Below are 122,095 nucleotides of genomic sequence, written 5' to 3' on the forward strand. Positions count from 1 at the left end.
CATCGGCAGGCGGACTCTCAACCACTGCGCCACCAGGGAAGCCCGAGGTCTTGCACATTTTTGATTAGATTTATTCCTAGGTACTTGATTTTTAATTTTTTACCTATTGTAAATGCTAACTGCTATTTTAATTTCATTTCTAACTGTTTTGTGGCTAGAATAAAGAATTTATTAATCAAAACAGCACTTGCATATGTAAGCAACAGTTATGAAGTGAGGAGGGGCACTGGGAAGATTTTTAGCAATGCTCTTCTAACAGAAACCACATGCACACTCTTCTAAAGCCATCTTAAATAAATTTTCTACTACAACTACTACCAATAATAATAGTAATGATGATGAAAAATATCTTTGATATGAATAATTGAATTTTTGCCAATATTTTGTAAAGACTAAATAAAAGACTTTTGGGGAAGATTTACAAAATACAAACTGAGCAAAAAATAGTGTACTTGCAACACGAATGCATCCTCAAGACAAATTCCCTCCCTTCCTTCCGACTTCCAACCAGATCATATCCCTAAGTTGCCTTTTATATAAAAATTCCAGAGCAGTGACTGCATCTGAGAATATCTATTGCCTGAAGGATGAAATAAAATTCATGTTAGTGTCATATTCTTTTATCACCACCTTTTTTTTCCCCTCAAATTAATACTTACAAAGTGCCATGTTGCTACCTGGAATTTAGTGTTGCAGAGAAGAATGAGATCGTACCATTTCAGAGCCATCAGTTTGGTAAAAACACAAAGGACTTGGAAAACCAAGTATTGGAAATGAAAAGTGATGGGTGGGAGTGTCACCAGGTTCATCCAACTTAGACAGTGACTGGCACTCTCTGAGATAGCTGAAGATGGGTCTCTGACTCTGGAGCTCAAGCTCTCAGCAGCTCTCCTCTTCACTACTGGAGGATGGGGTCTGCCTGGAGTGGGCAGGAGCTTCTCTGACTTGCTCATCTCTTTTCTGCAGGTTCGGGCCCTAGTAGCTGACTTTTCCATCATTTTCTCCATCCTGCTGTTCTGTGGAATTGATGCCTGTTTTGGCCTGGCAACCCCCAAGCTGCTCGTGCCCAGCGTCATCAAGGTTTGCCCAGGACCCCTGCTCTGTGCATTCTCTCCTCCTGCCCACCAGTTGCAGATCCTTTCCCCTCTATGCTGATCAAATTTTTATGTGCTCAGCCACGTAACCACGTGGGTTCTCTGTATGCTCCACCCTTCCCACACGGCCTGCTAGGGGCGGTCCTTTGAGAGAGTGGTTTCCTCAAACCACATATATCCACGATGAACTCCTGCTGTGTAGCCACAGGATGGGGAAGGTGCTGGAATCTACTCTCCAGCCCAGCTGAAGCCCCTTGATTTCCACTTACAGGTTTACAATTCCCTCGCTCATGGCAGTCTACAAGTTGGGCCATCTTCTGAAAATGATCCTTTAAAACAGTGATCCTCGGGAGTTCCCTGGTGGTCTAGCGGTTAGGATTCTGGGCGTTCACTGCCATGGTTCATTCCCTGGTCGGGGAACTGAGATCCCGCAAGCCATGCGGCGAGGCCAAAAACAAACAAAAAAAACAAAACAGTGATCCTCAAAGTGTGGTCCCCAGACCAGCATCTCGCCCTCATCTGGGAACTTGTTAGAAATGCAAATTATCAGCTCTACTCGAAACCCATGGAATCAGAAAGTCTGGGGGTGGGGTTCAGGGCTTTGAATTTAACAAGCCCTCCAGGAGATTCTGGGGCCTGCTTAAGTTTGGGAACCACTGCTTCAGAATTTCCCATTAGTCTAGAGTTGGTGCTATTTGCTTGTAGCTCCGCGTGAGCCCTGCTCCCTCACAAGGAGCTCGACCCGTCTAAACTGGACTGGGAGGTACAGGTTCTAGAACTGACCCTCCCTGCCTTTGAGGGCTTGACCTTCGCAATATTATTTCAGCTTAAACATCTCATAAAACTCATGTTGGCCTTGAAATGTAAAGTACTGCTTTCTCTGAAGTAAACAAAAGGTAAACTTCAGCCCAGCTCCTGCACAGATAATCCTTTACTCTTAATATGCAAGTCTAAATTAATGTTCGGTGTTTTACAGACAATTCTATAACCTCCCCCAGACAGATGACTCAGAGAAGAGGCAGAAAGCATCAGGCACTGGGCCCATCATTTTCTTTTTTCTTGCTGTTGGGCCTCATTGCCATTTCTTGTTAACATCTTTTGCAATTAGTGACCACGAGCTCTCTACCAATGCCCCCTGACTCTGCACCTCCCTGTTTCCCAGACAAGCCCATGGCGGCTGCAGCAAATCATCTCCTTTGTTCTGTAGACACCACTGCCCTTCCCAGGTCTGTGCCTCCGGGGTCTCTCTAAAGTTGCAGGTGCCTAATGTCTTTAAGGGATAAGATTGCACTTGAAAAGTACCCCAGGTGTGGGAATAGCGGGAAGTCTGGGAGAGCGGGCTAGACAACAAGTGCACCGGGACAAGGGAGAGAGAAAAGGGCCTTCTCCTTTGCTCTGCTCAGCCCACGCGGCCTGATCGAGGCTGGTTCGTGGCCCCCTTTGGGAAGAACCCATGGTGGGTGTACCTGGTAAGCATCCTGCCCGCCCTGCTGGTGACCATCCTGATCTTCATGGACCAGCAGATCACGGCCGTCATAGTCAACCGGAAGGAGAACAAGCTGAGGGTAAGGCTGGTGCTAGGAGGAGGGGCACAATCTCTTTCTTCCCACAGAGTCAGAAGGAATGAAGGAGGGAGGAGGTGCTTCTTTCAAAATGTTGGGCCATTTGTGAAGCAAAATATGAGGGCAGAAGACTGGAGTTCCGGGGGTGGGGAGAATGTGACCTCCAGATGTGGGTAAGGCCAGAAGGGCCAGCGGAGAGGCTCCAGGGACCAGGACCAAGCCCAGGATGGGCCACTGGGCACGGCTCCTTGCTTCTCCCAAAGTGACCCTCCCGCTCTGTCTCCTGACAGTGAACTTGGGAGTCTGAACAGATCCTAACAAGGGGATTTTGACCCGGAACCATAAGGCAGAGGGGCATCCATGCCTTCCTGGCCCCGCCAACCGTCCTCCCTGCCTCTGAGTCTGAGGAGACGCAGACTAGTCTCTCCCCCATCCCAGCCTGGGTCACTCTCGGCTTGGTCTAGGCCGGCCCCACCTGGGACCCCTCATTAGGGAACTATAGAGATACTGGGCTGCTGGGTAGGAGAACTTCTTCCCAAGGACCCAAACCCAGGGCCTCTCCAAGCCTGAACACCCCTCTCCTCCCTTACCTGCGTCCGTTCCCTGGTTCACCAAACCCTGGGGTTGGTGAGGCCTGGTCACCTCAGGGTGGCAGTCCTCTCAGGGTGCTGTGTAGAAGCCCACGGGGAGCCCTCAACACATGTTCCACACAATGGCTGCCTTGGGAGAGCTCTGTCTCCCCCACCCCACCCCAACAGGTGGTTGGGAACTGGCTCCCTAGACAGCTTCCTCCCTCCCACTGCCCCTGCAGAAGGCTGCTGGCTACCATCTGGACCTGTTCTGGGTGGGCATCCTCATGGCTCTCTGCTCCTTCATGGGGCTCCCCTGGTACGTGGCTGCCACGGTCATCTCCATCGCCCACATCGACAGCCTCAAGATGGAGACGGAGACCAGCGCCCCTGGGGAGCAGCCGCAGTTCCTGGGGGTCAGGTAGGTGGTGGTCAGGGCCCGAGGACCACCTGGGCAGGAGGGGTCAGATTGGAGGTAGTGGGGAGAGAAAGCAGGTTTTTCTTACCATCAAGGTATTTGGGTGAATAGGGCCCCTTCTCTAACAACCCAGGAACCACAGGGATAGGAGTGATATCCCTGAAGGGAGGGAAGAGGGAGACGAAGAGTCAGTTTTAAGCGGTGCTTTCTTCTTAATAGATTCCAGTCTGTACACCCCAGCCCCTACACATGCTCTCACCTCTCACCTGTACAGGCTGCTCAAGAGTTCCCACAGAGCCCCTTCTGACCTGACTCTTTGTCTCCTCTTCAAGACTCCCTAGCCATGCCGTCCCCCAAATAACCCAAAGCAGGGTTCGGGTCCTGCTCAATCTCCATTCCTCCAGAAAGCCTTTCCAGGACCACTCCCACCCCCTGGGCTGTGGCCCATGGCCTGTCACTTCCGTTCCTTCACTCGCCCCTCCTCTCATGCGAATGTTTCAGGCAGGGAAGCGCATCTTCCACCCCTTCGGACCTCTGGGGTGAGCCCACATCAGACCCTGGCATTCTCATACATGGCTGTCCTAAGAGCTTCTCCTCACTACCTCGGAATTCCTGGGCTGCCCGGCCAGCCCTGAGCAAGGTTCCTATGGTCAGGGCAAGGTCCCCTCCCCAACCCCTGAGCCCCAGATGGCTGGGCCTGAGCAATCTGCCCCAGAGCCCCAAGCTTCCCCTGGACTTGTGCCTGGGTCTGAGCACTCCAGAAAACATACCTGCCCTCTAGCCCCTGATACCTGCTCTGCCAGCAGCCAGGCCCCATTCCCTTAAATCCTCATCTGTCGTGCTTCACAAGCGTGGGATCTTATTATAATCAAAAGGCAGGGATAATGAGCACTTCATATCCCACTTCATCCTCACAACAACCCCTGAAGTGCATGCCATTAGTCATGTTCTACTAATGCTGAAGACATTTAGGGCCTTGCCTGATGCCACACAGCTAGTAAGTGGCAGAGCCAGGATTCAACCCAAGCTGGTCTGGCTCAAGCACCCCCTGTTAGCCACTGCACTGGATAACCTCCTGAACGCCCCTACAAATGCCCTCACCTCAGTTGGATTCCCTCTCTTCCCATGTGCCAGGCAGCTGGTCCTCACGTCACTGGTTTACTCTCTGGAATGGGGCAGCAAGGCAGAGGCCAGAGCCTTGGACACAACCTTCAAGTGCCCACAGAGGGCTGGAATGGTCATGGACCATCTCCCAATCCACCCTGACCATGTGTTCTTTTCTGCCAGGGAACAGAGAGTGACCGGCACCATTGTCTTCATCCTGACAGGGATCTCTGTCTTCCTGGCTCCCATCCTGCAGGTGAGGCTCTGCACCCTCTGCTAGGGCCCTGTCCGCCCGAGAAGGCACTGATCCGATGCCTCAGAGGGGGGAACGGCCTCCCCACAAGGCCCCTAAAAAGGCAGGATCCTATTAGGCCAGACATGTTTCATCACTATTACTGTTTTCTGTAATGTTGCATCCTTTATTATCAGCAGCAGGCCATCCTCACTGCTCTTTCCCACCCCTCCCAGGGTCCACCCTCACCTTTCTGAAGGACACTTCCCACAGACATTTCTGCCAGTTTCCATCCTTGCTTAAATCAGTAGCTTCTCAAGCTGGTTGTGTTTCCACGTTGTGGTTTATGGCCTCCTTGCTCACCTAGTTTCTGAAGTTTAAAACTTGCAGGGGAGAGGGAGGCTTCTGTCCTTGTTCTTGGGGCCTGTTTTCTGCTCCTCTGTTGCATGTCTTGGGCGCATAGGTGACTTTTTCCCACACTGTTTGAAGCCCCTCTTGCTCATGTCCTTCCAGATCAGCTGGAAGAGATGATAGCAATGGGGTGTGCATTTGGAGCATGGGTCCCCCAGAAAGGCTTTCCATTCCAGCCTTTCACCTGTTGTATTAGTCTGCTCTGGGTGCCACAACAAAAGGCCACAAACTGGGTGGCTTAAACTAGACATTTATGTTCTAGAAGTAGATCATGGTCTTTCCTCATGTGTGCACGTCTGTGTCCTATGTAATGTGTCCTGTGTCTCTTCTTATAAGGACCAGTTGTATTGAATTAGGCTTCATCCATGTGACTTAATTTTACCTTAATTACCTCTTTAAAGGACCTATCTCCAAATTCAATCACATTCTGAGGTACTAGAGGTTAAGACTTTAACATATGAATTTGCCTGGGCCGGGTGGGGGGGGGTGTGTGGGGGTCGGTTAAGGTGCAATGGCTCTTTGGCAGCCTCTCCACAAAAGTAGACATTCCCTGGCCATTTAAAATACTCTTATTAAATAAACAAAATGCCTGCCCCCCACCCCCTGTATGCAATCTGTTTCCTGCCAAATGGAAACATCCGTTAAAAAAATACCCAACCTCAAACCTGTTTGGTTGTGCCCAGCACCAGTTCTCAAGCCAGAAATATTTTCCATTGTAAACAAATGAATTAACATCATGGTTCTTTAGTCTTCATTGTTTTACAAACTTACCGCGAATGAGCTTGTAAAAAGATATTCAAAGGGGAAACTAGCTGCAAAAGATTGGGTGACTACAATTTAGCTTAATTCAAGAAAGGAAAGCCTTCTGAAGGCATTAAGGGAAAGGGCCACTGACAGATCATGACGCGGAGTCTTAACCACTGCGCCACCAGGGAAGTCCCCTGCTGCAGTTTTCGGCACAAATGTTGTAACTTCCAAGCTGTAGACTGTATTTCCGTATTAATTTATGCATCTTATAAAAACAAATGGCGGGGGCTTCCCTGGTGGTGCAGTGGTTAAGAATCCGCCTGCCAATGCAGGGGACACGGGTTCGAGCCCTGGTCTGGGAAGATCCCACATGCCGCGGAGCAACTAAGCCCGTGTGCCACAACTACTGAAGCCCGCACACCTAGAGCCCGTGCTCCACAGCAAGAGAAGCCGCACCAATGAGAAGCCCAAGCACTGCAATGAGGAGTAGCCCCCATTCACCGCAACTAGAGAAAGCCCGCCTGCAGCAACGAAGACCCAAAGCAGCCAAAAATAAATAAATAAAATTATTTTTTAAATGGGGGAATTCCCTGGCAGTCCAGTGGTTAGTTAGGACTTGGCACTTTCACTGCAGTGGCCCGGGTTCGATCCCTGGTCAGGGAACTAAGATCCTGTAAGTCTCCCAGCACAGCCAAAAAAACCCTAAATGGGCTCTATAACTAGGATAAGATGCCAGATATGGGGAAATATTCATTATTGCTTTGGCTGTAATGAAAAAGTTTTTATGGGGTTTATTATAGCTCCAAATGCTCTGATATTGTCTTCGCATTCAATCACAAAAGGATATGAAAAATTTGCCTGCTCATGTTCTTTTACAGTGAGAGGAAAAATATATATAATCATTTTATTTAACCATTAATCTATTTGATAAGTTTTATAGCATGGAAGACATCTAGATTTTTATTGAATATAAGATTTAAGATTTCTGATTAGATTGTATCAAGGTGTATATCAAGGCTTTCAAAATTGTTAGGTGATTAAAGCATTATCACTAGCTGACACCAGTACTAAATATTAGATTGATTTTAGGTAAAGGAGAGATGTTTGGTATAGCCAGTTAAAGGAAAATACAACTTAATCCAGATCTGTATTCTTAGATTTAATCCCAGAATTTATTACCAATCAAGAAAATTTTCCATAAAACTTGTTTAACTTTTTGCAACTGTAAGTTTGCCTCGTTCTGTCAAATTAGGCGTAGCCAAGTACTAGACACATAGAGAACTTACATTAGAGAGCTGTCTACCCAAGACCATACTTTAGTTGAAATTCTTCATTCTTATTTATGTAGCCAACAGAAGAGAGGGCCCTCTGATGCTACAAATTTAGGGGGTGCAAGTTGGATCCTAGTTACTAGGATCCAACTTCTATTTTTAATATTTTATTAATTTTTATTTTTATTTTAATTAATTTTAAATTAATTTTATTTTATTAATTTTTAATTTTAATTAATTTTTCTATATCACTTATTTTATTAATTAATTATTAATTTTTATTTTATTAATTTTTCTATATCACTTATTAACTTCACCTATTTTTGTACCAGTTCCTCCAGTCAAGTTCTGTTCCAGGGCTTCTCAAATTTTGATATGTATTCAGAACTAGAACAAAAAATTTCACAATTTGTATGGAAACACAAAAGACGCCAAATAGCCAAAGCAATCTTGAGAAAGAAAAACAGAGCTGGAGGAATCAGGCTCCCTGACTTCAGACTCTACTACAAAGCTACAGTAATCAAGACAGTATGGTACCAGCACAAAAACAGAAATATAGATCAATGGAAGAGGAGAGAAAGCCCAGAGAAAAACCCATGCACATATGGTCACCTTATTTTTGATAAAGAAGGCAAGAATATACAATGGAGAAAAGACAGCCTCTTCAATAAGTAGTGCTGGGAAAACTGGATAGCTACATGTAAAAGAATGAAATTAGAACACTCCCTAACACCATTCACAAAGATAAACTCAAAGTGGCTTAAAGACCTAAATGTAAGGCCAGACACTATAGAACTCTTAGAGGAAAACATAGGCAGAATACTCTATGACATAAATCACAGCAAGATCCTTTTTGACCCACCTCCTAAAGAAATGGAAATAAAAACAAAAATAAACAAATGGGACCTAATGAAACTTCAAAGCTTTTGCACAGCAAAGGAACAAGATAAAAGACATAAAGACAAAAAGACAACCCTCAGAAAGGGAGAAAATATTTGCAAATGAAGCAACTGACAAAGAATTAATCTCCAAAATTTACAAGCAGCTCATGCAGCTCAATATCAAAGAAACAAACAACCCAATCCAAAAATGGGCAGAAGACCTAAATAGACATTTCTCCAAAGAAGATACACAGATTGCCAACAAACTCATGAAAGAATGCTCAACATCATTAATCATTAGAGAAATGCAAATCAAAACTACAATGAGGTATCGCCTCACACCAGTCAGAATGGCCATCATCAGAAAATCTACAAACAATAAATGCTGGAGAGGGTGTGGAGAAAAGGGAACCCTCTTGCACTGTTGGTGGGAATGTAAATTGATACAGCCACTATGGAGAACAGTATGGAGTTTCCTTAGAAACTACAAATAGCACTACCATACGACCCAGCAATCCCACTACTGGGCATATACCCTGAGAAAACCATAATTCAAAAAGAGTCATGTACCACAGTGTTCATTGCAGCTCTATTTACAATAGCCAGGACATGGAAGCAACCTAAGTGTCCATCAACAGATGAATTGATAGAGAAGATGTGGCACATATATACAATGGAATATTACTCAGCCATAAAAAGAAACAAAATTGAATTATTTGTAGTGAGGTGGATGGACCTAGAGTCTGTCATACAAAGTGAAGTAAGTCAGAAAGAGAAAAACAAATACTGTATGCTAACACATATATATGGACTCTTAAAAAAAAAAATGGTCATGAAGAACCCAGAGGCAATACGGGAATAAGGACGCAGACCTACTAGAGAATGGACCTGAGGACACGGGGAGGGGGAAGGGTAAGCTGGGACACAGTGAGAGAGCGTAAAATAGATAGCTAGTGGGAAGCAGTCGCATAGCACTGGGAGATCAGCTAGGTGCTTTGTGACCAGCTAGAAGGGTGGGATAGGGAGGGTGGGAGGGAGACAAAAGAGGGAGGAGATATGGGGATATATGTATATGTATAACTGATTCAGTTTGTCATAAAGCAGAAACTAACACACCATTGTAAAGCAATTATACTCCAAAAAAAATGTTTAAAAAAATTTTAATGTGTATTAAAAATCACCTGGGAATCTTGTTAAATGAAGATACTGACTCAGTAGGTCTTGGGGGGTGTGCCAAATTCTGCATTTAAAAAAAAATTTATTTATTTATTTGGCTGTGCCAGGTCTTAGTTGCGGCACTCGGGATCTTTAGTTGAAGCACGCAGGATCTAGTTCCCTGACCAGGGATCAAACCTGGGCCCTCTGTATTGGGAGCATGGAGTCTTAACCATTGGACCACCAGGGAAGTCCCCCAAATTCTACATTTTTAACAAATTCTCCAATGGTACCAAATTATGCTGGTCCAAAGATCACACTTTGAGCAGCAAGGAACAAAATCACCCCCACCCCTCTCTCCGTATCAATGGATGGTTAGACTGATATTAGATACGGTGATGTTTATTAGAGGATCAGTGATAACGTTGCAGGAAGGGGGACCCCTTCCAGGGCCCAAGAGTGGGCTCTTGTCTAACACGCAGAAATGAATTGTCTGAGGAGATACACATGCTGACAAAACAAGAGACTTTATGGGGAAGGGGCGCCCGGGCAGAGAGCAGCAGGGTAAGGGTACCCAGGAGAACTGCTCTGCCACACAAAGTCTCAGGTTTTATGGTGATTGGGTTAGTTTCCGGGTTGTCTCTGGCCAATCATTCTGACTCAGGGAACTTCTTGGTGGCGTGCGCATCGCTCAGCCAAGATGATTCCAGCGAGGATTCTGGGAGGTTGGTAGGACATATGGATTGGTGTCTCCTCTCTTCTTTGAACTTTCCCGAATTCTTCCCGATGGTGGTAGCTTATTAGTTCCTCGTTCCTTACCAGGACTTCCTGTTGTAAGATGACTCATGCGAGTGGCTACTATCTTGCCTGGCCAGGGCGGGCGGCTTCGGTCAGTGTTTCCCCTAACAATAATCTTCCGTCCTTCCAGCACCAATTTGCAAATATTTGGTTATCTTGTCAAACGAGGGCACTGAGGGATGAAGTGACCATGTATCTGATGGGCAGCATAAATGGCTTACACACTCAGTTCTGCAGATTCTCAGTTCATCCCAAGCCCCAAAGGTTTTTTGTTTGTTTTGTTTCCTTCTTTGCCTGCAACTCACCACAGCTCATTAAGACTGTGGATTACTGTATTCTGCCTCAGAGGAACTCCTGACCATGTGGAAGTGCCCCCCCCTCTGGTCCCCATGTTGTTCTCATGATCTCAGCCTCAAATTATATGGGAAGGCTGTGATGTCCTTATGTTTGTAGGGCTGTGATCCTTGTTCATTCCTTTAGCAGGTGGTATAAAGCTGACACCAGAGGCATCTTTTTGCCACTTGACTGTGTCACTAATATTTGAAAAGGGCCTTTCCCTGGAGATCCAAGAAAGATTTGCACCGATTAATCTAGAATTCTAGATCACAGCACTATCACTTGTGATGTCATGGGCCATTGGGATTTTCTGAGAAAGCTGCTTCAGCCTGCAAATGACAAGACTGGAGACAATTTCCTAGTCTTGATAATGAGGTGACTTGATAATCAGTCACTGGTAACTATAAACTAAAACAACTCAGTTTGATGTGGTTTTCACACTCATTAGGGTGAAAGGGAAGTTTTAAGCCATCTTAAATTTGTGTTGTTACAGATTATAGCTTGGTCTTTTTTTAAAATTAATTAATTTATTTATTTATTTTTGGCTGCGTCAGGTCTTTGTTGCTGAGTGTGGGATTTCTCTAGTTGTGGCAAGCAGGGGCTACTCTGTTGCAGTGAGCAGGCTTCAGTAGTTGTGGCTCGTGGGCTCTAGAGCGCAGGCTCAGTAGTTGTGGTGCAGGGGCTCAGCTGCTCTGCAGCATGTGGGATCTTCCCGGACCAGGGCTCAAACCCGTGTCCCTTGCATTGGCAGGCGGATTCTTAACCACTGCGCCACCAGGGAAGCCCCTATAGCTTAGTCTTTTAAGATTTTATTTCTCTGTTAATTGCTCCCACCCTTTGAGGCTGATTAGTACAGATATTTTTTTCAGATTATTTTCCCATTATAGGTTATTACAAGATATCGAATATTGTTCCTGTGTTATATACTGTAAATCCTTGTTGTTTATTGTATATATAATAGTGTGTATCTGTTAATCCCATATTCCTAACTTATTCCTCCCCCTCCCTCTCCTTTGGTAACCATAAGTTTCTTTTCTTTGTGAGTCTGTTTCTGTTTTGTTTTGCTTTTTTAGAAGTAGATTTATTTATTTACTTATTTATTTGGTTGCACCTGGTCTTAGTCGCAGCAGGCATGCTCTTTATTTTTATAATATGAATTTTAAAAAATAAATTTATTTATTTATTTATGGTTGCGTTGGCTCTTCATTGCTGTACGTGGGCTTTCTCTAGTTGTTGTGGCGAGCGAGGGCTACTCTTTGTTGCAGTGCATGGGCTTCTCATTGTGGTGGCTTCTCTTGTTGCGGAGCCTGGGCTCTAAGCTTGTGGGCTTCAGTAGTTGTGGCTCGCGAGCTCTAGAGCACAGGCTCAGTAGTTGTGGCATATGGGCTTAGTTGCTCCGTGGCATGTGGGATCTTCCAGGCCCAGGGCTCAAACATGTCTCCTGTATTGACAGGCGGATTCTTAACCACTACGCCACCAGGGAAGTCCCAGGTGTGCTCTTTAGTTGTGGCTCACAGGCTCCTTAGTTGCGGCTCGCCAGCTCCTTAGTTGTGGCTTGTGAACTCTTAGTTGCAGCATGCATGTGGGATCTAGTTCCCTGACCAGGGATCAAACCCGGGCCCCCTGCATTGGGAGCGTGGAGTCTTAACCACTGTACCACCAGGGAAGTCCCTGTTTCTATTTTGTATAAAGGTTCATTTGTATGATTTTTTAGATTCCACATATGTGATATCATAAAATATTTGTCTTTCTCTGTCTGACTTAGTATGATATTCTCTAGGTCCATCCATGTTGCTGCAAATGGCAATATTTCATTTTTTATGGCTGTGTAATAGAATAATATTCTATTTTGTATACACATATATATCTTATTAAAACAATAGTCTGTTGATGGGTTGAAATTTTTACCTTATTTCATAATTAGGCAAAAACTTCATAAGCCATGTACAAATGGAGTGATGCAATGGGCCCAGATTTCCTTTCTTTAAATTCAAGTGTTGTAGTTTAAGGTTTATAGCATATGGGTCCAAATCATGCTTTGTGTTTAAAAAATGAACACAGCCTAATTTTAAACGAGAGGTTATTGATTTGTTTGGATTTGCCAACATTCTTAAATGGCTTCTAAAAGTTGGACACAGTACTTTGTGTTCTCACAAGTGTTCAGCACAGCTGCCCTGGGAGCGAGCAGAGTAGCCTTGCTCGCAGCGGTGAGCCACGGGTGCAGGTAAAGGGAAGGATGAAAGAAGCAAAGACTCAGCTTGGAGAGACATCCCTCAGAAGTCTTCTAAAGAGTCCCAGTGATGATTGTAGAACAGTATGGGTGACATGATCCACTTGTGAAAAAGCCAGCAAACTACCTGTGAGCATGATGGGAAGGAGAGATACCCACCAACCCATCAGCAGTTGGTTGTCAGCCAGTAGGGGTTACTTCATACACTTCTGTTGATTCTTTTTTACCTGATCGTATATGATGCGCGAGCTTTGTTCATCAGCAGGTGCTCCCCACTCATTAGTAGGTCAGCTCATCAAAGGTCCCCAGGCCCCTGCAAGCTGAGCAATGCAGTTTGGCGGGGGGGCCCTTAGCTGGCACTGGAGGTGGGAAGGGGCTGGCAGGAATGAGCAGTCTGTGGAGAATTGCCATGTTCCAGAAGGTCTATCTTCAGCCAGACCACGTGGCTTCTGCAAGGCCTAAAGGGGGGCAGGGGGGACCAGGCTGGGAGAGCAACTGTCCACTGGGCTAGAGAAGAGGGCAGGAGTGCCTCGGAGACCATCTCCTTCCCCAGTGACACTCTGGCTCCAGATCTGCTAGCAGACACTTCATTCCTCCAAACATCCAAGCTCTTTCGCCCCTTGGAGAAAGCCGAGGCTGACCAGGCTGCTTCTGTGGCTCACAGACAGTCACCCTGAACAGGGTGGCCAATAGCCTGCCTTGGGCAGAGGCCCAGTCCAGAGCTCTGCTTCCCTCTCTCATTTCAGTACATCCCTTTGCCAGTGCTGTATGGAGTCTTCCTCTACATGGGTGTGGCCTCCCTGAATGGCATCCAGGTAAGGCTCTCCCCTTAGGTCCTCTAAGCCTCATTTTACAGATGAGGAAACTGAGGCTCAGAATTCAAAACCCAGATCGAGCTGACTCCTACGAGGATTTCACTACACCTCTCTCTTCTCTAAGGCAATTTGCACAGAAGAAAACATTTTGTTTTGTTTTGTTCTTTATTTACCACGATACACCAGATGTCTTGGATAGCTTGTGTTGCTGTTAAGTTGCATTTTCCTTGAATGTGGACAATGTTTACTGGGGCCAGCGCCAGGGCTGTAGCCCTCACCAAGGGCTCAGCTCTCCCCCACCATAAGATCTCATTATACATCCTCCGAGACCTCCAGGCCCCTTCTTTTGCATGCTTAAGGCCTGACCAGGGGCTCCCCTCTATGGGACCCCACTGCAGCACCCATTTCACCAGACCCAAGCCCCCAGAGGGGCCACCAGGGTCCCCACGGCCTGGCTGAGTCTTCCCCTGTCCTCACCAGTTCTGGGATCGCTGCAAACTCTTCCTGATGCCGGCCAAGCACCAGCCGGACCATGCCTTCCTGCGGCACGTGCCCCTGCGCCGGATCCACCTCTTCACCCTGGTGCAGATACTGTGCTTGGCTGTGCTCTGGATCCTCAAGTCTACGGTGGCCGCCATCATCTTCCCAGTCATGGTAAGATGAGCACAGTCTTCCCCCTCGTGTTCAGCAGGTTCAGATGGGGAAGGTGTCCAGGGGGAGACCCACCCTAGCCTTCTCCTCCACAGTGGCCTGATTCTCTCAGGGTCACAAAGGCAGGCACAGATCGAGATTCGAGATTCGGGTTGCGACTCCAGGCCAAGTAGAGCTGGGGGGCGGGGGTGTGGTGGAATGCAGAGGAGAGACGGGGAGGGAAGTTGTATGTGGTAGGTGGATGCTGTAGTGACAGCCCACACGCCCGCCTCCACCCAGCTCAGGTCAGGGCGGCTCAGTGAGAATGCAAAAGCCAACCAACTTTCCCAACTCTGGAGTGCGATGGAGAAGCTGGGCAAATTCAACAAGGGGACTGAGTTCCCCACTGCCAAAATTCAAACCAAGTGCGGAAGTAGATCTACACTAAATATAATTCTTCACCCTTCAATATAACTGAATTTGAAAAGATAAATGGGGGGATGGGATGGGGAGAGCTAGAAATAGAGATTTAGAACTTCAGAGTCCAACGTCATTAACATGTCATTGTTTGGAGAAGCTGGGGCAAGTATGTGAGCATTCTTTGACTATTCTTGAAATTGTGTGTAAGTCTGAAATTATTCCAAAATTAAAAGTGAAAAGAAGAAAAGCCAACAACATGTTGCATCTGGCATCTAGATCGCCCATGGAGGGCAGTGGCCTCTGCCCCTGCTGGGGCATGGGGAATGGGAGGGGGGACTGTGGGCTAATGCTTGGGGGGAAGCCCTAGGTGGGCCCTAAAGCCTGCAGGGCTGGATTCGGGACCAAAGTGAGGACACAAAGTAGGATCTGAAATATCCTGGCAGGATTCTGAGTCAGTGATTCTTCACCCTGCGCTCATAAGAGTCACTTGGGAGCTTTTTAAAAGCACATGCACCCAGGCCTCAGCGCAAATCAATGAACTCAGAATCTCTTAGAGAAACCCAGGCATTGGTATTTATAGTAAGTCTACAGGTAAGCATAAATGTCCAGCCAAGGTTGAAAACCACCACTCCAGGGAAAGTGAAATGGATCCTCCCCAACAGGGCCCTCATGGGTTTCAGAGGTGAGGAGGGGAAAGGATCGTCACAATTGGCATGGACTGAGTGCTATTTCATTTAGTCCACACCTTCCCTAAAGAACTACCATTTTACAGACTGGAAAACTGAGGCTCAGAGAGCATGTGTGAGTGACTCAAGCCACACAACCAGGAAGGAGCAGAGCCAAGATTCACACCTTCCCCCATATTGATATTTTTTAATTTACATGCAGTAAAATGGACTCTGTTGTTCTATGAGTTCTGAAAAAACACAGAGTAGCGATTCCGCCACCACAGTCATGATACAGAACAGTTCCATCACCTCTAAAATTCTGTGTTGTCCCTATGTAGACAGCCCTTCTTCCTACCTCTGCCCCTAGCAACCATGCTCTGTTTTCAGAGCCAGGAATTTTAAAAACCAGGTCTGACCAACTCCCGAGCTCTGCTTGCTTCCAAGACACAGGGTCAGTGAGGACCCAGTGTTAAATCCCGCTGGATGTTTTTCTCCCTGACCTCATCTAATGGCTAGTTCTTGGTGAAAGGACAATATTCATAACTAGCTACTTGGACCCATTGCATCTATTAAAAGTCAGTGTTTAATCTTCTCCAAAGAGCACGTGTTTTGCCTTTGTTTATCCTGAACAGAACCAAACTTTCTAGACTTTCCTTTAAAAATTCTAGATATGCCAGTATACTTTATTCAGTTTGTTAGCAGAGAGATTGGCAGCTCTCAGAAATGGGGGCACGGGGACAGTTGGTCTCAAAGTGTAATCCCTGAATCAGCAGCATCAACATCTCCGGGCAATCTTGTTAGAGATGCAAATCTCAGGCCCCACCCCAGACTTTCTGAGTCAGAAACTCACCCAGCACCTAGCAGTGTGGGTATTAACAGCCTGCCAGGTGATTTGATCTAAGCTCAAGTCTGAGAACCACTAATTTAAAGAATAACTGTAGTTCTCCACCCACGGGCCCCATCTGGCTCCCCCCCCCACAGCTGTCACAGGCTCTGTGCATCTGGGTCACTGGTAGGCATCGCCACTCAACTGAGGAGAGGCTGGATGAGAGGAACCAAGATGGGTGGGAGGTGAACAATGGTTTGGGGGAGCTTTGAGAATGTTCCAAAGATACCAGAAAAAGTCCCTGAACATAGCTGACTGAGGGAGAAAATGAATTGTGCCCAAGTTCGGGGTCTTGAGCCCATGGTTTTCTCTGAACTCTCACCACAGATCCTGGGCCTCATCATCGTTCGAAGGCTTCTGGACCTCATCTTCTCCCAGCATGATCTGGCCTGGATTGACAACATCCTTCCAGAGAAGGAGAAAAAGGAGGCAGATAAGAAGAAAAGGAAAGGGGCCCATGAGCACAGTGAAGAGGAGGTGGGGAGGATGTGAGGCCTGGGATGATGGGAGGGATCAAGAGACCCTCCCTCCACCTCTGCCATGGCCAGGGTGGGGAGGCTTCTCAGGTAGCCGGGAGCGACTGCCTGGGCCCCACGTCAGTCTGGTGTGCTGAGATCGCGTCTATTCATGTGAATACCCTGAGCGTGGGCCAGAGTGAAGAGCCCTCTCATCCAGGAAAAAGTCAGTTGGCCATGCCTATTTTCCCCCATTCCTGTGGGCTCTTGGGGCCATTACAACAGCACTGTAGGTCCCTGAGGGGACAGGGCAGAAGACTTGGCTCCATCATGGAGGAGGTTATGAGGACTGACCTCCAAAGAACAGAGCAGGCCCAGGGGGAGGGGTCTGATAGGGACTCATTAGTAGACTGGAGTCCTGGGCAAGTGGGAGGACGGGGGACAAGCCTTGCTTGGGCCTGTCCATAGGGTCCTGGGCAGAGAGGTGGGGGAAGACGCACGTGGCCTCCTGAAAGGAGGGTGACTACATTCCCCAGATGCCTGGGACCACTCAGTCTCAGTTGTCCCATCTGCCCCTCTCTTCTCCCATGCTTCCTCCCCATCTCACCCCAAAACACTCAGGGAGTCAACAGACAAGAAGCCAGTCCAGAACTTATAGTAAATCACAAAATGTTAGTGAAGAAGACTGTCTAGTTCAAGTGTTCATTACAGATGATGAAACTGTCCCCCAGAAGGGAAGTGACTCACCCAAGATGGACGTATAGGCTAAATGTCTAGGAGGGAACTAAGAAAACCATTCCGACTTTGAATCTGATCATTTCCAACATACTAAGCTGCCCATGTCCTTCCTAACACCATGCCTGGCTCCCATTCTCCCAATTTGACCCAAACCCACATCCCTGCCTCCACCGTGAACTGTTCGCCTAGCAATCTTGCCTTGTGCAGATCAAAGCTGCTCAGAGGCAAGCCCTTGCTGACTGATTGGTGACGATTAAACCATCTTCTGATGGTAGTGATAGGCCAAAATTCCCCTGGCCCTCAATTACTGTCCTCTTCCCAGAACATAAGAGGCCCATAATCCCCATTCACATGTTTTTCATTGATGATTTTTTTTGGCCGTGCCGCACAGCTTGCAGGATCTCAGTTCCCTGACCAGGGAATTGAACCCGGGCCACAGCAGTGAAAGCCCAGAATCCTAACCGCAAGGCCACCAGGGAACTCCCCCTTGTTGATGACTTAGATGATTTGCAAAGTTAGGTTCTGAGAACAAAGAAACTGAGAGTCTAAGTGCCTTTGAAAGACAAGTATTATTCTTTCACTGATTCATTCAATAAATATTTCAGTGGCTACCACAGGCCAGGAACTATTTCAGGGGTGGGAAAAAGCATCTCTGGTTTATATGATATATTCGATGGAAAAATGGGATTCAATTTACATAAATTCATTTTATACACGTCTTCAGCTACTGTGTGAGGTTCACTCCCAAGTGACTGGTTACCACGACAGTTGAAACTGTTCTGAAGAGTAACATTCCTGCAAGAGTTCTGTCCTTTCTAGTGTCCTCAGTGGGCCCCAGGGTCATTGCAGCACCCACTGTCTAGTCTGGATATGAAGAGGATGGTGGTTTGCACACTGTGGACGCGTGTATTTTCCATCTTGGCAAGAAAGCCAACACTGTCGTATTGGTGGTATTTATCAGCTTTTCCCACTGTTTCTCTCCAGCCCCAGTTCCCTCCTCCCTCAGTTATAAAGATTCCCATGGAAAGTGTCCAATCAGATCCCAAAAACGGTATCCACTGCGTTGCCAGTAAGTAAAGCACACGGTGTCTCTCCCTTCCTACTTACTACTAATCCTCCACCTCTTCCTCAAGGAACTTTCGTCTCTAACTCAGGTCTATTGGTCTTAGATACTAAAGGACTCCTGTGCTAGGCAGAGTTCAAAAAGAACTGGGCTACAGGAACTGGAACTCCAACCATATGGAAGCCCCAAATCAAACCATGTAGACTTCGGTGATCAATCTTCATTAGTTTAGGCAAACCCCCTCTTTCCCTCCTTACCCCTAGTGCCCTCAGGTGCCTGTGGTACCACCTCGCCCCCTCTTGCATGACCTGCTGAGCCTCTCATGTGTGCCAGTGGTTACTGAAATGATTGAGAGCTCAAAGCCAAGCTGAGTTGTCCCCTTTAGGAAAACAAGTAGCATCACACTGGGATTATAAATTAGTCAAGGTCCTAGTGGTTGGGCTGTGATTCTGTATGTGCCTGATTCACAAGCACCTTCCACATGTTGAAAAGGGAACCTGCCTGGGAAGGATCAGATGTGGCTTATGAAGATCTCGGGGGATTTTATTGCTGCCTTTACCCGCTTCCAGCCTCAGCTTCCTATTGGTGGATAGTCCTGTCATCAAGACAACACAGTCTATCCTGGGAGTAGTCTGAAAGATGCCAACATGGGTCCTGACCCTGGCGCTCCTAAGGGCTTGCCGCTTTCCCCAAAGGCCCATACTGGGGATCCGGCCAGCCCCCACAAGGGCCCTTCAAGGAAGGGCTTCCCATTACATTCTCCTCCAGAAGTACCTCCTCCTTTTGAATTTCTCATGCCCTTCCCCCTTCTCATTTGTATACCTCCATCACCTTTCTTCATTCTTCCCTGGCCCTCACCGTGCCTCTCACCCACCTCTGGGTGAAGGAATAATTGAACCAGAAGCCACCCATCTCTGTGAGGCCCCTGTATTCCTCTTGTGTGGTACTGGCCACGGGGTTAGAGAATAGAAAGGAGAAGAAATGGGTGAGGGGAGCACTGTAGAAAGAGGGTATATTCTCCAGAATAGTTCACAAAGCTGTTCCACGTCTGACGCTTTGATTTTCCTGCCAGGACAAAGATCTTCCAGTTGGAGTTACTCACTCTGATTCCTCCTTCAGTGACTCAGAACTCGACCGAAGGTAACAGCCATGAGATAAGACTCTCTGAGTGTTAGATAAGAGCCTAAGCAATGGCTTTGAAAGCGGAGGGACTAGGATTTCCCGGGCTAACCAGTGTCTCAGTAAAAGGCCTTTGCTGGTCCACCACAGGACACAAAGGTACAGAGCTGATTATTGGGTGTCAAGTAACAAATCTGTCCTCTTATTGACATAATATGATTACACCACACAAAGGTACTGAACTTTAGAAAAGGAAATTATTACAAAATATTAAGCAGAATGAAAACTGAAAGTAAATATTGAAAAAGGAAAACAGAAACTAGACGTGATTTAAGTATTTATTATTAAAAGCCAGGATGAATGAACTCTAAAGATCAAAACACCAAGCACTCTAATACTCTGTGGAGTAAAACAGCAGCATGGTTACTATGCAAAGGTCAGAAAGGGTATCAAGGAAAGCTAACTAGATATCAATGATCAAGTGGAGATAAAAAACAGTCAAGAAAGGATTCAAGGCCCAGGTTCCAGGAACTCCGATGCCAGCCATGTGATTCCTTGCTGTCCTTAATGAGAGCCACCCTCAAAAAAGGTGGGGCTACTTGATGACTGAAAACAAGGGGGGATCAACAATAGAAAAGAGGAATTCAGAGGCAAGAAAGTCTGCCTCAGTCATTACTAGGGAAGATGGTGGAGGCAGTCCCACTCCTACAGTGTGCCCTAAGCTGGACAAGAATCACTGTGCTACATCTGACAGTGAAAGCACGGGCTATCCCAGGACTAGAGGTAGCTGGCTGCAGACGGAGATGGGACTCACCTGAGAGATTTTAGGAAACATGTACAGGATCTTCTGAGCTATATGTCAAAGCTGTTATCACACTGCCAGGATGAGAAGAGATTTATCACCAGGGTAATAAGCCTCCCTAAGCAGCACTACTGTGTCGCATGTCCAAATGACATCTCTGCCTGCCTTCTCATCCCCCCTCCCCAGTCAGGGCTCCTATGCCCTTAATGCCACAGATCTTTATAAATACATGTGTTAAGAGAAAAGCACTGTCTATCTTACTTTCATTTTAAGGTAGCCTACACAAAATGAAACCTCTTAATGCTCTAATTTCAGTTAATGGAGAGAGAATTTGGTCCAGGATAGGACACTTCCAAAAACCTGTTAAAGTACACAAAGCAGGGGACAAGGCCAGAAATGCAGACAATTTCGTGACTAGTGACGGCACCTCCCAACTATGCTGGTGTTTTACTGAATCTGTGAGAGTACCTAGAAGTAAAGACAACTAAATAGCAGGATTCCATTTCAGTGAGGAAAAAACTCAGCAACATGAGCTGGTTTAACAAAGATTAAGCATCCATGGTCTACCAGGCACGATGCTTAACCTCTGGGAATATAGAAAGACAGGCATGTGTACCACATGCCAAGAACGGAGCACACATAAGGGAAAGGACAGGCATCTACAGGAGGAATCTGCCTTACCCAGAGAATCTGGGAACAATAAATAGGAGTCTTCCAGATGTGCAGAGTCAAAGAAAAAAGAGAGAAAAGAAGGCGCTGCAGGTATGGAGAAAAGGCCTGAAATATCACACAGACACAGGGCAAAGAACCCAGGATGGATGGGGCAAACAGCAAGCAGGCAGAAGTTTGAGCAAAGAAGGCTCTTGTCTCACCAGGCTAAGGAGCTTGAATTCTGTCCTTTGAACAGTGGGGAACCACAGTCAGGTTCATGATCCAAAAAGTTCACTTTGGCAGCAATGTGATAAATAGGTCGAAAAAGAGTGAGACCAGTCATTGAGACAGCTGAAGGCCAAGCAGATAGGATACTGCTAGTTCCTATGATGTGTTAAGAGTTCAAAAGCAAAGACAGAACTATTTGCACTAGAACCCTGTTCTGGGGGATAGCATTAAAAAATACCAAATCCTAGATAAATCATTCTTCCCTCTTCTTTTTCTCATTCAGCATCACCCTGCACTTCAAAATCTCCTGTCCAGCTTCACCTGCCTTCAGCTACTCACAGAGCCCAGTCTTCATGGTGCCACAGGTGAAGATAGAGATGGAGCCAGACTGTGACTTCACAGACATGGAAAGATATGGAAGAGAAGCTGACAGCGAGACCACCCTCTAGGAGGATGGACGGGGCACAGAGTGAGGGCCTTGTTTAGTCTTCACTGTGAGGGTCTGGGCCAAAACCCTTCACTTTTCCAAACCTGTTTCCTTATTTACCAAACAGAGGGAGTCATTCTGCTTGATAGAAAACTGGAGAGCTGCTGATGAAAAGTACTACTTATATGCAAAGCCCTCTACTTCCCTCTGTAGTTATGAAAATAACTAAAGCTAAATGTTACACCTTATTTTAAAATGCAGTCCAGCATAGAAATTATAACATTTCTTTTGAAATGAAAAAATGCTTTCTCTCAAAACTGTAGCTAAGATAAAGGGGCACTACTCAATTTTTATTTAAAACAAATATCAGTTAAGATTTTTTTTTAAAAGCTGAGATTTTAAATGATCTAGATGGTCTTAAAACAACTTAAAATACTCATACTTTAATAGACCAAGGTTGGAAAATTTGTTTTGCAATTTTGCATATTAAGAAATGCTAAAAAGGACCTCTTATCTCTCCATCCAATTCAGTTTTCTAAGGGTCATATGACAAGTTTGAACTATCTGCATTATGAGTCTTGTTCCAGCACAGAAGTGTGACTGGGGCTTTTCCAGATTGAAAGCTATTTCTAAAAGTCTGGTAATGAAAGAACCAACATGTTTGAGTGGATATTTTAAAAACAAAATAGTTCCTGTTAAAATGAAACCTCAAATCACATGGCAAATCAACAAAATGATCCTTTAAATTAGTATCACTGGTTTTTAAAGCCCAGAATCACATTTCATTATGCATTTGGGTAGGTCTTTCCTGAAAGTTTTCAATGGCCTGATTCCCAAAGTCAAACTTGCATTCACATTAATATTGCATATTAGGCAGGGCTCATGTGAAATTTTAGAAGATTAAAACTCTGCAATACTAGTCAGACTAGTACTTTAAAGGAATAATTAGAAACAAATTGGGTAGATTTAAAACCCGTTAATAGTGAAGCAAACTCTTTTCCTCATGAAACTTAAAATCAGTCTTCTTATCTTCAAGTCACATTTAACAAACACCAACCATGTTTATTTACCACCTACTGTGTGCCTAATAGCCACAAGGCATCTGACATTTACCTTCTCCAAAAAAACTGTGGATTTGAATCTTGAGTAAATCACTTTGGTTACGGTTACCACATTTACTCAAGATGACAAATGCAGGTGCTTTTTCTTTATCCCTTTCTATTTTTTAAAGACAAATGACACTAGATCATTAACCACCTTGAGTACAGGGACAGTTAATTGCCTCTATAATCCCCAGACCCAGTACAGTGCCTGGTCCATAGAAAGCTCTCATTGTTTATTAAATTAAATCTCAGAACGCCCTTCCAAGGATACTGCCATGAGGTAAAGCTCTAAACCTCCACCACTTCTACTGAGAGCAGCAGAATTAATTAGCTGCTCACTAATCCAGAACCATTGCCTGAGCTTAAGTATAAATTCTTTGTCTTCATCTGCACCAATTTTGGGAGAGCTAACAATCTACCCTTAACATTTCAGTTTTAAAAACTGGCTGATTTCCAATAGCATTTTGTCCAAATTGAATTGTAGAAATGTTGTGGATTCAGGAGTAAATGTGCTTGATTAATCAAACAAGCTGGAAAACTAGAATGTTAATTTTTTGTTGTTGTAAACTGATCACCGTAATTTTCACATTGCCTGTCATTTGCATTTTGTACGCACACGCACACACACACACACACACACACACACACACACACATACACATGAACATTTTAATTTCCATAGCTTTTAATAGGTTGACATATTGGTACTTCTCCATGCAGTAACAATAACTTGTAACTACAGTTCAATAAAACTTAATCCTGTCTGCTCGTCTCGCTCCATGTTTAATAATTTGGGTGAGTCAGCACGCATGGCTGATGTACAGGAACTACACCTCACTTGCAAAAATATCTCTAGCAACTATCACCCCTCTTCATCTCCAGAAAACTATCAAAAGCGTAAAGGCGACGGGCTTCCCTGGTGGCGCAGTAGTTGAGAGTCCACCTGCCAATGCAGGGGACATGGGTTCGATACCTGGTCAGGGACGATCCCACATGCTGCGGAGCAACTAAGCCCGTGTGCCACAACTACTGAGCCTGTGCTCTAGAGCCCGTGCTCCACAACAAGAGAAGCCACCGCAATGAGAAGCCCACGCACTGCAATGAAGAGTAGCCCCCACTCACCACAACTAGAGAAAGCGTGCGCAGCAACGAAGACCCACTACAGCCCAAAACAAATAAATAAAATAAATAAATGTATAAGAAAAAGCATAAAGGCGGCACATGAACAAGGAGGGGGAGAAGGTCAGCTCTGCATTGCTCTCCTTCCTCTCTGCCTCAAGCTGCCTGGAACAGGAGTTGTTTCTGCCTGCATGAAAGCCAAATACCTAGCCCTTGAGCAGAATACACTGGACCTATCCTCGCTGCAAATGTGCCACAGCAAATACCTTTCAATCTGTGCAATCAAACTAATGCTTTAAACACACACACACAGACACATGAAAAAAATTTATATATATGGCGGGGGGGCTTGGCAAAGCACATCAAGAAGTCCTGTGTAAATTGAACATATGGTTTAGAAAATAATCAGAACAAGACTAACCACTTAAATGAATCTTACACATTAAACTCCTGGCTTGGCACAACCTTTGGGGATGTAAGATTAAAAGGACTAGGCTGATTTCTCCACAGCTCTTTAAACCAATTTGTTTAAGGCATTGGATTGGGTATTACCAAATATAGGAATATTTAGGTTGATTACATCCAATGAGAAAAATTAGGTCACAACAAGATAGTAGCAGAAAGATACAGTATTTCAGAAACTCATTCTATACCAGTCAGAAGTGTTTTATTTAAAAAAACAAAATGAAGGGAAAAAGTCCTTTAATCAGAAAGTCTGATTAAATTCAGTATTAACTCAAGTTCTCAAAAATCAATCAAGAAAAGCCAACAGGTGCATCAGAGAAAAGCCGGCAGCTGTTGACAGTTCTTTGGTGGAAAAGTAAGTTGCACACTTATACAAGCTGCCCGAATGATCATTAAGCCCAAGTTATGTTTTCCAAATACAGGTTTCAAGATACACTAAAGAAACCATACAGACACCCCCAACAGTATAAAAATTTGACAGTGAAGTTTAAGGATGTAGGAAAGTCAAATATGACAACACACATGAATAATTTATAAAATAAGCCTTTCAATCCTAGAAAACTAAAATGGGGAAACCTCAGGGATGGTAACGAACATAAAACGAGAGCTAATAGCAAATGAAACAACCCCAAACATTTTCCCAATGACTAAGCTACAAAATGACAGCTTAGGAGACTATTAACATGTAGTTTTTCTTCTGGTTATCAATCAATACATATATTAAATTAGGGTAATTTTTTTTCTACTCAACTACCATCATTTCTTTCTTTTTTACCTTTTCCCTAATTTTCTCTTGCAACATTTTTCCTTTGGTTTGACCAGTTGAACTCAAAAGGTTTGGAACCTAAAGTGAGCATCAACTCATTATTGGAATAGCACTTGGGAAATGCAATCGTAGAAAAGACAAATTTGTGCAGCGTTGGTGGTATGGTGGTAAGCATAGCTGTCCTCCTAATAAAGACAAATTTTAACCGAAGTGGTTGACAAAGTTAGGCAGCCATTCTCAGTGTGACAGGGTCCCCCTGTTAATCAGTAGGTTAATGGCTTCTCTTGGCTGGATCCCATGACCCAGCACGATAGTGGCATGTTCCCTGGTGGGTAACTGCAGGGCTATGTGTGCAAACACCCACCCATTTAAGCTTACAAATAAATAGAAAGCATTGTTTTAAACCATTTAAGTAGAATAAATATTGCATTTCTATTGGCCTGGTTTTCCTCGTGAACTAGCTTGGAGTGCTGTTCATGACACAGAAGACGCAATAGTTAATTACTTGCTACTCCAAGCTCCTTAGACTTCAGTACTTCCCGCTCTTCAAGCCTCAGCACTTTTTTTGCAGCAATAATGGTATTCTTCATTAGCATTGCCACTGTCATGGGACCAACACCCCCAGGGACTGGAGTGATGTAACCGGCTTTCTTCCTGACTCCTACATAGAAATAAGACAGGCAGACTGCTTTAATTATGGCAAAGGAACTGTATGTACTTTATCATGGAAGAAGCATTCAAAGAAAAAGCAATAAAATACATAAGCATCTTCATAAGCCTCAAACTCATTTAAAAAATCACAGCTACATTACTCAAGAGTAAAGGCTTTTGAACATACTAATATAAAATAACACACATATAGGGACTTCCCGGGCAGCTCATTGGTTAGGACTCTGCTCTTCCACTGCAGGGGACGCGGGTTCGATCCCTGGTGGGGGAACTAAGATCCCGCATTCTGTGTGGAGCGGCCAAAAATAAATAAATCAATAACACACATATAATAAGCAGAGTTGTTCAGTGAATATATCTAAATAACCTATAATTTACCAGCCATACTTTTCCTCCATATTAAATCAACTTAAAAAGAAACATCTCAGTAGGTTAACTGTATGGGAAGTGTAACTATAATAATAATAAGCATTACTTCAATTAATACCTGCCTACAATATTTTCTTAATTTTATCCTATTTATTTAACTATACTGTTTGCCCAAAGCATCAAGCAAAGTAATTTTCTGGAAAGTAAAAAGTAAGATTTTTTTTACTCCAATCTAAAGGGAAAAATACTTAGATACCTAGGCTTGGGTCTGACTGCTTTAGAAGAAACAGAAAGCTAGAAATAGGATTATTGGCATAAAATTCAGATAAAATCAGAACTGAAAGGAGAAATCTACTAGCAAATTCCAAAATTTTAGCAATTTGGCTCTGTCCCATACTTTTAACATGTCAGGTCTGTGATCTCTCCTCCCAGTATGAAAATGAGAAATCTGTAACACTTTTTAGGAGACTCAATAGTTTAGGAATATCACTTCATTAAATTTTCAGACTTGTTGAAAGTTTTGAAGTTGTTTTAATTATAAAATAGACCTAAGCGGAAAAAAACAAAACAATTCTCTGAAAACTCTTTATCTGTTCTCCATAATTTGATGATACAAACACCTAAAATAATTCTAGAATGACTGTAATTGTTAAAAAGATTTTTCTTAATTAATTCTCATGGAAAACATTTTAAATGGTATTACCAAGGTAACATACCTTTAAAAGTTAAAATAGTCTGCCCTAAGTGTCCAATAACGATAGTATTTATTGACTTTTATAGTTTTAAAAAATTATACCATTTACCTTCAAAATCCACATCTCATGGAAAGCATTTTAAATGGTATTACCAAGGTAACATAACTTTAAAAGTTAAAATAGTCTGCCCTAAATGTCCAATAACGATAGTATTTATTGACTTTTATATTTAAAAAAAATTATACCATTTACCTTCAAAATCCACATCTCCAACCAACTTGGGTTTAGCAGTTATGGGATCTTGAATTCTGTTTATTCCCACATCAATGACAGCTGCTCCTTCCTTAATCATATCTGCTGTGATCAGATTTGGAATGCCTAGAGATGGAGATAGGAATGATCGGTTTAGAAGATTCTTAGATAAGATTCTTATCTACTTTCAATTTCAAGAGACCTGGAAGAACGAATTAGCTTGTTTTACAAAAACCTATAACAACTATTAACAAAGGAAACATTTAAACTTCATATAGTAAACAGGCTGTAGAAAAAACATTCATCCATCAAATCTATAATGGAATGCCAAAAATCAGTATTCCAACCACGACTCTCTCCTCATGTTTGTAAGCAGCTCACATTATCAATCCTAGGGGAATAATGAATGGAACGGCAGTGCAGCAGGCAAATTCGAAGATGAGAGTCCCATCTTCACCCTCTGAGGAGACATGCTCCCGCCCCTTCCCTGGTGCTCTTACCTGCAGCAGAGACCACAATATCTGCAAGAGCCGTATGTTTCTTCAGCTGCTCCTTGGGAGTATATCGATGAGATATTGTGACAGTGGCATCACCTATGAGTTAAAAAATATTTCCGAATCAAAGCTGGGATTGGATGAGATCTCAACTAGGCAAAACATGCCAGAAATTCAACATCTCTGAAAAAATAATTGACAGTTCCTGTGCCATACTTTCTGGGCAGCCACTTGTCCTTTTTTAAAAGAAACAAATACTCAGGGCTTCCCTGGTGGCGCAGTGGTTGAGAGTCCGCCTGCCGATGCAGGGGACACGGGTTCGTGCCTTCGGTCCGGGAAGATCCCACATGCCGCAGGGCGGCTGGGCCCGTGAGCCATGGCCGCTGAGCCTCCGCGTCCAGAGCCTGTGCTCCGCAACGGGAGAGGCCACAGCAGTGAGAGGCCCGCGTACCGCAAAAAAAACCCAAACAAACAAACAAAAAACCAAATACTCAATTTCTTGTAACTTTTACCTGTTAGTTCTAGCTCCACCCTTTGGAGTCATACATCTTTAGATTTATTCCTTATCCTATTTAACAGTCTTTCTAAACAAAATATCACTAGGATTACTCAAGGATTTTTCTTAAACGTGTGCTGAAAGATACCTGGAAATATTTAGTTTTGACATTATTTCTGATATAATCATGTATAGTCATATTATGATAATCACATTAACTCTGATTTGAAGCTTTTTCTCAAATAGAACTTGACACAATGATGACACATTACAGTAATATCAATTCAATCCTTTGCATTGGTCTAAGATTTTTTTTCTACCAAATGGCACAGAACAGGACACTAACTTTGAATAAGTTCTACATCTTAGCTCCAACTATCAAAGCCATAACTGGAAATTCTAATTGTCTACAACCATGCTTATACTCAAAACTCAAATTTCTGAGGCATATCTATCTCTGAACTAGTTCCATACTAGTGAATATAAATGAACTTTCAAGTGACACTGAATACAGCTTCTCCTACAAAGATTACTCCCCAAGCACCTATTAACAAAATTACAACAAAAACAAAGTTTAACAAAGTTAACACTTCCAAACATCCACAGGGCAGTCTCTCAAGCGTTTCTTGTCTCTCGTAAGGGAGAAGAGGACTCATCCCTGGGAGTAAAACCCTTACCTCCGGGACGTTCGTGCGCCCCATCCGTGTGCAGCAGCACTGCAATGGGCATTCCAACGTTTTTTGACCTTCCAGCCACAAGCACGTTCTTCCCCAGGGTTGGAATACCTATGAAAAATAAATAATTTGCATTTAAGATAGTGCCTAATTATCTTAGAAAGAGCACCTAAGGAAAAGGAAGGCTGATGGCCTAGGATGTGACTCTAATTGTGATAATGAAGGAATTCACTAAGCTTATTGCCTCATCAGTCAACTGGACTGTCACTCGCTACACAGAGCAAAAGCTAAAAGGAAACATTTTATAAGCTGCAAAATGTTATGAGTGTGCACAGTCACCACTATTAAAGCTTAAGTTTCCCTCAGAAGTTTCTGGATTAAACAGCAAAAACAGTTGTAGGCAACTGCTAAAGGAGTTAGGCTCTGGGGAGCAGGACTAGAGGCTGTGGGGTGGGAGTTTCCACTCTTTGCATGAATTTTTACCATTTGTAAGTACTGCCTTGATAATACTGAGACGGATATACCTACCAGTTCGCTTAATTATTTCCCACACACCCCATGGAGTAGCTGGTAACATGGAATTCTGGTCCAAACACATTCGCCCTACGTTAATTACATGAAAGCCATCAACATCTTTGTCTGGAGAAACAGCATTGCAGATCTTTCTCTCATCAATGTGCTCTGAAAAAGAAATCAGAGCGGTGGTCTTAAGTCACTGTTACGTAGTTAGCACTGCTTGACTCCAGCTTACCTGGTTTGCCACAAAAACCTATTCCGCTTTTACAGCTCGCCCCCATGACTTATTTCTTCATCTGCATATAAGGAACACACATCGAGCAAAGCCAAATGCCAAGATCAAAGCCAGTGTCCTGTTGTACAACTGCTTCCTTCCACGGTCCTTTGCTTTAAGACCTCAATACCAAATCAAGGAGTAATTGGTATTCTGAGTAGGTCTGTCCCATATCTAATAACATACTCTCTCTCTTGAGTTTACCTCCACTTTATATCAAATCCACACAAGGGACCAGTTGTATAAAGTAAACAAGACTCTCCATTCCTCAGATATCATTTAAAATATTTATTTATTTGGCTGCACCGCGTCTTAGTTGCAGCATGCGGGATCTTCCTTGCAGCATGCGCGATCTTTAGTTGCAGCATGCGGGATCTTTGTTGCGGCATGCGGGATCTTTGTTGTGGCATGCGGGATCTAGTTCCCTGACCAGGGATCGAACCCAGGTCCCCTGCATTGGGAGCACAGAGCCTTACTCCCTGGACCACCAGGGAAATCCCCAGAAATCATTTTACATGGTGGTGTCCAAATCTCACCTGGAAGAGGCAGCTGAACAAGGAGGCCATCTACGTTATCATCATTATTTAGTTTATTGATTAAATTCAACAGTTCTTCCTCTGAAATTGAAGCTGGTTTCACAATTGTCTCACTGTTGATTCCTATAAGAAAATTTCAAGGTAAGAAAAAAAGACGCATTTATTGAGACAATGCTACGTTGTCTGCCATGCTACCAGCGAGGCTTTTTATCATCACACCCACCCTGGTAGCTGGAAAGCTTGAATCGGCTCACAAGTAAACTTAAGTAACTTCCCAAATACAAACACTAAAGAATACTAGCTTGATAATTTCTTTTCTTTTCTTTTTTAACATCTTTATTGGAGTATAATTGCTTTACAATGGTGTGTTAGTTTCTGCTTTATAACAAAGTGAATCAGCTATACATATACATATATCCCCATATCTCTTCCCTCTTGCGTCTCCCTCCCTCCCACCCTCCCTATCCCACCCCTCTAGGTGGTCACAAACCACCTAGCTGATCTCCCTGTGTTATGCGGCTGCTTCCCACTAGCTATCGGTTTTACGTTTGGTAGTGTATATATGTCCATGCCACTCTCTCGCTTTGTCCCAGCTTACCCTTCCCCCTAGCTTGATACTGTCTATATATCATACTACATAATCCTCATCAACCTCATTTTATAGACAAGGCTCAGTGAAATTGAAACACAAGCTGGCTGGTGACAATCTTTCCAGTTCCAAAGTCCATGTTCTTTCCACTGTATCACACTACCTCCCATCCCAATGTCTTAGAAAGCCATGGCTTACTATTTTCTAGAGGTTCTAAATGTCTTTCAATGAAAAGGGCAGGAGGCTTCATTCCTCAGTGATAAAGAACAGAGTATACCAAGGGCTCACAGTCCAGTAACACTGGCCAGACACGCCAGTGGTTTTACAGCCCTTCAGAAGGGCAGGCACACAGTTCTCAGACCACTGACTCACAGATAAGCCGGCAACGGCACAGCTGAGCCTACCCACCTCTGGTCTGCGGCCACACAGAGTCTGCAGTATAGCGAGATCTAGAACACAAACCTCCCATCACTCAGACCTGTGCCTTCTGCACTCAAATCTCCAACCACTTCTAAACTGCTGATTTAATTGGCTTTGGAACCAACTGGTGGAGAAATCAAAGGCTGTTTCAAAGAAGTCAGAGTCATTTCCTTCAAATCCATGACTGTGTTCTACACCACATCATTGAGGTCTCCTCAACCAAATGCTCAAACACCTCATTCAGACTCATTATTGCTCAAGGAAAGCAGATGTAAACTGTGTTCAAGGTCACCTATCAAATGTTAGACTAGAACAGAATTTAGATTACATTCCAGAAGACACCAAGAATACCAACCATACTCCTGCTGTCCTAGTCTATAAGCCTCCCCAATAGACAGCCTGATTTCTTTATGACAAATATTTGGATACAGTTCAATCACATTAGCCTCCTCTGCCTGGGTTTTCTAATCGGAAAAAGGAATCATAAAGTGCAGTAGAGTTTGCCTCAGATAAGTCTCAATGTAACAGCAGTCGGGGTCTGAGAGTGACACATACCCACATCGGCAGCTGCTCTGGTTTTGTTGAGGACATAGGAGTGACTTGCAGGATTCTCACCAACCAGGACGACACTCAGGTGCGGCCGTCTGTGGCCTGACGCCACCCACTCTTCCACCTCCTGCCGCACTTCCTGCTTGATCTGCTCAGCAAGTTTCCTTCCCGAAATGACAACAGCTTCATTTCTGCAGAAGGCGATAGAATCACAAAAACAAATAGCTTGAATCCTTGTAAAGAGTAAAGGTCAGGCTACAAAAGTGTTATTAAATACCCAAAACTTCAGGAGGTGGGGGAGGGGGAATTGGAAGGTGGTCAAAAGGCATGGTGGGCCCTCCTATCTGCAGGTTCTGCATTTGAGAATTCATCAACCATGGGTCGAAAATATTGGCAAAAAAAATTCCAAAAAGTTCCAAAAAGCAAAACTTGAATTTGCCCTGCACCTGGCAACTATTTACATTGTATTTACACTATTAACACAGCATTTACATGGTATTAGGTATAAATAACCTAGAGATGATTTAAAGTATATTGGGAGGAGAGGTTATATACAAATACTATGCCATTTTATATAAGGGACTTGACCATCTGGGAATTTTGGTATCCTGGGGGTTCCTGGAACTAAACCCCTTCAGATACTGAGGGATGACTGTACAAACTTCTAGTTATAAGATGAATAAGTACTAGGGATGTCATGTACGTCCTACATTCCCAGTTAGTGAATTGGCTTTTAATTTATACGTGCGTTTAAATATATAAATTATGCTATGCAGTTAAACCAATAAGCAATATGCTAGACAAACCTCAAATACCTACCACTCCCTACAACCACTCCTGGAAAAGACTTTCCTGATGAAGAACAGGGATTGGAAGGGGGACTAAGGCGATTCCATCTCATAGGTGGCAGTGTGCTCTACCCCGAGACCCCAGTGCCCCATCCACAGCTGACACACCAGGAGTAAGTATCTGACGCCAAGAATAACAATTTCTAGGCTGGCCAGTGGTCTGGCTGGTGCAAAAGTTTATTCACCGGGAGCGGTGGTAGTGAACTGGACCAGTAAACGCTCCTCTCTGAACTACATTCACACGCTAGAACCACAGGGATGAGAAACTGCTTGTTGGGGGTGAGACAATGAGAAAACTCAGACCTAGAAGAACCTTCAGTTCCCAAAAACATATTCAAATCTCTGAAAGCCTATCTCTCCCCAATAAGAATTAGTAAGAACAGCTCTTCCTGGGTTCCAACATGCAAGATTCCTTGTTTTCTTATTTCCACATATATGCTTAAAGTTCCCATTATTTAAAGTAGGACAAGCATCTATTCCTTAAGAAAAAACACGCTGGGGACTTCCCTGGTGGTGCAGTGGTTAAGAATCTGCCTGCCAGTGCAGGGGACACGGGTTCTAGCCCTGATCCAGGAAGATCCTACATGCCACGGAGCAACTAAGCCCATGCGCCACAACTACTGAGCCTGCGCTCTAGAGCCCGCAAGCCACAAGTACTGAAGCCCGCGCGCCTAGAGCCCGTGCTCCGCAGCAAGAGAAGCCACTGCAATAAGAAGCCCACGCACAGCAACTAGAGAGAAAGCCCATGTGCAGCAACGAAGACCCAAAGCAGCCAAAAATTAATTAATTAATTAAATCTAAAAAAAAAGAAAAAGAAAAAACACCTCACTGAAAACAAGACTTTCCCATTAGATCTTTGTCCCCAGTGTCATAAGGAATGCTCCAACCTCAACACCAATGAAGAATACAATTGTTTGAAACACTGAAACAATCTATTTCCCCTTATAGCACATATTTAATTCTCAGGGATAACATCAAGGTACTGGATATCTTGTATGGTCAGATATAATTAATTCTCAAGGCCACTGTTAATTAAAAACTTTAAAGCTTTAATGGTCTAAGCCTTCAATGCCTGCTTTTCAGTTGCACTGTGATTAAATATCTACTTTAAACCAAATCTCAATGTCTTAGATATAATGCAGTAATTTTATATCTAAACCTTATATTAAACATTAATTTGTATTTGCATCTTTTGAAGTATTGAGAAGATATCACACAGATACCCCTGAGCAGAAGTGTGCATAAGCACTTCTCTTGTGGGGGTCCCAGGCAGACTTTATCAACCCCTCAGCGGAGGTAGAGGGTGAGCACCTTTCTCAGCAGGCTTACAAATCTCTCTTAGGAAGCATCATGGCTGTACACCTTCCCTCCTGTCCTGGATTTCTCTTATTATCCTCCTTCTCTCCTGACTTCTTGGACTGTCTACTGATCCTTGAGCCTCCCAGCTGGCTTTGCCAGCACGTTGGGTGTTGCCTCCTTTACTTCTGTGGAGAGGTAAGCCCTCCTCAACATCAAAAGGACCATATCCTGAGGGGAGCTGTTACCTTGTATTGTTATCACTGCCTTGTGGCCCTTCAGCCCTACCCTTCTATTTGTTTTTCTTTTGTTTAATTGATAAAGTTAATCCATTTAGTTGGCTCAGGGCCTAGGTCTCCTCCCTCCCTCTCTGAAGGATTTAGGCCCTGGGACTCTGGTTGCTTTTTCTCCCACTGGCTTTTGTTCCTTTCCTTGACTAATCCAAAGGGCCTACTCAGGCTCACCAACCAGGCAGATTTCGGGTGCTCACAGGGACCCCACTGTTGACACTAGGAGAATGTCAGGACAAATAACTACCACCTGGCCGGTATCCATCAGACTCCCATCTTATCAGGACATCCCAATAAAAAAATGGGGGCAACTACAAGCATCCCGAAGGACTCGCTGCTAGGATGTGTTACCGAGTCCAAGCTCGCCCTGCCCGCTGCACGACAGGCCAACAGATGGGAGATGAGGTATTGAGACAAGGAATACGACTTTATTCGGAAAGCCGGCAAACCAAGAAGATGGCAGACTAAAGTCTCAAAATAACCATCTTACCGTGGTTTGGATGCCAGTTTCTTTTATAGCACAGAGAAGGGAAGGAGATGAGGAAATAAAGTAAAAAGTCCATAAGTTCTGCAAATATCACCTGGAATGGCCAGTCTCGGGGAGGGGACGTGTTAATTTCTTCTTTCTTGTAGCCATCCACAAGTGGAACAGGGTCTGGATGTTTCCCTGAACAAAGGCACTTTGGTTTAACATTCAGGCAGAGGGGCAGGGTTCCCCAAGGCAGGCCATTATGTATAGACAGTATCCTTTTAGTGAAAAAAGCAGCAGAAAGCAAAGGTTAAAGTAAAAGACACAGGACTTCCCTGGTGGCACAGTGGTTAAGAATCTGCCTGCCAATGCAGGGGACATGGGTTTGAGCCCTGGTCCGGGAAGATCCCACATGCCGCAGAGCAACTAAGCCAGTGCACCACAACTGCTGAACCTGTGCTCTAGAGCCCTGAGCCACAACTACTGAGCCCGCGTGCCTAGAGCCCTTGCTATGCAACAAGAGAAGCCACTGCAATGAGAAGCCCACGCACTGCAACGATGAGTAGCCCCTGCTCTAGTCCCTGCTCGCCGCAACTAGATAAAGCCCATACGCAGCAACAAAGACCCAATGCAGCCAAAAATAAAAGTAAAAATAAACATCAAATAAATAAATAAAAAGATAAAGTAAATGAAACAGATCCAACATGTAGTCTGATTTGGCTCTCCCTGCTACAGATGCATATTAACTAACTGGGGAAAGTTTAGACAGGACGGTTTAAGAAAAAAATTAATTTTCTTTTGCAATACTGTATGGTCCCAGTACAAACTAGGGGACGAAGTGATCTGGCCAAAAAAAATTGGGTCATTGAATTACAATACCATCTTGCAACTGGACCTATTTTGTAAAAGGAAAGGTAAATGGGGGAAGTCCCATACATCCAAATGTTCATGACTCTATTCCATAATCCAGGTCTAAAGAACTGCTGGGTGTACCTGGCTCACACCCCTTTCAAAGTGCCTTCTTCACAGGAGCCAAATGTTTTAGATGATCTCTTTATGAGTCCACCTCCCCGAGAGGTCTACCGTGAACTCCTATCTCCCCCAATTGTGAGGGGGGACAGTCTTCCAGACCATTTACCCCTGATGCCGCATCCGAGGAGCTGGAGACACCAGACCCCCATAAATCAGCTCATGGATTTGGCCTTTGGAGTATTTAACAATAGAGAGGCAAAAAGGATTCAGGGACAACAGCAAAAAGCAGAGCAATTGGCAGCAGCCCTAACCACTGCACCACCTCAGGGTTACCATTCCTTGCGAAGACCCATGGTGAGGACAGGATCCAGGAATGCTGGATCAGAGTCACTATCTTGCCAAAAAGCATCTGTTTTAAGTGTGAATGAGAGGGTCACTGGAAGCAGAACTGCTCCCAGTCCCGAAGGGGACTCGGAGCTCCCAAAGCAATGATGGCCAAGAGGATCGAAGACTGATGGGGCCTGGGACCCTCCCTGGCTCCCAAAGGACACCTGGTCATTTCTCCGGAGAAGCCTCGGGTAACCTTTGACATGGAAGGTAGGAAAGTTATTTTCTTATTAGATACCTGGGCCGCCTACTCTGTGGTGACTGATTTCCCTGGACCCTTGTCCTCCACAAGCTGTATAATAACAGGGATTGATGGAAAGCCCCAAACCAGTGATTCACTCCTCCCCTCAACTGCTTGCTAGGAAATTTTACCTTTGCACATCAGTTTCTGCTCATGCCTGAGTGCTCCCTCCCCTTGTTGGCAAGGGACTTGCTCACTAAATTCCCGACAATAATCCAAGCTGGAGATCCTCACAGAGATAGCACCCACCAAGAAAAACAATTGCTCTTGGTCAGAGCAATCTACCTCAGTCCCAGCGAGAGGAGATCTCCATTCCACTCCATCTAAGCTTTTAAACTATGGGCTGTTAAACTAGTTCATAGTTCTAGAACTAAAGGTTGCTTTCTTCTGCATTCCCCTGCACCCCAGTATCTCTTTGCCTTTGACTGGACAGATCCAGACACTGAAATGCCATGAATGCCTCCACTCTGTGTGCTTATAAAATTCAAGCTGAGGGTGCTTACATGGTAGGAATGGAATGGACCAAAAAAAAAGAAAAAAACGTGGGCTAGAAATTGTCCAGCTACCTTTAAAAATGCGATCACGTGAGGCCGTAGGCAAGCCGCCTCAGATCAAAGGCCTGACTGAGGGCCATAATTTAAAAATTTCTTAAACCCAGGGAGGATGACCAAAAGTGTTTGTAAATAGAGTACCAAAATGGGAGGCCACTGGTCTGACTAAGCTAACCATACCTGATAGAAATTTGGCAGAAGGACTTCTCCCCTAAGCTAAATGAGGAAAGTAAAACATACCTCAACATAGGTAAATGTATAGCAGTCCTTCAATATCATTGAGGTAGCCGCCCAATTCTTTAAAAAAAAAAACACCTGTCCTAATTTTACAAATGTAGTCTTTACAGGACCAGAGATGTAGCTCCAAAAAACAAATCCAAAACTCACAATCCTTTTACCACTCCCCAAACCTTCCCTATTTATCTGAAGAGGCTTGTAAGTATTAAACAAAGGGGAAACAAAGGAGGAACTTACCTGTGCCTTTGAGATGCAAATATCCTACCTGTTTTTTTCCAGGAACCCTTATCTCTGCCATCTTTTTAAAATGCAAATTTTGAAAAAGGGGGTAAATAATTTGGAACTTGTCATGGACAAATAAAAATCTTAAGTATCGGGCTTCCCTGGTGGCGCAGTGGTTGAGAGTCTGCCTGCTGATGCAGGGGACATGGGTTCGTGCGCCGGTCAGGGAAGATCCCACATGCCACGGAGCGGGCTCGCTGAGCCTATGCTCTGCAATGGGAGAGGCCACAACAGTGAGAGGCCCACGTACTGCAAAAAAAAAAAAAAAATCTTAAGTATCTTTTCCATAAATATTAGTAAAAAGGGTTTAGCCATCTAGACAAGTGAGCTTGATTTGTTCCACCTGCCAGAAACCCAATTTTAATCCAACCTCCTTTATAGACTGATGCTGTACGTGACTCTTGGCTAAAATTTTGGAATGGGAACTATGAGGCTTCTGTGTTTGTTTGTATGTTTGTATGTATCTATGTGTGTGCTGTAGCTGTATGGTATTGCCAAAAATTAATTCATAAAAGAGCTCTATTTAGTTGACTTAAAGAAAATCAAGTGCTTATACAAATACTTAGAAATAGAAAGTAATCTGGCCAGAATGAACTTCAGGTTCATGTTATCTGTAAAATATTCAGTACTAAACTGATATCTGGTATTGAAGGTAGCTTAAGCTTGTTGGTTTGATTAATATAGACATGTCTTTAGAGTCATCAATGTTAAGTATAATACTTCTGTTGTGGGCTTCCCTGGTGGTGCAGTGGTTAAGAATTCGCCTGCCAATGCAGGGGACACGGGTTTGAGCCCTGCTCTGGGAAGATCCCACATGCTGCAGAGCAGCCAAGCCTGTGTGCCACAACTACTGAGTCTGCGCTCTAGAGCCCGTGAGACACAACTACGGAGCCCGCGTGTCACAACTACAAAGCCCGCGCGCCTAGAGCCCGTGCTCCACAACAAGAGAAGCCACGGCAGTGAGAAGCCTGCGCACCGCAACGAAGAGTAGTCCCCACTCACCGCAACTAGAGAAGGCCCGAGAGCAGTAACGAAGACCCAACACAGCCAAAAATAAATAAATAAAAAATACATAATTAAAAAAAAACTTACTTAAAGAAAGAATACTTCTGTTCTACCTAGATTTACTAGACCTTATTATATGTATTGCAAATTTGTTAGCAAATTTAGTTATGGGAGTAACTCAATGAGGAAAAAACTTATAAGGAAGGTAAGATATGTGTTTTCAGTAAAAGAACGTGTGAGGAATGAAAAAATACTGGAAAGTTATGCCGTTTTTGATAACAGATTGTGTGAGTTTCTCTGCCTTTAATCTGTATTTGCTTTTGAGATCTCTTGACACTTCGGTTAAGAAATAAGTATTGTCTCATAGTGACCAATGATTTTATTTGATCAAGTGTTTTAAAACTTTTTGACAAACTTCCCAAATGTCAAATTTTAATTAAAGTTCTTTTGACTTTCAACTAACTTTGGGGTGTTTTAGAGGGCCCCTGAGGCATCTCAGAGAGAAATATTTAACTAGTATTATTTAGTATGTTAAGTTACATAGACAGCATTATCACAAGAGCGATAAAACTATTTAAAAAATACTGTATGGATGAATGTTATTAATATAGACATTCTAAAAATTATGTAAAGGTTCTAAAATTTGGATATGTCCTGGTATAATGCTATAGTTCTAGTTGTTATCTTAAAATGTTCTATGTCACAACAGTAACCAAGCTTCTTTATCAATTACACTGTAATCAGATATTTAACCTTTTAAGTCTTTTGTCATTTATAGACAGTTACTATTGTACTCTGATGCTGTTCCAAAAGAGCTTCATCTTCAAGAAGATTCATAGGGAGGCTACAGAAGCAGTTCCACATCAAGATGATGGCTATGCAATGATTCCAGCTCATGTCAACTTAAAACAAGAAGCCGTCCTGCTCCTGGGGCCCCTAGATCAGGCATCCAGAGATTTTTCACTCCCTGACAGGCAGGGTTGATGCCCCTACTCAGCCCTGAAGCAGCTACAGATGACAGACCATTGCCCCTCTGCTTCCCATAAGATTATGGGAGTAAAATCTCTGAGGGGGGAATGAGACAGGAAGGGGGCAGGGCACAACCTTTTAAAGAATGACATGGGGCTTCCCTGGTGGCACAGTGGTTGAGAGTCCGCCTGCCGATGCTAGGGGACACAGGTTCATGCCCCAGTCCGGGAAGATCCCACATGCCACGGAGCGGCTGGGCCCGTGAGCCATGGCCGCTGAGCCTGTGTATCTGGAGCCTGTGCTCTGCAACGGGAGAGGCCACAACAGTGAGAGGCCCGCGTACAGGAAAAAAAAAAAAGAATGACATAGCCCAAGGACATGACATAAATTGGTTAGAACAAGCTAGGTCCAAGATGGTGGACAAGTTGTCTTCCACCAAACCGTGAGCCTCAGTATATGGTCATTGTAACACATCAGTGCACTAAATGACACACCCATATGACAGTTCCAAGGCCGACAATAAGAGGTAAAAAAATGGGCAGTGGCTCAATTCCTGGAAATCCCCATCCATTCCCCCAAATAGGTGGAATACTCCTTCCACTCATCAACCTATGATTACCCACCCCTATAAAAACTGACAACCCCATACCCTGGTGCCTCTTGCCTTCTGAGATGGCCCACCCTCTGTCTAGTGAGTGTGTTTCTCCCTGAATAAACCTTCTTTCACTTAAAAAAAAAAAAAAAAGAAGAAGATATCACAATTTTATAGCAAACCAAATGCATTTACCCGATTTTACATGATAATTCTAGCAGAGCACAAAATATATAAGAGCATTTCATATATACTCATGATATATTAAAGAACTGAAAACATGTTAATATTTACAAATCCAATCCAGATTTAGGGTTGAGGATGACTTCTTTAAAAGGGCTTCACTGCTGTCACTCTTTGCAGATGACATGATACTATACATAGAGAATCCTAAAGATGCTACCAGAAAACTACTAGAGCTAATCAATGAATTTGGTAAGGTAGCACGATACAAAATTAATGCACAGAAATCTCTTGCATTCCTATACACTAATGATAAAAAATCTGAAAATGAAATTAAGAAAACACTCCCATTTACCATTGCAACAAAAAGAGTAAAATATCTAGGAATAAACCTACCTAAGGACACAAAAGACCTGTATGCAGAAAATTATAAGACACTGATGAAAGAAATTAAAGATGATACAAATAGATGGAGAGGTATACCATGTTCTTGGATTGGAAGAATCAACATTGTGAAAATGACTATACTACCCAAAGCAATCTACAGATTCAATGCAATCCCTATCAAACTACCACTGGCATTTTTCACAGAACTAGAACAAAAAATTTCACAATTTGTATGGAAACACAAAACACCCCGAATAGCCAAAGCAATCTTGAGAAGGAAAAACGGAGCTGGAGGAATCAGGCTCCCTGACTTCAGACTATACTACAAAGCTACAGTAATCAAGACAGTATGGTACTGGCACAAAAACAGAAGTATAGATCAAGGGAACAGGATAGAAAGCCCAGACATAAACCCACATACATATGGTCACCTTATCTTTGATAAAGGAGGCAAGAATATACAGTGGAGAAAGACAGCCTCTTCAATAAGTGGTGCTGGGAAAACTGGACAGCTACATGTAAAAGAATGAAATTAGAACACTCCCTAACACCATACACAAAAATAAACTCAAAATGGATTAAAGACCTAAATGTAAGGCCAGACATTATCAAACTCTTAGAGGAAAACCTAGGCAGAACACTCTATGACATAAATCACAGCAAGATCCTTTTTGACCCACCTCCTAGAGAAATGGAAATAAAAACAAAACTAAACAAATGGGACCTAATGAAATTTAAAAGCTTTTGCACAGCAAAGGAACAAGACAAAAGACATAAAGACATAAAGACAAAAAGACAACCCTCAGAATGGGAGAAAATATTTGCAAATGAAGCAACTGACAAAGAATTAATCTCCAAAATTTACAAGCAGCTCATGCAGCTCAATAACAAAAAAACAAACAACCCAATCCAAAAATGGGCAGAAGACCTAAATAGACATTTCTCCAAAGAAGATATAGATTGCCAACAAACACATGAAAGAATGCTCAATATCATTAATCATTAGAGAAATGCAAATCAAAACTACAATGAGATATCTCACACCAGTCAGAATGGCCATCATCAAAAAATCTACAAACAATAAATGCTGGAGAGGGTGTGGAGAAAAGGGGACCCTCTTGCACTGTTGGTGGGAATGTAAATTGATACAGCCACTATGGAGAACAGTACGGAGGTTCCTTAAAAAACTAAAAATAGAACTACCATATGATCCAGCAATTCCACTAATGGGCATATACCCTGAGAAAACCATAATTCAAAAAGAGGCACATACCAAAATGTTCATTGCAGCTCTATTTACAATAGCCAGGACATGGAAGCAACCTAAGTGTCCATCAACAGATGAATGGATAAAGAAGATGTGGCACATATATACAATGAAATATTACTCAGCCGTAAAAAGAAATGAAATTGAGTTATTTGTAGTGAGGTGGATGGACATAGAGTCTGTCATACAGAGTGAAGTAAGTCAGAAAGAGAAAAACAGATACCGTATGCTAACACATATATGTGGAATCTAAAAAAAAATAAAAGTGGTCATGAAGAACCTAGGAGCAAGACGGGAATAAAGACACAGACCTACTAGAGAAAAGACTTGAGGATACGGGGAGAGGGAAGGGTAAGCTGGGACAAAGTGAGAGAGTGGCATGGACACATGTACACTACCAAACGTAAAATAGCTAGCTAGTGGGAAGCAGCCGCATAGCACAGGGAGATCAGCTCGGTGCTTTTGACCACATAGAGGGGTGGCATAGGGAGGGTGGGAGGGAGGGAGATGCAAGAGGGAAGAGATATGGGGACATATGTATATGTATAACTGATTCACTTTGTTATAAAGCAGAAACTGACCCACCATTGTAAAGCAATTATACTCCAATAAAGATGTTAAAAAAAAAAGATAACTGTAATAAAATCTTTAAAAATATATAAAATAAAATAAAAGGGCTTTGCTGATACAAATACCCCGGCAACATTCTTTTTTTTTTTTTTTTTTTTCTGTACACGGGCCTCTCACTGTTGTGACCTCTCCCGTTGCGGAGCACAGGCTTCGGATGCGCAGGCTCAGCGGCCATGGCTCATGGGCCCAACCGCTCCGCGGCACGTGGGATCTACCCGGACCGGGGCATGAACCCGTGTCCCCTGCATCGGCAGGCGGACTCTCAACCACTGCGCCACCAGGGAAGCCCAACATTCTTGAATTATAGTAAAACCTGCCCTGTGCCAGAAATAGATTCCCAACCCTGGAATAGAATAGAGTGAAAGATTACTTTAAAAGTGCTTAGGACAGTCATTTATATTGAATGAAATAACAAATAAAGTGCCAGGATATGGGGACTTCCCTGGCAGTCCAGTGGTTAAGACTCCGAGCTTCCAATGCAGAGGGCAGGAGTTCGATCCCTGGTTGGGGAACTAAGATCCCACGTGTCACGTGGCATGGCCAAAAATAGAAAATAAATAAATAAAGTGCCAGGCATATATATTCACTAAAAATTAATATCTAATTCTGTTGGCTAAATTTATACACACACACATCCTTAATATACAATAGATATATTTATCTATTTATACACTCATAAGGATAGCTTTATGAAAATAATCAGTGAATAGGACTTAGATTGCACTTCATTAAAAAGCTCATTTAAAAAAATGTTTTTTAAGTTCCTTTTGAAAGCAGTAAACTTAGAGAAAATGGTAGCAGCACATTTGGGCTAAGCATGATATAATAAAGTTAAGGACACAAGGTTCTGGGAGAATCCATTGTTCCAAGTTCCAAAGGCAACTTCTGGATGTTATGCCAATTTGCTTAAAAAGAAAGAAAGAAAGAAAGAAATCAAAGAGTAACAAGAACCAAAACAAAGCCACAAAGCAACGAGTATCTTTTACAACATAACTGTGTTTTAGCCCTCGCCTGCATACCACAACTCTGCCAAATGTGAAACACAGTCCTGAGAGGGAGTCATTACCTAATTTCCCAACAGTTTTTTTTTTTTGCCAATGGGCAGATAAAGTTACTGCTACCCCAAAATAAATGGAAATGGAAACTGAGATCAGTCCCAAGGGGAATCCAAAATTTATTAACCATATTAGCTAACACATTTAGAAGTGCTTTCACAGATGTTTTTAGAAAAATTTCCAATAAAATTATGCATCAACAGACTAGAAAGAAGAGGACTATCTAAATAAAATTAAAAACTGAAATCCAAGTCAGTAGCATCTTCACTTTCCTTCTAATTCAATAGTTTACAGTACTGTAATTTTCCATGAAAAATTAATATCAGGTGCATTTTATAATTCATGATCAACTTATTGTGGAAAGAGTTCTGTTATCTACTAATTAATGGAACCAGTAATGAGTGAACAAAGACACAAAGGGGGATGGATCTAACATCTCTGAAACAGGAGATATTTTGCTTAGAGTTTTACATATATTACTCTCAGTTACCTTGGGACTATTATAAGCATGTTATACAGAACAAGAGACTGAGGACAGTAGAAAAAAAATTAAAACACAAACTTCTGCCTCCAAAGTCCATTTTTTCCTTTACCTCATTGTCACCTAAACTACAGTACTATCTCTCTAACCATGAAAACTCTCACACTACCCCCCCCATAAAAAGGAATATATGCAGACCCATATTTTTTTTTCATTTCTGTTCAATTTTATTTTATTTTAACATCTTTATTAGAGCATAATTGCTTTACAATAGTGTCAGTTTCTGCTTTATAACAAAGTGAATCAGTTATACGTATACATATGTCCCCATCTCTTCCCTCTTGCATCTCCCTCCCACCCTCCCTATCCCACCCCTCTAGGTGGTCACAAAGCACCGAGCTGATCTCCCTGTGCTATGCGGCTGCTTCCCACTAGCTAGCTATTTTACATTTGGTAGTGTATATATGTCCATGCCACTCTCTCACTTTGTCCCAGCTTACCCTTCCCTCTCCCCGTATCCTCAAGTCCATTCTCTAGCAGGTCTGCATCTTTATTCCCGTCTTGCCCTTAGACCCATATTTTTTAAAGGATGTTTTAATTTTACCAGCTAGCAGTAATCAAAGCAATACATTAGAACCCTGAATACCAAATGTACTTATTGCCTTCAGAGACGTGGAAACCTACATTTCATTCAGAAAAGGAAGTGAAAGGAGGGCATTTTTTGTGTGTGTTTTATAAATTTATTTATTTTGTTTATTTATTTTTGGCTGCATTGGGTTTTTGTTGCTGCGCGCGGGTTTTCTCTAGTTGCGACGAGCAGGGGCTACTCTTCATTGCAGAGCCTGGGCTTCTCATTGCGGTGGCTTCTCTTCTTGCAGAGCACAGGTTCTAGGCGCATGGGCTTCAGTAGTTGTGGCTCGTGGGCTCAGTAGTTGTGACTCGCAGGCTCTAGAGCGCAGGCTCAGTAGTTGTGGCGCACGGGCTTAGTTGCTCCGCGGCACGTGGGATCCCCCCGGGCCAGGGCTTGAGCCCGTGTCCCCCTCATTGGCAGGTAGCTTCTTAATCACTGCACCACCAGGGAAGCCCCAAAAGCAGGGCATTTGTTACTGGAGAGTGTGAGCAAACTGTTCCAGTTCTTTAGGTAAGGAATTGGAGTATTTTTATAAATCTCTTCAATCATGAAAGCACATGTGGCCAGAACTCAGGAAGGGAGGAAGAGGGAAGAGAACAGACAGTAATGAAAGATGGGGCTGGAAAGGCAGGTCAGGGTCAGACTAAGAAAATCCTTAAATGTCCCCTCTGAAGTCTTCTTTCAAGAACGCATTAATCCCCATTCTGTGCTCCAACAGCACCTTGGAAACGTCTCTAACAGCATTTTTACACTGATTGGAAATTACATTTTCTGCCACATGTACGTGTTCTGCCTCTTGACAAGTATGGAAGTTCCACTAAAGAAAATCGCTTTTACCATCTCTGAATTCGCACAGCCTAGCACAGTGCCTGGATAAAGGGGCTGCTGTTTCAAGGCTTAGGTCTCTGCAGTGTAAAGGCTCTAAAGATTGACGGCAAAGAGGGTGCATAGCTTAAAGGAACGAAATCACAGCTCTCCCTCCACCGCCCCCCCCCCCAGAAAAAGATTCTTCAACCTAGGTTTAGAATAGGAATTTGAGGTCCAAAAAAATCAGGAAATATTTATTACCTCCCTAAGAAAACGCAAACAGAGCTTTCCCTCTTCTCTTCCCGGGCGTTTACCACCTCAATTTACTCGGTCTGGCACTGACCGACTCCGGGTGGGCTGCAGTCAAAGTCCTGGTGACCACAACACATTTATTCCCTTAGGAGGGAAAGGGGCAGCTTGTAGAGCAGCGCGAGCCACACCCACGACCGGGAGAAGGAGGGAAGTGCTGGTACCCGGCGAGCAAGGCTCCGCCCTAACCCCCACCGCCGCTAGGGTCCCGGGAAGGCTCACTGAAGGCTGCTCACTCACAACTCTTCCCCACGCTCGCCAAAACATCTTCTCTGCTTTCCCGCTCTTGGTATCAGGGCCAAGGGCGGCCGGCAGGCCCTGGCCGGTGACCTCCGTATGCTCCCAGGTAAGTCGCTGAGTCCCAGGGCCCGCCAGCACCTCCGCTCCACACCGTGGGCCCCGTTCAGCCGGCGGACTGGCCTTGAGACAGGACGACGCCCGGAGCCTGCAGGAGGCCGGCTCCTCCGAAAGGCGGGCTCTCGATTTCAGCCCACACAGCCGAACGAACGCCCTGGTGGTAGGCTGCGGCCACTCTGGGATGCCACGTCGCCCCGCCACACCCTTCTCGGTGGCCACCACCTCCCGGGACGGAGATGCTCCTGAAGGGAGTCCCCGGGCGGGCCCCGCGCTCGGTTCCCCTCGGATTTCCGCGCTAACCCAGCCCCCCGACCCTCTTACCGAACTGCCGAGAGGTGGAAGGGGCGATGGTGGAGGCGGCAGCTCTGCGCCGGCCGGAGCAGCCGGATGGCCAAAGTGGATAAGAGGCACATTGCAGCCATGGCCAGCGCCGGGAGGCAAACGCGCGCGGGCCCTGCAGTTATACCGCTGCCGCGTGGCAGGCCCCGCCTCCTGCCGGCACCCATTGGTCCCTGCGGCTCTCCACTTGCAGTCTGTTGGGCCGCTGGAGCTGAAGGAACCGATCGGTTGTCTTCCTTCAAACGTAGAGAAGCCCAGTAAAGCCATGCTGGTGATTGGAGCAAAAAGCGCCAAGAGCGGGGCCCTGGATGGTTCCGAAGGCTCGATAGCTTGCCGAGACTGGCTGAGGAAGGCAAGCCCCTGCCAAACGTTGTCACGGAAGCCTGGCCAACGCGTTCATTCACTGCCCAAATATCTGAGTGCCTACTGTGTGCCAGGCGCTTTAAGAGTGGATAAAAAGATAGGCAGATGGAATAGCAACTAATAAATGTAGAAGAATGATGCAGTTAGAAAACGACTATTTGGCAAAATCATAGTAAAAACTGATTGAGAATCATCAATGGATGTCAAAACAACTGAGTGAAGTTGGATGAGGACCAAGTTATTTACATATAGGGTTGCCAGATCTTGCAATAAAAATACAAGATGCCCAGTTAAATTTGGATTGGGAGGAGGGGTCATACTTTACTAAAAAGGTATTCGTCTGTTACCTGAAATTCAAATTAAACTGGGCTACCTGTATTTTATCTGACTGGCTGCCCTATTTGCATAGTCTCAAAGTATCTCTCCCACAGAGTATTTTTTTAATAGCAAGGGGGGGGACTTCCCTAGTGGCACAGTGGTTAAAACACTCTGCTCCCAATGCAGGGGGCTGGGGTTTGATCCCTGATCAGGGAACTAGATCCTACATGCATGCCACAAGTAAGAATTCAAATACCACAACAGTGGAGCCGGCGAGCCGCAACTGAGGAGCCCGCCGGGTGCAACCAAATTTAAAAAAAAAAAAAAAAGATAGCAAAGGGAGAAAATGGTACATTTACAGTGGAGAAACCTGACAGTCATCACCTTAAACAAGTGATCAAAATTAACACCAGTAATAGGACAAAAACACATTATATGCCCTCAGATATGACGCATTGAGGAAGACACACCACTTCATAAATCTTAGCAAGTCTGAATATTGAATAAAGTGATTTTCCTAAACCATTGAATTCCCTAAAATTGTTACAGATTTCTTATTTACACAGTGAGAGGAGAGATCATAGACCTGGAATGTTAAAACAGTCCAGGAAAAAGGCACATTCCTGAAATTTTGCAATGTACTAGTAGATCTAATCACAAGGAAATATCAGACAAGTCAAGACTAAGAGATGTTCTACAAGAAAAGCAGCCTGTACTCTTCAAAAATGTCAAAGTCATGAAAGACAAAGAATGAGGAACTTTTCTAGATCAAAGGAGCCTGGGCATGACAATTCAATGTAATATGTGATCCCAGACACACACCCCCAATTATTTTCTTTCTTTTTCCTTCATTCTTCTTCTTTTTCTGTCTCTTTTTTGCTATAAAGGACATTATAGGACAACTGGCAAAATAATAATAAAGTCTGTAGATCAGTTAATAGCATTGTATCAATTTAAATTTCCTATAGCTAATCATATTGTGATTATGTAAGAGAATGTACTTGCTGTTAGAGATAAAGGGACATCATATCTACAATTTACTTTCAAATGGTTAAAAAATATATATATATAGGTTTTGTTAGGGCTGCAATAAAATACCACAGACTGGATGGCTTAAAAAAATTATTATATCTATATGAGATGATGGCTGTTTGCTTAACTTATTGTGATGATCATTTCTTGATGTATGTAAGTCAAATCATTATGCTGTACACCTTAAAATTATACAGGGCTCTATGTCAATTATATATCAATAAAATTGGTAGAAAAAAACCAAAATTAATTTTCTTGCAGTTCTGGAGGCTGGAAGTACAAGATCACGGTGTTGGCGGGTTTGCCCTCTCTTGAGGCCTTTCTCCCTGACTTGCAGGTGGCTGCCTTCTCACTGTCCTCACATGGTCTTTCATCTGTGGGAGCACCCCTCTGGCACCTCTCTCTGTATGTCTTAATCTCCTCTTCTCATAAGGACACCAGTCAGATTTAATTAGAACCCACCGTGACCACCTCATTTTAACTTTATTGCCTTTTTAAAGGCTCTATTTCCAAACACAGTCACATTCTAAGGTACTGAGGGTTAGGGCTTCTACATATGAATTTTGGGGGCGGTGACACAATTCAGTCCATAAAGATGTATATACAAAAAGAGAAGCTAATAAAGCATATAGTGAATATAGCATATTAACAACTGGGGAGTTGGGCGAAGAGTACGTAAGCATTCCTTGAACTTTTCCTGCAACCTTTCTGTGTGTCTGAAATTATTTCAAAAAAAATTTTTAAATCAGATTTCTTCCCTCCTGGGGTTTGAGGGAAAGGTAGACATACAGTGATCAGGAGAAGAGACTAAGAAAAAGACTGTGGTGCTGAGAACCCTCCAGACAGTAGGTGTGAAAGGTTGTACAGCTCAGAGCGTGCCCTCAGGTTATATGCCTGAGTGTGATAACTCGCAGAATCTATCCCCAGCAAGCCCTGGTGAGGAGGACCTTACAGTTACTTGGACCTTGCAGCAGTGGCTTTGAAGAGGGAAAGGAACCAGACATGCCCAGATTTTAGGATACACAACCCTCTCACCACTCTGCAAAATTTTGGAAATTCTCTTTTCCCAAAAAGAAAACTCTTGAGAGTGAAAGCATGAGAACATTATTATACATTTTTTACTATGCCTAATGAAAGAACTTCCCTCCATGCTCCCACAGTATTATATTGAAATACCACTTGTTTAACAAAATTACTTTATGCTCTAATTTTTAGCCCAAATTCTGTGGGGTGCTCAGGCCCTTCTAACTCAGGCCCTAAATAGCCTTTCTGCATACTCTTTCCTTGCTCTGGCCTCCACTGAGCACATCCTGTACTTCTACCTGCTGTTTGATTGCCCTCCTCCATCTACGCCCCAGAACCACTGCTACTCATCCCCAAGGCTGCACCCCCAGACTGCCTGACTTGCCCATCTTGCCTATGGGACTTCACATTAGGTGGCCTCACATGTTTCATTGACACATAAGGAAGAATTGGGACCACACACGGGCAAAAGAGCATTTTTGCTCCAACCTAATGCCGATAGGCAGAATTAATTGCCCTCTCTTTGGGGCTATCATAGAATATGAGAATACTCCTATGTCAGTCCTCAGAAGGACATCTTGATATTTGTGCATCTGTCTATCTCTTCAAATACTGAAACTGTGCAACTCAGATTGGGACTTACATGCTGGGTCTTTTTTTTTTTTTTGGCCCCATTGTGCAGCATGTCAGATCTTAGTTCCCCAACCAGGGATCAAACCCGTGTTCCCTGCATTGGAAGCATGGAGTCTTAACCACTGGACCCCCAAGGAAGTCCCCCATGGTCTTTTAATTGAGATCACACACCTGGTCTCAGGACCTAATGAAGCTCAGGTTCTTGATGTCTCATCGCAGAAAGAATTCAGAGAGAGACAAAGTGATAGGTAAGAAGTGGATTTATTTAGAGAGAAACACACTCCACAGAGTATGGGCCATCTCAGAAGGTGAGAGGCCCCAAAATATGGCATGATTAGTTTTTATGGGCTGGGTAATTTGATAGGCTAATGAGTGGATTATTCCAACTATTTTGGGGAAGGGGCAGGAATTTCCATGAATTGGGTCACCACCCACTTTTGGGCCTTTTATGGTTGGCTTCAGAACTGTCATGGCACCTGTGGGTGTGTCATTTAGTATGCTAATATATTACAATGAGCGTATAATGAGGCTCAAGGTCCACTGGAAGTCAAATCTTCTGCCATCTTGGACCTAGTTGATTCTAGCCAGTTTTTGTCATGTCCTATGGTTATGTCATTCATTTAAAGGTTGTGCCCTGCCCCTTTCCCTCCTGTTTCAATATGATGTGAGCTTATTAAACCAAGACAATTCATATCTCATGATTCATTTCATTCATGCAAGCACAAAGCACATTTATAATCAAACATCTATTAATAATCATTCTAATAATAGCTAAGCTCTATTGAACACTCATAATGTGTCAGGCACTGTTTTATGCCCTTTGCAAATATTATCCTATTTAATTTTCACAGTAAGCCCATGAAGTAAGTGCTATTATTATGTCCATTTACAGATGGGGAAAATGAGGCACAGGAGGTTTAAGGAACATGTCTAAGGTCAGGGTGCTAGTAAGGGGAGGGCAGAGATTGAAGCCAGACAGGCTGGCTCCAGAGTCCATGCTCTGCTATTAAGTACTATTTATTGAGCACTTATTCTGTGCCAGGCACTGGGTTCAGCACCATCTTCTTTAATCCCAACAACCCTGTGAGGTACGTATTATGTTCTGCATTTCAGATGAAAAAACTGAGACTCAGAGAAATGACCACTTGCCTGAAGTCACTCACCAGCAAGATGAGGCCTGGCATGGAAGCCTTCCCTCTAGCCCTCCACTTCACGTGGGCCTGAATATTTAATAGATAGCTAAGGAGAAAACCGGACCACACACAGGCGAAATCACTTAAAACGATAAATGGGTGAGAGAGAACTGTTGGGCAGAGGAGGCCATGGTGGTGGGACCCACAGAATTGGCAGCTAAACTCTAACAGTGTTCCACGTCTAGAAGGAACCACAGAGCTTATGAACACCAACACATTCCACCACCCATCAAACCTCCAGTGTAACTGATTTACCTGAAGAAATCAAGGACTCATTATCATCCCAGAGCAATTTCTAAGTAAGGACTATGCTGGGCACCCCTCATGACCTAGAGCTCATAATGGCATCAGGATAGCCACTGCAGTTGTGAAAATATTGAAATGTTTCTGTACCGATTGGTAAAACCTGTTCTCCCAAGCCCTCTGATTGTCTACCACATCCTAGTAGCCCTCCCTAGGGAAATTAATATCAACACCCAGACCATGATCCTGCTTTCACACTAGGCTAGTTTGGGCCATGCCTATCCATTTCATACCCCTGACTTTCTCTCATCTTAGAACATACTGTTTTTGGGGCAATGTGCCTTCTATTTCAATACCACCAAAGTAGACAGCACTAAGACAGGACAGCCCAGTCTCCGAAACACCCAACCAGAGAGAATTGTTCCTTTTTTCTTACTATGAAAGCAATTCATGTTCTTTGTTTAAAACACACACATGAAAAAAATAAAAAAATAAAACACACACATGTACGCATACACACTGGAGAATACAAAAAAGATTAAGAAGCAGAGATAAAATGACACCCACTCCAGCACCAATCAGAAACACCCAGGTTTAGGTAAATGGCACTGTGCTTGGAAGTAAGGATATTTTTAAAAAGTTGAATAAGATACAAACTTGTTCTAACTAGGTTTCTAGCTCAGTGAGGTGGAAGACAAATCATGTTAACATTGAGTAGGTAAGTGACAGAGGTATGCCCAGGGGTCTCTGGGAGCTGAGTGGAGGGACCCCTGACTCTTGGCAAAGTCCTGTCCTCGCCTTTATACTGGAATCACTTTATGGCCATAGTGAAAGTGTGGACTCAGGGAAGCAGGCCGAGGCGTATGTTCAGCCTTTTTGACAGGGCCATAAGGCTGACAGAAAACAGGAGAGCTCGTGGCTCACAAGCAGTCCATCCCAGCTCATAAGAAGCTGGGAACTTTGTTCAGAAGCCTGTACAGAAGCCTCCAGTGATTTACAGGGCCACTTTGCATATCTCCTTCATAAACCATTATAGGGTGAAAGGCAGCAGGTTAAGGATCCAGTGGTTGGAGAATATCAGCCTCAGAATTTTCAGGATTTAGGTTCTTTCTTCAATTCTTCTCATTCTTATATTTGAACTGGAGGTGGCTTCTGTTTCAAGGATTCTGGATATTGGGGGAGTCCGTGTAGCATCCTGAGGAGATGCAGTTCAGTTTTCTTCTAATTTCAAGAAGGAAGGAGACCTTACTTACTTGACAGGATAGGAAAGGGGGCAGGGAGTCAGACTGCGGAGAAAAGGGAACTAGTTTCACAGACCATTAACCACGTGCCAGGAAATATGCTAGATACTTCCCCTACATTTACTCATATAATCCTAATGTTCCTGTGAGGTCAATATATTATTATATCTATTATAGAAGAAGCAACAAAATTAAAGTAATTTGCCCGTGACCACCAGCTAGTAATGGCAGTGCCAGGATTAAACATAGGTCTGTCTTCATTCAAAACCCATGTTCTTTCACAAAATATGTCTATCACTGTTGTGTGAGGTCAGATTGAAGAGAGGGCATTTGGCAGAATGTAATGGCTGGAATGGAGCAAGTGGAACAGGAAGGTTGACAAGGTTACAAAACATTTAATGACATGCTCCTCCCCAAAGGTTGTACTTTATTAGCCTGCTTTCCTGCCTTCTTCCTTTTCTTCTCCTCTTCTTTTTCCTCCTTTTTCTTCTTTTTGGCTTGCCAAAAAGAACTCTTACTAAATTTTTATCATTTACAAAAATTTTGTATGATTTTTTTTTTTCCTTGAGGTATGCGGGCCTCTCACTTCTGTGGCCTCTCCCGCCGCGGAGCACAGCCTCCGGACGCACAGGCTCAGCGGCCATGGCTCACCGGCCCAGCCGCTCCGTGGTACGTGGGATCCTCCCAGATCGGGGCACAAAGCCGCGTCCCCTGCATCGGCAGGCGGACTCTCAACCACTGCGCCACCAGGGAAACCCTGTATGATTTTTTAAAGAAGAGAGATGATGTTTTACCAAAGCGGTTAAAAATACATGTTTCTAACAGCAGCACCAAAAATTGTTATGGAAAATATTGTTTATCTTCCAAACTTCAGTACTTAGATGCCAATCCATCATGTTCTTCCTTATTATCTCCTTAGAATTAATTACAAATAAATCAAAACTTGTATTTTATCATGAAAAAAAAATCATGAAAAAAAATCCTTTACACACTTTCTCCTTGTCCTCATTTTATCACATTCAAGATTAAAGGTGATGGCAATACTGAGGGAAATGATTAGCTGCAGAGAACAACATAACTAACAGGTAGCACTTACTATGTGCCAGGCACTGTTCTAAATGCTTTACGCTTCATAACTCATTTAATCCTCACCATAACTCTATAAAGCAGTGTACTGCTATTATCCCCATTTTGCATATGAGGAAACTGAGGCACAGAGTGGTTAGTAACTTCCCAAAGATCACACAGCTAGTAAATGGCAAATTTAATTTTCAAATCCATTTCCTTTTTTTTTTAATATAAATTTATTTATTTATTTTTGGCTGCTTTGGGTCTTTGCTGCTGCGCGCAGGCTTTCTCTAGTTGTGGCCAGCGGGGGCTACTCTTTGTTGCAGTGCGTGGGCTTCTCATTGCGGTGGCTTCTCTTGTTGCGGAGCACGGGATCTAGGAGTGCGGGCTTCAGTAGTTGTGGTATATGGGCTCAGTAGTTGTGGCTCGCGGGCTCTACAGCACAGGCTCAGTAGTTGTAGCACATGGGCTTAGTTGCTCCGCGGCATGAGGGATCTTCCCAGACCGGGGCTCGAACCCATGTCCCCTGCATTGGCAGGTGGATTCTTAACCACTGCGCCACCAGGGAAGTCCCTTTCTTTTTTAAGACACGAGAGAAATAGCTTTTGAACTCTAGGAGAAGAGAAAAGACGTCAACAACACAAACTTTGGTTTCTGAGACTAATAATAGCCAACATATATTAGCACTGTTCTGAGTATTTTACATGTATTATCCAATCCTCTTATCAGTCTTATTATTGTCCCTATTTTACAGATGAGAAAACTGAGGTACAAAGAGGATAAATAAGTGCACAGGTGCACAGCTAGTAAGTACACAGCTAGTAAGTGGCAGGGTGCACAGCTAGTAAGTGGCAGGGTTAAGATAGTAAAGGAAAATGGCAAAAAATATGAGAAAAGGCATTAAAAACTTTAGTCTTTGGGCTCTCTTTGTGACTGAAGGCAGTCTGAGCCAAATTCTTGTCACCATTTCTTACTCAAGAGTATGCTTTCAAGGGGATTATATGAAATGTGAAAATTTTGAAAACTGTAAAGCACTATAGAATTTAAAGAATCATTCAATTAAAACCAATTGAAGCAAAAAAAGAGTACACTTTCAGAGAAGGCTACTCCTCGGTGAGTACCACAGGACATGCCTGGGTGACAAAGGTTTTCATCAGTACATCTGGTTCCTGCCTGACTCTCCTCCCCCACAATGATGGCATTTATAAAACTTCTCTCCTACATCACCACAGTGGAACATGAAGATGAGAACACAGTCAGAAGATTTCCCCAAGGTCACCACTTTTATAAACTTTCCCTTCAGTCCTCTTCCTGGAACTTTCAAGATCATTCCATAGAGTTGACCCCCTCTCTTATCCTTCAACACTCTTCTCTTGCTTTTATAACATCCCCTCCTAGTTTCCTTCCTACTTCTCTGGCTGCTCCTTCTCAACCTCCTTTGCCAGTTTCTTCTTTCTATGTGGCCTTTAAATATCAGGGCTCCTCGAGGTTCTGCCCTGGCATCTCTTACTCTCTACTCTCCCCCTGGCTATTTTAGCCACTGCCATGGCTGTAAATATCTATATGTTGGTACCTGCCAAGATTATCTTCATCCTGGTCTCTTCTTTGAGCTCCAGACCTGTATATACCTGCATCGTAGATATTTCAGTGTTAATACATTCAAAACAGAACTCCTGATCTACCCCCAAAGCTGCTTTTCCTCCCATCTTCTCTATCTTAGTAATTGGCAACAACCAGCTAGTTGTTTGTGCCAGAAACACAGAACTTAGCCTTGACTCACAGTCAGCTCATCACTGAATTATTTCTCCAGAGTAGACCTCAGTTATGTCTACTTCTCCCCATTGATCTAGTCTAGGGCAACTCCATCTTCTGCCCAGACAACAACAATAGCCTCTTAACTGCTTCCACATTTTAAAGTGTAGATGGCATCACCCTTCTCCTGAAAACCTTTCAATGGCTGGCCAACCGGCTTCAACTAAGATCTAAGTTTTTGGTGGCTGGTTTCAGCTTCCTCCACTTTCCCTTTGCCTACCACATTCTCATTGCACTGGCCTCTTCCGGTGCCTTTTTTTTTAAAAATTAATTTTTATTGGAGTATAGTTGCTTTATGATGTTGTGTTAGTTTCTACCGTACAGTAAAATGAATCAGCTATACGTATAAATGTATCCCCTCTTTTTTGGATTTCCTTCCCATTTAGGTCACCACAGAGCACTGAGTAGGGTTCCCTGTGCTATACAGTAGGTTCTCATTAGCTATCTAATTTATACATAGTATCAATAGTGTATATATGCCAATACTAATCTCCCAATTCTTCCCATCACCCCCGCCGCCCCCCACCCCGGTATCTATACATTTGTTCTCTACATTTGTGTCTCTATTTCTGCTTTGCAAATAAGATCATCTATACCATTTTTCTAGATTCCACATATATGTGTTAATATACGGCATTTGTTTTTCTCTTTCTGACTTACTTCACTCTGTATGACAGTCTCTAGGTCCATCCATGTCTCTACAAGTGACCCAATTTTGTTCCTTTTTATGGCTGAGTAATATTCCATTGTATATATGTACCACATTTTCTTTATCCATTCCTCTGTTGATGAACATTTAGGTTGCTTCCATGTCCTGGCTATTGTAAATAGTGCTGCAATGAACATTGGGGTGCATGTGTCTTTTGGAATTATGGTTTTCTCAGGGTATATGCCCAGTAGTTGGATTGCTGGGTCATATGGTAGTTCTATTCTTTTGGTGCCTTGATCATAGCAAACTCTTACCTGCTTCAAAGCCTTTGCATGTGCTGTTGACTCTGAACAGACCCTCTTCCCTCTCTCTTCATTCGGCTACCTCACCTTCTCGGGTCTTGGCTTAAATGACATCTCCTGAGACTCCCTAGTCTCTCTTAGGTCTCTCCTGTTACGCTCTCTTAATGCTCTTAATGCATTTTGTGCTTTTCTTCCTAGTAGTAATTATGTAATTCTTTGTTAATATCTATCTTCTCCAACTGAATGTGAGCTCCAGGAGTGCAAGGACCATGAACTGCATTCACCAGTGTATGTGACTGACAGAGGTCTGACCTTAGACTGAAGACATTTTCAAAGTGGAAACTTTCACATGGCTTCTTCACTGAGTGAATTTTCTGTGTTTCAACAAATTGGGATTTCTCTTTCATGACCTGTGACCTGAGTCATGAGATAACGAGCAGGGACAGCTTAGCAACTTTACTGTCTGTTTGTCTTTTTTCATCCACTTGTTGACAGGGGCTAAAACACAGGCTGCCAAGAGCACCAACTAGGCTGGGAGGGGCAGGAACCTTGCTGTGACCAAAGTGAGAAGAGGTGGGGCTTGAGCGAGTTTGTTCAAATGATGAGACAGGACACTTACACAGAATGAAAATGCAAGGTTGCAAATTCTGCCCAAGGGAGCTGAAAAGGGGAACTGCGTGATGAATGCCGGTGGGGCAGGGGGTGGGAGAGGTTCAGAAAAGGCAGTATTGGCTGCGGTACAATTTGCTGCTTAGCTTCTGCTTTCAGCATCTGCTGTGACCAGATGGTGTGCAGTGATCTCTCTGGCCAACTGAGCCAAGGAAAGAGTAAAACCTCCCCAGTATTTGTAGACTATAGGCTGTGTCTGACGGGAGCAAATTGCCCTGTAGCAATTAGCAATTTCTCTCACTCTCTTCCTATGTTTTACTCTATCTTTCTCTCTCTCAGAAATCTTATTTGTTTTTTACATTTTATTACTTTTAAAATTGAAGTATTATTGCCTTGCAATATTACATTAGTTTCAGGTCGATATTTTTATACACAAATGATCATCATCATAAGTCTAGTTACTAAGTGTCACCATACAAAATTATTACAATGTCATTGACTATATTCCCTATGCTCTACATTACATCTCCATGACTAAATAAGTCATTTTAACTGGAAGTCGGTACCTCTTAATCTTCCTCATCTACTTCACTCATCTCCCCCGCCACCCCCACCACGACAACCACCAGTTTGTTCTCTGTATCTATGAGTCTGTTTCTGTTTTGTTATATTTGTTCATTCAGAAATCTTATCTTTGATCTCTAAGTGATCTATATTGATATCCTGGTCAAATATTTCCAAATCCCTAAGGCTCCCCCTCCTCCCCTCTGCTCTCAAATGTAGCTATCTGGAAAGGTTTTCTTATAAATGGCTGGCCTTTCATATCCTCGGTGATTCTCCAACTTAAGGAACAATCCCATTAAAAGGGAGGAAAATTTTCACAAACTCACTTCTCATGCTGTCTGGAAATATTTTTAATGACAATTACATTATTTAAATAATATAAATTATTATAAAAGTATAAATTTCTAAATGTCCTTATGTTTATAACTTTTAAAAAGCTATCAAATTACAGTTATAAATGAAACACCAACAAAACCAGTAAAGTTAATAAAATCCAAATAACATCAGTACTTAATGTGACAGGGAATATTTGGATGAAATAAAATCACCTGCAACATGAATGTGGTCATGACAGGTACAGGGTAAATTCTTTTGCACTGGGCATCCTGCACCACCATTTGCTGAGCTAGTCTTGATTCTCTCCCAATTTTGCTTTTTCTTGGTTTCTTCATTCCACGGCGTGTCATGTGGCTGTCAGTTGGTACTGATGCATTGTTTCACATTGCTTGCTTCTGTTAATGTTTTATTAGATCATGACAACTGGCACTTTGATACCAAAAAGAGCAAAAAGGAAGGTATGTTATGAGAGGATTATGCAGATGATCTAGAACTGTATTGTCCAACACGGCAGCCATTAGCCATATGTGGCTACTGAGCCCTTGAAATGTGGCTCGTCCAAACTGAGCTGTGTGTAGATGTAAGTACATTCATATCATGTTTTGCAAAAAAAGTAAAATATCTTATTAAAAATGTTTAAATTGATTCCATGTTAAAATCACATTATTTTGGATACATCAGGCTAAATAAAATATATTATCGATTAATTCCACTCGGTTTTTTAATTTTTGCTTTAAATATCTATCTATCTATATCTATCTATCTATCTATCTTTATATATATTAGAAAATTTAAAATTACTTAGTTTAAAATTACTTAGTTTAAAATTTAAAATTACTTATTTTAACTCAAACTCTGTTTCTATTAGACTGCACCTTTCTAGAATAATTGTGTGTGTGCGTGTGTGTGTGTGTGTGAAAGAGAGAATGTGTACAACAAACTGAAAATACCATATAAAAACTCTCATAGGGACCTCCCTGGTGGCGCAGTGGTTAAGAATCTGCCTGCCAATGCTGGGGACATGGGTTCGAGCCCTGGTCCGGGAAGATCCCACATGCTGTGGAGCAACTAAGCCCGTGTGCCACAACTACTGCAGCCCCCGTGCCTAGAGCCTGTGCTCTGCAACAAAGAGAAGCCACTGCAATGAGAAGCCCACACACCGCAACAAAGAGTAGCCCCTGTTCGCTGCAATTAGAGAAAGCCCGCGCACAGCAACGAAGACTCAATGCAGCCAAAAAATAAACAAATTAATTAATTAATTAAAATTCTCATAGAAAACACGTGGGTAATGAAGAGGTTTCCAGTTTAAACCACTGCTCTATCATTTAATGGCTGCATTCTTTCTCAGAAGCCAAGGTTACAGAACCGGCATAGGACTTTCCTTGTGGCTCTCACTCTAGTAGCCTCGTGATATAATATCTCTGTTGTTTTCCCACATGACTTCCTTATTAAAATATTTTGGGGAAGGATCCAGGCACTTCCATCCCTTCCAGAAAATACATACTGCCTTACCTGGTCATTTTACTGCCTTTTGACCAAAGATTGTTCCCCATTGAGGAAATATGAGGTAGGTTAAAAACAACAACAAAAAGTGAGAATGTACTCCCTGGCCAAGCAGATGCAACTACTTCCTAAGCTACACAAGAACTGCTGAAATTCAGGGACTGCATCTGTTTAAAAAAATTGGTCTAAAATAATACGTAGCCCGGAATTCCCTGGCAGTCCAGTGGTTAAGAATCTGTGCTTTCACTGCCGAGGGCCCTGGTTCAATCCCTGGTCGGGGAACTAAGATCCCACGAGCCACGCAGTGCCACCAAAAAATGAATAAATAAATAAAATAATACTTAGCCAAATATTCAGTTGCATTACTTAGCAAATATTTGCTACATTTCTATTTGCTAAATATCTCATACAAGGCTCCACAATAGGCACAGTTAAAATACAAAGATAAGTAAGTCAGGGATTTGCTTTCAAGAGGCTGGTCATCCAACCAAGGTAATAAAACATGTCAAAATGTCCTCCTTTTTAAATAGCAAATGTTGATTGAGTAAATATATGTTCTAGAACTGTCTAAGGGAGTTCTATACCTTATTTAATCCTCACAACCCTAAGAGATTGCCCGCATTTTACAAATGAGAAAACTGAGGCAAAAAGTTATGAAAATACTCAACGTTATATGGTTATTAAGTAGCACTGGCAGGGTCCAAATACAAATAGTCACCTCCAAAATATGAGCTTTTTAGTCACTATTCTATCTTGCTTCTCTTTTCAAAAAGAAAGAAAGAAATTAATATTAGTATTTGCTTTGAGAGAAAAATTGGAATTAGACAGAAAAATAGAAAAGAACATAAAATCTCAAAGTCCTACCACCTAACAAAACAGCTGTTAAATATGCAAATACTACTCTTTAACTTCAACTATAATTATATTACAAGAAAGATATATCAATAGATACAGGGCTACAAGAGTTCAGAGGTAGGAAAGAGGATTTCCTGCTGGATCTTGAAGGACAAGGTAAGATGTGGATGTTGAGGCATTCCAGGCAAAAAGAACTGCAAGCACAGGAGCATGGACTCAAAGAGGCCCAGGACTTATTGGAGAAACAGCAAGAAGTTGTTTGGGTGGAAAACCACCTTAAGCAATGAAGCTAGAAAACTAGAAAACTAAAGGCCAAGTCATAAAAAGCCTAGAATTCCTCTACCTTTCATCTTATCAGTACTGGTAATACCGCACTAATTACTGTTTATTCCTGTGTCAGTCTCCTCTGTTAGTCTGGGAATTCCAGTCTATATCACCCTTCATTCATTGAGCATTTATTGGGTGCTAGGCACTGTGCTGAGCACTGGCGATGACAAATAAACAAGTTATGTTTTGCCCCCAAAGGAATTCACAGTCTAGTGGGGAAGAAAACGTAAGATAGTTCTGATGGAAAGATGAACAGTGTGGGCCTGGCTAAAGTAAACTATTATCAACATATCTGGCCATGGTTTCCCCTTCTCTGTGCCCTGCTTGTACCCTATAGAAGCCAGATCACAGGGAGGGACAAAGAGGTTCTTGAAAAATAAAATCAGTGATCAAATCAGGAGTCTAGTGGGATGGGCCAGATAGAACTAAATGGCAAGTAAGATAGTGACTGAAAAATGCCTGTGGGATTTGGAAACTGACACTGGAGAGCCTGGTGAGAGAATTTTCTGTGGGAGGGCAGGCACCCTGCAGAATGTGGACTGACTGGTGTTGAGGAACAAAAGAAATGGTAATGTTGTGGAGATAGTGGATGAAGACTGTTATTGGACCAGGACCCTTTTTCAGATGGTCTTTTGGGGGCCTGAGGTAACTTAAAGGAAGATTAAAATGTATTTGTTTCAAAGGCCAATAAGCACATGAAAAGATTCTCAACATCAGCCAACAGGGAAATGCAAATCAGAATCAAGAGATACCAGTTCACACCCACTAGGATGGCTATAATCAGAAAAATACATAATAGCAAATGCTATCAAGGATGTGGAAATATCAGAACCCTCAGATATTGGCCAGTGGGAATGTAAAATGGTGCAGCCAATTAGGAAAACAATCTGTCAATTACCCCAAAGTTTAAACATATAGTTACCATATGACCCAGCCACTCCTAGGCATATACCCAAAAGAAAAGAACACATTCATCCACACAAAAACCAGTACAGGAATGTTCGTAGCAACAGTATTCATAACAGTCCAAAGTGGAAACAACCCAAATGTCCATCAACAGATGAATGGATAAACAAAACATGGTATATTCATACAATGGAGTAGTGTTCATCCATAAAAAAGAAGGAAGTACTGATACATGCTACAACATGGATGAATCTGAAAAACATAAGAAGCCAGACACAAAACACTACATATTGTGTGGTTCCATTTAACATGAAATATCCAGATTAGGCAAATTCATATAAAAAGAAGGTACACTAGTTGTTGCTAGGTGTTGGGAGGAGGGAGGCATGGGGTCTGCTAATGGGTACCGGTTTCTTTTTGGGGTGATGGAAAAAAATGTTCTAGAATCAGATAATGGCTATTGTTGCACAACTCTGAACACACACACACATACACACAAACACAGGAGAGTACTTTTTAAAAGGGTGAATTTTATGCTACGTGAGTTAGAGTTAGAGCTCAACTTAAAAATCAAATTAAAATTTAAAAAAAATTTGGGTAATTCCCTTGTCGGCCAGTGGTTAAGACTCGGCCATTTCACTGCCATGGGCCTGGATTCCATCCCTTGTTGGGGAACTAAGATTCCGCAAGTAGCACAGCACGGCGGAAAAAAAAAATGAAAAAAATTTTTGCCCTCACAGAGGCCCCTTGACACCTAGTGAGATGGAACACGCAAGACATTAGCAACAATTCCAACCAAGCACAGGCTCAGCCGCTCTTCCAGTCCGAAGAGCGCAATTCCACCACGCCTCCGGCAGCGGAAGTCCCGGCCTAGAGGCTGCTGATTGGCTGAGGCGGAGGAGCGGGCGGTGCGAAAAGCGGCCTCTCGAGACCCTCTCAGCGGGGAGGAGCAGAACGAAGCCTTAGCTCGCGAGATTTTGCTGGTTCCGCATTTTGGGTCTGTAAGGTGGGGGAGGGGGGAGAGGCGGGTGCGGTTGCTTTCACCTGCTTGCCCCAGCTCGATCCCGGCCCGGAGCAGCGGCGGCGCGGGCTTCCGCTGTCCGCTGGCTGAGGACCTTCAGCTCCCCCTTGGTCCCGCGCCGGCTCCGAATCCTGTCCGCGGCAGGGGCCAGCGGCCCCTCCCCTCCCCTCCGAGGATAGAAGATGAGCTTCCTCTTGTGAGTGTGGCCCGGTCGAGGGCTCCAGGACTGAGGGCCGAGGCCCGGAGGGGCGGACGGACGCCTGAGGCGAGGGCGGGTCCCCGGGGCCGGGGTCGGGTGCCCGGCGCTTGCTTTGCCCACGCTCTGGGTCACGGGGGAGGCTTGGATGTGGGCAGAAGCAGAGGGAGATGAAGGTCGAGGCAAAGGAAGCGGAGCGAGAAGGTTGGGGAGTAGAAAGGCCCTGAGGCCGGTAGTGCCTCCAGACTTTTCCGCCCGAGGGCACCTGAGGGCAGAGGGACGATCTGGGGGGTCTCAATTTGTCTTGAGTCTCGAGCCTTTTAGTAACGATGCATGCTGACTTAGATTTTTACTCCACCGTACGTCCAGCTTTATTATCGTCAGTATTAAATTACCCCCGCGGAAAAATGCCGCCCCAGGAAAATGTGGGAGTGCCGCTGAAGTTAAGCTGCGGGCCTTGCATCCGATTCTGATTCAGCCCACTTTGTGAATTTGTATAATTAACTAACTTCTTTTTAACTCAGTAGAATCCTATTTTAGAGATAACGTCTGGGCCCAAAGGAGCCTTCAATGGGAAAGTTTGTAAATTCTCTGATGATTCTTAATCGCATTAAGGTTTGAGAAGCATTGCTCTAGCACCTTATTTTTCTCAGGTGGCTCTCTTTACCTAGCATGTTGCTTAAATATGTATTGTATGAGCGAATGAATAATCCATTTTCAGTTATGGGCATCACCCACATACTTGACATCTAAAATAGTGTTTCATAACCAGAGTTTACCCCGTTTCTTATTGTGAGAAGTTTGGATTCTTTCTAGTATTTTGCTATTATAAAATAGGACTACTGAGACTATCTTAGTCTAAATCGCTTTTCCCCTCCTTTGGATTATTTTTTTAAGCGTATAGTCTTCAGAGTATGATTAGCATTTAAAAAATCTTTATGATTTATATTTTAATTGCAAATTTCCATATTACTAGAAACCACCACTACCCTCCCCCCACCCCCCAGTCTTTTTTTCTGTTTTGTGGATGCACAGTTCTTATTTGCTTTTTGGACCTAAATGTGAGGCTCTTTATTTCTTTTAAACTTTGTTTTGTTGATGGACATTTGAGTTTCTGCTTTTGGTTATTATGAATAATACTGCTATAAACTTGGATGTACGTGTGTGTTCCTTTCTCTTGGGAATTGCCTGGTTATATGGTAACTATGTTTAACCTTTTGAGGAACTGCCAGACTTCTTCAAAGCACTGCACCATTTTGCCTTCCCATCAGCACTGTATGAGTTTCAATTTCCCCACACCCTCCCTAGCACTTGTTAATTGCATTTTTGATTATAGCCATCCTAAGTGGACGTGAAATGGTATCTCATTGTGATTTTAATTGGCATTTCCTTAATGACTAATGATGTTGAGCATCTTTTTGCGTGCTTATTGGCCATTTGTGTATCTTCTTTGGAGTAATGCCTATTCAGATCCTTTGACCATTTTTTAAATGGGGTTGTCTTTTTGGTTTTAAGTTGTAAAAATTCTTTATCCTGGATACAAGTCCCTTATCACATCTATGATTTACAATATTTTCTCCTACTTTGTGGATTCTTTTCACTGTCTTGATGGTGCCATTTGAAGCACGAAAGTCTTAATTTAGATGAAGATCTTACTGAACCTTGAGACATCATTTCTTGCTAAGTACGGAAAATATTTAGCTACCTGTCATTCACAGCTTGTTTCTATTGAAAGGGCCATTCCCTCTAATTTAGTACTTCCTTATTAACTTTAGCTCTTTATCATGTTAAACACAAACTTTCCATATTTGATTTTTATTGTTTTCATAACTCCTTTTTACTTCATAATCAGTCTTATTTAAAATTCAAATTACCCAGGTAAAGTGAAAGTCCTCAGTTTTATTCCCTTCCCCTTCCTAGAAGTAATCACCACGATCAGTTTGATGGGTGACACTTTCTATGCATTTACAAAATGGGCTTCTGCTGTACATTTCATTCTGTAATATGTTTAAGCATGTATTGAGATCTATCGGTGTGAATACAAGTACCTCTATCTTGTTATTCTTAACTACTGTATGGTATTCCATGATATAGATGTGTCATAGTTATTCATTCCTCTACCAGTAAGCTCTAGGATCATTTCCAGGTTTTTCGCTATTAAAAATAATCTTGGGAAACACATCCTTATCCATATTGAGGAGAGACACCTAGAAGTAGAAGGGATGGATTGAGAAGCATTTCAGTGTTAATAGATATTGCCGTGTTGCCCTCTTAAAATGTTAATGCACTTTGACCATTAGTGAATTAAAGTACTAATTTCGCTCTACCCTATCCCACACTTAATGTAATTGTTCTGATTTCTGACAGGTTAAGGAAAAATAAATCTAATTTTAATTGAACAACTTTTCATATGTTCATTTGTCATTCTGTTTTTCTTTCTGAATTGTGTATTCATCTCCTTAGCCCATTTTTCTAAAGCATTCTTTGCCTTTTTCTTAACAGATTATAAAAGCCCTTTATAATTTAGTTAATATTTTTAATATATGTTGCAAGTACTTTTTTTGGCTACTTGTCTCCTTGTTCTGAATTACTGAAGTTTTAATTGTTACCGTTAGAAAGCTGTCCATTTTTTCTGGGCTTTGTGTCATGTTTAGGAAGACCTTCCTTATGAATGGTGTGAGTTAGGAATAAAAACTTGTTTTCCCCCCCCCAAAACCAGTTGTCTCATTTATTTTCTGTGCTATAAACTCTAAAATGTTAGTGCTACTTCTCTGGTTTGCTTTGATGGCATCACAAATATTTTGATACAGAAAACTGGATTTTTGAGCTATACGAACCTTAAAGCTAACACCCTCACAGCACTATTAGGTGAAAATTGAGGCCAAAGGAGGTTAGGTTTCTCAGGCAGTCACAGAGTTAGTGGCAGATCAAGAACTAGAATCCAGGTTTTTTCTTCTTTTGGTTAAGGTGCCCTTTCTGTTACACCAGACTGCTTCATGAGGCATAGCAAAATTGCCTTCTGTGTGAAATTGTGCTGCTAATCCTGTTTCTATGTAGGGGAAAAAATATAACTCTTTCTTTTATTGTGTTTATTCTCTCCTCCCCTACCCCCCATCTTGGCACTTTTCAGGGAATATTTTTAAATTTCAAAACAATTTATATGCCTAAAATTGTCATTCTGCTTCCGGTCCTAAAAATTGATGTACTTTTACTTTTAACCTAACAGTAGTAGCCGCTCTTCTAAAACATTCAAACCAAAGAAGAATATCCCTGAAGGATCTCATCAGTATGAACTCTTAAAACATGCAGAAGCAACTCTAGGAAGTGGGAATCTGAGACAAGCTGTTATGTTGCCAGAGGGAGAGGACCTCAATGAATGGATTGCGGTTAACAGTAAGTTCTTAATAACTTTCAACTTTACTGGTTTATAAGAAGATTTTGCTAAAATCTTTTTGTTAATGAACTTTCTTATGGATGTAGCTGTCTTAGTAAAACAGATTATCTGTAAAGAAACATGTAAGTGCAAATACATCCAAAGTGTGTTCTCTTCAGAGTGTACCTGATTATAGCTTGTGTGGTTAAATAGAGAGAGACCTGAGGAGAAATGAAAAGTACTTTGGGGTTATCTCTGAGGAGAATCGTCTGAATTGCTGAGTAAGGTCAAATGAAAGATTGATAAATACAAAGATTCTACCTGTGGTGGACATGACTTTGTAGGAATCCATCTTCATAGTTGTGCCCCCACTCCCAGCAGCTTTCATCTGCCTGTGTATACAGAAAAGTCAAGTGCAGTTGTTATGGTCAGTCACTTGATTATTGTGAGTTAGGAGTAGTCAGAAGAAAATTGAGAGATTGGGAGAAAACAGAGGGACCCATGAGCTGAAAGTCACTCTGAATTCAAGAAGTAAGGGCATGACATGGAAGGATATGCTGAGGCTAGAGGTTTGAATATTAGTGTCTATCATTTCTGAGATGAGATCAGTTCTGGATGATAGGGTTTAAGTCTATTAGGAATTTTAGTTGTTCCAGGAATCTTTAAATTTTTTTTTTTTTTTTTTTTTTTTGCCGTACGCAGGCCTCTCACTGTTGTGGCCTCTCCCGTTGCGGAGCACAGGCTCCGGACGCGCAGGCCCAGCGGCCATGGCTCACGGGCCCAGCCGCTCCGCGGCATGTGGGATCTTCCCGGACCGGGGCACGAACCCGTGTCCCCTGCATCGGCAGGCGGACTCTCAACCACTGCGCCACCAGGGAAGCCCTGTACATATGTTTCTTGAATCTCTTAATTCACAGGTTGCCCTTCATTGCAGTTATTTTTCCTTGCTCTTTTTGTTGTTGTTGAAACCAGTTTGTTTTCTACAGAATGAGTTTTGCTGATAACATTCCCAAGGCGTCCATTATCTTGTTCTTTTATTTCCTGTAAATGTTAAATCTAGAGCAGCACTGTCCAAGAGAACTTTCTGTGATTAGGCAAATGTTGTATATCTTCACTGTGGCCATTTACCACTTGAAATATGGCTACTGTGACTGGAAGTGAATTTTAAATTTAACTTCATTTTAACGTAAATTGCCCTGTGTGTCTAGTGGCTACCATGTTAGAACAGATGTGGAGCTTTGATCAGATTCAGGTTTGATTTTGTTTAACACTACTTCGTAGGTGGTGGTATATACTTCCAACAGTGTAGATATTTCCATAGTGTCTAGTTGTCTTTTTATGTGGTATTCAACTGTTGATAATCATTGCCTTGGTCAGTGTGGTCCAATAGAAATAAATACATTGTGAGCTACAAATGGAATTTAAAATTTTCTAGTAGCCACATTAAGAAAAATTTTATTTTTCTCAACTCATTAAAAAGCCATTATTCATATTACTAAGAGAAAAAAAATCAGGTGTAGAACTATGTCATGTGTTATCTTTTGTGTTAGATGGGATAAAGAAACTTAGGGGGCACGACACAGAAAAAATTAGTATAGTAGTTACCTGTGTGTAGGGGGGAAGTTGGAGTGGTTGGAACTTAGATTTTTCACTGTATATTTTTATCTATCTTTTGGCATGTGAACCATGTGACATATTATCTATTCAGAAAAGACCCCTTTTTTGTAACCTTATTCAAATTATTATCTTTCATTCTTTTTTTTGATTTCTCTTAAATTGAAGTACAGTTGATTTACAGTGTTGTGTTAATTACTGCTATACAGCAAAGTGATTCAGTTATACATATACATACATCTTTTTTTTATGTTCTTTTTCATTATGGTTTACCATAGGATATTGAATATAGTTCTCTGTGCTATACAGTAGGACCTTGTTTGTCCATTCTATATATAAAAGCTTACATCTGCTAACCGCAGCCCCCCCACTCCATCCCTCCCCCAACCCCTTCCCCCTTGGCAACCACCAGTCTGTTCTCTATGTCCATGATTCTGTTTCTGATTCATAAATAGGTTCATTTGTGTCATATTTTATTTTATTTTTAAATTTTTATTATTTTTAAAATTTATTGATTTTAATTATTTATTTTTGGTTGCATTGGGTATTCGGTTGCTGTGTGTGGGCTTTCTCTAGTTGCAGTGAGCGGGGGCTGCTCTACATGCGGTGTGAGGGCTTCTCATCCTGGTGGCTTCTCTTGTTGCAAAGCACAGGCTCTAGGCGTGGGGGCTTCATTAGTTGTGGCACGTGGGCTCAGTAGTTGTGGCTCGTGGGCTCTAGAGCACAGGCTCAGTAGCTGTGGCTCATGGGCTTAGTTGCTCCGCGGCACGTGGAATCTTCCTGGACCAGGGATCGAACCCATGTCTGCTGCACTGGGCAGGTGGATTCTTAACCATTGCACCACCAGGGAAGCCCCTGTGTCATATTTTAGATTCCACATATAAGTGATGTCATATGGTATTCGTCTTTCTCTTTCTGATTTACTTCACTTAGTATTATAATCTCTAGGTCCAAATGGCATTATTTTGTTCTCTTTTTTTTTGGCTGCACTGTGAGGCATGTGGGATCTCAGTTCCCTGACCAGGGATTGAACCCATGCCCCCTGCATTGAGAGTGTGGAGTCTCAACCACTGGACCGCCAGGGAAGTCCCATATTTCGTTCTTTTTTTATGGCTGAGTAATATTCCATTGTATATATGTACCACATCTTTATCCATTCATCTGTTGATGGACATTTAAGTTGTTTCGATGTCTTGGCTATTGTGAATAGTGCTGCTATGAACATAGGGGTGCATGTATGTTTTTGAATTACAGTTTTGTCCAGATATACGCCCAGGAGTGGGATTGCTGGATCATGTGGTAACTCTATTTTTAGTTTTCTGAGGAACCTCCATACTGTTTTCCACAGTGCCTGCACCAATTTATTGGTACATTCCCACCAACGGTGTAGGAGGGTTCCCTTTTCTCCACATCCTCTCCAGCATTTGTTATTTGTTGACTTTTTAATGATGGCCATTCTGACTGGTGTGAGGTGGTACCTCATTGTAGTTTTGATATGCATTTCTCTAATAATTAGCAATGTTGAGCATCTTTTCATGTGTCTGTTGGCCATCTGTATATCATCTTTTATTCTGAAGGCATCTGTTGACCTTCAGCTTTCAATTTTTCTTTGAGACTTAATGCTCTAATCAACTGTTCTCAAACCTTTTGGTTCCAGGATCCCTTTATTCTCTTAAAAATTATTGAGAACCTTAAAGGGCTTTTAATTATGTGGGTTATATTTAGTGATACTGTGTTAGAAATTAAAACTGAGCAAGTTTAAATACTTATTTTAAAATACATGTTAACATAAATATATTTTTATGAAAAATGACTATTTTCCAAAATAAATTTTAGTGAGAAGTGTGGCATTGTTTTACAGGTTTGCAAATCTTATTTAATGTCTGACTTAATAGGAGGTTGGCTGGATTCTCATATCTGCTTCTACATTCAGTCTGTTGTGATGTCATACATTATGGAGCCTCTGGACAACTCCACTGTGCCTCCTGAGAGAGAGTGAAAATTCAGAGCAATTACAATGTTTCTGACCTCACAGATTCCCCTCTGAAACAGGGGATCTCTGGACCGTATTTTGAGAACAGATCAATAAACCAGCACACCATCTGGGCACACTCTTTGTTTTGAATGAATTGAATGCCTAAGTATTACTTTCTTAGAAACATGACTAATTTAAGAGGAAGGTTTATAAGTGAGGGAGTTTTGTATAAAATTCCTTTTGACATGGTGGAATATTGATTTGTTTTCTAAGAAACTTGGAAAAGCCCTAGTTGATTTTTTAGGTAGTCTTTTAGATGGGGAACTAAGACACTTTTTAAAAAGCTTGCCAAGGCTTATGTGGTTCTCTTTGCACAGAGTAATATGTTTCACTCAATTAAGTTCATTTCTTACCCCCTTCCTCTTCTGTTTTCTTCCAGATCTAGCTGAAGCTCCTTTAGGAAGTACTCCTTGACTATCTCAGCTCCTCGAGATGTTGCCTTTTCTCTGAACTCTTCTAGCACTTATTGTTGGCCTTTGTATGCTATCTTCTTATATGTTGTATTACTCCTCTCTTTTAATTTTGTCCCTTTTGTTAGCTGGAGACTCTAGGGGAAGGGGCATTATCTCCTGTCTTTTTTATGTCCTCAATATGCACTAGGTCTCAATTTTTTATGATGAACTAGATTTTTTAAATGCCCGACACAGCTGATACACCTCCCTCCCAGTATATTCTGCAACGATTTTTTTCTCTTTCCCAACACAAATGATATTGTCTGGTCCAGATTGGTAAGAAGCTGTGGATTTTTTCATTTGCTTGTATATGATCAAATTGTATATTCTAATGTAATAATCACCATTACGTTAGAATTATCCCTAATATTTTATTTTCCTGCTTACAGGCTGTTTAAAAGCTTAGTATATTAAAAGTTAATGTATATTAAAAGTTAACTTTACTTAGGTGTAACAACTTAGAAAGAGAATTTATGTGCCCCTGGATTGTTGAATCTCCTGAGGATTCTTGGCTGAATCCTCCGACTGAGAGGTCTGATGTTTTGTTGTGTTTACACAGACATTTTAACACAGTTTTGCTATTATCTTTCCAGCTGTGGATTTCTTCAACCAGATCAACATGTTATATGGAACTATCACAGAATTCTGCACTGAAGCAAGCTGTCCAGTCATGTCTGCAGGTCCAAGGTACATATACTGGCTATTATATAGGTATTTGAATTATTACCAAATAAAGCTAATCACCAATTGATATAAATTAAATAATAAAGACTTGTTTTTCTTACCCATTTGCTTGTGAAAACAAAAAGTTTACCTATAAGCTTTTAGTTATTAAATAGTTCGGTATGTGGTACCCAGTATTTTGATTTTTTATAATTGCATTATATTAAGTATGAATATTCAGTAGTAGGATTGAAAGTAAAGAAATTTGAGTTAGATTTATCTTGCTTTTACAAACGTTATTTTTTTCAATTTTATTAATATTTATGGTTCTGTTTCTGGATTTTAAATTAATTTCTTGGAATAGTTTTTAGTTGACCCTTTAATATTTGATTTTTTTTTTGTTGTGCTTTTTACTGTTAGTTACCTCCAAATTGTGCTGCTTTAGTTATCTGGCTTAAAAATGCTAGATTAAAATTTTTTTGACTATCATAAATTTCTAGAAATGTTGAGAAAGAGATGGAACTCTTTATCACCCATAAAGTTAAGATGTGATGGAATTAACATTTTAGTGTGTCCTTCCGGCCTTTTTTCCTATAACAAATGATTGATTTTATGTGATGACAGATGGTAGCAAGATATTTACCTCTTGGGAAAAAATAGTCCTTTCTGAATTTGCTATAGATGTAAAGGAAAAAAAGGAAGGGCCCCAATGAATTTGAGTCCTATTTTTATTATGTTATTTTAGGAGAGATGTTTTTTATTTTGTGAAGTATTAAGTTTTATTCCTCAAACTATCTTTGGCTTAAATGCTTCACACAGTGAAGTTTTGATTAAGTCTTATTAATCATTCTAGCTCAGCAAAGGTGAGGTAGAAAAAGACGCATGCCTAAGATTGTTTCTTTAAAACCCTCTCCAAGAAACAGGGTTTTATAATCTTGGCTCTGTTGATGATTACTTAATGGCCAACAAGCTCAGAATGTGGTGGATCCATCAGCACCTTACCCAGTCCTCAGCACCCTCTGTCTAACAGACAGGAATGCAGTTCCTTTGTTTTTCTCAGGGCTGTGTTGTAAAACAGATTCTGGCACAGCCAGCTGCCACACTGGCTTCCTTTTCTTTTCCATTTATTACCATCACATTTCAGAATACAGTGTAACTATGGTCGGCCCTCCGTATCCATGGTTCTCTGCATCTACAGATTCAACCAACCGTGGATCTTGTAGTATTTACTATTGAAAAATATCTGTTTGTAAGTGGACCTTGTGTGGTTCAAACCCACATTGTTCAAGCGTCAACTGTACTTCTACAGGGAACTCTCAAGTAATCTTCAGTAGAACTTTAGGTAATTTACTAAAAATATATACTATACTATACTATAGTACTATATATATAACTTCTGTTGACAAACTGTGAACCTACTTTGATTACAAGTTGCAACATGTTTTTGAAAACTTTATCACTAAAACTTTTTTCTCTCCAGATATGAATATCATTGGGCAGATGGTACTAATATTAAAAAGCCAATCAAATGTTCTGCACCAAAATACATTGACTATTTGATGACTTGGGTTCAGGATCAACTTGATGATGAAACTCTTTTTCCTTCTAAAATTGGTGAGTTAATGTTGTAGAACTAATTTGCTTTTTAAAAGATAAGTGTGTTATTGTCTTTTTAATGCTCTGTTACTATAAAAAAATGTAATAAAGACTGCCAAATTCCTCTCCAAAAAGTTTGTGAATGTATACTCCTTCTAGCCATGTTTGTGTCTGCCTGTGTTTCTTCATCAGTACTAGTTGTTACTCAGTTTTTCATCTTTTCTAATATGGGTAAATAAATTTCTAGTATAATGTACATTCTAAAAAATATCAATAACATTGAGCATTTTTTGGTTTATTGATCCTTGTGTGTTTTCTGTTTATATCCTTTTTCTATTTCTTTATGTTAAGGTTATTAGCTCTTTGTCATGCATGTTGTGTGTATTTTTTCCCTGGGTTGCCGTATTGTCTTGTTTATGAGGTTTTTTTCTATGTATAATGTTCTTATTTTGACCTATTAATCTTTCCCTTTATGATGTCTGGATTTTAGTACAATGATTAGAAGGGATTTTCCTACTTACAGATTATAAAATATTTGTCCATGCTTTTATTTAGTACTTTTGTGGTTTTGTTTTTGCATTTTATTTTAATCTTTGTTCTGTCAGGAATTTTTTCTCAGTGCTCCCTTTACTTTTTTCCAACTATAAATGCTAGTTTGTCCAGTACCATTTATCGAATACATGTGTCTTTTATCCCCTCATTATCATATGTGTACACCAAATTGACATATATCTTGGAGTCTTTTAATCTCTTTATCTATTGTTTTAGAAATTCCACACTGTTTTAATTACCATGGCTATGTATCTTTGAACATCTTGTAGGGCTAGTCTCTCTTCCTTGCTCTTCTTTTTCAGAATACTTACAGCTATTCTGGAAAATTTGTTCTTCCAAAGAATTTAGAAACATTTTGCAAGGTAAAAAAATAAAAACTGAGATTTTTATTATGATTTCATTCAATTTGTAGATTAATGTAGGGATTCTCGTTCTCTTGACAATACTGAGTCTTCCTATCCAAGAACAATTCATATTCATTTATTCATGTCTTTTAATTATTTCTTATTTCCTCGTGTAAGATTCTGTATTTTACTTTATGCTAGTCCTTCAGGTTTCTTAAGTTTATTCCTAGGCACTTAATGTTTTTATTGATAATCTGGTTTCTAACTGGTTATTGTTTAGTATATAGGAAAACTATTCTGATTGTTTCTTTTGGATTGGTTTTCTTGAGTTTTTAAAGTATATAGTTACATCATACTAAGATAATATTAATTTCACCTCTTCTTTTCTGATAAATATACTGCTTGTGTAACTCTTATCTAATTGCAATAACTAGTACTTCCAGAGCAGTACTGATTAATGGTGATGATGGCAAACATCCTTTTCTTGTATACTTTTATGTGAGTGCTTCTAGTATTTCAGCATTAAGTAGGAATCTTGCTTTTGGTTAGAGGTATGTGAATTTTTAAAAATCAAGTTGGTTATAGGGTTTTATCAGATACTCTTCTAGTATCTGTTGTTGATCATAAGGTTTTCTCCATTTTTTTTTAATGTTCCGCTGCAAGAGCATTTTTTTTATTTCTGCTATTTTGATTAAGATTTTGGCATTGGTATTCATGGATGTGATTGGTCCTTGTCACTTTCAGTATAAGGGTATCTTATGAACAACATATTGTTGGATTCTGTCTTGTCTGTTCGGGCTGTTATAACAAAAAATACTGGAGACTGGAGGGCTTATAAGCAATAGAGATGTATTTCTCACAGTTCTGAAGTCTGCAAGTCCAAGATCAGGAGCCAGCATGGTCAGGTTCTGTCATAAGTCCTCTTCCTGGTTTACAGATAGCAAAAAGCAGTGTTTTTGTTGTATCCGCACATGGCAGAGAGGGAAATCATCTTTGTTTAGTTTTTTCTTATAAGGGCACTAATCCTATTGATGAGGGCAGATGCCCTATGACCTAATCACCCCCAAAGGCCCCACCTCTTAGTACCATCATCTAGGGGGTTAGAATTTCAACATGATTTTGAGGGAGACACAAACATTCAGAACATAGCAGATTCCTTTTTGAAGTCTAATCAGAGGCTCTTTCAGGAGAAAAATTTATATCATGTTGTTTGGTCTGTTTGTTTTTGGTCAACTTTTCCTTTCTATAAAACCTTTTGTTTCCTTTCTCATAGATCCTTTATTGTGTATAGGGTGTGCCTGAATGTTAAATTCAGCTTGGAAAGTGCTGCTTAGATTAAAACAAATCACTTGTATATTTCTTTATTAAAGTCTCCCTCTTATGGAGGTAAAGAATACTTTTGTCATTATTCTCTTTCCTCGGCTTCCCAATTCTTCAGTATTTTATCCTAATGTTCTGGAATTCTTTCCCCCTTCATTAGGCTATTATCCAGAGCTTACTTATGCTAATTATTTATTCTTATTAGACAAAACTGTCTATTATTCATTTTTAAACAAATATATCCAACTTATTAATGTTTTTTTCTTTGTTTTTTTTTAATTCTTTTTTTAAAATTCTTAATGTTCTTTTTAATAGCATGGGGCCCATTTGCGAATTCTGAGAGAAAAAGGATTTGACTTAAATCCATCTTTTCAGTACATGAATATAAGACCAAGTCCAGAAAAAACATGTCCATAAGCCCCAGAATAATGTGTGAAAAGGCAAGTTGTTACCAAGACTAAGGGTGGGGGGTGGGGACACACACACACACACAGACACACACACACACACACACACACACACAAATCAGCTAACAAGAGCAAACTATACTAAATTTCAAGCTATTAAGGACTGGTTGAGAAATAAAGAATACAAAATGCAGGGAAGGAGAAAGTGACAGCCTTTGTTTTCTGAAAGATTAGAGAAAACAATATGTTCAAGAGTAGTGTAGTGGAACAGACCTTTAAGGCCAGCTAATCTAGGTTATTTTGGAAGCAGATGCCTTCTTATGTGTTTGTTAGCTACACACAGTGCCAGTTGTATTGTCTTTCTCCTGTCCCTGTTTTCTAAGAAACATTGGTCTTGTCAACCAAAATTCTCAGGAATGCAACCAGTCACATCCCCACCTGCAGTGCTTGGAGAGAGATGACTAAGTCCTCTCCCAGTTCTTTTCTAAGGAGGTGTTTATATTCTTTGAAAACTAGGGAGGTGCCATTCCTCCCCTTTACAGAAAGTATTATTCCCCTTCTTAGACTATAGGAAAATGAAAATAGCACTTTAAAAAATTAAATAAAAAGTTGAGGACTCCTAGTTTAAGAAGGAAAACTGGCTTTTCAGAGTACTTCAGAAGAGGAAATACCTTTTTTTTTTTTTTTTTTTTGCGGTACGCGGGCCTCTCACTGTCGTGGCCTCTCCCGTTGCGGAGCACAGGCTCCAGACGCGCAGGCTCAGCGGCCATGGCTCACGGGCCCAGCTGCTCCGCGGCATGTGGGATCTTCCTGGACCGGGGCACGAACCCGTGTCCCCTGCATCGGCAGGCGGACTCTAAACCACTGCGCCACCAGGGAAGCCCCGAGGAAATACTTTTTATTTGTAGACAGTAGATAATAATGACTCAAAGTGTGCCTTTTTTTTTTTGCTCAGGAGAGTTTCCAGTCCTGGTTGAGTGTGTATGTGTTTGTGTAAAAAAATTTTTTTAGAGTTAAAAATTGCAAAAAGTAAAAATTTTCTATTTATAGTCAAAAATACTTATTCTCCAGGACTTTCCTTGTGGTCCAGTGGTTAAGACTCCGTGCTTCCAGTGCAGGGGGCGTGGGTTCAATCCCTGGTTGGGGAACTAAGATCCCAACATGCCACGACGTGCAGCCAAAAAGAAGAAAAAACTGGTTGCATTTAATTTTAGGAAGAAACTCTCCTGTATTAAACAACTAAAATTGTTTTTGATTCCTCATCATCTTGCATAACTTGATACCTGTGTCTACTATTCTGAGGCAGTCAGGAAAAGTGTGGTATGTGAGGATACCTCATATACTTAGGTTTGGGGGGGGGGTTTCCCTTGCCTTTTAAAAAAAATGGAAATAGGCTTGTATTTATGAATTTGTGTATTGGAGTTGCTCATTTCAGCATCTAAACTTTTCTGCTATTTTTCTTGAATTGATAAAAGACTGATTGATACATACCTATATTACAGGTGTCCCATTTCCTAAAAACTTTATGTCTGTGGCAAAGACCATTCTAAAGCGTCTGTTCAGGGTTTATGCCCATATTTATCACCAGCACTTTGATTCTGTGATGCAGCTGCAGGAGGAGGCCCACCTCAACACCTCCTTTAAGCACTTTATTTTCTTTGTTCAGGTAAGTTGAACTGCGTTGACTTTTGTGTCCTTTGACCTGGACATACCCGGATTGGTAGTTTATATAGAGTAATTTTTAGAGTCTGATTTATAGATGTAGAGCTAAGCATGCAGGGTTCTCGTGTTTTGTTCCCTTTTCCATGTTTATTTCTTTGATGTGCGTAGCAGCATAGAAACCATTACCCCCATTTTGGACCTTTTGCCTCTGGAGAGACCTGCCCCAGGTCTCTGGTTAAGATATGACAAGAAGCACCAAACACTCAAGAAAGCTTGTCCATCCCCTCCTGTTCCATCGCCACCGCTGGGTAAAGGGATGCCATGGGAAAACATCTATGGTTGGGTTGTTTCATGAGATGTCTATGCCTAAAAGAGAAACTTTTGGAAGAACTCATTAGCTACTATCTTGGGTTAAGTTTCCAGAAGTCCACTTCAGGCCAAATTTTACAAAGCCAGCAGCTAGAAACTTCAAAAAGAACCACCCTCTTCAGAGGTGTGGCCTATTTCCTTATGGGCCCCTAGTTGGAATTAGAACTTTTTAAAGTCAAAATAATTCACACTGTTTGAAAAAGATATCAAAGAATAGGGACTCGTTAGCCTAACTTTCGAGATATATAATTCTATATGTAAAATATAAATATGTCTCTCTAGATATTTTGGAGGGAAAGCAGGTAGTTTTATAGTAGATATTGTATGTCACAATTCTATGTACCACACAAAGGAGAATGTACTGTGCTCTCTTCTTTGTTTTCCTTCTGAGATTATTGCATGGCATAGATAGAGTGTAGATATAGATATACGAAAGTAAAAGGTCTGCTGCCCCAGATGAGGCCACTATCAATGGTTCAGTGTATAGTTTTCAGATAATTTCTGTGTAAATGCAAACATTTTACGATTTTGATTTTACACAGGATCATGCTAATCTGTACGGTTGCTTACTTATTAAGTCCCCTGTATTTTAAAACAGGGAGTAAAAATGACCCCATTTTAAAATGTTCATAGAGATTATTTCATCATTCTTTTGGATTTCAGAAAGCTAGGGTTGGGAAGCCCTTCTCAATGACATTTATAGAGTTTTAATTTTAGATCTGTTTTTAAATTTTATTTTTCTTCTTTATTTTAGGAGTTTAATCTGATTGATAGGCGTGAGTTGGCACCTCTTCAGGAATTAATTGAGAAGCTTGGATCGAAAGACAGATAAATTTTTCTTCTAGAACAGTTACCCTCTTGCTTCATCTACTGCTAGAGCTATCTCGTTGCTTTCTGTTATAGACTAGTGATACAAATTTTAAGAAAACAAGATAAAAAGACACCTATTGTCTGTGTCTACTGATAAAATTGTCCCAAAGGTAGGTTGGCCTAATACCTTCAGAGTGAGAAATTCAGGACACAGCTGAATCTGAGGCACTGTGTGACCACTGCTGTTACTGCCATAGAGCCATACTTGGTTGTAGAATGTGAGGACTAACCTGTAGTTTATTAGTTTACTTACTCTTTTACTGAAGAAGATGATCGACTCTGTTTCAGGTGACAGCACGATGGATATTAAGAATTTCCAATAATTTATTAACAGGTTTCCAGAACAAATTTCCTAATAATGCAATCACAGATCAGTTTTATTCTGCTTTTATTTTACAAATAGAAGAGGTGTTCTAAAATTTCCTTAAGATTTAGAACATTTGTGTCACTTTGGATAACCTTGTAGTTTGAAGTTTGTATGCTAGTGTTTTTATAGGTAAGATTATATATATGTATATTTTTTCAAAATCCATGATTGCAGTTTAAATCATCATATGACATGTGGTATGGGAGTAACCAAAGTCATTTCTAAAAGGACTTTATTTTTTAATCTTTATTTGGGATTTTATTCACATAAACCTATCTAAATTTTTAGTGTGTGTGTATCAAATAATTTTTTTAAGGCATCTAAGGATCGTCTTGCAGATTTTTATTTTGAAATGCTTCATTCAGATTAATTTTAATATGTAGGTTTTGGCTGAGAAAAGAAAAACTTCCAAAAAATTATGACAAATTTGGGTCTCATAAACCATTATTTTCATTCATGTTTGTTTCAGAGGCCTTAAAATTTGGATAGGAGAATGGAAGAAAGTACTCAGAGTACTTGACTATTTTATTTTGAGTTTTCCTTTAAAAAGAAACTACTTTTATACGTTTTTATTGTGACTTGAGACTTAGTTAAGTGTAGTGTAGAAATGCACGAACCTTATCCCAATAAGGATAAAACGTAAGGAAAACCACAATAAAAAACCTTGAAGGTGTACACATTTTATAACCCAGCTAAAAGTTTGATGTGCTGCCTGTTCTTTAATGTGTGTGTGTGTTGGGCGAGGGGGGGTAATATGTTTAAAGGAGACAAAATGGGATAAGTTAAAAAAAAAAAAAAAAGAAAACTTCATCTGTTAATAGTCAAAGGATGGATTGGGATTTTATTCTGTTTTGTTTCTGTGTTAAAACTTGAAATTATTCTATTTCTATTGGGATAAAAAGAATCTTTAAGGAAGAAAAGATCTAATTTTCTTTAGGTTTCTAAGATTTAGACTGTTTAAAATGTAATGAGGCACACATATTACTAAAGACTTGCCAGACTGGCAACACTTTAATTTCATCAATGTTCTTCGTTTCAGAGCTATGATTTTTTTTTGCAAAGTACTCACCATCTTCCATCTTGATACCTTTGGTTAAGGTTAAATTTGATAGGGTTTTATTTTTATTATTCCACTAGAATGTAAAGAAAAGAATTGCTTAGAAACTCCATTTTTGTAATAATCCAATTTCAATAATTTCTTAAATATATGTAGAATTTTAAAGGAAACAAAACATTTTATCTGATTTAGGCTGAAACCGTACATCGTTGTTTTGGGAAATAAAGAGTAGAAAAATCCCTTATGAAAAAAAAGAGAAAAGCCCTCTATGAAACATTCCATAATCCATGTTTTAAGAATATCCAAAGTCCCTGTCACACATTCTGTATGTTTATGTTGATCATTTCCAAACAAGAAAGACGGTTTTTACATGCCACCTAGAATGTTACTGACTCTTGACTTTGAACATTGTTGGCTTTAAGTATGCAAGGAATGAAATATTTCTCACCTAGGATTGTACTTTCATCATTTCTAATATTTCACATATCATCAAACAAAAGGATTCTCACTTTTCTCCATTTATTTTCAGTGGTAGAAATCCTCCCTCTCTTCATGACTCAGCCCAAAAACTAACTAAAGATGGCCACATTTAGGACAGTAGTAGAGGCAGCTTAATAATGGGACATAAATTTTAAAATTTGTTGGTAATTTGGGAATTCAGGTAATTCAGAATGTCCTTTTTTTTTAAAAAAAATAAAAGCATTACTAGGTTCCCAAGCTAATCTGGCTTAACCAACAATGCATCTAAACATTGGTGTTAACATTATTTGTTTACATACAAGGCCAGGGAGTTGAGAACAGGAGAGTTGGAGGAAGGGGAGAGAATAGGGAGAGGATGACACCTTTCTGACTTGGCTGGAGGGCCAACCTTTGATTAAAGTTGGAAGAAATCAGTCTCTCTTTGACTCCTCTCAATCTTGATTTATCTCCCTGAGTAACACTCATTCGCCTGGCTCCTCCTAATCAGAAGTCATCTCTCAGTGTCTGATCACTGCCCTTCACACCTGACTAAAATCATGGGTTGGACAGTACTTGCTAAATTATGCAGTTAATCCTATGGTGCTTTAATTTCCAGGCCTTTAAAAAAAACTTCTGGCCTGGAAAGTTTTTTTTAAAGGCCTGGAAATTAAAGCACCATAGGATTAACTGCATAATTTAGCAAGTACTGTCCAACCCATGATTTTAGTGCAGGTTTTTGTTTAAATAGTGCAACTTCCTTGTACTACAGTTTTTGTATTGACAGCCAGATGTATCCTTTATTCTCCAAACTGTGAATAAAGTGATTTTTAGTGAGCTGCCAGCTAACAAAGTATTTCCTTTCATCTTAGACTTGTAGATCCCTAGCTCATGTAGCTGCTTGAGAAATGCACATCTGTATTCATGATTACATTGATAACAGCAAGAGGAAGGTTTTTCTAGTAATGCAAGAGGAACAATTCTGGTGGTGATTTTAATTTTTCAAATATTGTTGACGTTTCTTGATTATACTCTTGGCCTTCTCTCTGAGCAGTGAGGTCACATTAGAAGTGGAGAAGCTTCTAAACATATCATCACCTTATAAGCATAAATAAATCATTACTGAAGAGTATAAATCCTAGAAATTTGTTTCTAAGCAACTCCAGTCATGATGCTGTTGTTACCCTTGCCTGGTTGTATGAGGCTGTCTCTCCTGTCTAGAATTCTGGCCTGAAAATACCAGCTGGTACACCAAACTAAGCAGCTTCAACAGGGACATTATTTCCTCCTAATATCAGTTCAGTAACTGGATTTGGTTTTTTACTATTGTACAATTCTGGCAAAGAGGGAAGATAAGTAGTTCCTCAGTGTTCCTTTGTTTTGCATTAGATTTTGATATTTCAGACTGTAAAGGGCTTTGGGGGATGCTATTGATATTACCTGTGATAGCAGTAATTTTATTGAAGCAACTGCATTGAAATTCACTTGGGTTTTCTCTCATTATCAGGTTCTTTTCCAAACAAGTATTCTGTAAATCCAAATGGATTACCAGTGTGCTATAGATTTATTATAGAACAACATTCTATGTTTGGTCTACATTTAAAATAGTTTAAGTTAGTCTTGGTTATCATCTAAAATATTTTTAAATGTTCTTTACATGAAAATTTATTTTGTATTTTTAAACCTTTAGGGGCTTTATCTATTTTTCTAAGTCAGTTAACTGTACTTTTAAAAAAATATATTTTGTATCTACTTTTGTAACTTCATCAGAATAAAATATATTGAAAGAAAGGAAGGACTGATGAAAGTATGTCTCAACACACTTGTTTCTATTTAAATGTGAAACTTGAGATTTTTGCAGGTTCTGTGGAAGGTTACCTTTGCTTATCATTTAGTAGCAAAAATGTTTTCTTAACTCTTAGAAGAAAGGGAAGTTCCTAAATGAACTAAACATCTTGTAATAGCAGGCCCACCCCCAAGGAACAGACTGTGCCTCTGGATGCAGTGGCTAAAACCTGTCCCAGACAAAAAATAAGTTGTCTCCTTCTTACCATGCTAACCAAGCTCTTGACCTTTTTTGTACATTCCTGGTTGTGAGATTGAGAAAAGGGAAGAGGAAAGACTAGACTTACTAATTTTCTGACCTTGAAATTTAGTACTCGGCTTATCCATAAGACACCCCTCCCCACATCAAACACATTTTTCATTATTATAGGAGAAGTATTATTTTTAGAGTTTCAAATGACAGATACCTAATTTTAGGTCCATTCAAAATATCATTGCTAGAATTGTTTCGACCTTTTTTTGAGTAGAGTTAATGAAAACTTAACGAATGTGGCTAAATAATATGGGTTAACACTCATTTTGTATAAAGGTATGGGTAAGCTAGTAATCAAAATTTGGACTTTCTTTTTTGATGGTTATATTTCAGTAAACTTAAAATCTGTTGCAAAAGTGTTAAGTTTGTGAAGGTGTCTAATGGCTAAGTTTGAAAGCTATTTTAAACTTTATAAATGAGTAGAAGAACTCGAATAATATTTGGGAGAGCCAGAGTCTGGCTTTGAAGCTGCACAGCCAGAAACAGTGTCCAAACCATGCTTTGAGCCTTCTTTAGCAAATACCCCAGTGCTGTTGAGGTAGTTTTGGACACTGTAGCCTGCATTGTTGTTGCTGACCACTAGATGTCAGTGAGCCTTACCTCCTCCCCAAAGCTAGATGCATCTGCCTTGACCAGAAAAAAGGATTTTACCTAGCACCTCCTTCCTTTCGTGTCTCTTCCTAATCAAAAGCTTAAATGGTGGCTCCCATTGGCAGATCCTAGGTCACATAGCTCTCTTCTGGCTGCAAGAGGGGCTAGGAAGAAGTTTCTGGATTTTACTTGGGGTTCAGAGTTCATAGCAAATTGTTGAACAATCCTGGATGGTCCGAAAGCTTGGACAGGCTGCTGTTCTGTGAACTTTTTGCTCCTGTTCTGTGAAAAGATGAGTTTTCACTATAATGTAAGTATACTTACATTATAGTGAAATGTGAGTATACTGTTTAGCTCAGCTGACATTTTTTTATAGCAGATTTGCTAACTGAAGGAAGTAGATTATTGATTCAGATTCTGACCAAACTCTTCGTCTTGTGGCTGACCAGCATTTTGAATATCACTTCCTTAGAGGAATCTACCTGTTTTAGGGGAGACTTCTAGCAGGTTTATCTCATTTAATCCTTACAGCAATCTGTTGAAGGGGTGACAGTTGAGAGGTATGTTAGGAATTTTTCAGTGTTTTTTAGACTATGTCACAAAAGCTCAGACTTCGAATACATAGTGAGGTGGGTCTCCTTCTCTGGCTTGCATTTGTAAAAGTTCTGTGTACTCAAGAGTGCTAGGAGACTGTAAAATAAAATGACTGCAATTAAAAAATCATCCCAATGAGGTAAAAAAAAAAAAAGATATATCCAAATAGATCCTACTTAAGGAATTTTCTGCAGTTAGCTCAGATATAAGTATGAAAGCTGGGAGTGATCATGGACTGATACAAGTGAAGAGGAGAGAATCTCAAGTTCAGGGCAAAAAGAGTAAATGCAGAAGGGATAGACCCATTTCTAGAGACTAAAGGCATTATGCTTCTAATCATAAAGTAAAACTGGCCTTTTTTTAAAAAAATAATTTTATTTATTTATTCTTGGCTGCATTGGGTCTTCGTTGCTGCATGAGGGCTTTAGTTGCGGTGAGCAGGGGCTACTCTTCGTTGCAGTGTGTGGGCTTCTAATTGCAGTGGCTTCTCTTGTGGCGGAGCACGGGCTCTAGGCGTGCGGGTTTCAGTAGTTATGGCACATGGGCTCAGTAGTTGTGGCGCATGGGCTTAGTTGCTCTGCGGCATGTGGGATCTTCCCGTACCAGGGCTCAAACCCGTGTCCCCTGCATTGGCCACTGCACCACCAGGGAAGTCCCTCACTCTATTTTTTATGCCACCAATCCTCTTCTTTTGCATTTTTCATCCAAGTCCTAAAACTGGCCTTTGATTTGCTTCTATTATAAAAAATTATGTGAAGTTACGTTGGAACTAATTTGGAAGCCTAAGATCGTGAGATTGTTCTGAAAATCCTTTTCTAAAAAGGTTCAGATTCATACTGTGGAGCTAGAATTGTTAAACCACTGTCAGTCACGTGCATACCCTTTTTGTCCCATGCCATGCTGGGCCTTTGACATAGGTTACTAAAGCAAGATCCTGTCACGGAGTTTATGGACCAGTGCGAAAAACAGACATATACATAAATTGATAGTTCTAAAGGGCTATTTTGTGTAGTAAAAGTTATGCAGAAGTTATGGTTTAGTTTACTGTGGGGCAGTCAGAGGTGAGTAGGAGCTCAAAAGATGGGTAGGGGCTTCCCTTGTGGCACAGTGGTTGAGAGTCTGCCTGCCGATGCAGGGGACACGGGTTTGTGCCCCGGTCCGGGAAGATCCCACATGCCGCGGAGCAGCTGGGCCTGTGAGCCATGGCTGCAGACCCTGCGTGTCCGGAGCCTGTGCTCTGCAACGGAAGAGGCCACAACAGTGAGAGGCCCGCGTACCGCAAAAAAAAAAAAAAAAAAGGGTAGTTACCAAATAACCAGAATTGTTGCATGGTTTGCATAGGGAGGTATAAGCAGTCCAGTATTAGTGAAGGGTATATTTCAGTTGGACAGGTAGGTAGGGGTTAGATCATATGAAAGCACTTGGATTTTTACCTGTAGGTGATGACTCTGAAGGATTTTAAGTAAGCAAATAAATGGACAAATTTTCGTTTCAGATGGCTCTGATAGCAGTGTGGAAAACTGAGGGTAAGAGGAGGATACTAAAGCTTTAATTAAGTTAGGTATTAAGCCCCAGTTTGGTGGTGTGGCCTGGCATAAGTGACCCCATTTGGGGCCTGTGGTTTTCTTTTTAATAATAGGAGTCGGAGCTTCCCTGGTGGCACAGTGGTTGAGAGTCTGCCTGCCGATGCAGGGGACACGGGTTCGTGCCCCGGTCCGGGAGGATCCCACATGCCGCGGAGCAGCTGGGCCCGTGAGCCACGGCCGCTGGGCCTGTGCGTCCGTAGCCTGTGCTCTGCAACGGGAGAGGCCACAACAGTGAGAGTCCGCGTACCGCAAAGAAAAGGAGTCAGGCTTCCCTGGTGGCGCAGTGGTTGAGAGTCCGCCTGCCGATGCGGGGGACATGGGTTCGTGCCCTGGTCTGGGAGGATCCCGCGTTCCGCGGAGCAGCTGGGCCCGTGAGCCATGGCCGCTGGGCCTGCGCATCCAGAGCCAGTGCTCCGCGGCGGGAGAGGCCACGGCAGTGAGAGGCCCGTGTACCGCAAAAAAAAAAAAAATAATAAAAATAATAGGAGTCATTCAACTAATACTAGAATGAATGAGCATACTTTTAGCTGATCACTTTGAACAACAAATGTAGGTTCATCTGATATCAGGTGGCCTTGGCCTGCAGCGGCTTGAAGCAAGATTTCGGTTCCCTGGCCAGAGATTGAAGTCAGGCCATGGCAGTGAATCCTAGCCACTAGACCACCAGAGACAGTGGCCAGTGACAAGGCCCTGGCCTGTCGGTTTTTAGAAATGAATTTCCACAAGGAGAGGGAAAGTAGTGAAACAAATGAAGTGTTTATTAGGAGGAAAAAGAGTATGTGTGAATAGACACACACAGGCGGACTCAAGAGTCATGCCCTCGTGGTAGTTTGAATCACTTAATATGGGGCATTTCTTCCGGGTTTCTTCTGGCCAATCATCTAGCATTGCCTGGCTCTGAGTCCGTATTTGGTTTATCGCAGGGTCCTCCCTGTGTGCGTGCATCTCTTAGCCAAGATGGCTTCTAGTGAAGAGGCCTATGGGTAGGTTGACATCATCTACTATGTGTAGTCGGGAAGGTCTCCTTGACGTCAAGGATGAGAAATATGTGGTCTCTTTGTCTCTTATGTGGTCAGGGCTCAGCTCCTCTCTGCCCCTGCCATTACTGTTATCTTAAAGTGTCCACTGGAGGCAAAGTCTAGCTATTTACCCTGTTCCTTTTGTTACTTCTATCTGGAAGTGTAAACAGAAGGCTGTCTGTAAATGTCTCCTGTCTCACGTCCAACTGTTACCCCACACCTGGGTTTGCCTCTTGGTGGGTGTCAAGCCAAATGACACAACCAAGTCAAAGAGGAGGAGAAGGGAGGATTTATTGCAGCAAGTAATAACACTGGGGATCTTTCCCAAAGCAGTATCTCCCCAAGAGCAAAATTGGAGAAGTTTTAAGCTAAGGGTACATGCATATTCATGAAGGGGCTTGAGCAGAGGAGAATTCAGTCTAGAATTGGGGCACAGGTGGACAGAGTCAAAGTTTTAGTTGAAGTCACAAGGGTCAGGAAAGATCAACATAATTTCTTAGCTTCCAGTTGATCTGGTGACTGAGCTCTCAGGGCGGGTGGGGATGGTGTTTGAATTCTGCAGAACAACTCAAGAGTGTGTGCCAGGCAAATCTTTACCGTTGAAACAGAACTGGGAGTCTTTATAAGTGATTTATTATCTTTGCGATTGTTACTACTCTTCCTGGGTTACAGTCGTTTTTTCCTGCATTCTTTTATTTCCTTAAGATCATTAATTACTGAGACCTATTCAAGGGCAAGTGTTGTGGCCAGGCTTAGATCACAAAATGACTTAGGCCAGAAATGGCTCATGTCAAGAAAGCCATGCCTGATTCTCTTTCTCCGGGGACCTCCTACCCTATCTGCTTGCACAACCCATCCAAGTGCAACACCGAACATGTTAATTGTATAAGCCAGAATGCAATACGAAAAAGCTGGTACATCCTTCAGTGTATACCAGACCACATGCTGCAAATATCCTACTAGAGAAAGGGCTTGGCTGAATTTTGGCTTTGATATCTATCTGAAGCATTCCAGCAGTGGGGCAGATTTGCTGATAATCATACTGAAACCACAGAAATGTGTCTCGGGGCTCCAAGGAGCTCTGGTTCTTTATGGCTCAGCGCAGAAAGAATGCAGCAAGAGGCAAAGTGATAGATAAGTGATTTATTAGAATAGGATGCTTGTGAGGTTACAAGCAACCGGCAAGAAGGGTGCTGCCTCGAGAGCTTAGTGGGCTACAGTTCTGTGATCAAAGGAGAAGTGGGGAGGGGGAGAAGACCACCACCTTCCTCATTCTTCAGTAGACGTCAAGCTTCTGTCATCAGTTCCTCCTCCATGTCAGGCGGGGGAGTTTTCTTGTCCCTACATGGTCAAACTGGGACTGCCGTGGCACAATGGAAATGAGCAAAAAGGCAGTAACAGGGCTTCCCTGGTGGCGCAGTGGTTGAGAGTCCACCTGCCGATGCAGGGGACACGGGTTCGTGCCCCGGTCCAGGAAGATCCCACATGCCGGGGAGCAGCTGGGCCTGTGAGCCATGGCCACTGAGCCTGCGCATCCGGAGCCTGTGCTCCGCAACGGGAGAGGCCACGACAGTGAGAGGCCCGCGTACCGCAAAAAAAAAAAGGCAGTAACATATACTAAAATGTGATAAATCATCTCAGCTTTCAGTATAATGTCACCTTTTCCTTATATTACTGTTTTCAGTGCGTGAAGAGAAGTATGTCTTAGGCATCATCAACTTCCTGAACTTACTGGGTAGGATGTGGGTCTCATTACACCATTGTTTTATTGTTTTGGGGCATGTCTCATGCTTCTGTTGCATGGTTTTGTTGCTAGGCAAGCCTGCTTGGATTTGTGATTAAGCAAACCTACTTTCTTGGGTGATCGTTAACTTACAGGGGTCTTCTATACTTTTTTATTTACTTATGATTCCTCAGTGGGATTAACTATTTAATCACCTACTTTGTTCCTTTACTCAGTCCCTATCAATACCGGTCCCCGATGGTGTCAGTTTCCACTGCATTGTGAAGAATCCAAGGTCTGTGTTTCCAGCAGCATCTCTGCTGGGCAGTGTCCTGCAGGCACCTTAGACTCAGACGAATCCAAAACTGAAGTTAGTCGACCCCCTTCACCCCAAACCTAGTTCTCCTCTACTCATTTCATTGTCCAAGCCAGAACCCTGAGGGTCCTCCCTGCTACCTTCATCCCCTCATCCACCAATCGGGTCACTCCAGTCCATTCACCTCCCAGGTGTCTCAGTCCACTCCTCCCATCCCTGCTGCTGCTGCTGCTGCTGCTGTAGTTCGGGCCTCAAGTCTCACTTGGACCATTGCAATAGCCTTGGGACTTCTGTCCTCGTCTCCAATTTCAGCCTCCTTCTGTCCCCGCTCCTTGCAGGAGCGAGTGATCTTTCTAAAACGCGAATCTGAAAACGACTCCCCTGCTTAAAATCCTCTCCTGGTTCCCTCCTGGAGGGAGAAACCCAAGCTCCTCAGTTTAGCAGCAAGTTTTCGGGTGGGGAGTTGGAAATGGAGGCGTTCCACCTAGGGCCCCAGGGTCTTTGGGACGAGGGAAAGTCCTGCAGGACCGAGCACCTAGCACCGTCTTCTAGGCAGAGGAGGAAGGACCCGCTGGGGGAGAGCCTTGGGAGGCAGGGGAAGCCGGTGCCAGAGCCAGGGCAGAAGACAGGGCCCTGGGCGTGGGGGGGCGGCGTGGGCGGGGCGTGCGGGGGCGGCTCGCGGCCTCCGGACGGCAGGGGGCGGCCTAGCCCGTGGCGGCGGCGGCCCTGGACCCAGGCTCCGCGTCTTTTGGGCGACAAAGCGACCTCAGACGGCGGGCCGCGTCGGCCGGGCATGGCGGCGTGGAGCCCGGCCGCGGCAGCGCCTCTGCTCCGCGGAACCCGTCGGGTGAGCGCGGGCGGGGACCGGGCTGCTCTCCCCTGGGCGGGAGCTGCGCTGGGACCGCGGGGCCGGCCGCGGCCGCGGAAGTGGTCCACCGAGGGAGGCGCGCTGGGCCCAGGGCCTACCCTTCATTTCTCTTATTCACTCCCTCGTTGGTTCGTTCATTTAGTGGGCCCAGCTACGGGCACTGGGAGAAGTGTCAGGCCCGGCGCGTGCTGGGGGAGCTCCCGAACGGAGTGGGGGTTGAGGCCGAGGGGAATAGGTAGTCATAATACAGCGGGCACGGAAAAAGCAATGTTGATTTACTGAGCCGAAGACATGGGACTCATAGCCCGGAGTCGCGGCGTGCGTGCCGGGGACTGTTGGCTGGGTCAGGGCTCCGGAAAGTCCGCCTGGCTTCTGTGACCTTGACCCTCCCCAAATCCCATACTCCCGGGGTAGGAAGCCAGCAGAGGGCACTCACCACGCGCCCTGCTAATTTTCTCTCCGCCGTTTCTGATTCATTCTTTCCTCACTTCATCCACTTCTTTCGCTTTCCTCTCACATTCCTCCTTCTCTTGGACCTGCCTCCCCCAGGCATGAAGGACACTTCTGCTGGTGATTCTCAGAGTGGACAGTCGGCTTTCCGGGGATTTTGTCAGTAGATTACTGGTTTAAAGGCCGCTGCCTGCAGATCAGCTGAGATGAGGAAAAGGCTTCTCCCAAGGAGTCAGCAGTGCTAACCACCCTCACTCCTTAGTGATTGCCGCTTCTGCGTGCCACCTGGCTACCCTCTGCCTTTGCCCCCCAGGGCACTGTCTTCAGAGGAGGTCCCATTCCCCCCTGCCCCCCCAGTCTTACCCAGGCCCACAACTTAAGATTCTGTCCCTGTATACATCACTCAGACAGCCTCCCTCCAGATCTTTCTCCTGACCTGCATTTCAGTTGCCTGCTAGAATCAGGACTTCTTTGCAGGTGCCCAGTACATATGCCTTGAATCGTGTGGTTCTTCCCCTGCTCATTCATTCATTCACTCATTCATCCATAACCCAAGTCCTCCTGAGGGCCTGCCCTGGGTCAGCTCTAGAAGACTGCAGTAACAAGACAGACCTAGTCTTGGCCTCTAAGACCACTTGGTGTAAGAGTCAATGCACAGGGCATTTTAAAGGAGGCGCTCTGAGGTTCTATAACCCAGGACCCTGCTCTGGGCCGTCAGAAAAGGCCTGAGGTTGGGCAGGACTGAGGAGGAGAAGGGATGTTACCTTCAGCACCAGCACTTGATGAACAGCGCTCCCTCCACCTGCCTTCCTTCTCCAGTCAGGGATGCCTGGTACTACTCCCTTTGTAATGATACCATTATCTGGGAATCTTTCCTGACTTACTTCAAAAGGCACTGGTACTTTGGCACCAAGAAGCCTGTCTAACAAAGTCCAAAATCTTTGGCCTGACACTGAAGGCCTGCCATGCTCTATTTTCAGTCTCCCCTTTCAGCATGTGCTCAGCCCAGCCAAGGGGCTGCTGACATGGTTTTGTGCTCTTTCATCCATAAGAGTTGAGACACATTCCCATCAGGAGCACTGGGTCCTTAGGGTAGCCATTGGGGGAGGGGGGAGTGTTACTGTCAGTGGTAAATAATCTAAAAATGTTCTGACTTCAGGTCCTTTAATAGAATTCTGTTTCTTCTCCCAGTAAGAACTGCAAAGGGTAGCTGGCTTATTGAGCAGTAGGTCACAGGGTTACACCCCACTGGAGAGAATGTAGAATGTTAATCAGGCTTAAAGGGTGGGTGGCATTTGGCCCCATCATTACATGGTCAGTGGCATGCTGGCCTAAGCAGGGCATGCCTGAGCCAGGCTGCTGCCCGGCCTCTCCTGACTCTGCATCTTATTAAGGGATCCAACCTTGGCATATTACTTAGTGCTTCAGGTGCCTCACTTATTAAACCGTCATCATGTTAGTGTCTCACTGTCATGAGGAGTTAAACACTTGTTGATTTAAGTTGGGGCCCTTGTTATCTCTAGAGTCAAAGTGAGTTATTTACAACTCCACTCCCCCCTCAAAAGAAGTTTATTCTGCATCCTGGAGAGCTTAAATGGACATCAGACACCATGCAGTCCCCCTGACTTAGCTCAGGGCCCTGCCTTGCAGGGGAGGGCAGGGGGGGCCTGCACAGTGACTCTCCTCTGTTCTGTGGCAGCTTCCTCTTCTCCACTGTGCCCAGCGTATGTTTGCCTCGCAGACTGAGGGGGAGCTCAAAGTGACCCAAATTCTCAAAGAAAAATTTCCTCAAGCTACAGCTATCAAAGTCACTGACATTTCAGGTAAGGTTTTCTCTCATCTTTCCCACAGAGTTTGGTAAGATTTTACCCGCTGGAGGGGTAGAGGGCAGGAGGCTTGAATGGAACTCGCCATCAGTGGCTTCTCAATACATGTGGCTTTTAGACACATAGACCTTGGCCTCTCCCGCTGCAAGGGTGGAGGTGGGGATGCAGAAACATTGGCGGGGAGCTGCGAGGACTTGTGGTTGCAGGCTTGGCGCAGCTCAGATTTAGGTCTCTCTCAGTCACCCTGGGGCTCCGGTCCACAGCCTTTAATTTGACTTTGAGATGAGCCAGACTTTAATTTCCCCACATTCTTCTGACACCCTAGAATGCCAGAGCTAGAACAGACTCCAGGAAGACGAGCCCAGAGAGGTCTAAGAACCTGCCTAGCCCTTCACAGGGCATAGGTGGCAGAGCCAGAACCCAGGGCAGACTCTGTCCTGAGCCCAGTGACCAGCCCCAGACAGGCCCTGCCTTTCTCAGATGGCCGCTGGCACCTCAAAGTTCAGGCTGACTGTGAGTTAGGAGCAGGCTGGGATATCAACTTCTGCCCACACCAGACGGGGAAGATAAGGCCTTTATCTAGACACACATGTGGAAGAGCTGGCCAGGGGTGGCATCTCCCACACCCAGACCCAGTCTTTGTCACTCTGCATTGCTCGAGGGCTCACTGGCTTCTCTGGGAACATAACATTTACAAGGATAGGGAGAAAGTTTAGAAAGTAGTTTTACTCTGGACACTATAGGAAATTAACCCATCTAAAGATCTGTTGGAATGGTAGGTTGGGTGAGCCCTCTGCAGGGGTCCCAGGGCAATGCTGAGGTCTTTTTTTTAAAAAAATTTATTTATTTAATTTAATTTATTTTTGGCCGCGTTGGGTCTTCATTGCTGTGCGCGAGCTTTCTTTAGTTGCAGCGAGCGCAGGCTACTGTTCGTTGCAGTGGGCGGGCTTCTCATTGTGGTGGCTTCTCCTGTTGCGGAACATGGGCTCTAGGCGCGTGGGCTTCAGTAGTTGTGGCTTGTGGGCTCTAGAGCGCAGGCTCAGTAGTTGTGGAGCACAGGCTTAGTTGCTCTGCGGCATGTGGGACCTTCCCGGACCAGGGCTCGAACCCGTGTCCCCTGCATTGGCGGGCGGATTCTTAACCACTGTGCCACCAGGGAAGTCCCAGTGCTGAGGTCTTGATGTCACCAGTCTTGTACCTGCCTCAGGCCCAGTTAGGGGAGAGCTGGAACTTGACCTCCAGTCTCACTCTGCCCAGCCCTGGGTAGAGTGCAGAAAGGGGATCAAGGCTAGGAACCTTGGTTTAGCCAAAGCTTAGCCTCCTAGAACCCATGAAAAAAGCTTAACAAAGCCTATTGAGTTCTTTCTTGCCGCTTTGTGTCATGCTGGAGCAGCACATTTTATTATCATCAGTCATCAGCACTAGCTTTCCAGCCATGTGGAGACAAAGCTCGGGTTGGGGGTGGATGGGTCCACACAAGCGCTGCCTTGAGAGCATCCCCAGACAGCCACCCACTCCCTGCCGCAGCCCAGGGGGAAACCCTTAATGCTGCTTGTAGAGCAGGGGCGCTGGAGAGCCCAGCTCCGTGACCAGCATGTTTTCACTGTTTATTGTAATGCTGTATCCCTGTCTCTCACGCTTCCTTGTTCCTTTTATTTTGGATAGTATTGCACGTGGTTTTTGAATCACATTTTAGTGTGTTTTTGCATTTTTAAAAATACCAATTGCTAGTCCTTTGGGAGGTGGAGCACTGAAATTCAGTCCCTCCCACCTTCTTCCATGGCATTTGCTGGCTTAATAAAAGGAAATAGTAGGAAAACCTACATTTCCTAGGCTTTACATGTTTTGTGCCTTATCTTTCCTACCCCAAAAGCAAAATTCTGGGCAGTGCAAGTGCCTTACAAAAGGAAGAGCATGTTTTGGATTGAGGCAGCCTGCCAGGAGGAGGACATGGTCAGATTGTAAGCCATGATCCTCTAACAATCTTAGCAACTTTCTACAGAATGATAACATTCAGACCTTCTTTGGGTTGTGTGGTACTTACTTCAAGGACATAAGGAACTGTGGCTGCTGTAACTTAATAATTGAAACACTTTCAAATCACATTTATTTCAGGAGGCTGTGGGGCCATGTATGAAATTCAAATTGAATCAGAAGAATTTAAGGAGAAGAGAACTGTCCAGCAGCACCAGATGGTAAATCAGGTCAGTAGAGGCCTTGCCACTGGTCTCCGCATCTGAAAGGGCCTGCAAGTGGGGATGGTATTGTACCACCAGTGCTAGGAAAGAATAATGCAATACCACAATCATGTGAACAGGACTCAGGATCTGAGAAAAACATAAACAAACTATCTGGGATTGGATTGTAGGCAGATATGAATTTTATTCAAAATTGAAAACAAGCCACCCAATAGTTATTTTGCATTTCCCTGTATAGTGCTACCGATGTTTACTGTGTACTGTTATTGTTGCATATTGAATAGTATTTGTAAACACAGGAGTACTAAAATATATATGTTTTTGTAGATTTGAACATTTTTTTAAGCCTCTTTTAGGACTACTAAAGTAGTCCTAAATTGGATAAATTGAAGGATGGCCTGATTGAGAATTGCTCCAGCTGCCCTGGACCCAGTGACAACAGCAGGGGTCCGGAACATCAGATTAAACCAGACTAAGGCCCAACGTATTCATTTTCTATGCTTATTTTACTTGGAATTTATTCCAGCCTTGACCCTTGGGCCTATGTCTATAAACTCACCCCGTTCAGCCAGTGTGTTTGACATCATTCTGGAAAGTTGCACTTTGTGAACTAGTTTAACTTTTGTAAAGCACAGCTCTGGTCATGAAAGTCGAGTCCAGGTGTTCCAGACTGCTCTTCCAGGCCTTTCCCCACCCTTCTTGGCCTAGAGTCTACCTCTGAGCCCTGCCCATTGGTCTCTCCATGCATCTGGACCTTTGTCCAGATCAGACCTCCTACCTGGGCTGCCCCTCCCTCACTCCTCTGCCAGGCTCAAATGCTGTCTTCCCACCTGCCTGGCAGGGAATGAATGCCCTCCACCGCCTGACTCCAGGCTTTTCTGGCTTGTGTCCTGGAAACTTAGGTCCCTGCCTCCATCCCTTGGCCCTGCGAGCCCTTTGTGGTCTGGTTTCTTGTTGGATCCATCTTTGGATTCCTCGTGGAGTCCACCTTCACTTGGATGTGGGCACATACAGCCCTAAGGCGTGCTGGTGGTCTGACTGGGCAATCTGGGGTGGAACAGCAACCACTTCTGTCCTCCAGAAGCACTTCTAGCCCCATGTGATCCCAGGGATTGGAGCCAAGGTAGAAGACAAGGCAGGGAAGACCCAACTGGCCCAGATCATCCCCAACTGGTAGGACTTTGTTATCAAAACTACTCAGGCTGCCTAGTGCAACTGGGCTCCTGGGGGTGCTGTTAAGTACAGCACATCCCCTGGCCTGAAGCCATGGTTACAGGGATGCAGGTTCTGGAGTTGGACTGCCCACATTTCAAATCTGGGCTCTGCTACTTTCTGCTGTGTGACCTTGAGCAAGTTACTTAATCTCCCTGTGCCTCAGTTTCCTAATCTGTAACAGGGAGAGTAATAGGATTTGCCTCAAAGGGCTCTTTTGAGGATTAGTGGTAAAGTCATGTAAAGCACTGAGAACAGTGTCTGACACATGCTAAGTCCTTCATAAATGTCAGCTGCTGTCACCATCATCATCACTGTTACCTATAAATGCTGTGAGGAACCTGCCACAAGTTCAGGGGGCAGCAGTTTTCCTCTGCTTGGGAGAATGTCACCTACATCATCTTGGGCTCAAGGTTTCCTTTGGGCCCCTACTGAACAGGTACCTTCCCTGGCCCCGTCCTTGCTGGAGAACCTTGCTCGTTTGTCTGTCATTGCCCTGGAAGCAGACTATGCAGGCCAGGTCCAGGTCTGTTTTCTTTTTCTTTTCTTCTTTTTTTTTTTTTGTAATTTTTATTTTATATGGGAGCATAGTTTATTAACAATGTTGTATTAGTTTTAGGTGTACAGCAGAGTGATTCACTTATACAACCCAGGTCTGTTTTCTTCACTGCTGTGTCCCCAACACCTAACAAAGGACCTGGTACATAAAACAGCTCAATCAGTGTTTGTTGAGAGTTTATAGAGAGTAAGGAGAGCTGGCCTGGGTTTTCTAATTGATTTACAGAGAAATTAAATGTTTAATGCCTGAAAGGCTTTCCACTTCAGAGAATTCACCTCCTGGCATTGGTGTACTTTTAACCTGGAGCAGCTACTGCCTGGGTTACCATAGCAGCCGCTTTGCTGGGCCAAGCACTGCTTGCCGTGGGGTGGGTGAGGCAAGAGGCAGTGGCAGAGGGCGTCACCGCCATATGCTTTGGGCCAGGCCCCAGTGATGGCAGGATGATGAGGATTCCTTCCCCATCCATCCTGCCCCTGCCCTGGGGAGCAGCCACACAGAGGAGAGCAAGCGCCGTGTTCCCTCTGTGTCGGGCGAGCTGGTCCATCCCAGCTCCGCACGTTACAGTGCGACTAGAGCTTCAGATTCCTCGTTGGTGAAGACCACGTGAGGTGCTGGCCACACGTGCCCACCTTGTGCTGGCATGGGAAGGGCGTTTGGTAAATAGCAGTTGCCCTCTCCCTTTCTCTGCCCTCTTTCCTGTCTGTTGTCCATCATCCTCCCCAAAGGGTGCCTCTGCCCTTGCTCCCCTACTCAGAACCCTTCGCTGGGCACCCTGGTTGCCCATGGAGCCCGTCCCACCCTCATCTGGGATTTCTGATCCTCTTTGTGGTCGGCCTCAGTCTCCCCTCCATGGGCCTGACTCAAAGCCAGGCTTTTCCTGGTGAATTGCAGCAGGTTCCCAGCCTTTCCTCACCTGCTCTTCTGGGCCCTGTGCCTGCTGCACCTCCGGCCGTCCCGCTCCTGGGCTACCTCCTGCACAAATGGCCAGTGCGGTAGCAAATGCTTCTTCCTAACAGTACCCGCAGCAGCGCTGAGCTGGCTTGTGGTCTGGCAGCATCCATCACAGTCTGTGCTGAATCCATTTCTTGTGGGCTTGAGTTACTTTCCTTACCTTTTTTATCATTTTCCCATGCCTTTTTCATTTGTGTCCCCAGCACCCAGCATAATGCCATGGGCATAGTGGTTGCTGAAAAATGTTTACCTACTGTACATCTTATAAACTGTGGGACTTTGGCCAAGTCATTTCCCTACTAGGGCCTCAGTTTCCTGACCTATTTAAAGTGACCCAAGTGATCTCTAAGGCCCTCTGTAGCTGTAAGATCCTGTGACCTGTGTTGGGGAGCCCTCTGAGGGCTGCAAGAGAGTGGGGAGAAGGCCCTGGAAGGGGAAGTGCACAGGGCTTAGGGATCAAAGCCTGGATGGTTTCTCTGTCCAGGGTCTTTCATGTGAAGCTGTGACTGGGCCCTCATCTAGCCACAGAGGCTTTAAGAATTGTGGCCGAGACACAGGGACAGCCTCTAGGGAACATTCCATGCCTGCAGAAAGCAGAGAGCATGTGGCTCAGGGCGCTGTGTTTCCCTCTCGCAGCAGTGACATGAGGCTTTTTCCAGGGGCATTTCTGCTTATCTGCAGAGCTGAGGGGCTTATTTGTGAATATGGAGATGGTGGGGCAGCTCATTGGCTCCCAACACAACCACAGCTCCTGGCATCAGGGGTGGCCAGGATGTCAGGATTCCCTGGGTTCAGGTTCTCTCTCACTTGCTGTTACTCACGTGCTGACGTTGGACAAGGGATAAACTCTATTTCTTTTTTTTATCAAAGATGGAGATAGGACTAGATTATCTCTAAGGATCCTTCTGACTCAATAAACTTGACCGCATGTGTTAGTATTCTCTTTGTTGTAAGTGGCAGAGACAAAGTTAAAACGAGCATTAGCAAACAAAGGTAATTAATTGGCCCATGTAATGAAATTATCTAGATTCAGGGTCTTAAGTTCATCTGCTTGTTCTTTCATATTGTCTTTTTCTGAGCTTCCAGTTTCTGTATGTTGGCCTCATTTTCTCCTACTGGAGATGGGCTTTCTCTTCTTGGTGGGGAACAGGACTCCAAGTTGCCTCCAAGTGACAATATTCCAGTATGCAGGCATACCTCAGGGATATTGCAGGCTTGGTTCCAGACCATGAGGATAAATCAAGCACATGAATTTTTTTGGTTTCCCAGTGTATATAAAAGTTATGCTTACACTATATTGTATCTATCAAGTGTGCAGTAGCATTATGTCTAAAAAAAAAAACTATATATCTTAATTTTAAAATACTTTGCTAAAAAATTCTAATCATCATCTGATAATACAGGGATGCCACAAACCTTTAGTTTGTGAAAAAACACAATATCTGCAAAATATAGTAAAGCAAAGTGCAATAAGACAGGGTATATCTGTGGTGACCAAGAGAGAAGGCTCTACACTGAAAAATCCCAGGGAAGACTCTGATTGGCCCAGTTTGAGTCATGTGCCTCCCCTGGACCAGTCAGGCTGGTCCAGGGGCACATAGCTACCTCAGTACAGGTCAACTGGTAGTCCCACCAGCAGTACACAATTAAAGTGGAAAGGGAGAAGGGAGATTGCTGGATAGACTGGAAAAAAATGTCTACCCCACTGTGATGTCTTGGGCCTAGTATAAAAGGACTTAGACTCTCATGCCTCATTCAGGTCCTGTAGTGTGTCTCCTGGTACTGCAAGAGCTAAATATCTGTTTGATTGTGGTTGCCCATTTACACTTGGGCCCTGACATCATTTGTAACCTTAAACAAATCTCGTAATTTACAATTTTATTTTCTGATTTAGAGTAAAATTGGGGAATTGGTGCTGATTAGTGTGGTTTTATCTTTTTATTTAAAAAAAATTTTTTTACATGAAGCTATATATTTTCTTTTATTCAAGTAATTTTTTAAAATTTTGGCTGTGCTACTCAGCTTGTGGAATCTCAGTTCCCCAACCAGGGATTGAACCCAGGCCTTTGCAGTGAAAGCGTGGAATCCTATCCACTAGACCACCAGGGGACTCCCAGTGTGGTTTTAAAGAACAGCTGTTCTTTGCTCAAAATAGCAAAACACAAAAAACAGCCTGAAAGTTCTTCATTAGGGGACAGGCTAAAAAGTTACGATACATATAATGGAATGCTATGCTGATACAAAAAAGAATGAGGGCATGCTTTGTGCCTGATGTGGAAAGATCCCCAGTGTTAGGGGAAAAGAGAGTGCAGAACTGTGTTTGAAATACTATCATTTGTGTTTTAAAAAGGTATTGGCATGGAATATATATTAATATTAGTTTGAATATGCATTTTTAAATTCTTGCAAAGATGCACATGAAAATACCAACAGTTCTCTATTTGGTTTGGAGGTGGAAACTGGGGGACAGGTGTGGGAGGGAGACTTTACTGCATGCCTTTTATGCCTTTTGATTTTTGAGCCAGCTTAAATACTGATTCCAAAAATAAAAAGGAAACATTGTTAAAGAAAGTGTGTGCAAAGTTTCCTACAGAGATAGAGCTATATAAAAATACTCCCATAGAGACTTATTGTAATCAGTGTCAAATACAAAACAATGATGATGCTCTTCTGCTTCCTTAGGCACTAAAAGAAGAAATCAAAGGTATGCACGGACTGCGGATATTTACCTCTGTCCCCAAACACTGACCACGCCTTGGCTGCGTAGATGTTGCTGCTGAAACCTTGGATGTATCTTATTGCCACCATTCTTTCCTAGGCATATGACAAAAAATTTATCTATTTTGTTCATGGACATTTCCATATTGTAATTATAGAAGAATATGATATCTATTTAGATGTTAATTAAAGGCAACAGACAACTAAAAATTTTTTCATTACAAAAATATTTATTTAATCCTGCTCTGTGCTAGGCAACATTCTTCTTTTTTTTTTTTTAATATTTATTTATTTATTTGTGCTGGGTCTTAGTTGCAGCACAGGGGCTCCTTAGTTGTAGCTCACCTGCTCCTTAGTTGCGCCACGTGGGCGCCTTAGTTGCAGCTTGAGGGCTCCTTAGTTGTGGCATGCGAACTCTTAGTTGTGGTATGCATGTGGGATCTAGTTCCCCAACCAGGGATTGAACCCGGGCCCCCTGCATTGGGAGCGAGAAGTCTTATCCGCTGCGCCACCAGGGAAGTCCTGGCAACATTCTTAATATGGGGATAATGTAATTAATAAGAAGCAGACCAAGAAAGACTATATGAAATTTTTGAACAGTCATGAGTAATGCTTTTAGTCCCTTTGCTTCAGAAGCATGTCCTTTTGTTCAAAGTGGTCTTGTCTTTGAACAGTTCTGTCCTGATGCTAGAGGCAGAATGGGGTGCCAGCTTCCTTGTCTTGTCAAGAAACTTTGTTTCTCCTCCTCTGTGAAACTGCTCAGGTCCCTTAATTTTACCAAAAAGAAAAGGAAAGACCCTTTGGTTTTGCTCTTCCCTTAGTTCACCACTCTGTGTCCCTTTCCTTCCAAACTTCTTACAAGAATGATCTTGGACCCTCAAGTTTCTTACTTCCTGGAGTGAACTCTGAGGAGTGTGGGCTGCCTGGATCAGGGTCTTCTTCACGTTTGAAGATCCCCCACCCTTTGCATCTTGGTGGGAGGTTGAGCCCGCCTCCAGTGTCAGAAGCTAAAAAGGCTTGCTTTCCTAGCTCCTTGGCAAACACGGCACAGGCAGATGATCTAGACTCAGCCAGATGGATCTGCCTTGAACTTTGCGTTGGGAGCAAGTGACGCTGAGAAGCGGGGCAGTGGCGTGTCCATTTTGGCAGCTGTGGCAGCAATGTCCAGTGTTCTGGGAGGTGTCGGTGTTATAGGCCGCTGTCTCTGGAGTCCATGGTGGTAGTCACTGTGTCTGCAATATGATCTGGGCTCTGGCCAGTTTTCCTCTTCCGGCCCATTTTCAGAAGCTGCTTCATCAATGTTCCCAGAAATTCTATGATTATCCCCATATCCTTTCACTGAATTCTTTTCTGCTCACATCGGCCTGGTCAGTATCTGTTGCTTACAACCGAGAGCTCTGATGGGTTCACCCGCCCCTCACAGTGTGGCTCCTGCCCTCCTGCTCCCATCTCTCCACTGGACAGCTTTATGAGAAATCACATCCACTGCCTCTCTCAGTCCTCCACATGACCTGTCGCCATAGCGATTGCAGGTTGACCATCCACTCCTTCCTCAAACGCCTCCTTTGTGTTTCATGGAACTGACCACCAGAGAAATCACTGGTCACTATCAGTTCTTAAGATCCCTCTTACCTCCCTAAGAAATAAAAGTATGTAGGTAAAACAACCTTAAGCCCCAGAGCTTTGGAGCAGCACAAATTTTAAATATTCTGTTCACATACAGTGCCCTCATTTTTGGTTTAAAATTATTCTCTAACCCCACAGTCTGGGGGAGGGATTGGTGTCCTGCCAAGGCAGAACTGCCTTTTACATGGAATAGATTCACTAAGTTGTATCAGATTTGAAAAGACAGGATAAAACAACTCCTGAGGGCCCAGGGCACCTCCAAAAGACCTAGACACCCCACAGGACAGCTTTTAGGTGGTATAGTGAGGGAACACCCAAGTCTCAGAGGCAAGAAGAAGGCAGTGGTCAGTGAGAACAGAAAGACCACAGAATTAGATACATGTTGATTACTTGTGTGGAGCGTAAGTGTCCTCCTCCTGAGGGTGGGCTGGATGTAGTGATCTGCTTCTAAAGAACAGATTAAAGTGGAAGTGACTGCAGCTTCAGACACTAGGTCATAAAGGGCACTGTGGCTTCCTCCTTGCTCTCTTGGATTGCTTGCTCTGGGGGAAGGTAGCTGCCATGTTGTGAGGACACTCAAGCAGCCTGTGGAGAGGTCCATGTGGTGAGGAGCCAAGGTCTCTTACCAACAGCCAATGAAGTAGGCCTGCCAGCAGCCCATAGAGAACTGAGCCTTCTGCCAAGACAAGAGCCATTCATCTTGGAAGTGGATCCTTCCAAGTCTGTCACAGCCAAGCCTTCAGAAAACTGTAGCCCCAGCTGACACCTTGACTGCAAACAGCTGGAACCACCCAGCTAGGCTACTCCTCAATTCCTGACCAATAGAAACTGTGAGATAATAAATGTTTGTTGTTTCCAGCCATGGAATTCCGGGGTGAATGTTTATGCAGCAATAGATAACTGATACACTTGTGCATTACTAGGAGGACACTGGGGATTACACATATTGAAGGAAGGGTTGAACAGCCAAACCTCAGAAAGGACAGGGTTACAGCTAAATGTCAGGAACAGGAACACCACCGCCACTGGGGCTCCTTGCCTCTCCTGTCTACTTCTCTCTGCAGATCAGCTTTATTGTCTCCTACTGTAAATCAGCGTCCACCACATGCTGCCAGTATACAACCGACTCTACTGCCAGTAGCTCTTAATTTTTATATCTTAATGTGCAGATCATGAGAAAGACAGACTGTCCTTCCAACTTCCACTTCAAAGGATGCCAGGGAGGGCCTTTGATCAGCCTGTCATGAATCAGGAGCCACCTGGAGTCCGGGAGTCACAGTACACTGCAGCCTCTCTCTGGACTCGGGTTTGGAGTGGAGGGAGGAACAACTGCCAAAAGAAGTAGGGGTTCTATTCTCCAAAGCAGAGACTGGGGACGAAACAACAGGAATTCTCAACTGGAGGAAAAGGTGAGTGGGAGAACAGGAAGAAAAGACCTCATAGGAGTGTGGAGACACTAGAGAAACTGGGACTCTTGCCTCTGCTTCATCACACCCCCACCCCAGAGATCTCTTCAGACCCAGTGAAATGTGTCAGTCCTACCACCTCACATGTCTGCTCCCAAATATGGCAAGAACTTTTTAATGTACCCCCCCGCCCCCCGTCAAACACACACACATACACAGTTGTTCTTACCCACAAATTAGAAGGCAAGTTGGGAGAGGAATGACTGGGTTTCTTTTTTAGTTGACTGAATAAGAAGAAATTGTTTCATGTTAGCAGCCACAGTATATACATTGCATCTGATACAGCCAACTCCTAGAGTTTAAGTGCTACTTACGGAAACTGCTGAATTAACCTGAGACATTTTCTGAGTCAAGGGTCCTTTTGAAGACTGTGCAGTTTTCCAGTGGAAAATCCAAAGTGTCCTAGGGTAGGTGATTGCTAGCTAGGCAAGTCAACCTAAGTAAGAGACACTGCCGGGTCCCAGGCCTGTTTTGTTCCATGGGTTCCTGTGGTGCCCCTCTCACCCCTGATTAGAGCACCCAACTAGCAGTTGTGGGACAAGCTGGCCTGCAACCTGGGAGGGGATTAGGGCCACAAAGCCCCACCCAGACAATGGCAGTGGCAGGGGATCAATAGATTCAATTTCCTTTCATCGGAATCCAAACTGGAAAGGGTAAATGACCAAAGGACAGATAATGGTTGGTGGAAAGCTCTGGGAAAACAAATCTGGTTCAAATCTGGAAATATGGAGAGAATCAGTCAAGGAGAAGCGGAAGTTGAAAAAAAACCGGCCTGGGAGCTGTCATGAGGGGCAGTGGCAAGTCCAAGTTAAGAGAAAGTCAACACTAGGAAATAAAGACAGCGATTCTCAACCTACTGCAAGTCACAACTACCTCGGGTATTTTAAAAATCCCCATACCTGGTCCCTGCCAGGTCTAAGAGACCAGCTAGCGAGGGGTGGGGAGAGTGGATTCCAGAGCCCAAGTTTAAGACAGACTCCCTTAGTGGCCCAGGAGTCGGGACCCACCCCCTACCCTAGATCCCTCACCTCTGCCCCCCAGACGGGTGAGGCCTGCCCTGCCCAGCCCCTTTTCCCTCTAGGGAGCTGCTGCACAGAGGGCAGGTGGCCAGCTCACCTCCGCCCCCACCGTCTAGGGGGAGCCACCCCCAGGCCCCTAATTGCGCAGAGTAAAGCGTGGCAGTGCGCGACGCCCCCCAGCCAGGTGCAGCTCCGACCTAACCTGGGCCGAGGGCACGCTGCCCTGGGCGGGATCCGACCCGGGAACCAGGCCAAGGAGCAGGGCCTCCACCAGCCGCGACGGTCTCGGGGGAGCAGAGCCGGCCGCCTTCCCGCCCTGCGCTTCCTTGCGACGACTCAGACACGCCGGCCGGCGCGCGGCGGAGACTCGGGCTGGGGTCCGTGGCCACGGCTCCGCGCCGCCGAAGACCCAGCTCCCTCCACCCCAACCTCTGCGGGGCTCCCGGCGCCCCTCGCCCGGCCGGCGGGGTCTCTGCTGCTCGCCCGCCGAGCCACGCTTTGGACGCCTTTTTATTTGCATTTGTTGTGGGGGTGAAGTCTGCCGTTAGGCACCTCATTTCACGGAAGTGAGCTCTTAGGCTGTGGTAAAATACCCTGACACTGTGGATTTATTTTTTAAAATTAATTATTTATTTTCGGCTGCATTGGGTCTTCGTTGCTGCGCGCGGGCTTGGGCTTTCTCTAGTTGCAGCGAGTCAGGGCTACTCTTCATTGCGCTGCGCGGGCTTCTCATTGCTGTGGCTTCTCTCGTTGCGGAGCACGGACTCTAGGCGCGCGGGCTTCAGTAGTTGTGGCTCCCGGGCTCTAGAGCGCAGGCTCAGTAGTTGTGGCGCACGGGCTTAGTTGCTCCGCGGCATGTGGGATCTTCCCGGTCCAGGGCTCGAACATGTGTCCCCTACGTTGGCAGGCGGATTCTCAACCACTGCACACTGTGAATTTAAAAGAACATTTATGCACTTTAATTTTTTGAGGAAAATATAATACTTATAAAAGAGGCAGATAAGAGGGTACAAGTAAAAGGTGCCAGATGGTTTCATTTCTTTTAGAATAAGAATAAAAACAAACAATCATGTTGATCTTTATTCAAACACAGTTTATTCAGAACCCAAGTGTCTATAGTAGTCTCATGTGTCTCATCCAGCAGGCAGCCTCTCCGGCAGTTATGAAAATAAAAAGGTCGTTAGGGAGGAGAATAATCAGCTAAACAAATGGATAAAAGAGTAAAAAGTTAAAACAACTGAAGTTCAGGTAATCACTTTAGGTTTTTGTTTTTTATAAGCAGTTTTTAGAACAGTTTATATTGAATATAAGTGTTTTTAGAACAGCTTTAGATTTACAGAAAAAAATGAGATAGTATGGAGAGTTCCTCTGTACCCCAGTTTCCCCTATTATTAACAGCTTACATTATTATGGTACATTTGTTAGTAAACCCCGATACTGATACAGTATTACAAATTAAAGCCCAAAGTTTAGTCACATTTCCATCGTTTTCCATAATGTCTTACCCAGGTATCCCCTCCACAGCACCACATTACTTTTAGTCGTACAGTCGCCTTAGGCTCCCCTCTCCCTCAAAACAGTTTCTCATAATTTCCTTGTTTTTGGTGACTCTTTAAACAGCAGTATATTCTGTGTGGCGAATTATAGATGTGTTTGATTGAAAGCATTTTTAAAAACAAAAACAAAACCACAAAAGGAGTCATAACCCAATTGGCCAATTGAAAGTTATTCTAAACATTTTGGCAACCATTAAATAATCACATGTTAGACACCACACCGAAAAAGTGCCCTAGCATTATTAAAAAGAAAACAAGTGCCCTGAGTTTTGGACCTCAGGAAGTAACAGCTTCCCCCAAACAGGGGGAGTTTAAAGAAATGCATTGTCTGGGGTGAGGTTTGGTAGATTTATAAACAAGGTTAGGGAGGAAAGACTTCAACACACACATTATTAACCTGTAAGTGAAACTGCAGAACATGCTTCGGGGCTTAGTAGAGCATAGGTTCTTCTGTCTCCACGCAGAAAGAATTCAGTGAGAGGCAGAATGACAGGTAAGGAAAGAGTTTATTAGACTAGGACCCTTGTGAGGGGTACAAGCAGGCAGGCAAGGGAGTGCTGCGCCGAAAGCTAGGCGGGCTACATTTTTATAATCAAAGGAAAAGCGGGGAGAGAAAGAAGACCACCTTCTTCCTCATTCTTCAGTAGATGTCAAGCTTCTGTTATCAGTTCCTCCTCCATGTCAGGCGGGGGAGTTTTCTTGTCCCTACATGGTCATGGTCAAACTGGGACTGTCATGGCACAATGGAAATGGGCAAAAAGGCAGTAACATATACTAAAGTATGGTAAATCATCTCAGGTTTCAGTATGTCATCTTTTCCCTGTATTTTTGTTTTTAATATGCTCAGAGGAGCATGTCCTAGGAATCATTAACTTACTGACCTCACTGGGCAGGATGTGGGTCTCAGTTCATCATTGTTTTATTGTTTGGGGGCATGTCTCATGCTTCTGTTGCATGGTTTTGTTGCTAAGCAAGCCTGCCTTCTTCAGTGATCATTAACTTACAGGGGTCTCCCACACTTTTTTTTTCTACTTACAGTCTCCTAGTGGGATTAACTATTTAATCACCTACTTTGTCCCTTCACTCTGTCCCTATCATAAGTGTGTTATTATTAACCTGTAAAATAAAGGAAGAAAACTTTATAATCAGGCTGAGATTCTTCTTCTTTTATTTAACAGAGAACTGTTGGAAGAAAAGAATATCTTGGGTGGAAAAGGAAATTCCTGTTGCTTTGGAAATTGTTCAATACCTTTCCTAATACTTCAGGCACTGACTAAAGGAACTGCAGCTACAAAATATCTTGAACTCTTTAGTCAATGTCCCATATCTCCATCTGTTTTTGGTGTGGAGGCAATGGCTTAAAATAATGATCATAAGTTTATGCACACAACACTTGCTCTATACAAACAAATCGAGCTATTTTCTGAATCAAATCTGCACAATCCTAAAGAATAAAAAAACTTCAAAAAACAGGATGTTTTTCAAGGCAGGCTTTTTAAAAACTAATGTTGACTTGGCCTGTTCTAGGCTTTTTCTGGTAGTTAACAATTTGGAAGTGAGCTCATAATCTGACATGAGAAGGTCAGATTATAATACCTTTGGTCTCCCATTCATTTGGTTAAATGCCAGAAGCAGTTAGTCCACTAGTTTAATGAGCATTACGGCTCATTAAAACAAATCTCCCTCATTTAAGGGTCAGCTGATTTTCTTGATGCAATACTTGAAAAGGAGAACTGAAGGAAACAATCCCCTGAAGCGGTCTGGATCAAGACAGGTGGCTTTATCAATATCATGTCAGTAAAGGCATAATAATGCAAAAGAAATTTTAATTATAAAATTTAAAAAATTATATATGTAGTTGTAAGTTGGGCTGTCATTAAGTACAGTCTGCTATATCTCACTTTGGTAGCCAGTATAAAATGTAAGCTGACTGCAGCTAACTTACCTTGAAACACAGGCAGCCCATCCAGAGCAACAAGTATGAGTCCCTCCTGCCATTTTCTGGTCCTCTGATATGAACTTATGAAATGAGCCCATAAAGTAGAGGCAAGAAGCTAATTTTCCTATCTAAATGTAGGAAAGACATGAATAAATATTTTTCAAAGCCAAAAAAAAAAAGGGTATGTCTCAACCTGACACCTTCCTTCTGACCCATTTATAGCTGGGTCTTTATTGAGGGTAATCAAACACTCGATTTGGTGGCTGACTATGCGTGTGACCAGTTTCACTATCCATCCTCCCGCTTCAGTGCCAATTTAAGAATGCAAATCCTATGTGGCCAGATTTCTTTAAAGATGGTGAGAAATGTTTATTTTATTCTGGCTAAAGTTAATCACATTTTCTGAAGTGGGCCCTTACATTTACTACTTTTTAAAAATTTCAGTAACTAAAAATTTAGATCTTAAAGATGGGAATGATTTAAAAATCTACCCTTTGGAAACAGTGTGCTGCGTTCTTAGTCTGTGTATGACTGTAGTTATCACCACACTGCATTCAAATTATAGCCCGGCCTGGGGAAGTGTGAGCTGAACACAGCTTCTCCTGCCACCAAACCTCCAGCTGAAACAGAACCTAGGTGACTGAGAAGTGGACATGTGCTGTTTTCATGTAAGTGTGTCTGTACAGCACTAGAATATCTGATCTGCAATTGGTGGAGAGCTCAGCTGGTGCCGTATGTAAAAATCAACAGGTTAATTGACCAAACTTTTATAGATTTCAATTAGTGGTTTGGGATCAAATAGACAGGCTGGGATAATCATGATGAACTAGCCATGATCTTAACCACATTTAAGCGTTTAGTACCAATGTAAGTATTTTCTTATTTACTTCTTTACTCAAGTAGGGTGAGATTTTATTTTGTTCATGATTTCCTCTAAGTGAATAGTGGTAAAGTTTAACAAACTAGCATAGTTCAATTTATTAAGTTACAAAATGTAACATTAGAATATGCTTCAATTTGTGGCAGACACTGTATATAAAGAAGAGATCAGGGCTTCCCTGGTGGCACAGTGGTTGAGAATCCGCCTGCCAATGCAGAGGACATGGGTTCAAGCCCTGGTCCGGGAAGATCCCACATGCCGCGGAGCAACTAAACCCGTGCGCCACAACTACTGAGCCTGCACTCTAGAGCCCGCGAGCCACAACTACTGAAGCCCGCGTGCCTAGAGCCCGTGCTCCACAGCAAGAGAAACCCCGGCAATGAGAAGCCCACACACCACAATGAAAAGTAGCCCCCGCTCACCACAACTAGAGAAAAGCCCACGTGCAGCAACTAAGACCCAACGCAGCCAAAATAAATAAATAAATAAATAAATAAATAAATTAATTAAAAGAAGAGATCAGGAGAGAGCAGAAGCACCCCCAAGATGCTGTGCTTTTTGATTCAGAAATAATGGTTAGAAGGTAGAATCCAAATTTTTTGTTATTTATAGATGTTGCCCAAGGAAGAAATGTTTATCAGATTTCAAATATTGTAAGTTGTAAATTGGTAGTTGGCAGCTTTGAATGTAAAACTTCAACTTAGCAGGAGAAACTTGACTAAGTCAAAACTCAAGGAAAGGAAAGTCAAGGAAAATTCGGGGTATGATGCCTAAAAGCTCACTATATGGCTGTATAAAAATATGTATTGTGGTGCTATCCAACCATCCAGTATTTTGAAGAACTTCCTGTAATAGTCACAGTTGTGGGTAGAAACAACTGTGTTTCAACAAACTCCAGTGTTGTTGAGGTGTTTTTATTTTAAGTTTTTAAAGTAATATTAAATACAGGCATACCTTGTTTTATCTCTCTTCACTTCATTGTGCTTCACAGATACTGCATTATTAGCAAATTGAAGGTTTGTGGCAACCCTGCATTGAGAAAATCTATAGGCACGATTTCCCTAACAGCATTTGCTCACTTTGTGTCTCTGTGTCACATTTTAGTAGTTCTTGCAATATTTCAAATTTTTTCATTATTACTATATTTGTTATGCTGACCTGTGATCACCGTGATCCTTGATGTTACTATTTTTTAAAAATTTTTATTGGGACTATAGTTGATTTAAAATATTGTGTTAGCTTCTGCTGTGCAGCAAAGTGAATCAGTTATAGATATACATATATCCACTCTTTTAAAAATTCTTTTCCAATATAGGTCATTACAGAGTATTGAGAAGAGTTCCCTGTGCTGTACAGTATGTCCTTATTAGTTATCTATTTTATATAGTAGTATGTGTATTTCAATCACAATCTCCCAATTTATCCCTCCCCCCTTTCCCTCCTGGTAACCATAAGTTTGTTTTCTACATCCGTTACTCTACTTCTGTTTTGTAAATAAGTTCATTTGTACACTTTTTTTTAGATTCTACATATAAGCGATATCATATGATATTTGGTTTTCTGACTTACTTCACTCAGTATGACAATCTCTAGATCCAACCATGTTGCTGCAAATGACATTATTTCATTCTTTTTTATGGTTGAGTTGATGTTACTATTGTAATTGCTTTGGGGAGCCACAAACTGCACCCATTTAAGACAGCAAACTAAAAAAACTAAATGTTGTGTATCTTCTGACTGCTCCACCTACCAGCTGTTCCCTGTCTCTCTCCCTCTCCTTGGGCCTCCCTATTCCGAGACACAACAATATTGAAATTAGACCAGTTAATAACCCTCCGGTGGCCTCTAAGTGTTCAAGTGAAAGGCAGAGTCACACATTTCTCACTTTAAATCAAAAGCTAGAAATGATTAAGTTTAGTGAGGAAGACATGTCAAAACCCAAGACAGGCTGAAGGCTGGGCCTCTTGTGCCAGTTAGCCAAGTTGTGAATGCAAAGGCAAAGCTCTTGAAGGAAATTGAAAGTGCTACTCCAGTGAACACACAAATGATAAGAAAGTGAAACATACTTATTCTGATATGGAGAAACTTTTAGTGGTCTGGATAGAAGATCAAACCAGCCACAACATTCCCTTAAGCCAAAGCCTAATCCAGAGCAAGGCCCTAACCGTCTTCAATTCTATGAAAGCTGAGAGAAGTGAGGAAGCTGCAGAAGAAAAGTTTGAAGCTAGCAGAGGTTGGTTCAGGAGGTTTAAGGAAAGAAATCATCTCCATAATATAAAAGTGCAAGGGGAAGCAGCAAGTGCTGATGTAGAAGCTACAGCAAGTTATCCAGATCTAGCTAATTCATGAAGGTGGCTACACCAAACAACAGATTTTCAATGTAAATGAAACAGTCTTATATTGGAAGAAGATGCCATTTAGGACTTCCATAGCTAGAGAGGAGAAATCAATGCCTAGTTTCAGAGCTCTCTTGCTGGGGCTAATGCATCTGGTGGCTTTATGGTGAAACCAATGTTCATTTACCATTCTGAAAATCCTAGGGTCCTTAAGAATTATGCTAGATCTACTCTGCCTGTGCTCTGCAAATGGAACAATAAAGCCTGGATGACAGCACAGCTACTTACTACATGGTTTCCTGAATATTTTAGGCCCACTGTTGAAATCAACTGCTATTAAAAAAAATAGATTCCTTTCAAAATATTATTATTCATTGACAATGCACGTGGTCACCCAAGAACTCTGAGGGAGATGTACAATGAGATTAATGCTTTTTTCATGCCTGCTAACACAACATCCATTCTGCAGTCCATGGATCAAGGGGTAATTTTGACTCTCAAGTGTTAGTACTTAAGAAATACATTTTGGATTTTGTTAGGCATAGTTGATTTTAACTAAACAAGAGAAACCTGGTAATATCTATTAAAATTAAAATTCAGATAGAAAAAGAGGATTACATTTTGTAAGGCTATAGCTGCCATAGATAGTGATTCCTCTGATGGATCTGGGCGAAGTCAGTTGAAAACCCTCTGAATTGGAAAGGATTCACCATTCTAGATGCCATTAAGAACATTCATGATTCATGGGAAGAGGTCAAAATATCAATATTAACGGGAGTTTGGAAGAAGTTGATCCCAACCCTCACAGGTGACTTTGAGGGGTTCAAGACTTTCATGGAGGAAACAAAAAAAAAAGGTGTGGGACTTCCCTGGCAGTCCAGTGGTTAAGACTCTGCGCTTCCAATGCAGGGGGCGGGGGTTCGAGCCCTGGTTGGGGAACTAAGATCCCACATCCCATGCAGGGCAGCCAAAAAAAAAAAAAAAAATTAAGTTATATATGTTGTTCTTTCAGACATAATGCTATTGCACACTTACTATAGTATAACGTAAACATAACTTTTTTTTTTCATTTGTGCGGTACGCGGGCCTCTCACTGTTGTGGCCTCTCCCATTGCGGAGCACAGGCTCCGGATGCGCAGGCTCAGCGGCCATGGCTCACGGGCCCAGCCGCTCTGCGGCATGTGGGATCTTCTCAGACCGGGGCACGAACCCGTGTCCCCTGCATCAGCAGGCGGACTCTCAACCACTGCGCCACCAGGGAAGCCCCGTAAACATAACTTTTATATGCACTGGGAAACCAGAGAAATTCGTGTGACTTTATTATCATATTCGCTTTATTGCAGTGGTCTGGAACCAAACTTGCAATGTCTCCAGGGTATGCCTGTATACATCTTAGCACCTTTGGCATTTTTGTCCAAATAGACTTTGACAAATAAAGTATGAATATAACCCTTTTCATCTTCATTTCTCCAAATGCAGAATCACCTTCATTTTCCTCTATAACATACAATGTTTCTGCTTCAACTGCTGAAAGAATTCCTTCATTCTGACCTTCAAATATGTAGAGAATTTTACAAGTCCCTGTGGGGGGGAATATGTTCCTTGTCATCGAATTTATTATTAAAAGTCATGACCAGACCTGCACCTCACTCTCCTGACTTTGCTCCTCTGTGTAACTGGTGTCTGTATTCTTCCAGTCTTGTGCACAGTTATTTGGGACTGAGATTTTTATGCATTACACTCTGTTGTCAGGCCTCTTCACTTGGTGCTGAGAGCCTGCCTTCAACCTCAGCTAGCCAGACTTCAAGGTTCTGGGCCTCTCGTCACAGTTTTCCTACGTATATGTATATATGTATATGAAACTCTCTCTCTCTCTCTCTCTCTCTCTCTCTCTATATATATATATATAGTTAATTTGTGACCCAAACTGGCTGGATCTCCCATTTGAGGATTCATTAGACAGTCACTCTTCATCTTTGTTATACCATCTCTGATCCATTTCCATCTGGATTTCTTTATTTAATTCATTGACTTTCTTTATATAGCTTTTTCCTTCTTTGTTGAGATGAAAGATTGCTGAAACCCTCTGGTGTTGCCCCCCACCACCACGCTTTAGGTTTTTAAAGTGAATTTGGGGTTTGAAGATCATGAACTCATTGAAGCAATGAGTACCCTTTACTGTGTGGGAAACATTTATTTTTATGAACAGCCATAACTTTCCTTTGGATTTGCTATCAGATTTGACCTCTGTTTTGTCTACTCTGGAATTTTAAACACGATGATCAGACACAGTACACTTCATTGGCTGAGTGTCTTCCTCAGATGTCTCCAGGAGGCTCAAACTCTGACTTGAAAGTTTCTGTTACCAACTATGACATTTATCTGATCATTGACTCAGCTGACTTAACTATGGTATCCAAGCATTTCCCACTGATTACTATTGCCTGTTGATCAACATCTGCATGTCTTCATTGATCCTCCAATTCTCACTGTCCTTCTTTCTTCCATCTCTTGTATTTTCTGAAGGATGTTGGATATATGAGGATGGTAATATGCATGCAGGTCCCGGTCCAGTTTCTTGAAGACTTGGTGAGTAATCTGCTTTGCTGTCCTCTGCTATTGGTGATACTTTTGAGTTTGTTGGTGTGCCTTTTCAACACCTACCTTTTAAACACTCCTGTCAGCGTGATTTTTTTTTTTTCCAAAATACTGCTGTGTTCTGTCAGTCTTTTGGAATCTCACACATACCGTCGTTTACTTGATTTACGTTGCTTCCAGCAAGTGTCTATCGGTGGCTCTCTTTTGTGCATCACGAAAAGTGCGATATCCACTCCTGCTCTGGTCTTGAACACAGCCCGCTAACTCCACGGTGACCTGTGAGGTCAAGTTCTCCAAGGTAAATGCATGGTTGCCCAGCGTGACCGCTCATTTCGCTCACAGGGTGGGAAGGAACGCTTTACATGACGAATATACTTGTATTCTTCCTCCTTCCAGTTCTTTTTAGGTTGGTATTTCTTCAAAAGATTCCTGAGTTGCTTTGTAAAGCTGAGTTCAGTCTGTCGTTTCCCTGACAAATGTGATGTATTTCTCAAGAATACCAACTCCTCACTGCTTGTGTTTTCCTAAGTCGAACGGATCCCCGAGCTCGGTGCCCCAGTCCGGGCGCAGGGGCGGTTAGAGGCTCCCCGCGGCGGGCGCGCCGCCCGCATCCTGCTGGGTCTCCCCCACGGCCCCCCCGCCCCGCTCCGGGTAGATCCGCACTAAGATCGCTCCACCCACCGCCCGCCGTGGCCTCTTGTGTGCTTTAGCTTGTAAATGACCCGGATGTTCTCCCGAGTCCGGAAGCGCGCGCTCAAGCTTTGTCCGGGCGAATGGCGCACGGGCCCGGAGGGAAAGACCGAGGGGTACGGACGTCGCCTGTCAACGCTACCCTGGCCCTGGACCTAGCAGGATGGAGCGCTCCAGAGGGAGGTCCGACGAGTCTCTGGGATGCAGCATCCTGGGAGGAGCCCGGAGGTCCAAGAGGCCCTCTCATGTAAGAAAGGAGTTGGCCCGTGGGTGGTCCCAGAGCGCTTCTGGTAACAGGGCCCCTGGAACACTATTGGGTCTTCCCGCTGGCACCTCAAGCCAGACTTACCTCTGCCTCCTCATTCCATTCTCTCTCGACCACCCATAAACCAGACTGTACCGCCCAACCTGCTCGCCCTCTTCTGGTAGAGGTGGACCAAAGCCAAAGCCAAGCATAAAATGGAATGCCATCATCTGAGAATTAACTTCAGAGATAATTAACGTCAGTAATCTGATGTTTTATGGTTAAAAATTCAACTAAAAAACTTAAAATTATATACTGGGTTGTACAGACAACATCTCAGATGTGTCAGGCTTAGATCGTTCCTGTGGTCCTTATATTACACATTTGTGGAATGAAAAAAATGTTTATGTTCATGTCATGCTATTGCATCATTATCATTAACTTTAATTCACGACGGAGATTTTTCAGTAAAATTTTCTAGAAGGAACTTTGTTCCTAGGATTCATAGCTTGAATAGACATTTTAAAAACCCTTTGTTTTTTGCTAAAAATTAGTTGGCAGACTATAAGCTATCTTTTGTTTAAAATTTTAGCTTCCTCAAAAAGCCAGAAAAAGAACTACAAAATTAACCAAATAAAGAACACGGAAGGAAATGATAACCATAAAAGCATAAATTAATGAGGTAGGAAACAAAAGATAGTGAAAATAATAAATCAAAATGCTGGTTCTTTTGGAAAAAATTAACAAGATCAACAAACCAGTAGCTAAACTAATTGAGAAAAAAGGGAAGAAAGCACAAAAATACAAAATATAAAGGGGCATAGGGGAATTAACCATTGAAACAGAGGAAACTAAAAAAATATATGAGACTACTTTGTACAACTTTATGCAAATAAATTTCAAACTACAGATGAAATCAATAATTTCAGAGGAGAATACAGTTTCCCAAAATTGACCCTCATGGAGAGAGAAAACATTAACAGACCAATCTCCATAAAATAATAGAGAAATTTATCAAATAAATACACCATATATAGGAGAATTCTATCAAATCCTTAAACACCAGACAAGCCTAATACTACACAAATTATTCCAGGAACTAAAAGATGAAAGGAAATAGCCAAATCCTTTTGCAAAGCAAGTATATCAATTAATATAAATTAATTAATAAAATTAAACCTGTTTTAAAAATCCTAAGGGATCCACAAAGAACTATTAGAACTAGTAAATGAGTTCAGCAAGGTTGCAGGATACAAGATCAATATACAAAAATCAATTGTACTTCTATACACTGACAGTGAATAATCTGAAAATAAAATTAGAACAATTCCACATACAATAGCATAAAAAGAATAAAATACTTAAGAATAAATTTCCCAAAATGAGTTTAGGATTTGTACACTGAAAACCACAAAACATTATTGAAAGAAACTGAAGAAGTTCTAAACAAATGGAAAGACACCATGGATTAGAATATTGTTAAGATGGCAATACTCTCCAAATTGATCTATAGATGCAACACAATCTCTATCAGAATTCCAGCTGCCTTTTTTTGCAGAAATTGACGAGCTGATTCTAAAATTCATATGGAAATATAAGGGGCCTAGATTAGCCAAAACAGTATTGAAAAATAAGTTGGAGAATTTGTACTTCCCAATTTCAAAACTTACTACAAGGCTACAGTAATCAAGACAATGAGGTACTGGTATAAGGATAGAAATAGAGATTAATGGAATAGAATTGAAAGTTCAGAAACAAACCTTTACATTTATGGTCATTTGATTTTCAGCAAAGGTGCCAAGACAATTCAAGGTGGAAAGAATAGTCTTTTCAACAAATATCGCTGGGACAACTGGATATCCAGATGTACAATAATAAAGTTGGACCCCTTCCTCACCCTGTACAGAAAAATTAATTCAGAATCTATCATAGACCTAAGTGTAAGAGCTAAAATTATAAAACTCTTAGAAGAAAACATGGAAGTAAATTTCTGTGACCTTAGGTTAGACAAAGCCTTCTGATATATGACACTAAATGCAAGTGAGAAAAGAAAAATAAATTGGAATCCATCAAAATGAAAAACTTTTGTGCTTCAAAGACACCATCAAGAAAGTGAAAATACAATTCAAAAGTGGGAGAAAAAAGTTGTAAATAAAGGACCTGGACCTATGTCTCACACCATACACAAGAAAAATATGCAAACGATCAGAGGTCTAAATGTTAAAGATGTAATCACACAAGTAGTAGAAGAAAGCTTATATAAAGAATTCATACAACCCAACAATAAATACAGATAACCCAATTTAAAACTAGGCAAAAGATTTGAATATCTCCAAAGAAGATACACAAATTGCCAAAAGCACATGAAAAGATTCTCAGCAGAATTAGCCATTAAGAAAATGAATATCAAAACTACCATGAAATTGCACTTCACACCCACTAGCATTGCTAGAATAAAAAACATGAACAATAACAAGTTTGGAGAGAATGTGGAGACATTGGAACTCTTATACATGCTGGTGGTGCAGCTGCTTTGGAAAACTGTCTGACAGTTTCTCAAACAGTTAAACATAGAGTTACCATATGACCCAGCAATTCCACTCCTAGGTATCTACCCAAGAGAAGTAAAAACATATGTGGACACAAAATCTTGTACATGAATGTTCATAGCTTTGTTCATAACAGCTAAAAAGTAGAAACAATACAAATGTCCATCAACTGATGAATGGGTAAACAAAATGTGGTATATTTATACAATGGAATACTATTAAGCCATAAAAATGAATGAAGTACTAATACATGCGACAATGTGAATGAACCTTGAAATCATTCTATCAAGTGAAAGAAGCCAGACACACAGATTATATGATTCCATTTACATGAAAATTCCTGAGTAGACAAATTCTTAGAAAAAGAGAGTAGATAGGGTTAGGGATAAGATGTGACTGCTAATGGGTATGGAGTTTCTTTCTGAGGTGATGAAAATATTCTGGAATTATATACTGTTGATCCACACACACTTTATGAATATACTAAAAACCACTGAATTGTACACTTTAAAAGGGTGAGCCTTACTCTTTGTGAGTTATATCTCAGTAAAGCTGTTAACTTTTATAACCCATATAAAAGTGGAGGTAAGGGAATAAGAAAGAAACCTATAAATTGATAAGGAATTATTTCCAGTTTATGTTGTTAAGATATAAAAGTGCAATCAACTGGAAGCAACCCAAATGTCCATGAACCAGTAGAGGGATAAACAAATTTTTCTAGCCACACAACAAAATAGTACACAACAATAATAAGGAAAAGAACAAGTAGTACTTTTAACAACAGTTATGAATCTCACTTTCATTATGCTAAGTGAAAGAGGCCAGATGATACAAAGGGCTAAATACCGTCTGATTCCATTTCTATGATAGTCTAGAAAAGGTAAAATAATAGAGAGAGGAATTAAATCTGTGTTTGCCAGAGGCTGGGAGTGGAAGAAGAAGATTGACTGCAAAGGGACAGGGAACTTATTGGGGTGCTGGACATGTTCTGTATCTTGATTTTGGTGGTGGTTACCTAGTTTGATAGCATCAATCAAACTGTACACTTAAAAGGAGTGAATATATCATACTTCAATAAACCTTCCTTTTAAAAAAACACAAAAGTTTGAAAGTATATTTCATATGCTGGCTTTTGTGTAAGTAAGGGAAATAAAAGTCTATATTGTGTCTGCTTATTTTTGTAAAAGGAAAGATTGGAAAGATAAACCAGAAATTTAATGAAACTGGCTTACCTAGAGGGGCTAGGTGGGAATGGAGAGAGAGGAAGAGAGAAAAGAATGAGACTTTTCTGAATACATCTTTTTCATATAGTGTTGACTTTTTAACTGTTAATATTTTACATATTCAAAAAATAAATCGATGAGGATGGGGAAAATACTTAACATTTAAAAATGAACCTAGTTGAAAGTCAAATTGATAACAAACTCATTTATACAGAAGAAAAAAATATGATTAGTTCAAGTAACTTTGAACACCGTCCTTTTAATTGGACATATTCTGAGAATAAGAAAAAATCTACAAAGAAATCTTGACTTTTACTTGATATTTTTGTTGTTGGTAGTGGTATAAGTGTAACAACTCTGAAACTATTTTGTGTGTATTGTAGGATTGAGCAAATGACTAAATACATCAATAATGTTGGGAGTGAATGTTTTCACTGTGGAAAAAGAGATATTGAGAGAGAGAATTAGCCCCTGACAGCTGGGAGCTGACCTGGCACCGGAGGTAGGCTGTGGTGTTTATTAAAAGTAAAAATTTCACAGAACACCAACGTCAGGGAAGGCCACTCTGTGATGGTGATGGATCCAAATAAAAAGAGGGCCACCTCATAATCGTGTCCAAACACAGACAAAAACTTGAACATTGTTTAAAACCACAAAAATGGCCTAACCCTGTGATTGGTAGCCTTGTTCCCATGCTTCTCTCCTCTTTCTAGAAAAGAATTAAGATACCTGCCCATAGAGTTAGCCCTGCCTCCTTACAGCCATATCCAGAGCAATGTGCACTCCCTCAAACCTTCCTCCATAATCACCCAACACAAGCCCAAATCCTGCTAAGTCCTTTCTGACACCCTCCCCCTGGGACGTCGCATGGCTCCTCAAGTTGAGCAGTTTCCCTGTTGCAACAGGTCATAAATCTAACTTCGTTTAACTGTAGGTGTGCTCCTGGTGGCCTTTAGCTGATGAAGGAAATTTACAATACAGATGTGGAACACAGAATGGAGAGGAAAAGCCCTGTGGTGTTAGAGGGGAATTAGGGTTATCTATTTGAGCTCATGATTTTTTAAAAAAATCTGTTCATGTATCTCCTAAATCTGTCAACTGAAAGGGCTGGGAAGCGATACTCCAAGTAGCACTGGACATGACTATCTCCCAGATTTTGATTTCTAAATATTTTCCATTTTAAAAGAACCAGGGCTTCTTGGAGAAATGGCTGATTCCAGAACTGGGGCAGGGAAAGTGTGAGATAAGCCTGGAATATATTGTGTGACAGAAAACAAGAAAACACTTGAATGATGAGCACATATCAAAGGTCACAGGCATGAGCTTGAGGGGCTGCCACTGGTTAAAGTAGAGACAACTTGTGTATCAAAAATGACTAGTTTAAAAACATGCAATTATAAATAAGAATCTACGAGTTCATAGTACTACTAATATTACTATGAATAATACAAAAGGAGGGAGAAGGACAAGTGCTTTTTTAAAATAGAAGAATGCCAACCAATAAATGTAGGAATTATAACATTGGAAAATTACCATTTTTGTAACAACCATGGTTAATAGTTGATTCGCACAAGAATCAATGGAGGACTTCCCTGGTGGCACAGTGGTTAAGAATCCGCCTGCCAATGCAGAGGACACAGGTTCGAGCCCTGGTCCGGGAAGATCTCACATGCCGCAGAGCAACAAAGCCCATGTGCCCCAGCTACTGAGCCTGTGCTCTAGAGCCCGCAAGCCACAACTACTGAGCCCGCGTGCCACAACTACTGAAGCCCGCGCGCCTAGAGTCCGTGCTCCACAACAAGAGAAGCCACCCCAATGAGAAGCCCGCGCACTGCAGCAAACAGTAGCCTCTGCTCACCACAACTAGAGAAAGCCTGCGTGCAGCAATGAAGACCCAACGCAGCCAAAAAAAAAAAAAAAGGCAAAGTGCAGCAGAGATTCATAAAAGTGTCTTTTCACAATGAATTCCAGAAATTGCAATTATGTCTGTCTTTTTTTTTCAAGACTGATTCTAGTGGGTTTGATTTGTCTCCAAGTTAAAAGTTTTAAACATACAATTCAAAGTGGCCACACAGAATGATGGAATTGAAATAATATGTCTATTTCTTCATCGTTACATTTTATTGTGGGGACTGTATTTCAAATGTACAATTTAAAGCAGGGTATGGCGGGAGGGAGTAATTAGAGGCATTAAGGAGCTAAAAGCCAGAACCAAAGATTCAGAACCTTTACAAATTCACTCTTAAAACATGGCGGCTAATGAAATGTGAACTTAAAATATACAGTGGAATATTATTTGGCCTTAAAAAGCAGTGAAGGGCTTCCCTGGTGGTGCAGTGGTTGAGAGTCCGCCTGCCGATGCAGGGGACACGGGTTCGTGCTCCGGTCCGGGAAGATCCCACATGCCGCGGAGCGGCTGGGCCCGTGAGCCATGGCCGCTGAGCCTGCGCGTCCGGAGCCTGTGCTCCACAACGGGAGAGGCCACAACAGTGAGAGACCCGCGTACGGCGGAAAAAAAAAAAAAAAAAAGGAGTGAAATTTTGACACATTCTATTCCATGGATGGATCTTGAAGACATTAATGCAAAGTGAATTAAGCCAGACGCAGAAGGACAACTATTGTATGATTCCACTTCTATGAGGTACCTAGGTAGTCAAATTCATAGAGAGGGAAAGTAAAAAGATGGTTGCCAGGGGCCGGGAGGGGAGGATGAGGAGTTATTGCTTAGTGGGCACAGAGTTTTTGTTTGGGATGATGAAAAAGTTCTGGGGATGGATGGTGGAGACTGCACAACAATGTGAATGTAATTAATGACACTGAACTGTAAACGTGTAAATAGTTAAAATAATAAACTTTATTTGATGTACATTTTACAATAAAAAATAAATTGGAAAAATTGCTAAGTAAACAGAAACCAAGGGGAAAACTCACTTTAACCCAAATAATAGTAATAATTAAAAAAAAAAAAAGCATGCTGCTGAGTCTGCGTGTCAGGGGCTGACTTGGTACTAATTTACCTGCAGAATGTAATGTTTATTAAAGAGTAATTTTTAAATGTGCTAATCTGCAGGGAGATCAGCTTGGTGCTTTGTGACCACCTAGAGGGGTGGGATAGGGAGGTTGGGAGGGAGATGCAAGAGGGAAGAGATATGGGGATATATGTATATGTACAGCTGATTCACTTTGTTATACAGCAGAAACTGACACACCATTGTAAAGCAATTATACTCCAATAAAGATGTTAAAAAAAAACATGAAATGTTAACATCAAAAAAAATAATTAAAAAAAAAGTGCTAATCTGAAGGTTCTTTATTGTTAAAACAGTAACCACAACAACTGTTAGACCCACAATGTGGGCTCCTTGGGGAGGCCATCTGCAAGCGCCCGCTGAAAGCAAAGACCCAGCCTGGGGACTCCGGGCCGCCTATGACGTGAAGTTTCTCCACCGCGCTTCTCAGTGCTCACCCAGCAGACAAAACACACGTTAATGCAATTAAAGTGTCAATTCCAGCAATAAAAAGAAACGAGCTATCAAGCCACGAAAACACATGAGGAAACTCAAATGAATATTGTAAGTGAAAGAAGCCAATCCGAAAAGGCTGCACGCTGTGGGATTCCAACTATATGACATTCTGGAAAAGGCAGAACTATGGAGGCAGTGAAAAAAGATCAGTGTTGGCAGGGGTTGGAGGGGAGGAAGGGATGAACAAGGTGGCACACAGGATTTTTAAGGCAGTGAAACTATTCCGTAGGATGCTGCAATGGTGGATACATGTCATCACACGTTTGTTAAAACCCGTAGAGTGTACAATACAAAGAGTGATCCCTAATGTAAACTATAGACTTTGGTTCATTATTTTGTATCAATATTGACTCACCTATCATAACAAATGTACCACACTAATGCAAGATGTTAGTAATAGGGGAAATTGGGGAGGATGGGGTGGGTATAGGGGAACTCTCTACTTACTAATATATTTTTCTGTAAACCTAAAACTGCCCTACAAATAAAGTTTATTAATTTAAAACAAAGCATTATTTCACTTTTCCTTTTTTGTACATTAATATTTACCTCATTTATTGCCTTAGCAATGACATTGTTTAGAATTGCCAATGCATAGGGACAGTAAAAACCAGCCGGACATTTTAGTCTCCAGTGAGGTCCTCTGCTCTGAACTGGCTTGGATGTCTGGGCCTGGCGGTGTGTGCCCAGCACCCAGCACAGTAGTTGCTGAGAGCAAGGCGTTCGGTGCTGGCTATGGACTGAGTGGATCTGAGACTTGTGGGCTGTGGGCCTACAGCTTTTGCTCAGGGTTCCGAATGTAAACATGGCTGAAGAGTTGAAATGTTTTTGCAGAAGTGATTCCTCAGCCAATGAGGAGGAGGTTAATCTCCAGAACTTGGACTTCTTGATCAAATGAGCCTGCAATGCCTTGAAGGTAGCAATTCCACCTGACCTCATTCAGAACATTTTTCTTCCCATAGACCTTTTTTTTTTTTTTGCGCGGTACGAGGGCCTCTCACTGTTGTGGCCTCTCCCGTTGCGGAGCACAGGCTCTGGACGCGCAGGCTCAGCGGCCATGGCTCACGGGCTCCGCCGCTCCGCGGCATGTGGGATCTTCCCGGACCTGGGCACGAACCTGTGTCCCCTTCATCGGCAGGCGGACTCTCAACCACTGCGCCACCAGGGAAGCCCTTCCCATAGACCTTTGATTACTGATTCAGAACCGTTTATTCTGTGTCCTTTATTGGGAACTCCGTATTTTTTTTTTTACATCTTTATTGGGGTATAATTGCTTTATAATGGTATGTTAGTTTCTGCTTTATAACAAAATGAATCAGTTATACATATACATATGTTCCCATATCTCTTCCCTCTGTGTCTCCCTCCCTCCCACCCTCCCTATCCCACCCCTCCAGGCGGTCACAAAGCACCGAGCTGATCTCCCTGTGCTATGCGGCTGCTTCCCACTAGCTATCTATTTTACGTTTGGTAATGTATATATGTCCATGCCTCTCTCTCGCTTTGTCACAGCTTACCCTTCCCCCTCTCCACATCCTCAAGTCCATTCTCTAGTAGGACTGTGTCTTTATTCCTGTCTTACCCCTAGGTTCTTCATGACATTTTTTTTTCTTAAATTCCATATATATGTGTTAGCATACGGTATTTGTCTTTCTCTTTCTGACTTACTTCACTCTGTATGACAAACTCTAGGTCTACTCACCTCATTACAAATAGCTCAATTTCATTTCTTTTTATGGTTGAGTAATATTCCATTGTATATATGTGCCACATCTTCTCTATCCATTCATCTGTGGATGGACACTTAGGTTGCTTCCATGTCCTGGCTATTGTAAATAGAGCTGCAGTGAACATTTTGGTACATAACTCTTTTTGAATTATGGTTTTCTCAGGGTATATGCCCAATGGTGGGATTGCTGGGTCATATGGTAGTTCTATTTGTAGTTTTTTAAGGAACCTCCATACTGTTCTCCATAGTGGCTGTACCAATTCACATTCCTACCAGTAGTGCAAGAGTGTTCCCTTTTCTCTACACCCTCTCCAGCATTTATTGTTTCTAGATTTTTTGATGATGGCCATTCTGACTGGTGTGAGATGAATGTAGTTTTGATTTGCATTTCTCTA

At 42.5% G+C, this 122,095-nt stretch overlaps 4 protein-coding genes and 1 pseudogene across 10 annotated transcripts in view; 3 read left to right on the forward strand and 2 right to left on the reverse strand.

The window, feature by feature from the left end:
• Nucleotides 1–23,571, forward strand: part of SLC4A5 (solute carrier family 4 member 5) — a 124,749-nt gene extending 101,178 nt beyond the window's left edge. For 3 of the 4 annotated variants that reach the window (XM_060309074.1, XM_060309076.1, XM_060309077.1), the window contains 9 exons: nucleotides 967–1,080; nucleotides 2,498–2,659; nucleotides 3,468–3,646; nucleotides 4,931–5,003; nucleotides 13,555–13,623; nucleotides 14,104–14,277; nucleotides 16,555–16,704; nucleotides 19,556–19,623; nucleotides 21,567–23,571. In XM_060309074.1, the coding sequence (XP_060165057.1) occupies nucleotides 967–1,080; nucleotides 2,498–2,659; nucleotides 3,468–3,646; nucleotides 4,931–5,003; nucleotides 13,555–13,623; nucleotides 14,104–14,277; nucleotides 16,555–16,704; nucleotides 19,556–19,623; nucleotides 21,567–21,732 (1,155 nt within the window). In that variant the 3' untranslated portion in view covers nucleotides 21,733–23,571. Of the gene's footprint in view, nucleotides 1–966; nucleotides 1,081–2,497; nucleotides 2,660–3,467; nucleotides 3,647–4,930; nucleotides 5,004–13,554; nucleotides 13,624–14,103; nucleotides 14,278–16,554; nucleotides 16,705–18,404; nucleotides 18,490–19,555; nucleotides 19,624–21,566 lie in introns of all 4 variants that reach the window. The other variant, XM_060309075.1, reaches the window with a different exon arrangement.
• A 673-nt stretch (nucleotides 23,572–24,244) lies between these two features.
• Nucleotides 24,245–46,366, reverse strand: MTHFD2 (methylenetetrahydrofolate dehydrogenase (NADP+ dependent) 2, methenyltetrahydrofolate cyclohydrolase). 2 transcript variants are annotated; one of them, XM_030877617.3, is made up of 8 exons: nucleotides 46,264–46,366; nucleotides 31,703–31,887; nucleotides 30,139–30,261; nucleotides 29,341–29,493; nucleotides 28,816–28,923; nucleotides 27,649–27,741; nucleotides 27,149–27,274; nucleotides 24,245–25,824 (listed from the first exon to the last, which is right to left on the reverse strand). In XM_030877617.3, the coding sequence occupies exons 1-8, from the start codon at nucleotides 46,362–46,364 to the stop codon at nucleotides 25,661–25,663; spliced, it is 1,053 nt and encodes a 350-aa protein (XP_030733477.1). In that variant the 5' UTR covers nucleotides 46,365–46,366; the 3' UTR covers nucleotides 24,245–25,660. The 2 variants fall into 2 exon arrangements, with proteins under 2 accessions (XP_030733477.1, XP_030733478.1); XM_030877618.3 differs by lacking the exon at nucleotides 24,245–25,824 and adding an exon at nucleotides 25,858–26,118.
• Nucleotides 46,367–62,263: 15,897 nt separating this feature from the next.
• MOB1A (MOB kinase activator 1A) lies at nucleotides 62,264–92,887 on the forward strand. Of its 3 annotated transcripts, none has more exons than XR_011377927.1 (7): nucleotides 62,264–62,475; nucleotides 65,702–65,868; nucleotides 70,543–70,636; nucleotides 72,093–72,226; nucleotides 76,334–76,497; nucleotides 77,617–77,842; nucleotides 92,799–92,887. XR_011377927.1 is itself a non-coding variant. In XM_030877615.3 (6 exons), exons 1-6 carry the CDS (start codon nucleotides 62,462–62,464, stop codon nucleotides 77,692–77,694), a joined length of 651 nt encoding a protein of 216 aa, XP_030733475.1. In that variant the 5' UTR covers nucleotides 62,264–62,461; the 3' UTR covers nucleotides 77,695–81,472. The 3 variants fall into 3 exon arrangements, 1 of the variants encoding a protein (XP_030733475.1); XR_009566059.1 differs by lacking the exon at nucleotides 92,799–92,887 and adding an exon at nucleotides 90,557–90,680; XM_030877615.3 differs by lacking the exon at nucleotides 92,799–92,887 and having other exon boundaries at nucleotides 77,617–81,472.
• On the forward strand, nucleotides 88,249–100,795 carry BOLA3 (bolA family member 3). Its single transcript, XM_030877613.3, has 4 exons — nucleotides 88,249–88,386; nucleotides 90,557–90,680; nucleotides 92,799–92,887; nucleotides 98,286–100,795. Exons 1-4 carry the CDS (start codon nucleotides 88,333–88,335, stop codon nucleotides 98,349–98,351), a joined length of 333 nt encoding a protein of 110 aa, XP_030733473.1. The 5' UTR covers nucleotides 88,249–88,332; the 3' UTR covers nucleotides 98,352–100,795.
• Nucleotides 100,796–102,568: 1,773 nt separating this feature from the next.
• Nucleotides 102,569–117,212, reverse strand: LOC132598278 (formin-binding protein 1-like; annotated as a pseudogene).
• Between the last annotated feature and the right edge of the window lie 4,883 nt (nucleotides 117,213–122,095).

The sequence above is a fragment of the Globicephala melas genome, chromosome 12 (genome assembly GCF_963455315.2).
Source record: "Globicephala melas chromosome 12, mGloMel1.2, whole genome shotgun sequence".
NCBI classification, from domain to species: domain Eukaryota; kingdom Metazoa; phylum Chordata; class Mammalia; order Artiodactyla; family Delphinidae; genus Globicephala; species Globicephala melas.

What these genes read in the sequence shown, in the direction of transcription:
- MTHFD2 (XM_030877617.3), bottom strand. Translation starts at nt 46,364, where the DNA reads ATGGCTGCAATGTGCCTCTTATCCACTTTGGCCATCCGGCTGCTCCGG. An exon ending in TGTTCAGCTGCCTCTTCCAG is followed by an intron (nt 29,494 to 30,138) that starts GTGAGATTTGGA and finishes TTTCTTTTTCAG; the next exon opens with AGCACATTGATGAGAGAAAG. An exon ending in TGGAGATGTGGATTTTGAAG is followed by an intron (nt 25,825 to 27,148) that starts GTAAATGGTATA and finishes ATTTCTATGTAG; the next exon opens with GAGTCAGGAAGAAAGCCGGT.
- MOB1A (XM_030877615.3), top strand. An exon ending in GTCATGTCTGCAGGTCCAAG is followed by an intron (nt 70,637 to 72,092) that starts GTACATATACTG and finishes TTTTCTCTCCAG; the next exon opens with ATATGAATATCATTGGGCAG. An exon ending in ACTTTATTTTCTTTGTTCAG is followed by an intron (nt 76,498 to 77,616) that starts GTAAGTTGAACT and finishes TCTTTATTTTAG; the next exon opens with GAGTTTAATCTGATTGATAG.
- BOLA3 (XM_030877613.3), top strand. Translation starts at nt 88,333, where the DNA reads ATGGCGGCGTGGAGCCCGGCCGCGGCAGCGCCTCTGCTCCGCGGAACC. An exon ending in TGCTCCGCGGAACCCGTCGG is followed by an intron (nt 88,387 to 90,556) that starts GTGAGCGCGGGC and finishes GTTCTGTGGCAG; the next exon opens with CTTCCTCTTCTCCACTGTGC. An exon ending in AGCACCAGATGGTAAATCAG is followed by an intron (nt 92,888 to 98,285) that starts GTCAGTAGAGGC and finishes CTGCTTCCTTAG; the next exon opens with GCACTAAAAGAAGAAATCAA.